Source organism: Balaenoptera ricei, chromosome 10, assembly GCF_028023285.1.
Source record: "Balaenoptera ricei isolate mBalRic1 chromosome 10, mBalRic1.hap2, whole genome shotgun sequence".
In the NCBI taxonomy this organism is placed as follows: domain Eukaryota; kingdom Metazoa; phylum Chordata; class Mammalia; order Artiodactyla; family Balaenopteridae; genus Balaenoptera; species Balaenoptera ricei.
Genome location: NC_082648.1, coordinates 40,406,235 through 40,534,145, shown reverse-complemented (window position 1 = coordinate 40,534,145; position 127,911 = coordinate 40,406,235). Strand labels below are relative to the sequence as shown.

Sequence of the window (127,911 nt, the reverse complement as noted above, 5' to 3'; positions counted from 1 at the left end):
TTTTCTACACGGTTGAGGGATAGATGAATGAATGAATGAATGAATGAGGGCACAACGGTATGGTATGGGTTATATATTAGTGCAAAGAGTTCAAGGGAAGGAGAGAGATAGGAGATAGAAGCCACCCACTTTCACATGTCTGGCAGGTTGTTGGTCCCTCGAAGGGTGTCCCCTGGAGCCACCATGCTGTGCCATTGCCTGACGAGTGCCCGGAGCAAATGCTCCCTGGCTCTTGAAGACAGATGTGGCTGGACAACCATGACTGCTTCACATGTAACCTTTGCTGGGAGTGCTGCAGCATCTCTGCATCGAGGCACTGATATTTTTCCCTTCACCCCATAACCAGCAAGAGCTGATGAGAGATACACGTGTTCCGTTAAGCCAGAAGGCCACGTACTTCAAGAAAATGCAAGACATTGCGTGAAAGGGATTTGTTTGAAAAAAAGAAAAAAGTGAAATGGGAAGGTATTTCCGTGTAAAAGTACAGCTATTTCTTCAAAAAGTAAGCCTTCAGAAAACCCAGACATCTTTCTCTTTTGCCCCAAAGGCCTACCTAGTAGGAGATAAGTAGAAAAGGAAAAAATGAGAAGTAAGAAAGGCAGGTCTGAGCCAGACCCAGTGACAACTAGTGGCACTCATGGAGTCCTCTGTGTCTGGCCTTTGTCTCACCCTAGTGCTACGTCTTATTCCCACTGGCCCCCATGGCTGACTCCACACTGTTCTGGGCCCCCTACCATGTCTTCTGGTTCATCTACCCTCCTTTGCTTTCTTACAGGTGTCTCCTGTCCTCTCACTATACCTCCACATTTCAAAACCCCACCCACCCTTGGAGACTCACTTCTCCTAGGAAACCTTCTCCAGCTTGCTCTATGGCTTCCAGAATGCTGTTCTTTCTGTTTTTGTTTGTTTTCGTTTTTAGGAGGAAGGAGAGTACCTTGCTTGTGGCATTTTTCACAGTCTTTTTTTCTCATTTCCCCTGCAGATTCAAAGACAGTCTCTTAATCCTCACTGTATCTCCATTTCATACAGAAGTGGGTGTTCGGTATGAGCGCTAAACTGAATGCGTATGGCGCTGGGATAGGACCGAAGAGACAGAGTTGGATTCTTAATGCTGTTTGCGCTGAGACTACATAGTAACACATTTATGCTCCCATGAAATGGAATGTACGCCATAAATCTAGAAACCCTACCCTGGACAGTCCTGATCCTGTTACTCTGCCCCAAAAATGCCAAAGGAAAACATAAACACACCTTGAAAAGATGTCTGAACTGAGCCCAACCAACAGAAGCTGAATGTCGCTGAGCAAGTTGGCCCGGCTCTGCCTCCACCGTGGCTGGCTGTGTGAACTGTGTGCATTCACCACCTGCCATATTTGGGGCTTACCTCTTTGGAATGTGAATCCTTCCCCACTTTATCACTATTTTTAAATGGGATTTGTTTAGAGGGAGAGAAAGCGATCTTTTCTTTACAGTTTACCTACAAATATCTTTCCCAATAAGGCTGTGTCCACTGTAAGTCTAAATTTAATATCCCCGTAAAAGAGAGAAAAATAATGAAATAGTTATTTCGTTTATACAACATAAAATGGTTTAATCCACCTGTCTCACTGAGTTGGTCTGATTTGGGGTAGATACACTGATTGTGTCCATTTAATTTCTAACTGTTCTACCAAGCCTGCCGTACTTAAAGATGTAAGTGAACAATGAAGGCCACGTGGGACCTTCATCCTTAGCCATCCATGCCTTTCTTCCGCTAAGTGGGAGGAAATAGCAGCTCTTTGATTCCACTTCTACAGTTCTAGACATTGTAGTGCTTCACATCTATTTAACACTGCTAGGATATAAGGTTTTCCACATTAAGTGAACAAACATTTACTTTCATTATGTTTAATGGAAACCTTTCTAAAATGGAATACAAATTTCCCTGTCTCCCCGAAGAGACCATATTAAACTCGAGTTAACATTTTATTGGACATTTAAGTTCATCATATGAACCACAGGGACAGCAGCAAATGCTATATAAACCAGGATACTCCCTGGAACTACTGAGGACTTTAGGACTATTGACCCCTACCCTATTGGCCCTAGGCAACCGTGTTTTTTATTGGTTCCTTTTCTATCTCCTGTCTTATTGTCCCTTCTTGCTGTTCTTCCTGTGTTTCATCAACTGCTCTCCTGTCTTACCTCGATTTTTCTGCATCTAATTGGTGAGGTCAGATGACTATCTGTTAATGCAGTATCTAAACTATGAATTAATAGACGCGGGATAAGAGGGGCTCTGCTACGCATAAAATGCATAAGGTTTAGCACATAACACAAATTCTGGCTGCTCAGAATTCTGAGTGCTGCTTCTCCCCCCAGCTCACAGGTTTATTTCTCCTTCTTTTCAGTTTGTTGGCTATGTTCTGGATAGTGAGATTGCTGGGTAAGTAATCTCCAAATCAGTGATTTTTTTGCCTCCCACATATAGGTTCAGTCCCAGTCTGAGTCACAAATTAGGGGTTTTTTAATTGTAGTTGTTTGGATTCATGGATGGGTAAAATATTAATACTGGTATTTAGTTGACTTTAGAATTTAAATAATTTCCATAGTTTATTTTGGCTTTGTCAATTTAAATTTTATTTTGCTTTTGTCAATTCTCATCTCTGATGAAAAAACTTTCCCCCCCCCCCCCATGGGGAGTAGAGAACTAAATTTTGTATTCACAAATGAACCATTATTACTGGGAAGACTCCAGAGCTCTTACATGTAGACACAGTTCACTGCAAAGATGAATCACAGAGTTTAGAGGATGAAATCAAGAGCAACTTACCAACAGAAATATGTATAATTTTTGCCCACTGAACCAGATCACTTTGAAATAGGCTTCAATTTTTTCATCTATTTTAGTGTTTTCAACCAAACTCTTTTTTTTGGTTGAACTTTTATGGCCACTTGTATTTGAGGTCAGTTGTATAAATGCCTAGATTTGCTTGTATTGTATTGCTTGTATCAGAAAATATGTATGGCTTGTATCAGAAAATAAATCATATTTTGCATCTAAATGCAGTAGTCCACACGGGTTTTCTTAAATCCTCCTATGTCCTAAAATTGTGCTAGGCAACTGTGCTTGTCCCCAGGGAGCTTCTAGGCTCATTAGTAAGATAAGACCAATGAATACGGGGGGGGGGGGGGAGGAGGGAATGAAAACCACGCAAAAAAGTATGTAGCTTAGAATATAGTTGTGGATACAGGCTATAAGCGCCAGAGGGATTCAGAAAGGCAGGGAGACATTGCATTCTAGAGATATAAGAGAAGGCTCTCAAAGGGGCGTAAACGTAGGGGGTCTTGAATAATGTGTGAGATTTGGTCATTCTACCTTCCAGGTGGAGAAGATAGGACCCATGGCTCCAAGCAGGGCATGGGACACCTCAGGGGGTGAGACTGGCCTTCTCCCAGCTGGAGCTGGGGAAAGGCTCAGAGCTTAATGCAAGGTCTTGAACAGGAGGATGGGAAAATAACCAAGGAAGGCCCATGGCAGGTAGAGGAGAAGTTGGAACCAGTGCTTTAATCCTTCACCCACCAACATCCAGACTAGACAAAGCGTGGAGGTATTTCTTTAAACGATGCAAGTTCCTTCACTCTCGAGCCAGCACACTTGCACTGAAGTTAAACTCTGCACACTTGGAATTCAGGGCTCTACTCTGAGAAGCTTCAAAGCCCAAGGGGGGTGGAGAGAGAGAGGAGAACCCCAGAGCCTCTGTGAAGACTGAGGCCTGGGTGGAGAAGCAGCTTCTAAGCTCCTTCAGCTTCAAGGAGGAAAGCGCTGCAGAAACCCCACCACTGGGGAGGGGATTTCTGGTTAAGTCAAACTCCAAATTCTGAGTTTCATTAAAGTTTGCCTTTTTGCCTAAAGTTCTTTGGGAGGGGGGGGCTTACAATCCTCAGAGATAGAAAACCGTCAAGAGGAAGAAGGTCTGTTTGGGGGCTTTTCCTCCCCGGTATTAATGGAGACACCTGGAGCCAAGAGACGAGCACAGCTGAGCCCTTCTGCAAGGCAGCATTTGGGCCAAGGTGCCACACAGGCGCTCACCGGGAAAGGTGAGATGAGGTGGGAAGTGAGGGCCAGGGGGCCACCTAGGGAATTCTGGCTTCTCCTCTGGCTCACAGAACTCGGTCCAGCTGGAGGAGCCGCCTCCCTCCCTGGCCAGGGCTACAGTAGTAGCCCACTGTCCCTGGCCAGAGCTGCTCAACCCCAGCCGGCAGCGCCCACTCCCCCCGCCACCGCCCTCCGGGACTCCCGGACCCCGGCCAGGAAGAGCAGACACCGAGTTTGAGCCTGGAACTAGACAGTCCCCCACCTCGGCCGCGCGCACGGTTTAGTCTCGCCTCCCTCGGTCCTCTATGTCTCCTCGAGCCCCCTCCCCAGGGTCGGACGCCGCCCTCCACACCTTCACACAGGTCTCCCTCTGTGCTGTAACACACCGGCCCCTTTCCTGGCGCTCGGCTCGGGTCAACGTCTGCTGAGGTTCCAGAGGAGGCTCATTCATCGCATAGTTGGATGGGGGAGGGGTTGGGGGTCTGTCGTTCTGAACCTCCAGGTGGGAGCCCAGAGGCCAGGTGCCCCGAGAAGCTGCTAGAAGATAGGTCGGGACGACGCCCCCAAACTTGGCCCTGCTTGCCAGTCTCCAAGATTCAGGGCTCCAGTTACTTCGTGGGCTCCCCCTGCGCCCTTCCCCTCGCCTCCCGCCCAGGGTCCCAGAGCGATGCCCCCTCTCTCCCTCCCCCGCTGCTCCTTTCTACCGCTTCCCCTCCCCCCTCCCAAGTCTTTTCCGTCCACGGTCTAGGGCTCGCAGCCTGCGCCTCTGCAAACACCCCCCGCCCCTCCAATCCGGGCAGAACTCCGAGGGGAGGGGCCGGAGGCCCCCATTCCCGCCTGTGGTCGGAGAGGGCAGCGCCGCAGCCCCGCGTGGAGGGGAGTACAGGGGCCGTCTCTGCGCCCCGCCCGATCAGGCCACTCGGCACACTAGGGGTGGGGGGCGGGAAGCAGGGCTAGAGGAGAGGGGGCTCCGGCCCGGGCAGGTGCGGGCTCTGGCTGGGCCCGGGCGGGCTTCGGGGGCGGGGTCTCAGGTTACAACCCTGCGGGGGGCCGGGGGCGGCCCGCGGTTTGGGCGAGTTCTCCAGCCTCGAGTAGGGCCGGGCGCATATAACGGGCGCCGCGGCGCAGAGAAGACGCAGAGCGCTGCTGGGCTGCCGGGTCTCCTGCCTCCTCCTCCTGCTCCGAGGGCCTCCTGCATGAGGGCGCGGTAGAGACCCGGACCTACGCCGTGCTCCTGCCGCCTCGCTGCGCTCCGCCCGGGCCCGGCTCCACCAGGCCCCGCGGTGAGCCATGATCCGCCTCGGGGCTCCCCAGACGCTGGTGCTGCTGACGCTGCTCGTCGCCGCTGTCCTTCGGTGTCACGGCCAGGATGTCCGTAAGTTGCCCACAGCCCCTGCCTGCCACCCTTCTGTGCCGTCCCTCCGCATCCTCTTCCCTGGCCCTCTCGCGCTCTGGAGCCTGCGGATGAGCAGAAGCTCATCGAGCGGAGTTCTGCAAGTCAGGGGCTCTGTCCGAGCGTCCTCCGTGCCGGTCGTGGTTGGAGGCATTTGCAGGTCCCTGCGTGGCAAAGGAATACTAAACAAGCAAAGCGTCGGGTCCGAGGTTTGCGCACAGATTTTAAGCGCGCTCATTCCCACCAGCTTTGATAATTAGGCGCACACGCACACAACTTGGCTTCCCGAAGCACTCAGAGTTCAGCAAAACAGGTTGCGGCCCATCGAGCTTAGGAAAAGTAGGAGAGAAAGAGCGCGAGCAAAGGAGCGAGCAAGCGCCAACGGGTTGACGGCCCAGTAGTGTCCAGGGGTTGGTGCCTGGGGGTTCAAAAGGAAGTTAGACAAAGGATATGCTCTGAAACTGGTGGGCTGAAATCCGAGGCCACAAAGAAGGGCTTCGGAGAGACACTCTGAGACCTCAGCGCCTCTCGCGGGTTTCCTCCCCCTCACGGCTGGCCCAGGAGCAAAGTGCAGCCCTCTCGCATCTCGGCTTTCCCCTTGCCTCTAAAGCATACAGAAACTTCCCGTAGGAGAGGCCATCTGAAAGGCGATAACATTCCAACCAGACCGTGCTTTTCAAACGCCCAGGAAAATAGCGCCCCCTCCCCGCCGTCTTCCCCCCTAACACTCCCTCCCACCCGCCCAGGTACTACAATGAGTTACTTTTCTGAAAGTTTCTGGAACTAACCGAGGCTCTGCCAGGTGTGTGTGTGTGTGTGTGTGTGTGTGTGTGTGTGTGTGTGTAGCAAAGGCGATTCGAACCGCACCTTTCCATCGCCTCCTTTGGTGAAGTCCCACTGCCTGGGATTATATTTAGGACAAATGAAGCCTGGAAAGTGTATTAGGTAGAGAAGTTATTTTTTTTTCCACGTGTTTGGGCACGTTTCCGACGGCTGGGATTCCAGCCCTGTCTTTGTATGTTACAGATTGTAAATCAATCGCAGGGGAAATTTTTTGGCGGGGGGAGTAATGGAAATCAAAGTCCGTCTGCCGACGAGGCTGTCTGCAGTCTCGTCTGCCACTAGGCTATCTCCAGACACAGTTTAGAAGGCTGCGGACCCAGAAGGACTTTCCGTTCGTTAGGGTGGTTGACTGGGACAGGGTCAGGACTGGGGCCCACGGTGCAGCTGCAAGGAGCCCCGGGCAGGAGAGTTTGGCCAGGCGGTCGGATGGTGCACTAAGCTGGAGGCCTGCTCCCAGGTACTTGTTGGAATACGGTGCGTCTATAAGTGGCCCCAGCTCGGACTGACTATATATTTGTCCTAAATTTGCATGTACACACTCACAAAATTGTCTTCTTGACTGACCTCTGCCTCAGTGCGCAGTGGAATGAGCTAGGTGACTCTAAAATAATTCCCCAATTCTCCATCTGGTATCAGAGGCGCTCACTTAAGTGGCAGAGCGTTCTCAGCGCAGCAGCCTTCCTAGGAGGTAGTGAATTCCACAGTTTCTTGGGCCCAAATCTTCCAGTCGTTCCTCCTCCTCCCCAGGGGAAGTGCTTTGGAGCCGCTGACTTTGCGCCCTGGCGCATCCCGGCTCCGTACCCCCCTCCCCTGGGTCAGCGGACCCAAAGACGTGACGTGGGGAAAGACGCAGTCTGCGTGGACATCAGGAATGTCAGAAACCTAGAACTCTGGCACGCCCCTCCTCCCCATCTTTCCACAAGTTTGAGAAACTTATTGGCTGCGGCGTCTTTGACCCACATCTGCATTTCACAGCCCTCGCCTCTGAATGTGCCCCTCGGCTCAGGGGAGAGACCTCAATCCTCCATTGTGAGGCTTGTTTGCGTTGGGAGATTGGCGGCGATGGCTTCCAGATGGGGCTGAAACGCTGCCCGTATTTATTTAAACTGGTTCCTTGCGGAGACCTGTGAATCGGTCTCTGTGTGCACTCGAGAAAAGCCGCATTCATGAGAGACGAGGTCCGGTGGGTTCCCCAGGACTCCCCGACCCCCTCTCCCACAATGCTCCCGTGTGCCCGCCCGCCCCGCCGCCACCTCCCGGGCTCCAGCCCTGCGCAAAGCGGCTGCGAAGCAAAACAGTTCCCCGAAAGAGGTAACTTTTTAATTGGCCTGCTACAAAGAATCACTTATGTGGCGCTGCGGTAATGAAGGGAACCCGATCAGGCGCGCCGGGATGCTATCGGCAGCCGTTTCGAACAGCAATTATGGTGGCGCTGGGCTCGTCCGTCCACACCTAGGGGATCCGGTTACGGCGCTGGCTCCTTTCTGGGGCAGTCATTTAATCCCACTTTTCACCCCCCCCCCCAAGTGTCTGTGCGCGAGCCGTGTCCAGAGCCGCTGCCACAAAGAATCACCCGACGGCTCTCACGCCCAGCGCTGCCGGCCCCGCCCCTGCACCCGCTCATCCCCGGCCACCCTTCCGAGGGAAATCTGATGCGCCTTCAGGGTGCACCCCGCTCTCCCAGCACTTTCCTCTCTTCCCCCACGGCCCCTCTTGGGTGAGGGGGGTTCTTCCTCAGTCGCTCCCCCGCCGCTCGCTTTCTACAGCTCCACCTATTTATAGCGGTGCGCGTGCCCCGGCAACAACTGTATATACCCTAGGCTCCCCCTCTCCCCCCACTCCGCTCCCCGTGATGATCTCGCCTAAAGGCTGGGTGGAGTTTTTCTAGTAGAAAAAAAAAAAAAAAAAGACAGAAAGAAAGATTTATCTTTCAGTCTCCTTAAAGAGCACGGGGCGGGCCGTTTCTCTCTCCGCCCACCTGGTTTGTGGCCCTTTCCTATTATTCAACCCCCGCAGTCGCCAGGGCTTTGGGGATTTTGATGAGAAAAACAGCACCGGGCGCTCCCCGGCACGTGGCGCGGGCTCTGCCGCGCTTGGCGCTCTCCGGAGCGCTCTTGTCAGCACAGGCTTCGTTTGCAGGGTGGATTCTGGAAGGCAGGCCGCTTGTGGAGAGGGACTAGTGCATGCCGTTCTTGGTCTGCGTTCCTGGAGGAGGCCAGGCCTGGACTGGCTAATCTTAGCCCGGACCAGGCATTCAAAGCCCCCCGTCACACACACCCTTCCTCAAATTGGGCTGTTGTCTTCAGATGCAAGCAGGGTCTCTCCAGAGAGGGCTACAGCTGGAGGTCAGCACCGGCAGCGGGGCGGGGTTCTTTGGCCCTGCTTGCCTCCCCGGGGCATTTTGTTATACCCTTGGGTCCCAGGTGTATTGTTGAACTGGGCCTATGCCCCTCCCCCAATCGGTCCTAATCCTAATATGATGTAAAGAATGGAACAAGATCCTAATTTGTAACAGTTCCTCCTTTCACACCCACCCCACCCCCATGTATCACTTCTGGAGCCTGGCTCTTTGCAGAGTCTGATTTTTGTGGGCAGAATTTTCTGCATGCCTTCTAAATTTTAGCTGTCAGTTGTATTTAGCAAATCCCATAATTCCTAGAGGAAGGCAGGAAAAAGAAGGCCTCTGCTCCCGTGCTGTGGGTGGGCAGGTGGGGGCATCTCTCCATGTCCCCCTCCCCTCTGTCTGTACAGTCCTGAGTTCCCATTCAAAGGCTCCTGTCCTCCTGCTCCCACTCTCAGTTGCCCCTGACCTCCACATCATCAGGGCCCCCCCCCCCCCTCCCATTGCTAGATGCATGAAGACAGTACGGCATAGTCAGTCCCCCTCGCCTTCCCTGCTGGGTCAGGATTTTCACTGGTGAATAGACAGCAGAGTGCAAGGCACACAATAAATGTTTGTTGACTCCGTGGAAGAATGAATGATGTCTTAGAAAAATAATTTTCAAGTTCTCTGTGTTCGAGTGGCCCGAGCCCACCTTCTTCAGCATTTGAATTATGTCAAGTTGACTTGCAACCTCTTTCTCTTTTTCTCTTCTGGCTCCTCACCCCCTCCTTCCCTTGGCTGTCTGCTTCGCCTGCCCCACCCCCGGTGCAGAGAAGGCTGGCAGCTGTGTGCAGGACGGGCAGAGGTATAACGATAAGGATGTGTGGAAGCCCGAGCCCTGCCGGATCTGTGTCTGTGACACTGGGACTGTCCTCTGCGACGACATAATCTGTGAAGACATGAAAGACTGCCTCAGCCCCGAGACCCCCTTCGGAGAGTGCTGCCCCATCTGCTCAACTGACCTCACCACTGCCAGTGGTCGTAATTTATTTATTTCCTGTTCCACATAAATAAATTACTTGCAGGGGCAGCAAATGCCCTGCCATAGATGCCGGTCATCTCCGCGAAGCGGAGGGGCTGGTTATCCATGGGACCCCAGCAGCTGAGGCTGAAAGGAAAGGCCATTTCTCGCTTGCAGGTTGACACTGAGTGAGCCTGACACACTAGAGGGGTCCTTCCTCACCCAGCACCTCCAAACAATACGCTTCTAAGACATGGAGGACAGAGGTGATTCCACGCAGGTATCCTCACTGGAATCACCTCTGCAGATGCCTAGAGCCACCGTGGAGATCCAGTGCTCCTTCCGGCCAAACCACAGACTAACTCCTCCTCCAGTACCCACACCTTGGCTTCTCTGTAGAAGGCCTCAAATGTATGGTCTTCGGTGTGGAGCGAGCTCTGCTGGCCAGCGGGCAGACAGAGAGGGCAGGCCCCCTTCTTGAAATATGGAACACTGGTGGCAGTTTCCTTTTGGTTTTGCCTCTGTTGGCGTTGACTGCCAGTTAAGAAGCAAGTTCCTAGGAGAAGGAGGAGCTGGGGTCTGGGAGTTCTAGTGGTGAAGGGCAGAGATGGGGCTGGGACAGAGCCCCGTGTGCCTGCACTCTGGTGGGTTGTTAACTCCCAGATGGAGCCAGGGCTGGTGGGTGTGCAGGTGACCCCTCCTCAGCTCTGGAACACATGCCCTATCTCCCTGTAGGGTGGCTGGGGACACACATCTAGGCCTCTTGGGTGGCCCTCACTTTTCCCTTCCTGCTCAAGTAGAGAAGACAATTGAAAGGGAAGCGAGCAGTTGCCTTTCCTTAACACTTCACCCACCCTGGAAAGCTGCCTGGGGAAGCTGCTTTGATGGTCCAGATTCCCAGATCATTTCTGAGGGGGCCTGTGTGAGTGAAGCGTTGATCACCTTTACCACTTCACTGCTACAAAGGGGGAAGGGGTTATTGACTCGGGGTGGCACTGGCTCCAATGCCCTCTGTAACTCCTATGCTCTGCTGTTTTTTTGTGCTTGCTTCACGGAGATCCAGCTTGAATGTAAGACCTTTCCAACTACCTAACTCTTCTTCTGGGGTGGAGGAGGTTGGCGGGCGGTGGCGCTTGGGCTACGGAGGGGCTTCTTACCCTGTGAGGAAGAGAAGAGACTGAACCTCTCAGTTTCTCAGTTTCGGCTGCTTTCTTTCTTGGCGGCTGATTAGATCTTGAATTCTTCATTTTCTCTTTGTACCAACCCTGCTCCATTCTTGTGCACGCTGACTGCCTTTTGAATAACAAAGTCTGGATCATCTCCATTCCTCATGGGACCTCAGCAACTCCAGGACCCCAGTGACCCTAACACCCCAACAGAGGGGTTCAGTGGAGTAACAGGAAGCTGCCTCCTTCCCTGGTTGTGTCCCTTTCTTTGTTTGATCCGTTAAAGAGTGTCTTAAGTGACAAGAAGTTGTACGTATCCATCTCATGAATCTTACATTTTCCTTCTCTATTTTGTCCATTTGCAGGGCAACCAGGACCAAAGGTGAGGATTTCTGTTGTTTTTTGCTCTTTCATTTGCCTTTATATTTCCTTCTTTAGAAGCAGTGCTATGCTCATTCAGCCTGTGGTCTTTAGACATTAACAGGGATCTGTTTCAGAGGGCATCTCCATGCAAGGGCTCCTGGGCGAGGTTTTGTGCTTGGGGCTTGGTGGGCTTGCTTGGCTCAATCCTGACAGTGTTTCATGTTTCAGGGACAGAAAGGAGAACCTGGAGACATCAAGGATGTAAGTACGCATTATACTCCCATGTTGCATCTACTGCTCTCACTGGGTCATTTCCTTGAGGTTCCCTCTAACTTGCCGTCCTGTGGGTCTCTCTATCACAGATTGTAGGACCCAAAGGACCTCCTGGGCCTCAGGTAAGAAAGGGAGAAACCCCTTCCTCCGTGTCTTCCTTGAGTTACTGAACTGCAGGCCCCTGGTCTTGCTGTCATCTCAATATTTTCTTCATTTTCAGGGACCTGCAGGTGAACAAGGACCCAGAGGTGATCGTGGTGACAAAGGTGAAAAAGTGAGTAGAGAAACAATGCTGTCTGACCCTTGTGGACTCCCAAGGTTCTCTAAGCTCCCCCTCCCCAAATGGCTGACTACCTACCTCCTCAAGGGCAGCCTGTAGACAGATGGTTCTCGCATAAACACTGCTTCTCATTGGGGCTTTTTTCTTTTTCTGCCAAGGGTGCTCCTGGACCTCGTGGCAGAGATGGAGAGCCTGGGACCCCTGGAAACCCTGGCCCCCCTGGCCCTCCTGGCCCGCCTGGCCCCCCTGGTCTTGGTGGAGTAAGTATCCTTATGTCCCCTTCCTTCAGGCTGTCCCTCCAGAAGCGTGGCTTCTAAATTGCTAGTCGCACTCACCTGGCTGGCTCCCAGGTCTGCCAGCAGTGTGTACACAGCCTGTCCATGGACTTCTCCCCCAGGCCTATAATTTAGTGGAATCACATAGTAGGCGTGAGACTGTGGCGCTAAGGGATGACTTTTTTCACTCATTGGGTTTCTGCAAAGCAAGTCTTCAGTTACCTGGCTTCCTGGCGTCTGTACTGTGTGGCTGATTCTTGGGAGTGGGTGTGGGGCTTGGGGGAGAGGATGGCTGGGCACTTGTAGTTCCCTGGAGGAAGAGTGACCGCTGTCCTTGGAAGACATTGAATCTTCATCTTTGCCAAGTACATTCCAAGCAATTATTTATTCTCATGAAAGAGCCCCAGTGAGTGAAGGTGTGTGGCTAAAGTCATTTTTGGAATCAAACCAATCAACAAATTATATTATTGCCCAGTTTTTGCAGGTTTGCCATTTTGATGTTTGCTGTGATTTAAATTTTTAAACTTGAATGGCTCATAGATGCCTACTACATTCCCTGCTAAAATATTTCAAGACTGTTCATTTTAGCCTTTTGCTGGGCATTAAAGTCTTGGAAAAGAAAAAAAGAAACTTTAAAAGTGATATTTTTAGTTATATTTCTCAATTTATGTTAAATAATGTATTTAATATTTTAGAATTTTTTTAAAAAACTTACAAAATGAAATGCAAGTAATGGATACTCTCCCAAATAACACTTCATCTCCCAGGGAAATGACTATGCCACTGTCATCTAATAACCCATTTCCAAAACTATTTTTCAGGAATCATTAGTAATTCAGATCAATGCTAGGTTAGTCTCCAACAATTAGAATTTATCTAAATAGAGTATTTTCTATTCAGATATAGCTTACCTAGCCAAGTAGGAAAAGCACAGGGCCTCTCAAACTTTTTTTTTTTTTAATTTCTTTCTTTCTTTCTTTCTGGCTGTGTTGGGTCTTCGTTTCTGTGCGAGGGCTTTCTCTAGTTGCGGCAAGTGGGGGCCACTCTTCATCGCGGTGCGCGGGCCTCTCACTGTCGCGGCCTCTCTTGCTGCGGAGCACAGGCTCCAGACGCGCAGGCTCAGTAATTGTGGCTCACGGGCCTAGTTGCTCCGTGGCATGTGGGATCTTCCCAGACCAGGGCTCGAACCCGTGTCCCCTGCATTGGCAGGCAGATTCTCAACCACTGCACCACCAGGGAAGCCCCCTCTCAAGCTTTTAATGTTGTTGGGTTTATTTGCAGAACTTTGCTGCTCAGATGGCTGGAGGATTTGATGAGAAGGCTGGTGGCGCCCAGTTGGGAGTAATGCAGGGACCAATGGTAAGAAAAAAACACCAGTTCTTTGCAGCCAAAATGGCAGGAGGTGGCCCTTAGCAGGGCCAGGGACTCTGACAACCTCACTTTACAGGTAGTTGCTTAGAGCAGCTCTTCCCCAACAGTTACGTAACCTCCCATTTAGCTAGCCCAAAGCATTTGGGTTTTAACGGCGATGGATGCCAGTTTTAATGATGCGCTGGAGTGACTAAGAAGAATGAGGATGGAGAGGGGCATATAGGCTGATCTGTCAGAAGGCCAGTTGCTATTGCTCTTGGAATGAGAACTGAAGAATGCAGACAGCAGCCACTGTTCTCCAGCATCCACAAGACTTCCAGCAGGAAATCTCAGCCCTGCAGCTCCCACTTGGCACATGCTAAATGAAACTCAGACTTTAGTAAACATGGCTGCTGTCCAGGGGAAAGCAAGGCCAGCTTCTCTGTCCAAATGGTGCCTATAAATACAAATAGATTGTTGCGAGGGGAGCGGGAAAGGAGAAGGAGCAGCCACTGCAGGCCCCCTGCTCACAGAGTAACTCCTTGTCCTTTGTCTGGGCTGTTGGCTGGGAGGAGGTGGCACCCTGGAGGCTGTGGGTGAAGCATTTCCAGTAAACCTCCTCATTTTCTGTTCCAATGCAGGGCCCCATGGGACCTCGGGGACCTCCAGGCCCTGCTGGTGCTCCCGTAAGTACTGGGCCTTTCCTTTGGGAAGGTGGAGACACAGATGCTTTCAAGCTCTCTGATGTGTTTGCGGGGGGCCAACCTGGTGTCCTCACTTTACTTTTTAGGGACCTCAAGGATTTCAAGGCAACCCTGGTGAACCTGGGGAACCCGGCGTTGCTGTGAGTACCTCCATGGGCCCTGCCCTCCTTGGGGGGAGCTTCCAATGATGTACCACTCCGACCCCGATCCTGTCGCCTCCTGGGCTCTGCCCAGCACTTTCCACGGTGGAGGGCTCAAAGGAAACCTAGATGTCCCCTCTTAGCTCTGGGGAAACAGAGAGCCAGATGTGGCAAGAACCACCCAGGACTCTGTCATCTCAGTCCTTTTCTGGGTCACCCCTGGCCCGTGCTGTCCACTGCCTCTCACTATGATCTGCTCCGTGCCTCTGCTCTCTCTCAGCACAAAGTGGGTTCTTCCATCTTTTTTTTTTTTTTTTTTTTAATTGGAGTGTAGTTGAATTTTTTGGCCAAGCCGCGCGGCATGCCCGCATGCGGGATCTTTGTTCCCCGACCAGGGAACGAAGCCGCAACCCCTGCGTTGGAAGCATGGAGTCTGAACCACTGGACTGCCAGGGACGTCCCAGGGTTCTTCCATCATTTTTTCCTTATAGAGGAACTAGCTTCCAAAAGCTACAATTCCCAAATTTTGTCCGCGGATTAGGTGTCTTCCCCCTCCAACCATCTCTTAAACTCTCTTATTTCGTTCGAAGGGTCCCATGGGTCCCCGCGGTCCTTCCGGCCCCCCTGGAAAACCTGGTGATGATGTGAGTACACCTGAGGAGTCAAACACGTGGCCGCCTCACTTGAAAGGGCCCAGAGAGGGGGTGCTGGGCAGTGATACAGATGCACCCTCGGCTTGACCCAAGGGGGAGGCAACCTGAGGGGCAGAGCTGGTCTGTTGGAGACTCGGACTCCGCCTACTGTCCACATTTCCACTGGCAACTTAGCTTGCAATTGCCTTGGGGACTGCTTTGGACCCACTGGGAAGGGAAATAATTAAAACATCATTAACTCCTGGAAGGGAAATTGAGAAGTGAGAGAAGGGAGAGGGAAAACACAAGGGGAAAGATGTAGAGAAGGAAAAACAAAGAAACACTCAACAGCCCAACATTATCTTAATTGTAAATGAGTTAGGAAAAGCTCAGCCTGAGTCAGGATGTCTGCAAGGGATGCAAACGAAGGGAAGAGACAAGAGTTGGCACTCGTGAATCCCATTAGGCAGTGAAAGTCTCTGAGGTTAGGGGGCCCTAGGCCAGTCAGCAGCGCCTATGAGAGGAGACAGGGAGCCCACCAGGAGAGGCTTGAGGCCGTGGGGTTGGGGGACGGAGGAGCTTGCCCAGGGCACAGGCAGCTGTGTGAGAGAAGACATGGTGACCCAGGGAAGGCATTCGGGGAAGTCTGGGACCTGAAGGAGGCGGGTGGAGATGAAGAAGCAGGTGGGCAAAGGCACGGCGGGCTGGGAGGAGAGACGGTGCTCCGGAGTGTGCCAGCTGTGCTAACGTGTCTTCTGAGGAAGCTGAGGTTCATCTCTCTCCCTTCAGGGTGAAGCTGGAAAGGCTGGAAAACCTGGCGAGAGAGGCCTTCCTGGCCCTCAGGTAAAGCCCACCTCCCCAGCCTCCAACATCATTCCCAGAGTCTCCCTCCTTGCAGCCGAGGCAGTGGCCTCCCGCCCAGCTCATCCAGGTCCGTTAGCTCACTCCTAAAATTCCAGCAGTCTCCACGTACATCACACCTTCATGCTGATGACCATGTCTCTGATCCTAGCATGGGCCCTGGGAGGCTGGCAGTTGTTCATACCCACTTTGCATAAGATGGGGTGAGGCACAGTGAAAGGGATTCTGGGATTGACTGAAAGATGGTCCCCGTGCTGGGCTTCCACTGCTCCCTGGCTCTGAGGGCTCTGTAGCAGCCCAGGACAGTCTTGACCCGGTTCTGCTCGGTGCCCTGAGAATCTCTTCTTTGGATTGCAGGGTGCTCGCGGCTTTCCAGGAACCCCAGGCCTTCCTGGTGTCAAAGGTCACAGAGTAAGTATCATGGGTGAAGGCATTGGAAGGAAGGGATTGACCAAGGGAGAAAAAAGCTTTTGAGGACATGAATCTTCCTATTTGGCTTCCCCAGAAGTGCGATTGAATGTCTTCTCTTGTCCCGTAGGGTTACCCAGGTCTAGATGGTGCTAAGGGAGAAGCTGGTGCTCCAGGTGTGAAGGTAAGGACCAAGAAGCACACGAGGATGGGGGACGGACAATGAGGAGATGCTACTGAGCTCAGTGGAGTTAGGACGTCTGAACGGCTTGGGTTAGGACAACCAGTCCTACATCCTAATGTACGAACGGCAGTTCTGGAGAGCTCTGGGAATTGTCTCTCACAGAACTAAAGTTTGGGGGTGTCAGTACTAGCTGAGATGACCAGAGCTTTCGGCTTCCTCCATGGGAGTTGTCTGGGGTCCCAGCCACTGACCCTCTGCCTCTTTTTTCCAGGGTGAGAGTGGTTCCCCAGGAGAGAACGGTTCTCCAGGCCCAATGGTGAGTACGAGCGTTCCCCCCGGGAGGGCCTCTCCAGACGCTCTTCAGATACCTTCTAAAGCCTGGCAGGTGGCTTCACAGTAAATGCCACGGCTCCCTTTATGCAAAGTAGATACTCAATTTTGTAGATTGATCTGATTATGAGCAAAAGGCAAAATGTATCAAGTAGATGATTTGGTCAAGGTTTCACCAACATTTCCTTGAAATAGCCCTGTTAGCACACTTGAGGTGTGCTTCAATTTTTACAAATTTCATTTATTTTCAACATTTTGGGGAGCTCATCTATTGCAAGAAGCAAGATGTGCCTCGAACAGGGCTCCCAGTAGGTAACAACAGGCGCACCTGTGTGCTCTGCCATGGCAGAAGAACCTTTGGTGTGATAGGAGCGTCCTGAATCAGGAAGGTGAGGTCAGGAGCATCCACACCTTTGCCTCCTGGGCACTGCACGCTCCCTCCCCTCAGGTGTCCAGGAAGGGCCTGCAGGTTAAGTGATGGTGCAGAGTGTCCTTGAGTCAGCTCACGCTTGTGCTGTCCTGGTGTGTGTTCCAGGGTCCCCGTGGCCTGCCTGGTGAGAGAGGACGGTCCGGCCCTGCTGGCGCCGCGGTGAGTAATTGACAAGACCAAGAGCCACCATTTGTCCAGCACTTTCAAGTTTACGAGGCACTTGCATGTAGGGTTATTCTGCCTGACCCTCAAAACAACCCTGCGAGGTGTAGAGAGTACCATCCTCCCGTGAGGATTCACTCTAGCGTGCCCGTCACAGATTCCCAGGCTGGGTCTGCAGTCGGAGGACTGGGAGTGGGCCACGGGAGGGCTGGTTGGTGAGGGCAGGAGTATCCTTAACCAGCCTCGATTATTCAGGTAATCCCCTCAACAGCCCCACCTGCTCCCTGTCAATCCCGTTAGAATTTATGGACAGACTTTAACTGGCTAGAGTACTGTGCTCCTTTTTGTTCTTTCTGGTTGCTCAGATGCTGCCCTAGAAAAGTACTAACAGTCCAGGGTCAGCTCACATACTTGACATTGGTGCATTGCTGGTGACACTATGATAACACCAGTGCCACCACTTCACGGACACTTCCTCTGTTTAATACCTGAGATGCTTAGTCTCATCCAATCTTCCCTCATATCCTGTGAGGTAGATTCTGTTGTCCTCCGCATTTTAGTGTAGAAGAAACCGAGGCACCGCACGGTTAAATAGCTTAAGACAAACTATGCTTTGCAGCCTCAGACTCTGGTGGCCTCTTGTTAAGGGGGGAAGTTAAGAGCACGGGGATTTGCCTTGGTGGAGGGTGCAGGTGTTTAGCTCTGATCCCTTAGCAATCGAGAGCCCTTGTGGGCGCCTGGTCAGGCGAGTGATGCGATGAAAGCTGTGTTTAAGAAAGATTATGCTCTCTTGTTGATTTCACACCCAGCCACCCAAGCTCTGAGGCCCCTCCTCACGGGTCCTTGCAGGACCGGCCAAAGTAAATCAGCTTCACTCGGTTTTACTGCTTTCCAGATAATGTATCTGTTTTGGCAGAAATTTCCCTCAAAAGCAGGTCAGTGAAATACCAAGCAGCCTCGACCCCCATTTGTCAGCCAGAGCTGTTGAAGTGGCTTGTCCCCGGGTCGCTTTGTGTGAGGGGATTAGAGAGCGCTGGACCTGCCGAGAAACACTGCGATTTCGGCAGGTTGTCAAGACCTGGCCTGTGGGGCCCATGGTGGCCACACTCCGTGAGGGGCACAGATGAGCTGCATCCCTGTTTTCCCTCCTTCCCGGGCACAGTAGACCCTGCTTCTCGCTCCTCCTCGCTGACTCCTGTCCCCGTGGTAGTCAGGCTGGCAGGGTGTGCACAGGATTAGGCATCGAAGATTGACAGCGTCACGTAGTTCCAAGCGCAGGCCGGGGTTCAAGGCCTCGTCAGGGACTGGGCTGGGTTGGCCTCTGCCTGCTGTGGTCACGTGCCCCCCACCTTGGGCCAGACGGTGCCCACTCCCCAGCCTTGCTGCAGGAGGAACCCTGGATGCCCGCTCAGCTCTAGCCTCGCGGGAAGCACTGCAGCTCCCCTCACTCACGGCCAGCCCAGGCCTCTCCTCTGGCTGACCCCTGGAGGGTGGGTGCTTCTCGAAGCGGCCAGGCTAGTCCAGAAGGGGCTCTGGCCAGTGCTGAGGCTTTATGTTCCCTGTGACATTTTCTTCTGTTAAGTCTTCTCTTGCTTCCCTGTTTAATGCCAACGGGGACAGTCTCAGGAGAAACGGACCACAGCCAGGAGGAAGATTTGAGTCTTCTTTAAAACAGGAGCTCCCCGTAAAGCATCCTTCGTCAGCTTCCGAGGAGAGGCAGAGGCAGGTAGACGGCGCTCAGCCGAGGTCCTCCAAGGACCAGGTGCCAGGCCCAGCTCCACCTAGCCTAACGGTCCCCTGGGCCTTGAGGGGCCTTGAGAGAGGCACTAGGGGTGCTCACCACAAACCCAGGACAAAACCCTCAAAGGGCAAGGCGTGTAGAGGAAACGCCGGCAGCCTTGCCTTTCTGTGAAGGAAGTCTTGGGGCAGATGTGGTCCCCGGGCTGTGCCCGGTGCCCTGTCCCCATCACAGAGCTTCTTCCTGGGCTGCTGGCAGATGTCCTGCAGCTTCTCTGTTTTCCATAGAAGCAGGTGGTTTTATGGGTTGGAGGATGGTGGGGCGCAGATCCTGGAGTTAACCAACGCTCAACCAGGGAGTTTACCCGAGTCCCGAGAGGGCTTCCTGCTGTGACAGGCAGGAAGCACTGAGTCAGGGTCGATGCTTGGCTGTTTCGTTCTCCTTTGGCCCAGTTCACCGAATCTTTAAATGATGACTCGGCCTTGGAGTTAGGAATACTTGGGGTCTAAACGGAAGTTTAAGAAATGATGAAATAGCTGGAAAATTACCCAGGCTTTGTTAAGCTGAGAACAAGCCCACTGCCCTCCCGGTTCTCCCAGCCGCCTTGGAGGACCTGCCAGCCTCCTACTCAGCCCTGGGGTACCATGGGGGAGGGCTGAGGCAGGGAGGGATTGGACGTGCGCGCCTCTGACGGTGGCTGCTTCCTTCTCGCTCGCAGGGTGCTCGGGGCAACGATGGCCAACCCGGCCCCGCAGGGCCTCCGGTAAGTTCGCTTCAGCCCCGGCAGGTCTACCTGCGTCCCAGTCAGCCGCCCAATGAAGTTTCAGTGTTTACTCAGTACCCAGGCCATGCTCTGGCTTCTACTGGAAAGGAGGAGAAATAATTTTTCATTGCTGCAAGAGCATGTTGAACAAGCTTTGAAGCAGCGGGTCATTTTTCTCAGCCACGCTTTCGGTAGTTTTCTTGAGGAGGGATAGAGAGGGAGGTGAAAGGATCACCTGCTTCTCACCATGTATTTAGTCAGAAACCTGCTTTGCCTTGTGAAGCCAGGCTTGGGGACACTGGCAGTGGGGACAGTTTTCACCCAGGGACTTTCGGCCACAATGGATGTAGGGCAATATCGGTACAAAGGTGGGACGGCATGTGAGGCGTTGCGGGGGGGGGGGGGTTCTCACTCTGGAGGCTGGAGAGAGTCTGCCCCGAATCAGCATTCACCTCTCCATCCGCTTGCTTCCTCCAGGGTCCCGTGGGTCCTGCTGGCGGTCCTGGCTTCCCCGGTGCTCCTGGTGCCAAGGTGCGTGTCCTGCCCGTTGTGTCAGGAACCCCGCTTTCCCTGTAGCCCTTGCTGACTGCCCCCTGAATGACCCCCCCTTCCCCGCCCCCTTCCCTTCGGAGGCGTGTCCCCCAGCCCCACCCCACCTCCGCTCTCCACGGAAACGAGGAAAAAGCCAGGCACTTGGCAGAGTCACCAGCTGGAAGGGAAAGTAAGATGGAATGATAAAAAGCTGGAGATACAGTTACAGCTTCAGAGTGGGGCAAGGCAGAAAAAGGTGGGGAGACACCTGAGACCTGGGAGGGAGCAGAAGACCAGGAACCAAAGGGAAGAAGGCAAAGCTCAGCCGACTTAGACCCGGAAGAGAGTTGGAGGGAAGTGGGCTCAGAGATGGTTCCACGCTTCCCGCTCGCCGCTGCTTCATCTGGGGGCCTTGGCTCTCCCAAGCCGTGTTAATAGAGTTCTTCCAAGGATTAACAGAGGCCAGTGGGAGGCCAGCCAGTTCAGGGAAAGGCCCCTGTGGCCCAGGAGGGATTCCAATGCGCGTGTGTCCCTGGGAATTCTCTCCTGGTGCCCGCCAGGGGATGAATAAGGAGCCTCCATGCGGTCACTGGCATCAGGTTGCTTTTTCCCTCCTGGGGGTTTCCATGGCAACCAGACAGTGTCTGAGGCCCCAGGAGCCGGGTGAAGGAGACCCATTGTGAAGAGGGACAGCGGAAGGTGAGGGGGCCTGACCTTTAGAAAATAATAATTACAGAAGTAAAGCAAGAATGTTCTGAGAAGAAACCTGAGGAGGCTCTGCCCTCCCTCCAGGTCATCCGTCCTCCCCAGGGACTCCGCTGTCCAGAGAGCCTAGATCGCAGCCAGTTGTAACTTTCAGGAAAAAATGAAAGTAAAAGCAGAGGCCATTTTGGGAAAAGTGGTGTTGGGGTGCTGGACCCAGCTTGCTTCTGCCCTGGCTTTCTGGCTCCCTTCAAACAGGCTTGGCTCAGAGCCTGGGTCACACATCAGCCAGATACAAGCCAAGTGGTGCCCCGAGCTGAGCTGTTTGAGAGCCTGAATAAAAGAGAAAATAGGTAGGGAAGGGGAGGTAGAGGTGCCTGCCCATCTCGGCCATCTGTCCATCATCCCCGTGACACTGGGCCGGCAGGGTTCCCCAGCTTGGGCTTTCCTGAACGGTGCTGACGGGACGAGCATGATGCCAAGCTGTAGCATGAAGCTGTGTGCTTGCTCCTGGTGGTCACCGTACAGGGGGCAGATGGAGAGCACAGTGGGTGGGGTAGGAAGTCATCAGGGCAGCGAGCTCAGCCAGGCAGCCCGTGTGGGAACCCAGGTGCTCAGGAGCAGGACTCAGCTCTTTGGTGCGTGTGTACAGCTTGCCCTGAACAGTTGCTGGCCCACGAGGTCTCTGTCCCCCTGACTTGCCCTCACTCCATCCCTCCCTATCTCTTCCCAGGGTGAAGCTGGCCCCACCGGTGCTCGAGGTCCTGAAGGTGCCCAAGGTCCTCGCGGTGAAGCTGGTACTCCTGGGTCCCCCGGGCCGGCTGGTGCTTCTGTAAGTGTAGCTTCTCTTTTGCCTGAAGGGTCTGGGGTCTGAGGCCTTGGCACACTTGACTCTGTGCTTAGCTATGAGGGAAGTGGCGTCTCAATCATGAAACCTTCATTCTGGCTGAATGCCTGCCACCAGCCCCACCCCCACCCCCCACCCATCTCTAGAGACATGTCTCCCTCCATCGCCTATCCTCCCCCTGAAATGTCCAGTAGGGCCATGCCTGGAATGGACAGCTGCTGCTGCAGCCCCTGGACCTGGGGCCTGGAGGGCTAGGAGATGGCTGGGGTTTATTCTTCGCTGCTTATTTTATAACGACAGTCTCCTTTTTCAGGGTAACCCTGGATCTGATGGAATTCCTGGAGCTAAAGGATCTGCTGTGAGTGCTGCCCTTGGACTTGGCTCCTCCCGGTGGGGTCAGTCCCTCCTCGCCCCCTCTCCTGATGCCTCTCTCTCTGCTCATGCTGATAGGGTGCCCCTGGCATTGCTGGTGCACCCGGCTTCCCTGGGCCCCGTGGTCCACCCGGCCCTCAAGGTGCAACTGGTCCTCTGGGCCCGAAAGGTCAAACGGTAAGATCCAGGATGAACCCCAAGCACCCCAGAGCCAAACCCGCCATCCCTCCTTCCTGCGCTCACACCATGTCCTTTGGTGGGGTGCCTTTAAGGGTTTCGGGAGGTAGGGACAGGGCCGTGGAGAGGACCGAGTGTGAGAACCTGCCTTTCTCCTTTGTTAAGGGTGAGCCTGGTATTGCTGGCTTCAAAGGCGAACAAGGCCCCAAGGGAGAACCGGTGAGTATCTGGCCACCACCCCTGGCCCACTGCCCACCTCTGCAGGAGCTCTGTCGCCTAATCCGGGTTGTCTCAGGCCGTGTCGGAGACGAGATATGACAAGGCTGAGAAGCTGTTGCAGCTTCAGCTCCCATCGCTGGCCTGACCAGCTTGACCAGTTGGAACTGTATACTCTCTCTCTTCCCCCTGGGGCACTTCTGCTCTCCCCGAGCTGATCCTTTGTGGCCTCACTTCCCCAGGTCCCCCAGCCCTGAAACGATAGTCACAGCCACTTCCTCCACACACCAGGCCGGTGCTCGCCCCAGGGCCCGGCGAAGACTCACCCCGTTTCTCTTTTGTGCTGGTTCTCAGGGCCCTGCTGGTCCCCAAGGAGCCCCCGGTCCTGCTGGTGAAGAAGGCAAAAGAGGGTCCCGTGGAGAGCCTGGAGGTGCTGGGCCCGCTGGGCCCCCTGGAGAAAGAGTAAGTGGCCCAGGAGTCCCCACGCTCATTGGGGTGTTACCTGGAGATGCAAGTCCGGTCCCTGTGGCTCTGGGTCTTTGCCGAGTCTGTGGCCTCCTAGACGACCTACTTCTCTTTTCTCCACCCACCACCATGGGGATAGTGAAACTTCTCCTTCTTTGTGTCTCTCCCCGCCACCCCGGGATGACATGAAATAGTTGGAGCTCCTTCCCAGAAAGGTGGGGACAGGCCCAAGAAGTTAATCTCTCAGAATCTTGCAGGCCGTAGCTACTGCGCCACAGAAATTATGGTTGGCGGGTTCGTGGGATGGACCCCCTGGGGTCTGGCAAGGCTCTCTGCAGCCACGGTTGGGTCAGGGGCCACTCTAACTCACAGCCTCTCCTCTCCGCTTCTTCCTAGGGTCCTCCTGGCAACCGTGGGTTCCCAGGTCAGGATGGTCTGGCAGGTCCCAAGGTGAGTCGGGGCACAGGGGCTGGGGTCCCACATCACTGGTCAAATGGCTTTCTGCTGACGCCCTGCCTCCTCTTGTGTAGGGAGCCCCTGGAGAGCGAGGGCCCAGTGGCCTTGCTGGTCCCAAGGGAGCCAATGGTGACCCTGGCCGTCCTGGAGAACCCGGCCTCCCTGGCGCCCGGGTAAGTAGCAGAGCTGCTTTTGTCCTCGGCTTCCAACTTTGAGCAGACTCTTCATGCCCTGCCTCACCTGGTCCCTCCACCCCTGTGCTGCCAGGTTTGGGAGGTCCTGGGGCTGCCCTGACACCCATCCTCTTCTCTCTCCTAAACAAAGGGTCTCACTGGTCGCCCTGGTGATGCTGGTCCTCAAGGCAAAGTTGGTCCTTCTGTAAGTCCATCATCTGGGGTCGCTGAGAGGGGTTGGGGAAATCCTTGGGGAGGCAGATGGGAAAAGAGACAGGAGTTGGGTAGGGGCAGCCCGTGAATTTTGAGAATTGGGGTGGGGGACAGATGGTAGATACTACGGCCAGGTGTGGCCTGTGCAGTGGCTGTGAGTTCTGAAAATGCCACCGCCTTGTGCATTTGGGCCTTCTGTTGGCGGAAGACAAAGCATGATGTGCACTTTCAGGGACAAAACTTATAAGCGAAGGAGTGCCTTGTCACTGATGGGACCTGTGTGTGATGTGGGCTGCTGTTTGCAAACTTGGTTAGTCCCACGTGCTGTATGTCTGGCCAGTGCCCCGCCCTGAGCCTGCTACGTAGTAGGCACTTAGTAGATACTGGATGGACAAATGTGGTCGAGCGTCCATGTTCTGAGAATGGTGTCCTCTCTTTCAGGGAGCCCCTGGTGAAGATGGTCGCCCTGGACCTCCAGGTCCTCAGGGGACTCGTGGGCAGCCTGGTGTCATGGGTTTCCCTGGCCCCAAAGGTGCCAATGTAAGTAATCACCTGCCCTTCCTTTCCTTCCATATGGTGCCACTACCTCCCTGCCCCTGGGGAAAAGGGTGGCCCTGAATAGAGTTAACCCAAGGGCCACGATGGGCAGGATCCATGAGTGCCCTGGGCAGCTTGGACCTCCACGCCCAGCAGGAGTGACTGTGATCGGGGGAAACCCAGGGCTCTTTAGAGCCCTTGGGACATCTCAGCCATGACGTTCATCCATGGGGCAGCGCTATCAGTTCACACCTCTGAGCATAAGAGAGGTGCTGATACTTGGCTTTGGCCTTTGCTGTCCACGAGGCAGTGACCCCCAAGCCCCAATCTCCCAAGCTGGCCATACCCCCACTCCCACCAAAGCCCTCCACCTTACGGCCCTGCACTCTTTCTTCCAGGGTGAGCCTGGCAAAGCTGGTGAGAAAGGATTGCCTGGTGCTCCTGGCCTGAGAGTAAGTACCCTCCCCACTGCCCACGCCTTAGCGTTTGCTGGACCCCCGCAAGGAGAGAGCATCCCTGTGGCATGCTTCTGGGACCCCTAGGTGGCAGTGTGGATTCCTGTGGCTGAGCCCATGCTGCTCTGGGCCTGAGTCCGCACGGGGAGACTTCTGGTGGCTGACAGCAGCCCAGAGAGATGGAGGAGGCTACCATGCTGAGAAGGACTGAGGGGAAGAAGGGGGCCAGGGAAGGACAGGAAGGGAAAGTGTGGAAGTGGAGTTCAGGTGGGGGATCATCTAGAAACTCTGGGCCACATAGTACACCCGCCTGGTCCTGGGGTCTGTAGAACTGAAGAAGAGTGTATCATTACATCACCCCTTTCTCTCCCCTCTAGGGTCTCCCTGGCAAAGATGGTGAGACAGGAGCTGCAGGCCCCCCTGGACCCGCTGTAAGTACCTGCCCAGCCTCTCCAGGTGGCCCGTGGGCAGGAGCTTTGTGGGTAGAGGTGGGGAGTAATGGAGCTGACAGGTGTGGATCTGGGCTGATCCAGGACACCTGACCCAGCCTGAGCTGAGGCAGGGCTTCCCAGGAGGCAGTCTGGACCCCATCGGGGTTGTCAGGGGTGCGGGTCGCTGGTGGGAGGGCAGCGAGGCACGCACACCTTGCTTGGGCAGTGAGGCAAGGTGTCGCCTGCCCTCCTGCGGGCCGGCCCCAGGCCCCTCTAGGCCTAGCTGAGGCTCCCAGAGTCTCTGGAGGCTGGCTCAGCTCGTCTTTGTCTTCCTCCGCAGGGACCTGCCGGGGAACGAGGCGAACAGGGTGCTCCTGGGCCATCTGGGTTCCAGGTAGGTGGCTGGATCAGTCCTGTTCAGGCTCCGTCCACACTCAGGGCTCTGGGGCAGCAGCAGCGCCCCCTCGAGGGGGACCCGGGGACGAGTCTTCCCTGAACCCCCTCCCCTACACCTGCTCTCGCACTGTGCTGGCCTCCCTGCAGGGCGCCGCAGCAAACGCACTCCTTTCCTAACTAAGTCACTTTGGCTTCTAGGGACTTCCTGGCCCGCCCGGTCCCCCAGGTGAAGGTGGAAAACCAGGTGACCAGGTGAGTTTGGGGCTCTTTGAACCTGTAGCCTGTTTAGGTGGGAAGATCTATCCTCATGCCCAGGAGGCAAGGGCAGGAGGGGGCACGAGGAGCCCCATGAGGCCAGGGAGTGCCCAGGACCTGCTGCCCAGCTCTCCACAGAGGACAGTCTGAGCTCAGCCCCCAGCGGGAGGGCGGCTCGGCCAAGGATCTGGGACAGAAAAGCCTCTGCTCTCGCTCGCATCCTTCTTTGTTCCTCAGGGCGTTCCTGGTGAAGCTGGAGCTCCCGGCCTCGTGGGTCCCAGGGTGAGTGTCCCGTCCGCTGTTTCCGCGCGGCCTCCTTGGGCCTGCTCTCTCCCATGTGGTTCTGCCCGCCCGTCCCAGCCCAGCCGTCCTGGGTCTCCTCTCTCTTTGGGCCTCCACCCCATCTCTCCTGCCTGACTGCTCCTTGGTGTCTCTGCCACAGGGTGAACGAGGTTTCCCAGGGGAACGTGGCTCTCCCGGGTCCCAGGGCCTCCAGGGGCCCCGCGGCCTCCCTGGCACTCCTGGCACTGATGGTCCCAAAGTGAGTGAGGCGGGTCCTGCTGGCGGGGGTCCTCTGGGCTGGAAGGGGAGGGGGCTCAGGGGGGATGAAGATGGAAGGAGGGAGGGATGGAGGATGAGACAGAAAGGGGTCTGGGCAGAGGAAGAAGGGAAGGAAAGGGGGCTTGGGGCCTGGGGGGCCCAGGGGAAGTGCTGCCCTCCACAGATTCCTCTCCCACCGCAGGGCGCAGCTGGCCCAGCTGGCCCCACTGGGGCTCAGGGCCCTCCAGGTCTGCAGGGGATGCCCGGTGAGAGAGGAGCAGCTGGCATCGCTGGCCCCAAGGGAGACAGGGTGAGTACCAGGCTGAGCGCGCTTCCGCCACAGCTGGGCTTCCCCACGGCATCTGGGGGTGAGGGTCCCCGTTACCCTCTTGAGGAACTTGGAGACCCCTCCCAGGCTCTCTGTTTGACCTTGAGTGACATCCTGCCCTGACACTTCCCTCCGTCTCACTTCTGTTACTCCTCGTCACCCACCCTGAGACTGAAGCAAATCCCTCTTGGCCAGGCTCTGAGCTCTGCCTGGAGCCCCATTCAGGGGGGCACTGAGCTGGCAAAGGGGATCTTGGAATGCCTCCCTGAGGTGGCCCGTTTTTCTCTATCCCGCAGGGTGATGTTGGTGAGAAAGGCCCTGAGGGAGCCCCCGGGAAGGACGGTGGACGAGTAAGTGGATGCTGGTTGCAGGCTCCCTGGGGTTGGGATGGGGATGGATGTAGGGGACCTCATGCACTCAGGGGACAGAGGGGCGCCGTGTGAGCGTGGTCTCTGCTCCCATCTCAGTGTTGTGGGCTGGGCAACTACAGGGACTTCCCTGACAAAAGTGGGGGCCCCAGGGTGAGAGGGAGCTCTGGGGGCCACGGGAGGGTACACCAAGGTCCGCTGGGTGTGGCGTCTCCAGGCTCCCTGTTGGGCTCCGCGTCCCTGCCTGCCTCTCACCGCCCCTCACTCCGCCTTCTCCCCCCACAGGGTCTGACTGGCCCCATTGGCCCCCCTGGCCCGGCCGGTGCCAACGGTGAGAAGGTGAGTCGTGGATGCCTTTCCTCGCTCTGCCTTGCCTCCCCCATCAAATCTCCTTCTCATCTCCTGCCAAAGACTGCTCTCTCTTCCCCTCGACACCTGTTGGTCTGGTCTCCTGCCCTGCAGAGGCTGCGAGGAGTGGAGGGTGGGGGCTCTTCTTAGAGGCAAAGTCATGGCTGTGTGCACCGCCGAGGGAAGCCGTTGGATGGGGGGGGTATGGGTGTCTTCAGCAAAGGCCCCAAGTAGGTGCAGGTATGGCCAAAGCAACAAGGGGAGAACATGCCGCGGGTCGGAGGGGAGACCAGAGCCCCCGTCCCCCTTCAGGGCTCTCTGGATGCACTTTGCCCTGGAAGGGCCCCCCTCTCACCCCACATCCCTCATCCTTGGCTTTTGTCCCCTGCCCACCCCACCCCGGCCCACTTTAGGGAGAAGTTGGACCTCCTGGTCCTGCAGGAACTGTTGGTGCTCGCGGCGCCCCGGTGAGTATCTGCCCCTGAGCCCGGCCCTGCAGGCCCCCGGGCACGGCTCCCACCCTGCCCTCTGGGCCTGGGGGTGGGAGGAGAGATGAGAAAGGAAGGGAGAAGGCACGTCCCCCCATGATGTGATCAGGGTGGAGGGCCTTCGGGTCCCCGGATCCTCTGACCGCGAGAGGCTTTCTGACCTGGGTCCCTTTATTTAGGACGGAGCCTCCCGACCCCCCTTCCCTCTGGGGGTTACTGTGCAGTAGGCTAGGCTGGGCCAGAGCGGGCTCTGGGCTCACAGGAGGGCACAGAGCAGGCCGCAGCTGAGCCTCACCCCTCCCGGCCCTCTTCTCTCACAGGGTGAACGTGGCGAGACTGGACCCCCCGGACCCGCTGGATTTGCCGGTCCTCCTGTGAGTATCTCTGTCCGCCTCTCCCTCCCTCCCATGCCCTCCGCTCTGGCCATCTCGCGTCATTCCCCAAGGACACCTTCCCGCCTGCGGCGGGTGGGGAGGGAGGGACAGGATTTAAAGAAGAGGGAAATGGCTCCTCTCCGTCCACATCTCCACACCGATGTAACCGTCCTACCTGAGACTCGGTGTCCAGGCCCAGGGTGGACGCACACACTCACACAGTCTCTGGCCCCTTTGGAGGAACCTCGAGTGTTTGCCCGCACTCACTGGCTTCCTCCTCCTTCCCGGGACAGGGTGCTGACGGCCAGCCCGGTGCCAAAGGCGAGCAAGGAGAGGCTGGCCAGAAAGGTGACGCTGGTGCCCCGGGTCCTCAGGGCCCCTCTGGAGCTCCCGGGCCTCAGGTGGGTAACGCTGAGCTCCCCCCCGGCAACCGATCCCACAGGGTAGGCGGTGCTGGGTGCCAGGAGAGGGGCCTGGGCAGGCAGAGGTGGCTAGGAGGCCTGGGGATGGCCGCCTGTGTTTAGGGCCCTCCACCCAGCAGACTCCGGAGCCGCTGCTGCAGCCACAGGAGCGGGAGGCTGCAGGGAGGAGGAATTTGTGCTCAGGGGTAAAGGTTCAAGGAGCTAAGCTGGCTTTCAGTGCCGTGGGTGTGGGTGTGTGGCTGGGGGCCGGACACAGGGTACCAGCCGCTGGGTCTCCCTGAGCACAGACGGCCTGGGGCAGAGCGGCCAGTCTCCTGGGAGACCTTGGACTGGCTCTGAGGACACCTGATGGGCCTGCCCTCCCCGAGGTCTCCTAGAACACGAGTCTCCTGTGGGTCAGGGTGGCAGGCCCACCTGTGACAGCCTCTCCAGGCTGGGATTTTAGTGCTGACAAAGCTGCGTCTTTGAGAACCTAGCTCTCAGGAGTCCACGGTCGGGGCTCAGAAGGAACTCACGCCCAGAAGCCCACAGCCCTGCCCCGGGGCGACCGGGCCTCACTGTCTCCCTCCTTCCTCCTCAGGGTCCTACTGGTGTGACTGGTCCTAAAGGAGCCCGAGGTGCTCAAGGTCCCCCGGTGAGCGAGGCCCCCATTCCCACTGTCACTGGGCCGGGTGGAGGGCACTGTAGGGGCAGTGGCTTCTCTCGCACCCACCCCTGGCCTCAGGAAGGAGGCCTGGCCCCAGGGACCCCACCCTGCCTCCTTCCCTCTCAGGCCGAGCCCCTCCCACACAGAGCCCACCCCACAGCCGGGTGGGAGAGAGGGCGCCCCCCCCCAGCGCTGACCGCCCCAGCCGCATCCTCCCCCTGCAGGGGCTGGAGGCTGAGAAGCTGCAGCTGCACGAGGCAGCGGCCAGACCTGGGGGCCCTTTCTCCCTCTCTAGCTCTCCCCTTGCTGCCGTGCGCCCCTTGCCCCTTTCCACACCAGCCTATGAGATCCCCGCCCCCAAATTTGATTCTTGGGCCTCCTGAGGGTCTGAGGTACTCAGGGTCCTCTTCTCGTCACATAGGGGGCCACCGGATTCCCCGGAGCTGCAGGCCGCGTCGGACCCCCAGGTTCCAATGTAAGTGCTGCCCCCGGCTGTTTCCTCCCTAACTCCAGGCATGGGAGGCACAGGCAGGGGTCGAAGAGTCTGGCCCAGTCCCCCACACGTCTGTGTGCCCATCCCCACTCCTGGGAACAGTAGTTAACTGACCACAGGGACCTGTTCTCCTTGTAGACAGCTGGGAGCAGGGCGGTGTGCCCTCTTGCTGGCCACGGGCTTCTGGCTCCGTGGACAGGGCAGGGCTGGTACAGTTGCTTTCATCGTGGACACACACTTCTTGAGCACACTGTGCTTTGTAAGAATGTCTGCATCTTGCTCTTGAGGAGTTCGCAGGAGTGGGAGGAGAGGTGATGAGAAGTCCCCCAGCTCACCAACACCACCAAGTGCAGAGGGAGCGGGCGCAGAGGCTTAGGGGCCAGGAGCAAGGCTGGAGCTGTTCCTTGAGGACCGGTGGTGGGACTGAGGCCACAGGGAAGGAGGCAGGAGGGAGTCCAGGTAGATCAGAGAAAGGAAAGTGTGCAGAGGCTGGAGAAGCCAGGCTGGCTTGAAGCCAGAGCTCACGGGGGAGAGAAGATGGAAGATGTAGCCCGGGGTGGGGGTCAGGCTGCCCTTAGGGTGGAGGAAGCCCCCAGAGGGTCACCGTGGCTTTGGCAGCCTGGAAGGATGGTGAAGGGTGAGATGAGTTCTCACTTCCTGCATTTGCTCCTTCTAGGGCAACCCTGGACCCCCCGGCCCCCCTGGTCCTTCTGGAAAAGATGGTCCCAAAGGTGCTCGAGGAGACAGCGGCCCCCCTGGCCGAGCTGGTGACCCTGGCCTCCAAGGTCCTTCCGGACCCCCTGGCGAGAAGGGAGAGCCTGGAGACGACGGTCCTTCTGTAAGTCCCACCCCAGGCTGGGGAGCCCAGGGCCAAGGTCCCTGGAGCAGGAGTGTGAAGGGCACGTGGGCCCACAGAGCCCAGAGTGGGGGGGGGGGGGGGGGGCAGGACGGTGGGGCTGCCGGGGAGGGGCGGGCGCCGCAGAGAGACGTGCCCTGACCCCTGCAGTGGGCAGCCAGCCGCCTCACGGATGGGTGGGGGGCGGCTCCGTGTCACTTCTCAAGTTCTCACCTCCCTCCTCTCCTCCCTCAGGGTCCCGACGGTCCTCCAGGTCCCCAGGGTCTGGCTGGTCAGAGGGGCATCGTTGGTCTGCCTGGGCAGCGTGGTGAGCGAGGATTCCCCGGCCTGCCCGGCCCATCGGTGAGTGGGGATGCCCCTTCCTCCGCGCGGGCCGGGCCCAGCCTGGCTCGGGTGGAGGCTCTTCACCTGGTGCTCTCGGCGGCCCGGCCGCCCCGAGGCTGCCACCCGCTCCGTACCGTCTGAACTGAGCCCCGGTCAGCGCCCTCCCCAGGAGGGGCCTCGGAGCGCGCACTCATCCTCCTCGTTGCTGTCCCCCAGGGTGAGCCTGGCAAGCAGGGAGCTCCTGGAGCATCTGGAGACCGAGGCCCCCCTGGCCCCGTGGGTCCTCCCGGCCTGACTGGTCCTGCGGGTGAACCTGGACGCGAGGTGTGCGGTGGGATCCACTGTGGGGTAGCCCGTTCTAGGGAGAAGGGAGCCCTGGAGAAGGGGGTGACAGACGGGCCGAGCCCAAGCGCCCAGCTGTGATGGGAAGGTGGTGACGGGAGAGAGAGGGCACGGAGACTGAGAGCTGGGCTCCTGAGGGAGGACGGGAAGCAGAGGCGGGGATGGCGGGCAGCTCTGATGGCGTCCGTTTCCCTTTGCGCAGGGAAGCCCTGGTGCTGACGGCCCCCCCGGCAGAGACGGTGCAGCTGGAGTCAAGGTGAGTATCAGGGTCTCACTCAAGGTGAGTGCAGTGGGGCGGGGAGGACATTCCATTGGCCTGGCAGGTTTGGGGTCAGAATCACGTCTCTCCTTGCCTCTTCTGGAACGTTCCTCTCTGAGCCTGAGACCTCTCTCCTGACAGGGCGATCGTGGTGAGACCGGTCCCGTGGGTGGCCCCGGAGCCCCAGGGGCCCCTGGCTCTCCTGGCCCCGCCGGCCCAATCGGCAAGCAGGGAGACCGAGGAGAAGCTGTGAGTATCTTCGAGTCAGTAAAAGGCACGGTGGAGGAGGGTGGCTGCGTGGGTAGGGAGCTTTCCACCACCCGCCCTCCCCCACGCCAGGCCCTGGACGCGTCCCTGGGGTGGGCTGTGGAGCAGTAGCCTCCGTGCCCAGCCCGGGGCAGACGCAGAAGAGGGCCGTGCCTGTCCTGACTGTGCTCTGATGCTGCCCCCACTCTCCCCACAGGGTGCACAAGGCCCCATGGGACCCTCAGGACCAGCCGGAGCCCGGGGATTGCCAGTGAGTATCTGAGCGTCCGGTGCTGGGTCCCCGACAGGCAGGTTCAGGGGGCAGCAGGGACCTGGGGCTCCTTGGCTCGGGTGAGGCTGGCAGAGGCTGGCCTGAGCTGAGCAAACCTGTGTCTCTGTGTCTTGTTCCCAGGGTCCTCAAGGCCCCCGAGGTGACAAAGGAGAAACGGGAGAGGCTGGCGAGAGGGGACTGAAGGGACACCGTGGCTTCACTGGTCTGCAGGGTCTGCCCGGTCCCCCCGTGAGTGCCGCTGGCTGCGCTTGGCTCCCCAAGGCGTCCCACTTCACAGAGCCCACCTGAGTTTCCCAAGCTGCTCCGGCGACTTGGGATCATCCTGAGAAATGTCCAGGACCTCCTCAGGGTTGGAGGGAGGAGCACATGGAAGGGGCACAGGGGCGGGACATGTATGTGCTCCCCCAACTCCCAGTATATACACATGTTCAAGAAGGCCTCCTGACATGGAAGATGGGGCCCTGTCTGTGCTGACCTCTGACCTTTGCCTCTTCCCGCTGCCCAGGGTCCTGCTGGAGACCAAGGTACTTCTGGTCCTGCCGGTCCTTCTGGCCCCAGAGTAAGTGAGACGGAGAGAACCCTTCCTCCGGGGTGGGACCAGGGTGCTGGTCAGGTGTTTGGTGAGGAGGGAAATGTGGCTGCTTCTGGGGGAGCCTCGGGCTCAGGGGCCTCACTCAGCAGCAGAAGTGGGCCTGGCTCGGTGAGACTGTGGTCAGAGAAGTACCTGAGATCACAGGACGAACACGAGAGCAGCTCTCGGCTGTCAGACGTTGGTCTGCATCCTATCCCTGGGAATAGGATTTTACAAAGAGGACTGTGGGGAGTAGGAGAGCCGTGGCGCCATCCTGCTGGTTCTTGGCCACACGGAGACCAGCATGGGGTTCTGTGACTGAGAAACGGGAAAACTTGGGAAGAGAGCAGCTATTAGTGCTACCAGGACGGCCACCTCACCAGCCCCGGCTTCTCCCGGACCTTCCCTGTGTCGATGGCTCTCATCTCACTGCCTTTCTCTCTACCGGCCCGCAGGGTCCTCCTGGCCCCGTCGGTCCCTCTGGCAAAGATGGCGCTAATGGAATCCCCGGCCCCATTGGACCTCCTGGACCCCGTGGACGTTCAGGCGAAACTGGCCCTGCTGTGAGTGTCCTTCCTGCTGTCTGGGGTGTTCCCAGCACCGGGAGGCTTGAGCTCTCTGATGCTAAGGGCTTCTTTCGGGGCATCAGCCTGCAGCTAATGTGACAGCATCCTTTATCCTGGGAGCTCCATGGAAGTTCAAAGAGTCCATGAGACAGAGAAGAGAGGGGCTAATGAAAAAACAGGGAGCATTCTATGGTTTTCTTGGTCTTGGCCTGCTGCACACACACACACACACACACACATACACACACACATGCACACACCCAACCTCACGGGACTGGGAAGAAGACATCCTAGTACATTCTAGCAGGTGGGGATGGACACCGGAGGGGCATCTCCCTGTAATTCCTGACTGATTTCTCTGTTTCCTGCTGCAGGGTCCTCCTGGAAATCCTGGACCCCCTGGCCCTCCAGGTCCCCCTGGCCCTGGCATTGACATGTCCGCCTTTGCTGGCCTAGGCCAGAGAGAGAAGGGCCCCGACCCCCTGCAGTACATGCGGGCCGATGAGGCAGCCGGCAACCTGAGACAGCACGACGCCGAGGTGGATGCCACACTCAAGTCCCTCAACAACCAGATCGAGAGCATCCGCAGCCCTGAGGGATCCCGCAAGAACCCTGCTCGCACCTGCCGGGACCTGAAACTCTGTCACCCTGAGTGGAAGAGCGGTGAGCCTGGAGGGCAGGATCCCCGCCCCGGAGAATAGGAAGTCAGCCCGCTGGGCATGGCCCCCTTCTGAAGGAGGGAGCAGGCATCTCTTAGTGCCGGGCAGAGTCAGGCCTGGAAGGTTCTGGCACTGGTGGCTCCCCCATTTCACAGCAGAGAAACTGCAGCCCTGGTCCCGTCCTGCCATGACTACATGGTGGAAGTGACTTCAGGGTAGAGTTCCATCCACCAGGCAGGCCCTGCTCCTGTCCCTTTGCCTGCACCCCTGTTTAGCCCTGGACATTCCCATCCGGGTCTCCTCGCCCGGATCCCTCCCTCTCCCCTCCCTTTGGCCGCATGTGGCCCTCACGCCCTGCTCCTCTCCCCCTGGTGTCCCCGTAGGCCTTTCTGTCACCCCAGGCAGGCCTGGCCCTCTCGGGAGCGTGTGTCTGTGCCTGTCTGAGCCCCGATGGGGTGTTGCCTCTCCGCTGCAGGAGATTACTGGATCGACCCGAACCAGGGCTGCACCCTGGACGCCATGAAGGTTTTCTGCAACATGGACACTGGCGAGACCTGCGTCTACCCCAGCCCGGCCAGCGTCCCCAAGAAGAACTGGTGGAGCAGCAAGAGCAAGGACAAGAAACACATCTGGTTCGGAGAAACCATCAACGGTGGCTTCCACGTGAGTCCCCGCTTGCTCTAGGCCAGGGACGGCGCCTCAGCAGCCTTCTCTGCTTTCTCCCTGGCAGTTTTTAGCGCCTTGCTCACATAGCGCCTTGCTCGCAGAGTTGAGGGGAAGGAAAGAGGAGGGGTAGGATTTTTTCCCATTTCGAGGTGGAGGGAGAGTCCTTGGAGGCTTGCTCCACTCCCTGGAAGCTAAAATGTCTTCCCAGTGACCTGCCCCCCCCAGCCCCCTTCAGCTCCTCCGAACCCTGGTCGGAGGCCCCCGCCCCCGGGCCTCACGCCACTGCTCTCTGCCCTCCCAGTTCAGCTATGGAGATGACAACCTGGCTCCCAACACCGCCAACGTCCAGATGACCTTCCTGCGCCTGCTGTCCACCGAGGGCTCCCAGAACGTCACCTACCACTGCAAGAACAGCATCGCCTACCTGGACGAAGCCGCGGGCAACCTCAAGAAGGCCCTGCTCCTCCAGGGCTCCAACGACGTGGAGATCCGGGCTGAGGGCAACAGCAGGTTCACGTATACTGTTCTGAAGGATGGCTGCACGGTGAGTCAGGCCGGCTGGGCCGCCAGAGAGATGAGCTTCCCGGGGCCCCGGGCTGGAGCGGGCAGAGGGCTGGTCCACAGCAGGCATCGTAGTCCTAAAGGGGCACGAGCGTGAGGGGCTACGTGGGGATGACACGCGGAGCGACAGGTGTGGCAGTGGAGCGTGTTGTTCCGTCTCCTCCCCTCCCTTGGCTCAGCGGGTCCAGTGGCTTGGAGGAACGCTCGTGCAACGTGCGTGCGCCTCTGCCCTTGCAGGCCGGGTCACTGCGGAGAGTGGGGAGGAGAAGGGCAGGGGGAGGAGGCCCTACTGCTGAGGACTGGAGTCGAGGTGGAGGTCAATCCAAAAGAGGTCTAGGCCCCCCGCGTGTGTTCTGTGCTTTGTGTTCAGTTTTGGGGTCCAGGGCAGCTGGCACCGGCTTGTAAGGCAGCCACCGACTCTCCTCTCTTTCTCCCCTAGAAACACACCGGTAAGTGGGGCAAGACTATGATCGAGTACCGGTCGCAGAAGACCTCACGCCTCCCCATCATTGACATTGCACCCATGGACATAGGAGGGCCCGAGCAGGAATTCGGTGTGGACATAGGGCCTGTCTGCTTCTTGTAAAAACCCGAACCCAGAAACAACACAATCCATTGCAAACCCAAAGGACCCAAGTACTTTCCAATCCCAGTCACTCTAGGACTCTGCACTGAATGGCTGACCTGACCTGATGTCCATTCATCCCACCCTCTCACAGTTTGGACTTTTCTCCCTTCTCTAAGAGACCTGAACTGGGCAGACTGCAAAATAAAATCTCGGTGTTCTATTTATTTATTGTCTTCCTGTAAGACCTTTGGGTCAAGGCAGAGGCAGGAAACTAACTGGTGTGAGTCAAACGCCCCCTGAGTGACTGCCCCCCCAGCCCAGGCAAGAGAACCCCCCCTTCAGGTGCTGGGCGCAGGAACTGTGTGTGTCCTACACAATGGTGCTATTCTGTGTCAAACACCTCTGTATTTTTTAAAATGTCAATTGATATTAAAAACAAAAAATTATTGGAAAGTACATACTGGCTTGTGCTTTGTTCTTTATTTTCCATTAGTCCTGGAGTCTGTGGGCAGGACAGAATCCTCTTTCGTAAACTTTGGCACCAAGTGGAACCCAGGGGTGAACTAGGAACAGAGACCAAGGTTTGGGAAGGGAGGCACACGAGAGGGGGTGGCCTTGTTCCTGAGCATAAGCCCAGACACACCTCCAGGCGGATTAGTGCAAGAGAAAAGACGACGTGCTCTGAACTCCGATGGGGAGGTGGGGCCTGCATCGTGCCACTCGGGAGAGACCAGAGACGCCCCGAGGGAGGAGGGGTGCACAGTGCAGGGGGGAGGGGAGGGGAGGGAATCCACAGAGGCCCACGATAAGTGCACACAGTCAGACAATCTATTTATCTGTATCTTTCCCTCAGACTTCAGTTCAAGGAGAAGTGTTAGTGCTGAACACTCGCCCCACCCCTTATTCCTTTTTCCTGGGCCCCGTTCCTCACTTCCTGGGCTGGCACCTAAAGCTTCCATGGATGTCTTCTCAACACACAGAGTGTTCCTTTCTTGCCTTCCAAAGACTTGTGTATGTGGGGCAAAAATGAGGAAGTGGTCACCTTTTCCACTAGAGGGCGCTAGTTCCCGACAAACTAAAAGAGTGAAATGCAAACATAATTAAGAACACACAATTAGAAGAGCTATCTCATAATTTAAAATAAACAACCCTTCCATATACCAAGAGAGCTAGTGGGGGCAAGGGGGGAGAGGTATGCGGATGCTTATGGAAACCTCCTCAGACCACATATGGAGCTGAATCGTGGAGTTTGGTTCCAACCTGTCAGCCACACTCAAAGCCTACCCTGCTCCCTAGCTCACTTCACTGCCCACAGTGGTGTCAGAGCTACTTATTCTAAAGCAGCTCAATAGATCGTGAGCATCGGCTCGGTCCCTGGTAAGAGGAGTCCCATTTGCATCAGGATATAAAGCTGATCCCTCGTAGCCCACCCATTTCCCGGGTACCCAGTAAAACCTAGAAATAATCGCAACTGCTGCATAGGTAACTGATGAATGAACCAGAAGGGAAGAGAAGCAGCGGGACAGAAAGCCCTGCATCTGTGGTCAGATCAAAACGCACCACCCTGGGTGACAGTGCTGCACTACAGTATTACTGCCCCCTTGTCCCGACCTGGGCCAGAGGCTCACCACTAGTTCCCATGATCCCTGATGCCCCAGGGAAGGCAGAAGGTCTCTCCAGGCACAATAACCTCTCAGATAACATTCTGACCCCAGCAGGACAGAGTGGACAGACCTGGCTTACTAGCTGCAGGTCTCAGTCAGGCTACTGTTCCTTTCTTGAGCTTCCTCGTCTCTACGAAAGTGTCCTGCCTCAAAGGGCTTTTGCTTTTTGCACTGCGTGGAACCCAGGAGTCTGACTCCAGTGAAGACTTGCTCAAGACCCTGGATCCTGGGTAAATCGCAGGCCAACTTCTGAAATAGTTTCCCCTTCTAAACAAGAGAAGAAACACAGAATGCACAGAACGAATCTCGAGGTGATGAAGAATCTTACTTATAAAGGCAAAGGATAAGGATTATTTTGCCCAGAGAAATACTTAGGACCCCTTAGATTCATGTAGAACTTTTACAAACAGGCTGATTTTTTTTTTTTTTTAATGTGGACCATTTTTAAAGTCTTTATTGAATTTGTTACAATATTGCTTCTGTTTTATGTTTTGGGTTTTTGGCCCTGAGGCATGTGGGATCTTAGCTCCCTGACCAGGGATCGAACCCATACCCCTTGCATTGGAAGGCGAAGTCTCAACCACTGGACCACCAGGGAAGTCCCCAGGCTGATTCTTTTAATAGTTGTTTCACATTTGGGGCTAGAATCCCTAGAAGGACAGTTGACCCAGCGGTCTCAGGGATCCTGCTTTGGGGTAACTAGTGTTGCAGAACAGACGGTGGAAGTATATTGTGGCCTATATGGGACCCAGTGAGTATCAAAGGCTTATGATGGCATACGAAACATCTACCTATGACTCTGGACAAAAACGCATAGAAAATGCAATCCTTAGCATATAGCAGGTGCTCAATAAATACTTTTTTGGAACGAGTAAATGAATAAATGGAGATTTCAACCAGGTGACATGGTGTAAGTACACTGAGAGTAAGAAAGAGGTCACAGCAGAGGCCAACCCAGAAGCTACAGAGAAAGATCTCTGGTGAAGCTTCATCTCCAAGAAACACATTCCTGCGCTCCAGTCAAGATGGTGGAGTAAAAGGATGTGGAACTCACCTCCTCCCACAAATACATCAAAAAATACAAATGGAAAAATTCTCACAGAATACCTACCCATCACTGGCAGGAGACCTCAAATACGTGAAAGGACAAGAAGGATCTCCATGTAACCGGGCAGGATGAAAGAAAAAAAAAAAAAAAAAGAGGAAGCGGGATGGGACCTGCTCCCCCGGGAAGGAGCTGAAGGAGTGGTGAGGTTCCTGCACCCTGGGAAGCCCCCTCACTGGTGGCGAGATCAGCCAGGACAGAAAGGGAGCTCCAGAAGCTCAGAGGAGAGCACAACTGGTTTGTGGCAGGCAGAGCAGAGAGAGACGTACATAGGTGGTCTGTGCCACTGCTTTGTGCACCCCAGCCTGAGATGCGCAGCTGCTGGTGTGGGGGCTGGGGGCTGGAACGCGGGGTTTAGAGAACAGACCTGGGGAGAGGAGTGCTGTTGGCTGCACGGAGACAGCCTGAAGGGGCTGGAGTGTGGTACAGCCGCAACTGGGGGTGTTTGCAGAAGAAGCTCGAGCCCGCCATAGAAGTGAAGCGCCACTAAGCGGTGTACAAAGGGAGGGGTGGAGCCGCCATAGCAGCCTCTACAGGCTCTGGGAACGCGCACCCAAGCCACCACCTCAGTGGGCCGCCGCCTGGGTGGGCTCCCGCCTGGGCTGGGCTCCCACGCCCCAGCCACCAGCGGGTTGCCCACGTGCAGAGGAGGGGCTGAAATCACAGCTGAGCCCAGGGGCCACACAACTTAGGAAGCAGGGCTGAAATCTCTCCCTGCGCGGCTGCCTCGCTCAACATCTAGTGCAGGCTCTGATCACAATGCCAGTCACACCTCCTATCAAGGGGATAATGGCCAGCATACACTAAGGAAAGATGCGACAGGCATCCATACTAAAAACAGCCCTCGCACCAAAAATATTAAACCCAAGCAGGCTACACAGGGATGTTCCCACATATAAACAGCCCTCCAAGACCACAGTAGATAACTGTTTCTCCTAAACTCATAAAGCAACAGAAATATAAGTAAAATGAAGAAGCAGAGGAACCGCTCCCAGTTAAAAAATCAGGAGAATTCCCCTGAAAGGACAACAAATGAAACAGATCTCTTCAGTCTAACAGACAGAGTTCGAAAAGGAGATAATGAAAATACTGAAGGAACTAAGAAGGGCTGTTGACAGAAATGCAGATTACTGTAAAAAGGAACTAGAAACTATAAAAAAGGAACCAAGAAAAGCTAGAGAACTCATTCGCCAAGAGGAAAGCTGAGCTAAAGGCAATGAACAGCAGAATGAATAACACAGAGGAACAAATAAGCGATCTGGAAGACAGAATAATGGAAAGCACCCAATCAGAACAGCAGACAGAAAGCCAAATTTTAAAAAATGAAAGCAATACAAGAGACTTATGGGATAATATAAAGCATGCCAATCTATGCATAATAGGGATCCCAGAAGGAGAAGAAAGAGAAAAGGGAATTGAAAACGTATTTGAAGAAACTACGGCTGAAAACTTCCCAAACCTAGAGAAGGAAACAGATATCCAGTTACAGGAAGCACAGAGGGTCCCAAACAAGATGAACCCAAACGGACCTACACCAAGACATATTATAATTAAAATGGCAAAAGTTCAAGAGAGGATTCTAAAGGCAGCAAGAGAAAAACAAAGAGTTAACTACAAGGTAACCCCCATAAGGCTATCAGCTGATTTCTCTACTGAAACGTTGCAGGCCAGAAAGGAGTGGCAAGATATATTCAAAGTCCTGAAAGGGAAAAATCTGCAACCTAGGATACTCTACCCAGCAAGATTATCATTTAGAATAGAAGAAGAGATAAAGAATTTCTCACACAGGCAAAAACTAAAAGAATACAGCAATACTAAACCTATCCTAAATGAAATATTGAAAGGTCTTCTCTAAATAGAAAAGAAGTAAGAATCTACAGGGAAGGGAAAATCACATTTGGAAAGTAAATCACTTAAATAAGCCAGTACACAGATTTAAAGAAAGACAAAACAAAAAATTTCTGTGACAGTGATGATAATGACAATGAACAGCAAAAGGATGCACGTGAAGATGTAAAAGAGGACATCAAATCATAAAATGTGGGGGAGGACAGTAAGAAAATTTAGATTTTTTTTTCCTCGAGTGTGTTTAAGCCTGTATGACTACCAGTCTAAAGCTAGTAGATATAGGAAGGGGTTAATATACTTCAAAAACAGGGTATCCAAAAATCAAAAACATACAATAGGTTCACAAAAACCAAAAAGAAGAGAACACAAGCATACTACAAAAAAAATCATCAAACCACAAAAGGAAAAACAAAAAAAGAAAGGGACAAGGAAGAAATATAAAATCAATGGGAAAACAAGGTTCAAAATGGCAATAAATACATATCTATCAGTAATTACCTTAAATGTCAATGGACTAAATGCACCAATCAAAAGACACAGAGTGGCAGACTGGATAAAAAGGACAAGAGCCTACAATACGCTGCCTACAAGAGACCCACTTTAGGGCAAAGGACACACATAGATTGAAAGTGAGGGGATGGGGCTTCCCTGGTGGCACAGTCGTTAAGAATCTGCCTGCCAATGCAGAGGACACGGGTTCGAGCCCTGGTCCGGGAAGATCGCATATGCTGTGGAGAAACTAAGCCCATGCACCACAACTACTGAGCCTGTGCTCTAGAGCCCACGAGCCACAACTACTGAGCCTGTGTGCCACAACTACTGAAGCCTGTGTGCCTAGAGCCCGTGATCCACAACAAGAGAAGCCACTGCAATGAGAAGCCCGTGCACTGCAAAGAAGAGTAGCCCCTGCTCGCCACAACCAGAGAAAAGCCTGCGTGCAGCAACGAAGACCCAACACAGCCAAAAATAAAATAAATAAAAATAAAAAAAAAGAAAGTGAGAGGATGGAAAAGGACATTTCATGCAAACAGAAATGAAAAGAAAGCAGGGGTAGCAATACTCATATCAGACAAAATAGACTTTAAAACAAAGGCTATAAAGAAAGATAAAGAAGGATACTATATAATGATAAAAGGATCAACACAAGAAGAGAATATTACACTTGTCCACATATATGCACCCAATATAGGAGCACCCAAATACATAAAAGAAATACTAACAGACATAAAGGGAGAAATTGACGGAATACAATAATAGTAGGAGATTTTAACACCCCACTCACATCAATGAACAGATCTTCGAGACAGAAGATCAATAAGGCAACAGAGATCCTAAAGGATACAATAGAACTGTTATACTTAATTGATATTTTCAAGATATTACAGCCAAAAAAGCAGAATACACCTTCTTTTCAAGTGCACATGGAACATTCTCTAGGATTGGCCACGTACTAGGGCACAAGTCTCAACAAGCCTCAACAAATTTAAGAGGATAGAAATTATTTCAAGCATCTTTTCTGACGATGATGGGATGAAACTAGAAATCAACCACAGAAAAAGAAACGAGAAAAAAACCAATTACATGGACTAAACAACATGCTACTAAAAAATTAATAGGTCAACGATGAAATCAAAGAAGAAATTAAAAAATACCTTGAGGTAAATGACAATGAAAGCACAATCATATGAAATCTATGGAATGCAGCAAAACCAGTTCTTAGAGAGAAGTTCATAGTGATACAGGCCTTCTTTAAAACAAGAAAAATCTCAAACAACTGAACCCACCACCTAAAAGAATTAGAAAAAGAAGAACAAAAAAACCTAAAATTAGCAGGAGGAAGGAGATAATAAAGATCAGAGAGGAAATAAATAAAACAGAGATTAAAAAAAAAATTTAAAAAAATCAATAAAACCAAGAGCCAGTTCTTTGAAAGGGTAAACAAAATTGACAAACCTCTGGCCAGGCTCACCAAGAAGAAAAGAGAGAAGACCCAAATAAAAACATAAGAAATGAAAGAGGAGAAATCCCAGCTGATACCAGAGAAATACCACAAACCACGAGAATACTATGCACAATTACATGCCAATAAATTTGATAACCTGGAAGAAATGGACAAGTTTCTAGAAATATACAACCCACCAAAACTGGAGCAAGAAGAAATAGAGGGACTTCCCTGGTGGCGCAGTGGTTAAGAATCCGTGTGCCAAAGCAGGGGACACGGGTTCGATCCCTGGTCTGGGAAGATCCCACATGCTGCGGAGCAACTAAGCCTGTGAGCCACAACTACTGAGCCCACGTGCCACAACTACTGAAGCCCACATGCCTAGAGCCTGTGCTCTGCAACAAGAGAATCCACCACAATGAGAAGCCCGTGCACCACAACGAAGAGTAGCCCCTGCTCACTGCAACTAGAGAAAGCTTGCGCACAGCAATGAAGACCCAACGCAGCAAAAAATAAACACATTAATAAATTAAAAAAAAGAAGAAATAGATAACTTGAACAGAATGATCACTAGAAGTGAAATAGAATGTGTAATTTTAAAAACTCCCTACAAATGAAAGTCCAGGACCATATGGCTTCACAGGCGAATTCTACCAAATATACAAAGAAGAGTTTATACTGATCCTTCTCAAACTCTTCCAAAAGATTGAAGAAAAGGAACACTCCCAAAGACATTCTATGAAGCCACCATCACCCTGATATCAAAGCCAGACAAAGACACTACCAAAAAAGAAAACTACAGGCCAATATCTTTGATGAATATAGATGCAAAAATTCTCAGCAAACCAAATCCAACAACACATAAAAAAGGTCATACACCATGATCAAGTTAGATTCATCCCAGGGTCACAAGGATCATCACAGGGTCAAAATACGCAAATGAATGTGATACACCACATCAACAAAAGAAAAGACAAAAACCATATGATGATCTCAATAGATGCAGAAAAAGCATCCAATAAAATTCAACATCCATTCATGATAAAAATCCTTATGAAAGTGGGTATAGATGGAACATATCTCAACATAATAAAAGTTTTTATGACAAACCCACAGCCAATATAATACTCAATGGTGAAAAGCTGAAAGCCTTCCTGCTAAAATGTGGCACAAGACAAGAATGCCTACTCTCACCACTTTTATTCAACATAGTACTGGAAGTCCTAGCCACAGCAATCAGACAAGAAATAAAAGGTACTCAGATTGGTAGGGAAGAGGTAAAACTGCCATTATATGCAGATGGCATGATACTATATATAGAAAACCCTAAAGACTCCACACCAAAACTACTAGAACTGATAAATGAATTCAGCAAGGTAGCAGCATACAAGATTAAGATACAGAAATTGGTTGCATTTCTTTACACTAACAGTGAAATATCAGAAAGGGAATGTAAACAAACAATCTCTTTTAAAATCACATCAAAAAAATTAAAATACTTAGGAATAAACCTCACCAAGGAGGTGAAAGACTTATATGCTGAAAACTATAAAACATTAATAGAGGAAACTGAAGATGATTCAAAGAAGTGGAAAGATATCCCATGCTCTTGGACTGGAAAAACTAACATTGTTAAAATGGCCACACTACCCAAAGCAATCTACAGATTTAATGTGATCCCTTATCAAATGACCCATGACATTTTTCACAAAACAAGAACAAATAATCCTAAATTTTACAGGGAACCATAAAAGATCCAGAATTGCCAAAGCAATCCTGAGGAAAAAGAACAAAGCAGGAGGCATAACCCTCCCAGATTTGAGACAATACTGCAAAGCTGCAGTAATCAAAACAGTGTGGTATTGGCACAAAAACAGACATATGGATCAGTGGAACAGAATAGAGAGCCCAGAGATAAACCACATACCTATGGTCAGTAAATCTTCAACAAAGAATATACAAGGCAAGAATATACAATGGTGAAAAGATAGTCTCTTCAGCAAGTGGTGTTGGGAAAGTTGGACAGCCATATGCAAATCAATGAAGTTAGAACACACCCTCACACCACACAGAAAAATAAACTCAAAATGACTTAAAGACTTCAACATGACGCCATAAAACTCCCAGAAGAGAACACAGGCAAAACATTCTCTGACATAAATTGTACCAATGTTTTTAGATCAGTCTCCCAAGGCACTAGAAATAAAAGCAAAAATAAACAAATGGGACCTAATTAAACCTATAAGCTTTTGCACAGCAAAGGAAACCAGAAACAAAATGAAAAGACAGCCTATGGACTGTGAGAAAATATTTGCAAATGATGCACCTGACAAGGGCTTAATTTCCAAAATATATAAACAGCTCATACAATTAAATAACAACAAAAAAACAACCCAATCAAAAATTAGGCAGAAGACCTAAATATACATTTCTCCAAAAAAGACTTACAGATGGCCAATAGACACATGAAAATATGCTCATCACCACTAATTATTAGAGAAATGCAAATCAGAACTACAATGAAGTACCACCTCACACTGGTCAGAATGGTCATCTTTAAAAAGTCTACAAATAATAAATGCTGGAGAGGGTGTGGAGAAAAGGGAACCCTCTTACACTGTTGGTGGGAATGTAAATTGGTGCAGCCACTATGGAAAACAGTATGGAGGTTTCTCAAAAAACTAGAAATAGAGTTGCCATATGATCCACCAATCCCACTCCTGGGCATATACCCAGACAAAACTATAATTCCAAAAGATACATGCACCCCCTATGTTCATAGCAGCACTATTTACAATAGCCAAGGTGTGGAAACAACCTAAATGTCCATCAACAGATGAATGGATAAAGAAGATGTGATATCTGTGTGTGTGTGTGTGTGTGTGTGTGTGTGTGTGTGTGTGTATCTCACATGGAATATATGGGAATATTACCCAGCCATAAAAAAGAAGAAATAATGCTATTTGCAGCAACATGGATGGACCTAGAGTTTAAGTGAAGTCAAAGAAAAATACCATATGATATCATTTATATGTGGAGTCTAAAATATGACGCAAATGAACATATCTACAAAACAGAAAAAAAGACTCACAGAAAAAGAGAATGGACTTGTGGTTGCCAAGGGGGAGGGGGGGGAGGGAAGGATCAGGAGTTTGGGGTTAGCAGATGCAAACTATTATATACAGGATGGATAAACAACAAGGTCCTACTGTATAGCACAGGGAACTATATTCAATATCCTGTAATAAACCATAATGGAAAATAATATGAAAAAGAATATATATTGGGTGGGCTAAAAAGTGCCTTTGGTTTTTTAAGTAAAAATAAAAGACACATTTTTCATTTCCACCAAGAACTTTATTGAACAACGTATTCACCCTTTTGTTCCACTATCTTCTGCCATTTTTCAGGCAACTTCGTAATTCCATCTTCCCCAAATTTTTTATCTTTTTAAGCAAAGAACTGTTCCAGGTGCCTTTTACAGTCTTCCAGGGGATTGAAATTTTTTCCATTAAGAGAATTTTATAAAGACTGAAATAAATGGAAATCCGAAGGTGCAATGTCTGGTGAATACGGCGGATGAATCAGAACTTCCCAGCCAAGCTGTAACAGTTTTTGCCTGGTCATCAAAAAAACATGCAGTCTTGAATTATCCTGATGGAAGATTATGCATTTTCTGTTGACTAATTCTGGATGCTTTTAGTCGAATGCCATTTTCAGTTGGTCTGGTTGGGAGCAGTACTTGTTGGAATTAATCGTTTGGTTTTCTGGAAGGAGCTCATAATAGAGGACTCCCTTCCAATCCCACCATATACACAACATCACCTTCTTTGGATGAAGACCGGACTTTGGTGTGGTTGGTGGTGGTTCATTTTGCTTGCCCCATGATCTCTTCTGTTCCACATTGTTGTACAGTATCCACTCTTCATCGCCCGCCACAATTTGTTTTAAAAATGGAACATTTTCATTAGGTTCCAGTAGAGAACCACATGCAGAAGTATGGTCAACAAGGTTCTTTTTTTGCTTTACTTACGTGGAACCCAAACATCAAAGCGATTAGCATAACCAAGCTGGTGCAAATGATTTTCAACGCTTGATTTGGATATTTTGAGTATGTCAGCTATCTCCCGTATGGTATAAAGTTGATTGTTCTCAATTATTGTTTCAATTTGATCGGTATCAACTTCAACCGGTCTACCCGACCGTGGAGCATCATCCAGCGAGAAGAAACTTCGCAAACCACTTCTGACGTGTTCAGTCAGTCACAGCACCTTCTCCATACACTGCACAAATCTTTTTTTGCGTTTTAACCTTTCTTGAAATAATAAAGCATAATATGCCTAAAATGTTGGGGTTTCCCCCCCCATCTTCAGTGTTAAAATGGCTACACAAAAATTCATCAAGATTGATGTGTTTTTTTAAATGCATGCTGACATGACAGCTGTCACATACAATCTAACAAAATTGTTTCAGATGAAGTTAAAGACAACTAAGTGCTACTAGAGCCATCTTACGGAAAAAACCAAATGAACCTTTTGGCCCACGCAATATATGTATAACTGAATCACTCTGCTGCACAGCAGGAATTAATACAAATCGTAAATCAACTATACTTTAATAAAATTTAAAAAAGAAACACACTCCTTCCAAATCTCAATCCGGTACAAATACAATGGTGATAGCAATGATACCGGAGCCAACCACTTCCCCTTTCTGTTTTGGTGTTGCTGAGAGCAAATTCTATGTATTTGTTCAAGAATTAACAGAGAGCATGATACAACTACGCAGAGCATCCCGAAGTGCAGTATGGGATGCTGAGAATATAAACAGGTATGAGAGTTCGTAGCATTATTAGATCAGACTTACTGCTGTATGTTTAAAAAATTTAACTGCTCTCATTTGAATATCATAGCTGCATTTAAAGTTAACATTGACTCCCTCTTATGAGAGCACCGGAATCACAACTAACTGCTGAACAATCATCAACAAGAAGACACTGGAACTCACCAAAAAAGATACCCCACACCCAAAGACAAACGAGAAGTCTCAGTGAGACGGTAGGAGGGACACAATCATGATAAAACCAAATCCCATAACTGCTGGGTGGGCGACTCACAAACTGGAGAACAATTATACCACAGAAGTCCACCCACTGGAGTGAAAGTTCTGAGCTCCATGTCAGGCTTCCCAGCCTGGGGGTCTGGCAACAGGAGGAGGAATCCCCAGAGACTCAGACCTTGAAGGCCAGCAGGATTTGATTGCAGGACTTTGACAGGACTGGGGGAAAGAGACTCCACTCTCGGAGGGCACACACAAAGTAGTGTGCACACCAGGACCCAGGGGGGAAGGGGCACTGACCCCAGAGGAGACTGAACCAGACCTACCTGCTAGTGTTGGAGGGTCTCCTGCAGAGGCAGGGGGTGGCTATGGCTCACTGCGGGGACAGGGACACTGGCAGCAGAATTTCTGGGAAGTACTCCTTGGCATGAGCCCTCCTGGATAGCCCCACCAAAAAGCCTATAGCCTCCAGTGCTGGGTTGCCTCAGGCCAAACAACCAACAGGGAGGGAACCCAGTCCCACACATCAGCAGACAAGTGGATTAAAGTTTTACTGAGCTCTGCCCACCAGAGCAACACCCAGCTCTATACACCACCAGTCGCTCCCATCAGGAACCTTGCACAAACCTCTTAGATAGCGTCATCCACCAGAGAGCAGACAGCAGAAGCAAGAAGAAATACAATCCAGCAGCCTGCAGAACAAAAACCACAATCACAGATATATAGCAAAATGAAAAGGCAGAGGACTATGTACCAGATGAAGGAACAAGACAAAACCCCAGAAAAACGGCTAAATGAAGTGGAGATAGGCAATCTTCCAGAAAAAGAATTCAGAATAATGATAGTGAAGATGATCCAAGACCTCGGAAAAAGAATGGAGGCAAAGATTGAGAAGATGCAAGAAATGTTTAACAAAGACCTAGGAGAATTAAAGAACAAACAGAGATGAACAATACAATAACTGAAATGAAAAATACACTAGAAGGAATCAATAGCAGAATAAGTGAGGCAGAAGAACGGACAAGTGACCTGGAAGACAGAATGGTGGAAATCACTGTCACGGAACAGAATAAAGAAAAAAGAATCAAAAGAAATGAAGACAGCCTAAGAGACCTTGAGGACAACATTAAACACACTAACATTCACGTTATAGGGGTCCCAGAAGGAGAAGAGAGAAAGGACCCAAGAAAATATTTGAAGAGATTATAGTCGAAAACTTCCCTAACATGGGAAAGGAAATTACCACCCAAGTCCAGGAAGCACAGAGAGTCCCATACAGGATAAACCCAAGGAGAAACACACCGAGACACATAGTAATCAAACTGGCAAAAATTAAAGACAAAGAAAAATTATTGAAAACAGCAAGGGAAAAATGACAAATAACATACAAGGGAACTCCCATAAGGTTAACAGCTGATTTCTCAGCAGAAACTCTACAAGCCAGAAGGGAGTGGCATGATATACTTAAAGTGATGAAAGGGAAGAACCTACAACCAAGATTACTCTACCCGGCAAGGATCTCATTTAGATTTGATGGAGAAATCAAAAGCTTTACAGACAAGCAAAAGCTAAGAGAATTCAGCACCACCAAACCAGCTCTACAACAAATGCTAAAGGAACTTCTCTAAGTGGGAAACACAAGAGAAGAAAAGGACCTACAAAAACAAACCCAAAATAATTAAGAAAATGGTCATAGGAACATACATATCGATAATTACCTTAAACGTGAATGGATTAAATGCACCAACCAAAAGACACAGGCTTGCTGAATGGATACAAAAACAAGACCCATATATATGCTGTCTAAAAGAGACCCACTTTAGACCTAGGGACACATACAGACTGAAAGTGAGGGGATGGAAAAAGATATTCCATGCAAATGGAAATCAAAAGAAAGCTGGGGAAAAAAAAAAAAAGAAAGCTGGAGTAGCTATACTCGTATCAGATAAAATAGACTTTAAAATAAAAAATGTTACAAGAGACAAGGAAGGACACTACATAATGATCAAGGGTTCAATCCAAGAAGAAGATATAACAATTATAAATATATATGCACCCAACATGGGAGCACCTCAATACATAAGGCAACTGCTAACAGCTATAAAAGAGGAAATCGACAGTAACACAATAATAGTGGGGGACTTTAACATCTCACTTACACCAATGGACAGATCATCCAAAAGGAAAATAAATAAGGAAACACAAGCTTTAAAAGACACAATAGACCAGATAGATTTAATTGATATTTATAGGACATTCCATCCAAAAGCAGCAGATTACACTTTCTTCTCAAGTGCACATGGAACATTCTCCAGGATAGATCACATCTTGGGTCACAAATCAAGCCTCAGTAAATTTAAGAAAATTGAAATCATATCAAGCATCTTTTCTGACCACAACGCTATGAGATTAGAAATGAATTACAGGGAAAAAAACGTAAAAAACACAAACACATGGAGGCTAACCAATACATTACTAAATAACCAAGAGATCACTGAAGAAATCAAAGAGGAAATCAAAGAATACCTAGAGACAAATGACAATGAAAACGCGATGATCCAAAACCTATGGGATGCAACAAAAGCAGTTCTAAGAGGGAAGTTTATAGCTATACAAGCCTACCTCAAGAAACAAGAAAAATCTCAAGTAAACAATCTAACCTTACACCTAAAGCAACTAGAGAAAGAAGAACAAACAAAACCCAAAGTTAGCAGAAGGAAAGAAATCATAAAGATCAGAGCAGAAATAAATGAAATAGAAACAAAGAAAACAATAGCAAAGATCAATAAAACTAAAAGCTGGTTCTTTGAGAAGATAAACAAAATTGATAAGCCATTAGCCAGACTCATCAAGAAAAAGAGGGAGAAGACTCAAATCAATAAAATCAGAAATGAAAAAGGAGAAGTTACAACAGATACCGCAGAAATACAAAGCATCCTAAGAGACTACTACAAGCAACTCTATGCCATTAAATGGACAACCTGGAAGAAATGGACAAATTCTTAGAAAGGTATAACTTTCCAAGACTGAACCAGGAAGAAACAGAAAATATGAACAGACCAATCACAAGTAATGAAATTGAAACTGTGATTAAAAATCTTCCAACAAACAAAAGTCCAGGACCAGATGGCTTCACAGGTGAATTCTAGCAAACATTTAGAGAAGAGCTAACACCCATCCTTCTCAAACTCTTCCAAAAAATTGCAGAGGAAGGAACATTCCCAAACTCATTCTATGAGGCCACCATCACCCTGATACCAAAACCAGACAAAGATACTACAAAAAAAAGAAAATTACAGACCAGTATCACTGAAGAATATGGATGCAAAAATCCTCAACAAAATACTAGCAAACAGAATCCAACAACACTGTAAAAGGATCATACACCACGATCAAGTGGGATTTATCCCAGGGATCTGCAACGATTCTTCAGTATACACAAATCAATCAATGTGATAAACCATATTAACAAATTGAAGAATAAAAACCATATGATCATCTCAATAGATGCAGAAAAAGCTGTTGACAAAAGTCAACACCATTTATGATAAAAACTCTCCAGAAAGTGGGCATAGAGGGAATCTACCTCAACATAATAAAGGCCATATACGACAAACCACAGCAAACATCATTCTCAATGGTGAAAAACTGAAAGCATTTCCTCTAAGACCAGGAACAAGACAAGGATGTCCACTCTCGCCACTATTATTCGACATAGTTCTGGAAGTCCTAGCCATGGCAATCAGAGAAGAAAAAGAAATAAAAGCAATACAAATTGAAAAAGAAGAAGTAAAACTGTCACTGTTTGCAGATGACATGATACTATACATAGAGAATCCTAAAGATGCCACCAGAAAACTACTAGAGCTAATTAAGGAATTTGTTAAAGTTGCAGGATACAAAATGCACAGAAATCTCTTGCATTCCTATACACTAATGATGAAAAATCTGAAAGAGAAATTAAGGAAACACTCCCATTTACCATTGCAACGAAAAGAATAAAATACCTAGGAATAAACCTACCTACGGAGACAAAAGACCTGTATACAGAAAACTATAAGACACTGATGAAAGAAATTAAAGATGATACCAACAGATGGAGAGATATACCATGTTCTTGGATTGGAAGAATCAATATTGTGAAAATGACTATACTACCCAAAGCAATCTACAGATTCAATGCAATCTCTATCAAATTACCAATGGCATTTTTTTACAGAACTATAACAAAAAAATCTTAAAATATGTCTGGAGACACAAAAGACCCCGAATAGCCAAAGCAATCTTGAGGAAAAAAAACGGAGGTGGAGGAATCAGACTCCCTGACTTCAGACTATACTACAAAGCTACAGTAATCAAGACTACTATGGTACAGGCACAAAAACTGAAATATAGATGAATGGAACAGAATAGAAAGCCCAGAGATAAACCTATGCATCTATGTATGACAAAGGAGGCAAGGATATACAATGGAGAAAAGACACCATTTTCAATAAGTGGTACTGGAAAAACTGGACAGCTACATGTAAAAGAATGAAATTAGAACATAAATCACAGCAAGATCTTTTTTGACCCACCTCCTAGAGTAAAGGAAATAAAAAAAAAATAAACAAATGGGACCTAATGAAACTTCAAAGCTTTTGCACAGCAAAGGAAGCTATAAACAAAAAGACAACCCTCAGAATGGGAGAAAATATTGGCAAACAAATCAATAGACAAAGGATTAATCTACAAAATATATAAACAGCTCATGCAGCTCAATATCAAAAAAACAAACAACCCAATGAAAAAATAGACAGAAGACCTAAACAGACGTTTCTCCAAAGAAAAGGCACATGAAAAGCTGCTCAATATCACTAGTTATTAGAGAAACGCATATCAAAACTACAACGAGGTGTCACCTCACACCGGGTAGAATGGGCATCATCAGAAAATCTACAAACAACAAATGCTGGAGAGGGTGTGGAGAAAAGGGAACCCTCTTGCACTGTTGGTGGGAAGGTAAATTGATACAGCCACTATGGAGAACAGTATGGAGGTTCCTTAAAAAACTAAAAATAGAACTACCATACGACCCAGCAATCCCACTACTGGGCATATACCCAGAGAAAACCATAATTCAAAAAGACACATGCCACATGCACCCTAAGTTCATTGCAGCACTATCTACAATAGCCAGGTCATGGAAGCAACCTAAATGACCATCGACAGACAAATGGATAAAGAAGATGTGGTACATATATACAATGGAATATTACTCAGCCATAAAAAGGAACGAAATTGGGTCATTTGAAGAGATGTGGATGGACCTAGAGACTGTCATAGAGTGAAGTAAGTCAGAAAGAGAAAAACAAATAACATATACTAACGCATATATGTGGAATCTAGAAAAATGGTACAGATGAACCAGTTTGCAAGGCAGAAACAGAGACACAGATGTAGAGAACAAATGTATTGATACCAAGGGGGGAAAGCGGGGGGGCGGGGTGGGGGGATGAACTGGGAGATTGGGATTGACATATATACACTAATATGTATAAAATAGATAATAAGAACCTGCTGTATAGCACAGGGAACTCCACTCCGCTGTACAGTAGAAACTAACACAACATTGTAAAACAACTATACCCCAATTAAAAAAAAAAATGAGTAAACAATTTGAAAGTTCTAAAATAAAAAAAATAAAGATAACATTGAGAAGCAAGAAATGCTACTGAAGCACACGGTCACAAAAAATTATTGAAAACTGAAGTACCAATAGGAGTAACTTCTTCAAAATCACATGAAAAATATGCTAGAGGCTGTTTGGAAAATGGGAAAATAAAAAAATGTAGCAATGTGTACATCTTCATGTGTTTAGGGCATGTCCTCAAAAGTGGTGCACATCTGCTTCCATACAAGTTGCGTTCCATCATTTACACACAGAACAGTCATCACCATCGTGTACATACAGACCGTTAAAGGATCCAGGTTAACAGGGAAACTCGGCTTTCAACCCTCACCTCTTGGGTTACTCAAGCATGGTCAGCATCAGCCAAACAGCCGTGAAATTTAGCCTTAGCCTGAAGATTCAGAGTGCAAAGATCATTAATATTGAAAATCAAGCTATGTGAATGAAGACAAAAAAGAAAATAGACGTGCCACCACCTGTTGCTGTTAGGGTTTCCCGAGGCACCAGGGCTGGAGAAGGAGCTGGAGCCCACCTCAGCAGACCTCTGAAACTCACTACTCAAGCTTCCCCCTAGATACCCTGCCATCGTGGGGCTGGAGTCTGCTCTTCGGGTGGTGGAGAGGGTGGAGACAGTTCAAGAAACTTTCAACTTCAAACCAGGTCCTCTTAATTAGCAAGTTATTCCTCCTCAGGGAAGCAGCTTCTCACTCCTCAGGCATCACTGCTCTCCCTCGTCCAACCTCCAGGGGGCATTAAGTGCTCTGTTCTAGAACAGCGATAGGTCAGCATGTCACCATCAGAGGCAGACGGACTGTGATAGCAGCTCATGGGGACAGTACAAGCAGGGCTTCTTCTCTTCCCTTCCCATCCTGTGCTGATACACTTCACAGGCAACTCTTCTACGGTCCCCCAGAGGTGCCTACTGAGACATCCAGGCAGAGGAGACACAGATGAATCAAAAGCAGGGTTTATTTTTCTACCAAATTCTCCAATCGATGTTCCAGCCAATGGATGAAGGGTAAATCAGACCCCACAGACTCTTGGTAAAAACAGTTTTAACTTTCTACAGGAAAAAAAAGTTATTTTTTTTCTTTAATAAAGTTCCTAGGCATTTGGAAGCAGATGAAAAAACTTCACATATTGAATGGTCTGTGCTTTCTTCTTTAATGTATTCAAATGCTCCCTCCCTGCTGCCTCTTCTGTGATGAGGCCCCGAAAATAGTTCTGCAACTGCACTGACCGTCCTATTTCCGGATCACTCTATCGTCTGATACCCTAGAACCATGGTATGATTTTAATTGATAATGCCCCAAGAACAGCTGAAAAGATCTCAGTTAAACTCTTCAAACCTTCTTTGAGTGCCTACTATTTGCTGGGCATAGGCTAGGCACTAGGCAGTGATCCTGCTGGTTCTGAGAAAAGTAAATGGCGCTACAGAGAGGAGTTTTCCTCCCTAGTGGCAGGAGGATGTCTGCTGGGGACTGAGAGAACCAATTTCTCCTCTGGTTCTACCCCCTGGGGTAGGTACAGGGCTCAGGCCCTGGGAACAGATGCTGTGTCTCTTCTGACAGGTGCTGCCATGGAAGAACCACGAGCAGTTTCTAAACAGCTGTGGAATTTGCTCCACAATCCACATAGTGATGTGTCTCCAAGGAGCTCTGGGTCATGTGGCCAATGTAGGAAATCTTCACTGAAGTTCTAGGGAAAGGAAAACCAATGAGAATTAATTGTTTCTGAGATGAAATAAGTAAGAAAGATTGCCCAAGTAATTTCCTGCAAGCTCAGGCAATAATATCCACAGGTCCTAGATACGTATCTTCATGGTTACACAACCAGGAAGTCAGAGGATCTTTCCACATCCCCAGAGACACTGTGCCCTGAGCTGACCCTCTAAATATGTGGTTCTAAACCGGAGACAATTTTAACCCACAGGGGACTTCTGGCAACGTCTAAACATTTGGGGTTGTTACAGCTGAGTGGGGGAGGAGGTGGTGTTACTGGCATCTAGTGGGTAGAGGCCAGGCTGTAAAACGTCCTACAATGCACACAACAGCCCCTGGCAACAAAGAACTGTCTGGCCCAAAATGTCAATAGTGCCAAGGCTAAGAAACCCTGCTCTAACCCTACTATTTCAAATGTCTGCAGCAGAACCTTGTCACTGGCAAATTTAACAGTCATGGTTCTAGAAATTACCCTACCGGTCCATGACATGTGGTAATTTGTGTGGCTACAGAGTAAGTCTGGCCAGATGCCCAGGGCTTATGCCTTGAGAAAGCTTTTCTTTTCTTTACTAGTTCCATCAGGATTCTAAAGGGATCACACAACTCGACCCCATTTCATGGAGAAAATTCTACATCTAACCGTTCACTGTGACCCTGGTGATTTGTGACAGGGATTTGGACACTGTATCTAAAGGACAGCAAGGCTCTGCCGTGTCTGTGCCTGTAAGGTACTGGGCATCCCCTCTTTGGTTTGTGGGCCCCACAGGCTCTCCCGAGCAAAGGTGGCCAGCTCACGTGGCCTGACGGTCCAGGCTCAAACACAAAGGCCCTGGACACAGGGAAATGAGCAACGTACCGCATGAAGACCACTATGTTGTGCACCAGGATATCGGGTAACGTGCAGAAGAAGCTGCCAAACAGCAAATAGAGAAATGGTCATTTTTTTGTTTTTTGTTTTTTGTTTTTAAAAAAAGGCGAATCAGCAGGAGTGCTGAGTTACACTGTCAAACTGAGGAGCAGTCAGCCCCGTTTGGGTACCTCCCCTGCCCCACACCCGCCCTTCTGGCCTAAGTGCTGCCCTGGCTCACCAGTTCCGAGTCCCCACAAGTGTCCTTCCATCCTCCCACATCACCATCTTTTTGTTTGTTCATACCCATCACAAAATGCTGCAGCTTGGAAATGTTTCTAGTGGCCTAATGTTCTCTTTTAGAAATTTGAGCACTTCAGTCACATATCAAATACCACATCCTCCAAGTAAACCTCAAGATGGCCAAAGCTAGGGAACCCACAGGCCCAAGGCTGGAACTTAAGGCAGGATCGGCCCCCAACAATTGAGCTCAACTCTGAATCCCTTTCATCCAGTAAAAAGCACACATGTAGAGAACACTGTCCTTACTACACATAGGAAAATGGTCCTCCCATCTCAGCCTTCACGGTAAAATTCACCTGAAAATAAGACACCAGAGTCAGTCTGTGGCTAAGCAGTCTTGACAAAGAACAGTACTATTATCAGCAACCCAAGGACCTGAGAGCACTCTTCTATCACATACAAAATATTTCCCCAAGACTGTCCCTGATCCAGATGATGAGCCTCTAACAAATCTTCCAACCTCTTCCCTGTTGAGAGGCCAATGGACCACATGGCCTCTTCTCGATTGCTGGCAAACTGCTTTCTCCGACAAACTCTTTTGTTCCTGTAACACTTAAATGCTAGCTGATTTTTTCCCCTAATTTTTCATAATTACAGAGCTCATCAGGTCTTCCTCATCAACCAGTTGCTACAAGTGGAAATGAGGAGAGGAAGAGGAAAGTAATGAGGTGACAGCATTCCACAGCGCCTACTCTTCTCTCAGGCCCATGGGACCAGGATCCTAAAAGGATGGCATACCAGATGCTCGCTCCGAGGTGGAATGAGGGAGATGTTAGTTGTCACGTATGACCCAACCACGGTGTTCATGTACTGAACCTGGCTGGACAGGCTGCTCACCGCCACAGAGTAGAAGTTGGAGTTCCTGATTTTCAGGGTGGCCTGCATCAGGGCAAGAGAGGAAACACGTGTAAGGGTCCTGGGTACAAGACTCACAGGTGCACAACCCAGGAAGGGAGGCCCTAATCTTACCGTGATGGCGAGGATTACAAGGGAGTCCTGCTCATTAAATGTGACTTTCACCACTTTGATGCCATCATCATCCACGAGGACCGAATGTGGAAACAGGAAGAAAACCACCAAACCAGATGCCAGGAGACAGAGCAGAACAGACAGGAGGACATACTGCTTACTGCAAACGACAAAGCACATGACCAACCCAGGCAGTCAGATATCAAGGTCCAATCAGTCAAGATTAAATGCAAAACCAGGAATGAGGCGGGGAGGGACAAGAAAGTGAAAAGAGCAAGGAATCACAAACCAGGCACGAATAAGTGGAGCATGTTCACAAACCCATCTGAATGCTGTCTTCAGTCTGGGAAGAGAAGCTGAAGAGAGGAATTGTATGGACAGAAACATCTCTTCACCTCCCAGGACACCCTCTCCTCCAATTCCTTCCGATTCAAGTTCCTTCATTTGGCTCTCTGTCCTCAAAACATTTCTAGCTTCAAGTTCCCTTCCCCAGATTGTGATGGGGGCAGAGACATCTTGCTTGAGCAGACAGTATTAAAGGAAGTGGGGAATTTACAGAAACAGATAACGTTTTCAAGAAGTTAACTGGCATTCATACACAGAAAAAGGGACTAGGGACAACTGTAGGCATTAACAGGAGAGAAGCAGGTGACTCACGTTCTCTGAGGACGCAATCTCTGATCACTGTGTGGGATCAAAGCCACCAACTCATTTACTTGCTCTAGAAAAGAAACAAACAACAATTTTGGTAAAATAAACCCCATCTGTTGCAGTACTTTCCATCACATACACAGTAGCCTGTCACACATATACTTGTCTGGAATTAGACGTTTCTAAGATACCAGTTTTATATTTGGGGTCTAATGAACAAGAAACAAGTAAATATGTAGAGAGTGCTACAAATTACAAAACATCTATCAGTGCTCCCAGGGCAGTGACGTGGAAGTTGAGAAATCTAGGATCTTGTTCTGGCTTTACTGAATGGCCTTGAGCTGCTGCATGGCTTTCAGCTGCTGCATAGCCTTGGGGAAGTCATTACCTCTCTAGGCCACTGTGTCCTCATCTGTAATATGAAGGCTTTGGATTAAATGGTTTCTAAGGTTCTTACCAGCTCTAAACCTCTGTGACCCTCCATCTACACTGTTAAGACTTTTTTTTTTTTTTAAATGAACATGTCAAATGTTTACAGATGGCTATTTTTTTTTAAATTTATTTATTATTTATTTTTTTTGGCCGTGTTGGGTCTTCGTTTCTGTGCGAGGGCTTTCTCTAGTTGCGGCAAGCGGGGGCCACTCTTCATCGCGGTGTGCGGGCCTCTCACTTTCGGGGCCTCTCTTGTTGCGGAGCACAGGCTCCAGACGCGCAGGCTCAGTAGTTGTGGCTCACGGACCTAGTTGCTCCGCGGCATGTGGGATCTTCCCAGACCAGGGCTCGAACCCGTGTCCCCTGCATTGGCAGGCAGATTCTCAACCACTGCGCCACCAGGGAAGCCCCTGTTAAGACTTTTTGAGAGCCAACTTAGTGACAGATGATTCTGTACCCAATCCAGGCTCCACTCCTGTGCATGTTTTTCTCCCCCCACTTGATTTGTTTTTCAGATCTTAGGTTGTTTATGATTCACTACCTGCTTCCTTGAACGGAAGCTTCCAAGATGGTGTCTGCTCCTCCCCCACAAAGCCATGCCAGGCCTTATGAGTGAGAGCAATAAAGAAATGTGCCTGTCAACAAATCCCACAATCTAGAGCAAACCAAATGTTCCAAACCAAGGAAACAACGAACAAGAGTGGAAGTGAAGAAAAGCAAGGCTTTCAAATATTGGGAAACCTAGAGAAGTTGTGGAACCTGCCCAAGTTTATCAAGTCAGCTCAGCTGGCTCCTGCTCAGGGCATGGCCTATGACTGTGGTATTGCCGCCTAGGAGAAAAGTTCTGTCTGGGAGACCGGAGAAGCCCTCCGGGTATCTTGGAATTCTCCTTGGGGAATCATCCTTCCCGTGATAACCAAAGACTCTCACCTGTTGGAATGTAGCCTGTCCCCTGGCATGTGAGACAGGTGATGCTATCTCGCCCTGTGAACTCCACATATGGGAACTGAGCAATGGCTTCTTCCTGCTCCCGTTCAGCCAGCAAATCCTTCCTGTCATCTGCTTTCTTCCGCTTGCAAGAACGGGGGTGAGCATAGGCGGACTGCTGGGACCCCATGGCCAGGATGTGCCACTTGTGTCATGTCCTAGGGTGCAAAGAGGCAAGTGAGTGCGTGTATAGGTAGCCGTGCATCTTTCTATGAGAAAAGTGATAACACAAAAATGACCAAATTGCCGTCCTGAATGTGATCCCAAACACCTGCACAATTTCTACCAGGCTCCTCATTTTGTAGCACTGCTCCCTAACCCCCTCCGACTCGGGACACACACAGCCGGAGAAACGGGGCCGCCAGCTCCTCGCAGTCCCAGGGCTCGGGTCACCCCAGCTCCCACGTGGTCCAGCCTCACCCCTTCCTGTCCGCTATTTGCAAACTCTGTGCCCTCCTCGAGAAAACCTCCCCAACAATCAACAGGCACCAAATTAATCACAGGCCTCAAAGATTCCCCATCCCCCTCCACTCCCAGACCCAGGAGGCGGGCTCAGGTCACGCCCCTTGGCAAAAAGCGCGCTCCGAGCCCACCAGAGTCGCCCAGGAGAGAGCAAATGCCGAAGGCTCCAGACCTGCAGGGAACGAGCTCCCGGCAGCTCCTTCACGGGCCGGACCGCCAGCCACCTGCCCGCTTCAGCGGGTTTACCTTCCTCTTGGGTCTTCAAAACTGCCCGCACTCGATGAGCATGCGCAGAACGCAAGGTGGCCCGGGGATGCCGGCGTGAGCCCGCGCGTGCGCTCTTCGCGGCCCTGCTGACGGCGCCGGGAGAGGGCGGCAGAGAGCTGGGGGGCTGGGGTTCGGGGTGGAGCAGCGCTTCTCGGGGCTTGAGGCAGGTCCAGTGGAGTGATTGAGTCCTCCAGAAACGCTGGGAAAGGCTCAAGTTTCCAGAGGAAGAGGAAGGCGGAAAGAGCCGGCAGCCAAAGCCATTTTCAACTATTCTTTGAGCACAGGGGTTGTGTAGATGCCGAGGGTAAAAAGTGCATCAGACACAGAATCTGCCCTCATCCTGCTTTAGGACGTCCCCTTCCGCAGCCCTAGACACACACACACAAGGCATGCACATAAGGGGTTAGAGGACACTTTTTAAAGTGGCGGGTTTAGTGCTTGTGTTACCTCTTCCATGAAGCCCTCCTCGATTCTGACACTTTTTTTAGGGCGGGTTTCTTTGTAGGGACTGCCTGGTTGAGCTTCGCCTGCAGCAGAAGGAAGCAAGCGAGGGCAGACTTTAAGCAGGTGAAGTTATAAAGACGATGCTGGGGAGAGGAGAGATTCTGAACTGGGTGAATGGGGGGCATGCACTGCAACGTGGAGGGAGGCTGGCGACCTTCGAGCTCTCTGCCATCTCCACTTCTCTCTCCTCCTTCTCCTGTGAGGAAGGCTGATGCCCCTGCTGCTGTCTAGCCACCTGCACAACTGCTGGTCCCAGTCAGCCCACTGAGTCTTTAGAATAAGAAATGGTAAAGAAAAAATTATTGAATGACACTGGTTGGAGACAGTAAGGCAGACTTTGTTCAAGGTGGGCAATGGTGATAGGTGTGGAGGGACAGCTGCACCAATGGGGTCTTCCAGTGGGGGAGAGAGATTGGGTTCAAGTCTGAATACAGCAAGGTAACTGGGAATTTAGAGTCAAGGAACAGGGTGCCGGTCAGTGGATGGAAAATTACCAAGAGAAAACATAGCGGTAAGGGGAATTCTGGCTAAACTGACCTAACAGGATTCTTGCTGAAGACACACCATGGTGATCAGACATCACCTGGGGGATGATGGAGGATGAGGAATCCAATCAGATATGGACGGTGATCAGATTTTGAGAGGGGTTCTTGATAAGCTGACTTAGCGGGGTTCATGCAAAAACTGGATTATACAATAAGTGCACAGATGGGCCTAAGAGAAGGTTCAGGAACTTGACTAAAGTTTGGTCAAGAAAAGAATATTTGGCAGAAGCAACAAGAAACCATTGCTCCTCTTTTTCCACCTACGGCCCATACCTTCCCCTTCCTGAAATCGATCTTCACCTCTCTCCTTGCAAGCTCTATACCAGTTTATATTCCTTGTTTATACAAATCTGATTTTGTTGGAGGCAGCGATATGCTCAATGAAAAATACATTTCCCTGCCTACTTACCATATGACACAGTTTGAGCCAATGAGGTGTGTGGACTTCCAGGAAAGCTCCTTAAAAGTGATGGAGACTCAACCTGTGCTTTGACCTTCCTCTTCCTGTTTGGAATTTAGACTTGATGTTGGAGATGGGGCAGCCATATTGTGCCCATGAGGTGAGAAGTGCATGTGAAGGAAGGCTGGGTAGAGGGATTAAAAGAGCCTGGGTGGCTGATGACATTTGGAGCCACACTCAGGCTCTGGACTACCTTTCTTCTGACTTCTCATTGCATGAGAAAAATAACCAACCCCACCCCAACAAATTGTTGTGTGTGTGTGTGTGTGTGTGTGTGTGTGTGTGTGTGTGCCTTTCTCATAGTAGGATGCAATGCTAGAAGATACAGACACAGAGCTAGTTAAGGGGGAAGCCTGGATTTTAACACAGGCAGTCTGACTGCTTTACCCAAACACCATGTAAGCCACGCTTAGGTTTCTATCCTCTTCTAACATCTGCTCTTAGGGCACATGCCTTTAGAGAGAGGGAGGCCTCTTGCCTGTCTGAGACCTGTCTTCCAAGTTCGGCTTTCTTGTCTGAAGACCCACTTCTCACAGGGAATTCACCTTGGGAATCTGGGGAATGAGCCCATCCTTTAGTCACATGGGGATTGCCTCATTTTGTGGCCTCTGCTGGAACACTGCCAAGGGCAAGAGGCAGTGAGCCTAATGTCCACACTATGGATGGACACTGCAGAGGGTGGTCCAGGCTGTCCCAGGAACAGGGAAGGTGAGGAGGCAGCAGCCTGATTCATACCAGCTTAAGAGGAAGAGAAGGCCAGGGGAAGATGGAGGGCTGTGGTGCTTCATAAAGGAAGGGAAACAGGCTAAGGGCTTGGGCCTGTGGTGAGGAAAAGTGGGGCTCATGTTGCTGGGGACTGTAAAGGGGGTCTGGGGGTGTAGCCAGCAGAACCCTTGAGGCTTTCTGTCCACTGTCTGGGACAAATAGACTGTACCCTCCAGTGTGGCTCCTATTCCTCCTTGTTTCCCCAGCACCCAGCTTGAAGCCTGAGGCATAGTAGGCCCTCAATAAACACTTGCAGACCGACTCCACCTGGAAGCTGGCCCGCACTGCCTGGGGGAGTAGTCCCAGCATCCGCCATGCCCATCCAGGAGGCCGTTTTAATTGGGCAGCACATTCCGAGGAGACACCCATCACTTCTCACTTGTGCCTGGCTTCCAAGGTTGTCTCAGCATCCCAGTTATGAGCAGTGAGGTTACTGCAGACGTGAGCTCACGGGGGGCTCTCTGCTGGGGGGGCCAGGGTGGAGTATGACCAACTGGGAATCCCTGCCCTCCCAGCCTCCTCGATTTCTCCATGTGCATTATGTACCCCCGGCCCCACAGGCTGAGGGGAGTCAAGGTATTGAGGGGCCGTGGTCCTGAAAGGCCCTGCACATGGGGAAACTGAGGGCTTAGAGCTGGAAGTGTTCTTCATGGTCTTCATTCTGCCCCCTTTATTAAGTCCACAGTGGAGAAAACTTGCTTGAGGTTAAATGACACCCAGTTAGTGAAAAAATCTAGACCAGAACCAAATCCGCTCTTTCCTTGTTCAGTATACTTTCCAAAGAGATCAGGGGACTAGTTAGAGTGTGGGCAGTGAGGGGCAGAGCCAGATCGTAGCCCATTGCTGCAGCCACTGTGGCCACAGGCAGATTTCAGGGGCGTACAACCCTTTTTATTTAAGGGATTCTGTGTTTATCCTAACTCACATCAGAGATCTCAGTGTTCAAAGCTCTGGTGCATGTGTTGTTCAGATAAAGAGAGAAATCGATCCCACCCTCCAAAGTTCCAGGTCTAGTTCTCTAAAGGAAGGTCTAGAGGGAGAAGGGGAAGAAGATGGTTCCTTGCATTTAAGAACCTCTTCTAGCAATGGAGCATTTTGCCACTTGTGCTTCCATCTATGTGAAGCGGCTGTTATTTCTATTTTACACTGAGACACAATCGGGGAAGCTGATTGCCCCAGCTATAGTGGTAAGGTCAGAACTGGATCATGGGTTTTCTGCTCCCAAGTGCTGTCTCTTTCTACTTTACTGTGCTATTTCCTAGGAAGATTGGCTACAGAAAGAAAGTTTACAGGCCTGTTCTAGGAAGAGAAGTGGCACAGAGGGTGCTTATACACAGAAGCGGTCTAGGTTGGGGGGTTGCACTGTGTCCTGGGCCCATAGCAGCTGAAGGCAGGAGCTCTGCCCAGAGAGGTCACCTTGATGGAGAGACCCCTTGGGTTGCAGGGGCTTGTGTGTGCAAGGAACTGACAATCCATCTCAAGCCACTGAAGGTCTTGGCCCTTTACCGAAGCTGCAATCAACCATGGTGGTCCTCCAGGCCACGGTCTCCTCAGCTCCTTTCTCGAGGGGCGTAGAGGAGGCTGATTGTGGGGCTTATGCTCACCTGGCTCAGGGGTGCACCCTGGAAGAGCCAATAAAATGTTCTGAGTGCTGGCTGCATGAAAGGTATGAACCTTCTTCCACAAACCCAGGTGGACAAAAGATGTCCTGTTAAAAAAAAAAAAGGAAACCAACCTAAATCTAACTCAGAGCCGCATCCTGACTGGCTGGCAGGGGATTTGGTCTTGGTCACTGAGGCTGCCTTCCCTTCCCCAGGATGTCTCAAGAACCCAGGAAGCAGGGGCAGGAAGGGCCTCTCGCACTTAGCCCACCGTGTCACGCTCTCTCCTCCTCGTTCAACACCCCATGGGCCTCTGATTTGGGGGATGGTACTGCTTTCTTGGAGCCTGGGAATCTCTGCTCAGGCTGGCAGAGCTGGTGCCCAGGGTCCTGCATGCCCAGTGCACGGGCCAGACCCAGCCAGGGCAGGGGTCTCAGAGCCTCCTGGCCCCCCCGCAGCGGGCTCACCCGAGGGAAGTCCCTTCCCTGTCTGGTGCAGGCTCCACCTCTCCCTGCCCTCCCCATATTTTCCTTTCTCTCTTCAACGGCACCTCAGTATCATCTCTCTAATGAGCTGAGCCATTGACAGAAGACAGTTTAAGAGGTAGTCTTTTAAGTCTTGAAGCAATCTTTTAAGAAAATTTCTACCCCACATGAATCAAAGAGACCCAAAGGGCTGTAATCTCCTTGGAACAGGGGGACAGGAATACAGGGAAAACAAAACAAAACAAAATGACACCTTAAAAGGAACACCTGAACCAGATTCTCTTGTAGGGGGACTTGCAGATGGAGGAGACTAATTCCTGACCCCTGAACACTATTAACAACTCTCCCCAGGGCCTATGTGATGGCTGCGGGGGCCTTGACCCTTATAACTGCCAAAAGTCTCTCCCCTGACAGTGACCTGAGATGAACACACTCTAAGTCACATCGGCATATGTGCTATACACACGTAATGTAAACTGCGTGGCCCTCCCTCCCCTCCAGGAATTGCCACCCCTAAGCATCTCCCTCCACCCAAGAAGTTCTGGACCACCTCCTGAATGGCAATTATGTTAGGAGCTGGCACCCTCGGGGCAGGTGTGGGAGGAAGGTTGCCTGGGCTGGAGAATTTGGGAAGCCTGCCTGAGCGGGGAGGCCAGAGGTGGGCTTGCTGGATTTTAACGCTATAGTGATGAGACCAGTCATCACCATTATATCATCGTCACTGGCAGCAGTGAGCCGGTCTTCCTGGTTGACCTCCCCCAGCACTGCCTTTCTCACCCCTGTGCCAGCTTCAGGGACAAACCTGATGGCTGAGCAGCTGCACATCTGATTATCGTCAGAAACTGCCATTCACCTCCTGTCCGTGTCTGCTGCCGCGCTGGGCACTCGCCTATAGGGCCTCAGCCAGCGGAGCCTCTGCCCAGAGGAGGGACCAGCCCTGAACAAGAAAGCATCCTGTGCAAAGCAGGCAGTGAGGACGCAGGGGGTGATAGGAATAGGGGAGCCCCAGGGAGAGCCTGAGGGCAGGAGGCAGAGGTAAACTCCAAGAGGTGTTTAGAGAAACAAATTCCATACCCAACCCCATCCTGAAAGCCAACTGTCTGAAATAGCTCTTGGTGTCTTCCCTCCCTACCCATCCATAGTCTGTGATCGGATTCAGGCCCTCTACATCCTTTGCCTAGGCAATTGTAATAGGCTGCATAGTAGGCTCTCTGACTTCCAAAAATGATAATTTTACTGAGTGTCTATTATGTGCCAAGCACTGGAGTAGGCGCTTCCCACACAGTATCTCATCTGGTCCTCTCAACAGCTCTGCAGGCTGGGCGCCATCACCCCCTTTGACAGATGAGGGGTCTGCGGCTCAGAGAAGTGAAGTGGCTTGCTGCATGTCACCCAGCTGGGGTACAAGCACCACACCAGCCTCGACTGCTCGCTCTTCTAGCCCTTCCTCCACATTCCATTGGTCTAGGGGTCCTTTTCTGAAATGCCGACGTGGTGGTATCATCCTGTCTCTTAAAACCTTCTGTGGCTCCTCACAGGCTGCAGGAAAAGACCCAAACCCCTTCCACAACTTGCAAGGCCCTTTCCACTCTCCTGCTGCCCTCTTCCCGCTAACCACACACTCCGACCACAGGAGACTATTTGTAGCTCCCTAAACACGCTGGGACTTTATGTGCCTGCTCGTTCTGTCCTCTTTGTGTAGGATATTCTTTCCTCCCTGCCCCACCTCACTCCACACCCCGTTTCCTATTCCCAGAGAGATCCTACGCAACCCTCCAAACCCAGCCCAGCGGTCACCCTGAAATCTTCTCTGCACACCCGTCCCCTGCTGCGCCTACACACACGCCGCTCGGTGTCAGCGCCACTGTCCTCACATCTGTCTGTCTCCTCTGCTGGACTCCTCTCTAGCACCTGTGCTTTCTCCGCTATATTATAATTCTCTGTTACCCAGGCTGAACATCCTGTTAGACTGTAAACTCCGTGCGGGCAGGGTTGGTGTCTCTGGAGCCTAGAGGAGAGCCTGGTGGAGAGTAGGAGCTCCATGAATATTTGTCGAATGAGTGAGTGAGGTGAGTGAATGAACGGCAAGCACCTCGGGGCAGGGACAGTGTCACAGTCACAGGACACAGTCTGTGTCCCCCATCTCGTGGCAGGTGCCTGGCACCCAGTGGACGTGCCGTCAAGGGTGAATGAACGGAGGCGAGAAGAGGAGAGAGGATGGAGCGGGGGAGAGAGGAGGGAAGGTTGGAGTCAGAATGCAGTGCAGGCGTGGCACTGCTCAGTTCCTTCCACCAGGGGGCGGAAGAGGCCCAGGAGCCGGGGCCCTCAGGCTGGTAGTTCTCTTCTCCTTGAGGCTCAGCCCTCACACCCGCAGAGGTCTGGGGTGGTTTACCTCCACAGAAGAGTTCTGGAGGCAGCCCAGATCCAAGGGAAGGAGCCCACCCAAAGCTGGTTTACTGCAGCAGCGGATCTGGCACTGGCCTGGCCTGCCCTGCCTGGTGGGACCGGAAGGAGCCAGCTCGCCATCCTGGGATCTGGATGCACCCAGGCAAGGACCACCTTGGGACAGGTGGGTGCTTGCAGCTGGAGGCTATGGCTGGAGTTGAGTTGGTCCAGAGCCAGGAAAGGGCTCAGAGCCCTTCACATCATGGACCTGGGGGAGGTGGTTTGCACAGATTCCTGGACAGTAAGCAACTCTTTCGAACTCACAGCTTTGTCTTCCCACCCAACCCCATGCCATTCAAGGCCAATCTTCCAGGGAACCGGGGTTGGGAGACAGTGCTGAGCAGGACATGGTCCCTGGCCTCCAGGTGCTCCCTCCCTCCCCGTGGAAGCCCTGCACCCGAGTGTGACCTTGGGTACTGCCCTTAACCCTTTCCGGGCCTCAGCTTCATCATATGTAGCATTGTTAAAATGATGAAACGAGGTAATCCATGAGAGCCTCTTAGAATAATGTCTGTCAGGCTATCAGCATTCAATAAAGGGCAGCTATTATCAGCTATTATCGTGATGATGAGTCTCTATCAACAAGCCCTTAGAAGCTTGCATGGAAGGCCCACAGGAGACCGCCCAACGCCACCATCTTTGGATGAGCCTTGAACACCCACCCAGCTGGTCTTCCCAGCTGGCAAGTCCTTAGGTACGGAGAAGAGGGCTGAGTACTCTGTGCTCACGGGGACTTCAGACCTGAAAGGGAGCACACCAAACAGATCCAGAGGGAGACCTGAGGCTCAGAGAGGCCCAGTGACTGGAAGAGGTCACAGAGACAAGTGGAAGCAGGGCAGAGAGAATAAGGGTCCAGTCCACTGACCCGCCACCCTACCTCTTGTGTTCTTGGGGCCACATGGCTGTGTGGCCACCTCCTGGGCCGTTCGTCCCAACCAAGACAGCTTGGTGATTTTGGTCTAAATTAGATGCCGCCAAACATTTGTATTATAAAGAGTTTTTAGAGTGTTGTGGCTTTTGCCTCTCACCCGCTCCTGTGAACGGGTGTGCAAGGGGACCAGTACAAACAGGAAGAGTGAGAGGGTTGCATGGGAGTTGTCAGAGGGAGGTGAGAGAGCAACCCAGGATGCTGCAGAGATGGAGGGTGAATCTGGACCATGGTCCACAATGGCCAGGCCTGGGCTCAGCTGTGCGTTCTTCCCTCTGGGCACTGGGCAGGGATAAAGCAAGCCTCTTGAGTGGTGGGGGCCATACGTTGGGAGCTGGGCCTCTTGGGTCTTGTTTTTGTCTCTGCTCCTGCCTCAGCTTTCTCGGCTCTATACCTTCTGTCCCTGCCACGGAGCATAGGCTCAAAATCCTCACTATCCTTCCAGAAGTAGTGCTTGTGTTACCTCCTCCATGAAGCCCTCCTTGATTCTGACCCTCTGCCAGGGGCCATCTCTTTGAATTTTCATGTTAACTTGTTTATACGCTCTCATGGGGTTTTTGCTTTGCCTCTTGCACTATGGTACAGAGGCAGCAGATTACAGAGCTGAGTGCATGGATTCTGGACTCCCTGGGCCTAGATTCTGATTCTAGCCTTTACTGGTTGTATGGTGGGGTGAGAGTTTCTTTTTCTTTTTCTTTTTTTAAATATTTATTTATTTATTTGGCTGGGCCGGGTCTTAGTTGTGGCATGCGGGATCTTTAGTTTTGACCTGCGGGATCTAGTTCCCTGACCAGGGATCGAACCCAGACCCCCTGCATTGGGAGCACAGAGTCTTAACCACTGGACCACCAGGGAAGTCCCCCCCTTTTTTTTTTTTTAAATATGAGAGTTTCTTAATTTTTGTGTGCCTCAGTTTCCTCCTTTGTTCTAGATGGAGAGAACAAAAGTACCTCCCGTACAGGGCTGATAGGGCTTTAATTGAGTCATACATGTGAAGTGTTGAGGCCAGCACCTCGAACGTAGGAAACATTCTCTAAGTGTATGCTCTTGCTGTCAGTGAAGCGTTTGCATCTGCTCCTTACCTCCTCATGAAGCCTGCAACTCCTTGAGGAGAGGTCTCATTACTTAAGCTAATTTGTGTCCCCCCAGGGTCCCAGCACAGGGCCTGGCCACTGTGGGTCCTCACTGACCATGTGTGGAATGGTGATGGGACCCGAGGGCCCTCTCCCCGTCTGCTGTCCCACCCAGGCCCCTGCAGAGCGGGACTGCCTCCGTGGCTGAGGCCTTCCCTCTCACTGCCCCGCCTGAGCTGCGGCAATTTTCCCTGGCAGCTCCCACGTTCTGGACTAACTTTAGGGTTGGTTTCCAGCTGTGGTTGGATTTTTCTGTTTGAAAAATATTTTAAGCAGCTGGTGGGGAAGGGGTGGAGAGGTGGGAAAAGAATAATAAATAAGTTCGTGAAAGGAAGATTGTCTAAATGGCTTGGAGTGGCCGCTTCCTCCAGCTTGGTCTCTGGGTTGTGCCCAGGACTGGGGAGCTATCAGGTGGTCTGGGATGGGGAGGGGACACCCTGGTGGCTTCACAGGCCGAGGAGAAGGGCTCCCTACCCCTCACAAGCACCTCTTGTACTTGCCTTCACTGTACGCCTGGCACGGATTCTGAGGATGCAAGAAAAAACAGATGGGAAAGAGCTAGTTCTGCAGCAGTCAGGCTTGAGGTTAGACCCTGAAAAAAAACTTAATGTCAGAACCTATCCCAGATTACATCACTCGAGACTCTTTGTTACTCCAGAACTCAGCTCCCTTCTTAGCTCTTATTGTGCAAGACCTCAGACAGCCCGTCCCCCGCCCCACCCCCGCGTTGCCCTTCACTCCCCTACCAACAGAAGTTCCATCTTCCTGCACCCCAGTTTCATCAGCTTCCTCTTCCCTTTCAGCTCGGCTCTGCCACTGAGGCCCTCAGGCTCTTTTCTGAAGTCTTCACCTCCGTTACTTCCCAGGTGGGAGACGAGCAGGGAGCAGCTCAGGCTGATGGCCAAGACCAGAAGCCCACGGGCTGCCCCACATGCAGATGGAAGGTTCCTGCTGCCCCTGTGCTGGCTGGGGAGGATTGTGGAGACAGAGGCCCATAGAAAAGCAGGGATGGGAGACAGACTAAATCACAGAGTCGAACAGAAGCCGAGTCAGAAAGAGACAGGGAGCAAGTCACATGCGGGGGTAGAGAGCTGAACTTCCCTGCCATGGAAATTCCTGTGGCCTCTGATGGCAGGGTGGGATCAGCCCTGAAGGCTGTTGGGTGCTGGGGCCCAGCATGGGGTCTCTGGCCTGGGGGGGGCGGGCCCTGCCCTCCATGCCAGGTCTCCTGACGGCTCCGTCCACTGGAGTCAGAGCCAGTATGGGGGGCATGCCATTGTGCAGACTGGGCTCTGGAGCCCCAGGATGCTGTGGGTGGTAGAGAGTTCTCCCCATCTAGGGGAGCCAGCAGTGGGGCCGGGGAAAGCTGGGAAGTAGGGGGCAGACCTTCCGGGCACAAGGTAGGACGCCAGTGGAGCAGGAAAGTGCTGGGCCTGAGGACCAAGGAAGGGGCCGTCCTGTTGAGGAATATGGGGTGGTGGCCAGTACAGAAAGGAGGTTGCCTGGGGTTCAGGGAGCTTTGCAAGGGCAAGGATTATGCCAGCCAGGAAGCCTGGGTGGGCAGATGTGCCTGTGGTTCTCAGCACTTTGCGGCAGGGAGGAGCCACGAGGGAGGGCAGAATTGACCGCTTTCTTCAAGGCCTCCCCCATAGGATCCACACCCCTCAGGCACCTCTGCCCTCGAGGCCTCCTCTAGCAAGGAAGACAACACTGGTCTAGATTTATAACTGAAATTCCTGCTTATTAGCTGATCCTTGCCACCCAGCTAACCCTGACCATGGCGAAATTCAGAGTCCCGGAGGCTTCTCAAAGGGTATGAGAATGGGAATTTGTGCTTGTTAATATTATTTTACATTTATGCTGAACATGAAACTTTCCAAAGCATTTTTTCTTATTATAAAACATAACATACATATGTTAAATATATTTACAGTTTAATAAATAATTATAAATTAAACATCCGTGTTTCCATAGCCCAGGTCAAAAATTAGAATACTGCCAGCACCTCAGTGGTCTCTGTGTCCTTCCCTGATCACAGCCCTATCCCTCTGCCCTGGAGGGAACCAGGATCCTGACATCTGTGATCGTCATTTCCTTGTTTGTCTTCCAAAGCATTTAGTCTCTTAGATATTATCATCTTTGAGTTTCACAATAACCTTATTATTCCCATTTTACAGATGAGGAAACTGAGGCTCAGAAGGTTTTAACAACTAGCCCAAGGTCACCCAACAAGTAAGTGGCAGAACCAGGGTCATATTCGGACTGGCTGATGCCCAGGCGGTTTCTCAGTCAAACCAGAATCCAAAAGAAACCCTGGAACAACCCCGGTTTTGGAGGTGGGTGCCCCAGTGCCCCAGAGAAGGGGGAGGCCATATTCATGGCCAGGCCACAGGCTCCCCTCCTGCATCTGTTGACTCTCCTGACTGCCCAGGGTCCTGCTGTGTGAGTACCTGGCAGGAAATGATGGAGGCCCAGGGGAGAGCATTTGGAGATTGGGGAAGCGAGAGGAGCTAGGGGCTGATCTGGGATGGGATCGATGCCTAGAGAGAGCTTCGGGCCCTGCCAGACACGTGTCAAGGGAACCCAGCACTGTGGGAATGTGCCTGAGCCAGGTGTGCACCCACGTTTTTGCCAGATTTACCAGGTGTGCCTTCCTTGGTGGGCCAGATGTGCTTGGTGTGAGCACGTGCTTATGTGTGTGTGTGTGCGTGTGTGCGTGCCTGCACCTGGCATGTCTGTGTGTGTGCCCAGCTCTATCTACACACTTGGACTGCTCTGAATCATCTCCCCCACCCTCATCTTTTTTCTTTGCATTTCAAAATTATACATGCTTAGTATAAAAAATTCTAATACAAAAGTCTCTCCTTTACTCTAATTCTAATCCAAATGACCCCAGGCATACATTAGCACATTTATCCTTCTTTCTAAGCACATTAAAATATGTAGTTATTTAGATACGCATATCCAAATGCAGTGGTTTGAGGTTTAAGTATTTTTAAGAAAATTGTATCAGAATCTTCTTATTGTTTTTCCACTTACTATGCTTTGGTCATCCTTTCTGTCAGGATGCATGGATTTACTCGACTTTTTTAAAAAGTTGAAGAGTACTGCATTAAATAGATGTACCGTCATGTGTTTTAACTGAGTGGACCCCTCCGTGTCACAGATGCCCCAGAAGCTGAGATAGTCGGGTACAACGGGGGGTGGAGGACACGGAGACTGGCCTCACTGTTGGGGGAGGCCAGGTCCAGCTGCCCTTTGACCTCCTGCAGATGGATTCCCCTCAACGCCCTCCCCCGCCCGAAGCCCACACCTCCTACCCTCTGTCATTTGTCCCCTCCCCCTTCTCTCTCCTGACGCTTGACCTCTGCCCAGTGCTGCAGGTCTGGGGGGGCTGCTGGGTGAGCTTCTGGCCTCCGAGACTGTCTGATCTGAGAGAGCTGGGAGGAACTGGGTTCGGGGGACCCAGAGTTCAGGAGACTGCCCGGACACCGCAACGGCAGTGAGCTCACCTCCTGCCAAGACAGCCCCAGGAGAGGGCGCCGTGCTGATGGTGAGGCTGGCACTGCCCCAGGCCCAGATGGCAGCTTCCTGCTTCCCAGAGGGCACGGGTGATGGGCACTGTGCCAGGCAGGCACGGGGCCCCCGCCCCTGCACAAGTGTCATGGAAAATCCGAAGCCTTGATCTCCGTTCTTGATCTCTCCTCCCGACTTTTACAACTGGAAACTTGCAGCCTCTTTGTTCCCATCAGCTTGGGAGGGAGGTGTTGGGAGGGGAGCGGGAGGTGGCTGAGTCAGCAGCTGGGGGTTCAGAGCCTGGTGCGTCCAAGGACCAAGCACGGCCCCTTCTCTCTCTTACCCACACTCATAGTTTGCCTACAAACAGAGGGCGCTCCTGTGCCAGGAGGCAGGAGGAGTGAGAATGGGCACGGCCTCTGGGTCCTTCCTGGGTCAACTGTCTCCCCTCGCCCAGGGCCGGTCCCCCGGGGGTCCAGGTACCGGGTCCCTTGCTGCCAACACCTCTACTTCTCTAATGTCCTGGTGGTATGTGGTTCCCAGCCGTGCTCATTCCTTGGGCAGGTCCGGTGTGTCTGTTTATACCACGGGATCCAGTTAGAAGTTTACGGTAAGGAAACCACTAGGGGAGTTACTTCCCTCCCCTGCGCCTTGCCCAGCTCCTTTGGGCCTCTCCCCCCGCTTCTCCCACATGGCCAGAGTTCATGGAAACTTCTCAGGTCAGTGATTCTCACCTTCCTTTCCTCCTCGGGAGAGAGGGGCCCAACCACCCCCCCCCCAACCCTCTGGAGCCTGGCACCTTCCGTCCCTCAAAGCCCTGCTTTCCTCGGGGATGGCCTGCCGTGGGGAGGAGGGGCAGGCGTGGGGCTGGACCCAGGGCAGAGCCTCAACCCCATGGCCTCAGCCCCATCTTTCGGCACCATCTGCTGGTTGAGAAGATGTGTCTCTTGCTTCCTGTGATCTTAGAGGTGAGCCTGGGGAGCGGGAGGTGAAGCAGAGAGAGACTGGGGCGCCTTTGCCCCAAGGCGAGGGAGGACAGTGGTGCTGAAACAAAAAGGGAGAAGGACCCCAAACCAACCCCCCACCCAATCAATTCGTAGATGCTGTTAGCTCGGCATCCCCTCTGAGGAACCTATAATGCGCTGTGTGGGTAGGGGTGGGGGGAGGAACGTGTGCATAAGCTTTGGGACCTCGGGCGAGGGAGACCTGAGGGAGGCTGAGGCAGTCAAGGCCCGCTTCCTGAAGCGGGGTGGGACTCCACCCCTCTCTGACCACAGGCAGTTGGGGCTCTGCCCTGCTCTGTCTGTCTGTCTGGGTGGTGTCCTCATCTGGGGTCCAGAGCAGGCGGTGCTGTGCGTGCGGCAAGAGGGGACTGAGCTCGCCGGCCTCGGCACTGGTCCGCGGGCTTCACTCGAGGACGCTCTGTCCGCCGGGAACCATCCATCGCTCCCGGCCGGGCCAGAGCAAGACAGAAGAGCGGCGCTCGCCCCTGCAGGCCAGGGAGGGGTGCCGGGGGATGAGGGACCGCAGACCAGGCCTCTCCGCCCCCCACATCCGATCTGCCTCACCGCCCAAGCGGCACAGATTATTTTTGCTCCTTCAGACTCTGCCAGGGCCTTTGCCCCATCTCCAGGAGTTACTCAGTTACCAGCGTCGGGTTTTCTATTTCCAGAGCAAGGCAGGCCCTCCCCTCCTGGCTTCCTTCACCCAGACCCTGGCATTTCCTCTGCATCCAGCCCCGGGAGGGGCCGAGGCCCGGGGTCCGGGTCCGGGTCCAAGGGCAGGGGATTCCTCATCTGCATTGGAAAAGGCAGGGACATCTGAGGGAGGACCAACCCCCTTCCCCTTCACACCTTCTCTCTCCGGCTTCCTCCTGGAATGTTCCCATCCGTACAGGGACGGGTCTTCTAAAAATCCCTCTACCACACCCACACCCCTCCCACACAGCCCCAGGGGCAGGGGGAGGGTGTGCACGACACTCGCTGCTTCTACTTCCTCCCCGGCCATCCCTGCTTCACTCCACCCCAGCCCGGCTTCTGCCCCACCACCATTCATATTAAATTCACCAAACTCTCGCCTCAGGTGTCCCCTCTCTCCGCAGCTTTAACTCAGCTGACCCCACCCTGAAGCCCTCCCTTCTCCAGGCTTCCCCACATGGTGCTCTCCTGGTTTTCTTCCTGCCTCGCTGGTGGCTTCAAAGAGATGCTAGTGCCAGTGCCCTTGGACTTGGTCTTGGGCTCTTCTCTCCATGCCTCCATGGCTGTAGACACCACACACATGGTGGCAAGCCCACATTTCTGACTGGCCCCTTCCTCCTCTTTGAGGTCCGACTTTCAGAGGGAGGTCCCACGTGGCGTTTCTACTTGAGGTCTCCGGACGTTTTGAAATTAACCTGTCGCGACAAGAACTCTTTGATTCTCACTGCTGCCTCCCCACCAGGCTTGCCTATATCACCTCCACCTTCCTAGTTGCTAAAGACTGTGGTCCTGGATTCCTCCTCACCTTCCACATCCATTATATCATCAGGTCCAGCAAACTCTGACTCCAAAGTGTACTTCTAATCCCACCACTTCTCTCAATTGTCACAACCTCCCCAGTTTTTTCTAAATTACCCTCCTCTCCTTACCTGGAATCTATGGTGGCCTCATGACTGGTCTCCCTGCTTCCAAGTTGAGGCTCCTCCATTTCAATCTCCTTGAAGCATTAAGAATCATCATTCAGACCATAGCAGACTTTCCCCACAAGCCTTTCCCTTCAGCATGCCCGTGTTTGTGTGTGTGTGTGTGTGTGTGTGTGTGTTCAGAACGTTACTGTGGCCTATCAGGCAGGCCCTGAGTGATTCTGGACTTTTCCCATATCCCTAGCTTCATCTTCTGCCCTCCTTACTGGCCAGGCACTCAGCTCTTTCAGTTCCTAATGGTCAAAGTTCTTTTCCTGCCTCAGGGCCTAGAACTTCCACTCGCCCGCCACCTGCTCCCCTCCCCCCCAGGAGCTAGCCCCATTCTCATCCTTTAGGTTGGCCTGAGTGTCATCTCCTCAGAAAGGCTTTCCGCACTGTCCTGTCCACACTAGCCCTCCCAGGTCTCAGCTGTCAGAGCCAGGTCGGTCTGTGGGGCTGGAGGAGGGGAGGGGAGGACTCCCCGGGACAATGCTGCCTGCAAAAAAGGGCAGAGCACAAACTTCCAGCGGCCTCTTTACACCCAGGCCCGGGGGATCCGCCTGGACGCAGGATGGAACAGGGCATCAACACATGTTCAGGGGTGTCCTGGTCTCACCAGCCTCTCCCAGTGACATTAAACATATTGTGTAGTGACCTCAGTCCCCCAGAGGCTTCCAAGGCCTGGGGAATACAAGCAGAATGGAGAAAGGGCTGGTGAAATGCTTGCGCCACCCTGACCCCCTCCCATCCCAAGGGTCTCTGATCCTTCCAACTCTGGGGCTACAGGCAAGCTCACATTCCTTTGCTTGGAAACCCCAGATCTCATAGCTTTTCAGATCAGGTTGGGCTCCAAGAGGGCATCCTTGCCCTCCTCTTCCCTCCAGGAAGGCCAGGCTCCTGTGGCATCAGAGATACCTGGGAAGGAGAGGCTGCACAGCCTATCTGGTTCACCCTTCCCAGGGTCTTCCACGCCTAAGGAGTAGAAACTTCTTCCCGGTTTTGTCCCTCCCACTGGCATTTGTGGCAAGTTACTATATGTAGTCCAGGTCTCTGAGAACCAAGATGAACTTGTTTCAGCTAATTCTTTTTCTGTCTTTCCAATTCCCCATGGCTCTATCTATTTTCCTTTGCGTCTCTATGTTGCTTCCCAATTAATTAATAATTTTCAAGGAGATGTAGCTCGGGTGTGGGGAATCCCCTCCTTGAGTCCTCAGGGGGCTGACACGTAGGATTTCCCAGCATCGGGTCCAACACCTAATGAATGAGTCTAGAGACACACTTTACACATTTTCCTAGTCACATTTGGTCTGATTCCTAGGGCTGCTTCCCACATGTGCAAACACACAGATAGTCACACATACGCACACTTGCGCATACACGTTCTCTCAGCCAAGCTTGCACATGCATTCACACACATACACTAGCACCTGGATGCCATCCATCTACCTATCCTATAACAGGAGGCGTTGGTGTGTCGGGAAAGGGCCCACTGTCACTGACACCTGTGGGAGAATTCATCCTTGGGCCCTTTGTTGAACAAACATCATGATGGGCCATTTGAGTCCTGGAAGGCAGTCCTCAAATGGGATAGGCTTGGACTGAGACAAAGAGATAATCAACATAGGAATTTGTGGATGAGGGCTGTTTAGCTTAGAAGGCACTTGGATGAGGAAGGAGCCACAACATGGTAGGAGGCTTGAGCCCAAGTAGAAGACAATTCCCCATGGCAGGAATGTGGGGGAAGGGAACAGCTGGAAGACTTTTAAGGACAAAGTTCTAGTAATCAACATTAGGAGCTATTCTATTGTGTGGCAAAGAACAGCCTCTCTGCTCCTTCCACATCCACAGGGAAAGTTGGCTGCATCCACTGACTTTGGCGAGTGATGTTTGGGAGAAATCAAGGAAAATGGACTGAATTAGATGTTTGAATCCATGCAGGTGGAGAGTGGAAATGTCCACAGGAGACAAGATATAGAAAAGAAAATCCCACAGAAGCATGAACTTAGAGCCAGAAGTGACTGGGGTGGCCAGGGTGAGGTGGGGGGACATTAGGCCAGCCCCCTTCCCATCCCAAACATTCCTAGAGATATTGGGAGGGACCCTGGATTTCCCACCATCTGTGGGATGAATGTTTGAGTTGATATCTCATCTCAAAGAACAAATGACCCAAGCCGAGTTCCATGTAAACACACATATTAAAACGTGTGTGTTCACACTCACATAAGAATTTCTTTCCCCTTGATAGAGCGTGAATGAGGCAGTGATTTGGTAAGTATCAGGTTAACTTTATAAATGAAGACAGCCAAACCAGAATATTTAGGTTCAAAAAGCTACTACTGGCCTGAATGATCTGGTTTGGCCTTCTTGACTTAGCAAATTAACCAGAAAATTGCCAAAGCCCTGCACTTGTGCTGGACAGACACAGTTTTAGTGTGGCCTGTATCCTTATAGATACATAGATATCTCTCCACACATTATTATTAAGTAGATCTCTCCGCATGTTATTACATCTAATTTATATTTGTAACCAACTCGATGATTGTCCCAGATTGGTCCAGAACCAATCTTTCATAGCGGGCTGGTTTTCTACAGCTGCCTAGCATGTGACTAAACCATGGGTATAAAACACTGAAAAAGTAGGACACGCTAAACAAAGAAAAGGCCATGACTGCTTCTGTTCTTGTTATTGTTTTCATTCTCTATTAATGTGTGTCAGAAAATGAAATGACATTTACTGTTAGCCTAAATCGCACATAATTGGCAAGGGAAGCCTGCTTTTATAACAGAACCCCAAATAAGAAGCACCAAATAGGAAAATTCTTAAAGAAATAGGAAGAGGGAAGGTATAATGGAAGCCTTTTGAGTCAAAAGAGAGATTTGCATTTTCACCTTAGTTTTGCTAGGGACTTGTTTTGAAAATTTGTCAGTGTCACCATCTGTACCATGATGGAGTAGGTGTAGGTGCTTTTGAGAAGTTCCTTCCAGCTCTAAAATACTGAGACTCCCCAAGAACATCGATCTCATGGGGGTCATCAGGTGTTTATGAGAATGGTCTGATATGGTAGACATAGTAGGCCTCAAATTTTAATGTGAGTATTAAAATGTGAATCACCTAAGGATCTTGTTAAAATGCTGATTCTGATTCACTAAGTCTGGGTTTGAAATTTCTTATTTCTAATAAGCTCCCAGGGTAGGCCTATGCTGCTGGTCCAAGGACCACGCTTTGAGAAGCAAAGGCATTAAACCTCCTGGGTCTGGCGTGAGAAGTCCCAGGTCTGTCCCTAGTTTCTTATCTTTGCTGAGCCTCAGTTTGCTCTTTTGCAACATAAAAGCAGTCTTAAATACGTACTCCCAGGGCTTGTTGTGAGGCTCATAGGAGATAACATATTTTTGAACGCCCTCTCTACGTCGTAAAGTGTCTTACAAATGTTTGTTATTATTGTTTTGGGGTTGCACAGCTTTACCTTCAAAGACTCTCCCGAGTGCTGCTGACATGGCGGGTGGACCGATGGGGTGATAGCAGCGAACGTCCCTGCATCCTCGCGTCGGTTCCACAGCGCGCTCACGTGAAGCCTTTTCCCTGGAAGCTGTTATTCGCAGAGCCAGACGCTCTGTGTTTCTCCCTCTGCCCCCCGATTGCCGATTGCCGTTCTGCTTGTTCTCCTGGCCCATGACCCGGAGAGGCCACATGGCTTCCAGCTGTGCTGGGGCATCCGGAACACATTCTTCCACCCCTCCTCCCCGCGCCCCCTCTTGTGAACTCTCCCTTTAGCTCGCTACGTGCTCAGGGCTGGCCCAGGCAGAACTCTGCACTATGCGGTTTTAACTCCCTGTTTTTCCCTCAGGCAGCCAGTGCCCTCATGTTCTCATGCCTTCAGCTCACTCCACCCAACACACCCCATCAAATCCTCACGTTGGGAAAGCATCTGATTCTCGAATTCAGGGTTAGCAATGGCTGATAACACTTAGGGTGACCTCTCCTTAGAGGACAAAGCCAAGATGCGGTTAGAACCACAAGGGAACGGTTCAGGCCTCAGTGCCTGCAAAGGGCATCTTTGGAAGGGGTCAGGAGCCCTCTCTACTACCTCTGAAATCCTAGACTTCGGTGTTCTGCATCTGTCTGCCTTGCAGTGTTCCATTTTCAGCCAGAAACATTCCAGCCTTGCGGTGTTCTTGATCTTGATCCTGACCTGCATGGGTGTTTGTGAAAGCCGAGACCAACTCCTTTGATTTCATAGACAGATGTGAAAACCTGGCAGGTCCAGGTTTCTTCACCACATAGAAGCTTTGACACAGACGTCATGATGAACCAGGGGTTTCCAACCTGCTTCCCCCCTCGACAGCCTTGTTAGTCGGTGGTCACGTGTGGGACAAAATCTCCTCCAAGTGCCCTGGGTGATGAATACCAACCCCCCGCATCCCCACCCCAGCTATAACTCTACCCTTTTCACTCTTATTCAGACCAGTCTCATCCAAGTAAGGAAGAAGAATATTATTATAAGGATAACTTTAATTTACTCTGATTATTATTATTTTTCAAGTATGGGGTTTCTAAACTTTGGTGCTTTATTTAACAGCAAGAACAAATAGTGACATCGGATAGTTGTTGAGAACTCTGTCCGTGGACTCTGCTTGCTCCAATACTGGGGCCACGGACTGCCAGCTCAAGAATAGGATTTGATTTTATATAACAAGCTCACTGAATATCTATTTCGTACCAGGCTGCCAGCCTTTGAAGATACAAAGATAAATAAGACATGGGCACTGCATAGCCAGCTGGAAAGGGGAGGGAGAGCTGTCTCCCCTAAGGACGTGCTATTCTTTCAGGCTTTTGTCGTATCTACACTGCCTCTAGTTGCCATTAAGGCTGTTTCTGCCACCTCTTTTTTTTTTTTTTCCTTTTTTCTTCCTAAATGAATCTTGCTATTTTATTTTCTTTAAGTCTGTCAAGTTCGGTAATCTTCTCAGAAACCAGCTTTTGAGTATGTCCGTTATTGTTTGTCTCTGGATTTCTTAATTTTGCTTTTATTTTTATGTTTCTACTTTCTTTGAATATTCTCTTGATTTTTAAAATTGAATATGTAACTGATTAACATTCAGTCTTTTTTTATTATCAGTATATTTTAAACTATACATTTTCCAATAGAGTGTTTTCACTGCATCCACAAATTCTGAGGTGTATTGTTTTCATTACTTAGTTATAATTTTCATAGCTGTAATTATTTTTCTTGGCCTATAAATTATTTCTGAGAGCATTTGAAGTTTGCCAAATAAAAATTTTGTTTGTATTTTTGAAATCGAAGTTTTGTTTTACTTCATCGTGGTCACAGAACATGTAAAAAAATGTTTTTGGTCTTTTTTTGAGACTTGGTTTATGGTCTACTTTTGTGAATATTTTGTCATGTGTTCTTGAAAAGAATGTGTATTCTCCAGTTTCGGGGTACAAGATTTTACACATGGCCTTCGGATCAAGACAATAATAAGTTGTATTGTAACAATTTACTATTTATGTTCTTATTCAATTTTTTTACTTCTTAAGCTTTGAGTTTCTGCAAAAGCTAAATGGAAATCACCCACTCTAATTGTGGATTTGTTCATTTCTCCTTGTAATTCTGTGAATTTTTGTTTCATGTATTTCAAGACTATATTGCTAAATGCATGCAGGTTCAGTTATTACTATATCTTCCTGGTATAATATCTTTGAGTAATGATTCTCTTTATCCCTACAATGCTTGTATTTTTTTCTCGCTTTAAAGTCTCTTTGATAATAATTATTAATATTATTATTGCTGATATTAATATTGCTATATCAACTTTTTCTATCATTTCACTTTCAACATTTTTGTGTTATTATGAATTATGAACAAAATATAGATTGACTCATAAAAATCCAATCTGAGAGTGTCTGTCCTTTAGCAGATACATTATATCTACTAGCATTATACACATTTACGTTTTTGTATCCCTGGGTTTTAAACAGGAGGTATCCAGAGGAATTGAGGATGGCGTGGCTATTCCCAGGAAAATGAATGTGAATTATTCTCTCACAATTCTCCTGAGCCCTAGCCCTGGGAGTTACCTTATCCTGTACTCACTTTATCTTTATCATCCATTTAAGGTGCAGTCATTTTCACTGCCGCCTGCATCTATAAGCCCTGGATCTGTCTGTGTACCTCTGTCCCCACTGCTTGGCTCCCACAACCCACAGGAGGGCATTCTACCTTGGTGGTCCATTTCCTTCAGCACATACGAGGGATGCACGAATGGGTTGACGCAGTTCTGCACAGTGAGCCCCACTGGCATCTACAAGTCTGAGCCAAACCCTCTGCTCTCCCAGGCTCTGTCCACCTGGATTTCCTCTGTCCTCCCCTCCCCACAGTGTCACTGTGGTTTCTCCTATCTCATAGGTCCCTTCACAGACCTCCCTCCTTGCATGCACAGGGGCGCACGTGCGTGTACACACACACACACACCTTCAGATTCCTCTGCTGACTCCAGCGTAGACTGGCTAAGGAGAATTTTGCTCTGATGAGTGCCATTGTCAGGAATGTCTCTGCATTTCTTTGAAGTCAGCAAAACAGATAATTTTGTTTGGGGAGGGGAAGTACAGGTAGGGACACTGATCTACTGACCAAATGGTGTTGGTGCGGGAGACATAAGAAGCACTCATGTTTACTCAGTTGTGGGTCCCTCAATAGGGTTGGGCTTGGGGTGTCCAGGCTCTCTCCCCACCCAACCTGAGGTCAGACCTCAAGCTGAGCTTGAGTGGGGGGAGGTGATGTTGTTTCTGAAAGTCTCACCCTAGAGGCTTAGGGGCTGGAAACTGTGAAGGCTGCATGAGTGTCTGTGGTCTGGGGAAACCCTGCAAGGTAGGAGGCAGGGGCCCTGAAGTGCGTGCAGCACATCAGGAATCTGTGGGACGCGATGTGGGCAAGTCAAAGGAGGCCCCAAGAGACCTGTGAGCAAAAGAACACCTAAACTTTCACAACCCACACTACCTTCTGCCCAGAATGGGGGCTCTCTTAGGGACTGATCAGTTGCCAGGTGACTCGCAGGGACCCAGGGAGACACGGGTGGCAGATCCTGGGGGGTGGGTGTATTGAAGGGGACTTTATAAGTATCATCAGGGTCACGGCTACCGTCTAACCTTCACTGAACTGGCAGGATCTGAAGACCAGCTCATCAGAGACCCTCCTGGGGGCGGGGGCAGGAGGTGAGTTCCATTGCTTGAAAGCCTTCCTGCTGGGAGGAAACAATGGAAGGGGTCAGGTTTTCTTGGTAACAAGAGGGTTCTCAGAAACTATAACCTATGTTAGGGACCAAGCAACCCCATTAAAAATGTATTTTCACACCAATCAATGACCCAAAATGATACAAGTCCTAAACAATGTCCTATGGCCAATCATCTGAGTTTTCAGTACTCAAGGATGGGATAAAAGGGAGCAACCTTGTGGGTGGACACATCTTTACAACATATTCTTCTGATTAAGCTGAAAGATCAAAGCTTCCACCTGTGCTGGTCCCCAGCAAGCTCCTGGGCCCTCTCATCTACCCCAGGAATGGGGACATTTTCTCTCTTGGGTCGTCCCCAAGCATACCCAGATATCACCAAGCCATCTGGCATCAGCTGGTCAAGACTGACTTGGATGGACAGATCTAGATAATGATGGCACTCTGGGCCCAGGAGCAGGGTAGCAAGAACACAGGGCTGGGGGCAGCAGCCCACGGCATAGGGTATGTGTCTCAGGCAGCTCAGCACGAACCCAAATCTTTCCACGGACTCTGTGCAGGCCCCTGTGTCGCCTACTTGCTCGGCTGAGATAGACTCAAGGTTTGTCTGAAGGATCTTGGAAGTGCTCTCCGCCCGCCTTGACTTGCCTTGGGCACTGATTCCTGTGGTGGGGATGGGGAGAGGAGTCGTTGGGAGCGGGAGCGGAGGGGACACGGAGTTCCTGGAGGGCACCCAGGTGTCAGCCCCACTCGGAGGAGGAAAACAGCTCTGGAAGAAAGTATCTCAGTGGCAGGTGTATGGGTGGGTCCCTTCCTCCCTGGCACATGCAGTTAGAGTAATTGGCCAGATTACTGATTACCGCCATGGCAGGTGAGGTGTGTAATTGGGCTAGGGGGTGTGTGTGTGTGTGTGTGTGTGTGTGTGGTGTGTGTGCGTGTGTGTGGTGTTTTGTGTGTGTGTGTGTGTGGTGTGTGCGTGCGTGTGTGTGTGTGTGTGTTTGCTGGGGACCGGAACCTAACAAAGCAAGTCTAGGAAATCGAGAGCTGGCTTGTTAACAGGGAGAGCCCCCCTGCACCTGGAGCTCAGCCCTGGGCGCCTTGGGGCCTGGAGTCAGGGGTCAGAGTGAGGCTGGAGGTACTGATGGTACCCAGAGATCCCCAACTTTGGATCGCTTGCTTACAGTGGTTTTCTCTTGCTTCACTATAAGCTAATAAGCTCTAAATCACATCTGGCCCTTAGTTTGCCTTTGGACATCAAACCAGGGAGGATCTGATGGTGGTTGCCAACTCCGCCCAGCCCCAGTCCCCCCACCCGTCTTTCCAGCCTGCACTTAATGGGTCCAAAGTCTGGCTGAAGGCTTCATGCCAAGCTCATGGGCTCCGGGAGTCCCTGGGGAGCCATGGGGGGCCTGGACGGCAGGGGCTGTGACGCCTCCGAATGCGTCTCACTTGTGGTCTCAGGCAGGCGGCAAATACCGTGGGGCAGCTTGGTCTTGGGCTCAGCTTCCACTCTCCCCACTGGCCACGCTGACCCAGGCCTCCCAACCCCATCTTGGCCTGTCCTCTGTGTCTGGGGACCCAGGGAAGAGGGCCGGATTGTGCAAGTTTGGGTCCAGACCTCTGCTGTGGGGACTTTCTCTGGGCTCAAGAGGGAATTTGGGCCACGGGGTAGAGTAAACAGGCCATGTTCCTGGGAACAATTGCCCTGACCAGCTGCTTGAGGTTGAGGGAGAGAGCCCGGTGTCCAGACCCACAGCCAGGGGGCCAGGTCACACAGAATCATCTGGAGGGCGGGGAGACTGGACTCAGCCAAAAGGTGAGTCCTCTCTTGGGCCTCACGCCTTCCCTGGCCCTTCATGTGGCGCTTCAGTCTGCCTTATCTTTGTTTTCAATCGCGGACCTGGTCCTTAAAGTCCCACAGGGCTGGAGAAGCTTGCCCTGAAGCTTGTTGGGGGCTGGCTCAGCTGTGGGATTAGGCTAGAAGTGCGAGATAATACTTAGCCTTTCTGAGCCAAATGCTGAGAGGGAGCAGGGGGTTGTCCAAACTGGACAAGGCAGCCTGGAGTGCGTGTAGTGAGATTTGGGTCACTTAAGGGCTCCATCTGTCCTGATAGTACTGACTGTGGCTCTTCATCAGAATTAATTTTAAAGTCTCTGGATGGTCAGAAACCTTCCTAGGATCATTCTAAGCCCAAGGAGGATATTTTAGGAGAAGAATGTCCTTATTTAAAGCTGAAAAAAATAAAACAGTGTGATTCTTGCTGTTCTAGTAAATTTATCAATCCCCTATAATTTTCTTGACCCAAAAGATAACAAGCTGTGCTCTTAAAGAAGGACTTAACCACATCCTTCCCCTGTGCCATCTCTTTGCTGCCCCTCTCCCTCCAAAACACAGCTTTACAGCCCTGGCACAAATGGTCAGTCCAGCCCACAATTCTAAGCATGGTTTCCCACCACTCTGAGTATGTAGACCCTAAATAGTTCAGGCTGCAATCTCTGGGAAGCCCCTAATGTCCTTGGGCTAGAAGCTCCCACAATGACATATGATACCCCTGTGTTCACTCTCCCAAACCCTCTCCTCATATGGGAGGTGACTGCATTCATAGAGGGTCCTTGAACTGGAGGGCCAACATGTGGGCTTGGCTGTCACGGGGTCTTTCCCCTTTCAGGTCATCCCTCCTCTGGATCCCACCAGCAAGAGTATAGCCATAGCGAGGGTCCAAGGGTTAAAAGCAGTGATGTTGAGCCCATATGTGACCCAGGTCATGGCAAAGTTAGTATCATGGCAAGGCCAATGAGCCTCTTGCTTCCCTGACATGTTGATGATTTTCTGTTCTTCATTTCCACCTCTCTCCCAGATCCATTGACCACCTTTCTCTGCCCTGTTCTGTGCCCCAGGAGGATGACACCTTTGGACCACATCTTCCTGGGCTCCCTTGCTGACTGGCTTCTGATAGGGTTCAGCTAGGGGGACCCTATCAGGGGGTCAGAGGGAGGAGAGAGAGATTAGGTACTTCTCCCTGCTCCTCCTTGCTTCAAAACTAATTCTTTGGCAATATTTCCATGCCTCCATGACTACTGTTTCATCCAGGCGGCCCATTCTCCATGGCTCCAGCTCTCACTGGGCACTGGTTACTTTTTTCTTATCCCTTGGACCATTGAGGTTGAGGTGGTAATGATTTCCTGTCACTCCTATACTCCATTTTTGTTCCGTTAACCTTCCACACATCTGTCAATGACCTTTCTTTAAAGTCTCTTCATTTGAGCCCTCTGGGGAAAATTATATTTACACCTGGGACCCTGATGGACACATCTCACCTCTTCCATATCCTAAACAGACAGCACTTCTCTGGCTAATAGGATCCTTGGGTCAGTCGCAGATCCTCCCTGCCCATAATTCTTCCATTACTTCCTATAAGAGACATCCAGGCTCTGATCCACTCTGTTCCTTCCATTTGGAGAAGATTCTACTCCCTCTCACCATCAGCCAGTCCCTTCAAAAGGGCCTGGTGGTGGACACTGGTGGACATTGTCAAGGCTATGGCCATGCAGCTATGTCCCCTTCTGGCCATCATCAGGCAGGACTCCTGGGCATCTTCCTACCTGAAGGGAAACAGTGCCAGAGTGAAGAGCAGGAATGATGCAGGTGGATATTAAACAGGAAAGGAAAGAAGAGAAAAGAAAGACAGATGCATTAAAAAACGGTATGGACATCCCAGACACTAGTCAAATAAGAGAAGTATTTCCATGTTGGGCAGATGATGGAGCTGCTAGGAGGGAAGGGAAGGTAGAACGTGGTGCTCAAGATAAAGCCCAAACTCCTCGACATGCATGACATTCAATGACTTTCCTGGTCTGACTCAAACTCAGCTTTGTAGACTTCCAGGCTACTGCCTGTGCACTCAGGCACCCCACGTTTCCAAGCTACTTGTTCTCCCCCTAAGTCTCTGAGCCCTCATGCTTTTCCCTCCGAATAGAAAATGCTTCTCTGTGAGATTTTTATTGCTGTGTAATGAGTATCACATAGGTAATGGCTTAAAACAACACCCATTTATGATCTCACTGTTCTATAGGTCAGGAGTCCAGGCAGGCTCCACTGAGGTCTCTACTGAAAGTCTCACAAGGCCAAAATCAAAGTGTTGGCCAGGGTGGGCTCAGATCGGGAGGCTCTGGGGAAGAATCTGCTTTCAGGTTCATTCAGGCTTTTGGGAGAATTCATTACCTCGTGGCTGAAGGACTGAGGTCCTGGTGTCCTGGCTGGCTGTCAGCCAGGAGTCTCTTTTGGCTCCTTTAATCCATCCTCATCCTTTCCCCTGTGGTTTCTCCATCTGCAAAGCAGCAATGGCATGTTGAGCCCTCCTCATGCTTCAGATCTCTCTGCATTACTCTTCTGACACCAGCTAGATAAAAATCCTTTGCTTTAAAGGGCTCGTGTGATTAGATTAGGCCCATATGGACAATTTCCCTTTTGCCATATAATCATAGGAGTAACACCATCCGTCTTAAAATTCTGCTCACCACACTTTCGGTCCTTAGTTCAAATGCTACCACCAGTGTAAAACCTTCCTGGTTAATTCACTCAGAATTAACTGCTCTCCTAGCACATCACTGGCCCTCCATTCAACCTCTTATCTCATTGTATTCAATATTAATGAGCAGTTTGAGAATAGGAACCATGTCTTACTCATCTTCGTATCTTCTGTTGCACCAATGCCTCCCACTTAGTAGGTGCTCAATAAACATTTATTAAAATACAGGTGAGAAGGAAGGAAGGAAGAGAGGGAGAGAGGGAGAGAGGGAGGGAGGGAGGGAAGGAGAGAGGAAGGAAGGAAGGAAGGAAGGAAGGCAGGAAGGCAGAGGTAGAGGCTATGAGGGACATAATGGCTAGCACCTGAAAAGTCACCTAATCTGAAGTATTATATCTCTATAAAGATATTGAGGATACTAGGACCACTTCATTTTTTAAAAAAAAGTTTCCCCCTCCTCCTCCTCCTGTTCCTGTTCCTACTTTTCCTCTTTCTCTTCCTTCTCCTTCTTCCTCAAACTTGATTTGGAAGTTTCAGACTCAGCACTCATTTACTACACCAAGGGGTCAAGAATTAATGTTTCATACCTTTGTTTCCCAGCAAAGTGCATAGTCTATTCATTAAAAGAACCAATTCAAGAAATTCATCCTAAATTGTGTAAGCCCAGTGGTCATTCCCTCTCTCAAAGGGCCGGGATCAAGAGGTCAGGCCACAAAGGACAAAGTCAGGGCCCCAGCTCCTCCTGCAGGGCTTCTAAGTTGGCCTTTTCTGATTCTTCTCACATGTTTCCAGTTTCCTGTTCTCCCTACCCCAGCCCCAGGTACCAAAATGGAGAGAGGTAACCCGATTAGGGAAACGCATTCTTTTGATGCATTGACACTTTAAAAAACTAATAGGTGTAATGCACATATATAGTAAACACACAAACTGAGCAGAAAGATTAGAGAAAAAGTAAAAATCTCCCTCTACACATCCCTCACCCAACCTAAGTTTCAGACCCTAAGTTCGGAGAGGAACCTCTCTCCAAATGTTGTCGCCGTTAACGGTTACTTATAACTCCTTCCAGAGAAAAAATTTTATAGTACCTGCATTTTAAGCTCAATAATAATACTTCTGCAGCTAGTACACAGTTTAACTGGGGCCTGATTTCCATAAAGATCATTTTCTCTTCTCTGAACTATTAAGCCAATTTAGAAGCGGTTAACAAAACCATTTTCCAAGCAAATTAAAGTATTGAACCCGTTTATAGTTCATCCATGATGACGATGAACCGCGTTATTTTAATCCCCCAGATAACAGCTTCCTCTCCTCCTCCCCACCACCATGCCCTTCTCATCTCCGAGTTCATCTGTCTGCTACCCAGATGAAAGCAGTCAAGAAGTTCAGAAAGACATTTTCAAGGACGTTTCAATATTTTCTCTCCAGAAGATAGAATGTGGACAAAACCATCTCCCTGGTACTTTCCCAACTGCCTTGACTTCAGCCCTTCATGGATGCAGCAAGAAAGCAATGACTGAGGCATTCAAATAATTAATAGCCATAATGTTGTAGGCACAAGGATCCTTGTCAGTTACAAAATAACATCCTTGCTAGTTACATTCTAATTTACCTGATAGGATATAATTTGGAGCATTTATTGAAGTTGTGTGTTTGTGTGTGTGTGTGTGTGTGTGTGTGTGTAACTTTGTTTTTATTCAGGGTGGCAACCTTTCTGTTTATAAATAAAGCTTCAGTGGAAGCAAGTGAGGCCAGCGCTAGGTACAACTGGGCTGAGCAAGTTCTTAATTCAAAGACATATCCCAAGAGAGATCTAATGATCTAGATGTTGGGGGCCAACCTTGGGCAAAGGTCTCCATCTACTACTTCAGAGATCTTTTTCATCCCCACTCCCATTATCTATACATCTTTTCTCTATTTATAGCTTCATGGATCATCTTGACTCTGTAACCCTCTAAACTAGCTTTCAGACAATCTAAAATTCATTTAGGTATAAAGTCATTCATAAAACCTAAAGCAGGGCTTCCCTGGTGGCGCAGTGGTTAAGAATCCGCCTGCCAATGCAGGGGACACTGGTTCAAGCCCTGGTCCGGGAAAATCCCACCTGCCGCGGAGCAACTAAGTCTGTGTGCCACAACTACTGAGCCTGCGCTCTAAAGCCCGCGAGCCACAACTACTGAAGCCCGCGTGCCTAGAGCCCGTGCTCTGCAACAAGAGAAGCCCATGCACCGCAACGAAGTGTAGCCCCCTCTCGCCGCAACTAAAGAAAGCCCACGTGGCAACGAAGACCCATCGCAGCACCCCCCCAAAAATTTCCTCCTTCTAGAACTTGCAATCTCTTAAAAAAAAAAAAAGAACCTAAAGCAGTATCTCCAAAAGTATAAGCAATAAAAAATTTTTCCACTCAATGCTCCAGGGAACACTTCGGTTTGGAAAAGCCTGAATACTACGTCTCCTGCTTGAAGAGTTCCAATACAGATTCATGCATGAAAGGCCCTGAGAAGTCTTGTGTTCAAAAAACCTATTTAATGTTGGTTCCTTCATTCATTCAAATATTTATTGAGTTTCCACAGTGTGCCACATATTTTTCTAGGCACTAGAGCTATAGTTATGAATAGGATAGATACGGTTTCTCATTTTAATTGGTGGAGCAGATAATACACAAGTAAAATTTGTAATTTCAGATAGTGTTAAAGATTGTTATGAAGAATGTTAATGGCATGGTCAAATGTGACATTTGAACCAAGATCTGAATGAATAATCAGAAGAAGCCAGCTATGTGAAGAGCTGGGAAGAGCATCCCTGGCAGAGGGACTAGCAAACGCAAAGGTGCTGAGGCTGGAGTGAGCTTTTGCACGTTTGGGTCTGAAAGATGGAAGACAGGTGCCCTAGACCAGAGAGAAGAAGAGTGGTACCAGGTGAGATCTGAGAGGCAGGAAGGGGCCAGATCATTCACAACCTTGTCATCCACAGTGAGCTATTTACCCAGCATTTTCCAACCTTATTTGATCACGGAACTTTTTTTTTCTGGTATAAACATATCTGTTAACATCCCATAGAACTAGTATGCTGTGGATTATAGGTTGCAAAACCCAGGTCTAAGGCATTATCTCTCTCAGAATGTTTGCATCTTTTTGGAGGAATCTGCATTCTAACAGGGATTTATTCTGACAGAATAAAGCTCTAACGTAGAGTTGCAGACTTCAGCGAGCAGATTGGAGAGTATTTTCTTTTCTCTCTTCATTTGATTTTTGTTTGAATGATAAAACATGCCTCAGTTGTCAAAGATTATTTTAAAAGCTTATGAAAGGTTATTTATGTAAATTATTGCTTTTGTAAGTTTTAAATGTTTTACTGCCGATGTTTCTTTTTTTTTTTTTAAACATCTTTATTGAAGTATAATTGTCTTACAATGGTGTGTTAGCTTCTGCTTTATAACAAAGTGAATCAGTTATACACATACAATATGTTCCCATATCTCTTCCCTCTTGCATCTCCCTCCCCCCTACCCTCCCCATCCCACCCCTCTAGGTGGTCACAAAGCACCGAGCTGATCTCCCTGTGCTATGTGGCTGCTTCCCACTAGCCATCTATTTTACATTTGGTAGTGTATATATGTCCATGACACTCTCTTACCCTGTCACATCTCACCCCACCCCCTCCCCATATCCTCAAGTCCATTCTCTAGTAGGTCTGTGTCTTTATTCCCGTCTTGCCACTAGGTTCTTCATGGCCTTTTTTTTTTTTTCCTTAGATTCCGTATATATGTGTTAGCATACTGTATTTGTTTTTCTCTTTCTGACTTACTTCACTCTGTATGACAGACTCTAACTCCATCCACCTCATTACAAATACCTCCATTTCATTTCTTTTTATGGCTGAATAATATTCCATTGTATATATGTGCCACATCTTCTTTATCCATTCATCTGTCGATGGACATTTAGGTTGCTTCCATGTCCTGGCTATTGTAAATAGAGCTGCAATGAACATTTTGGTACATGACTCTTTTTGAACTATGGTTTTCTCAGGGTATATGCCCAGTAGTGGGATTGCTGGGTCGTATGGTAGTTCTATTTGTAGTTTTTTAAGGAACCTCCATACTGTTCTCCATAGTGGCTGTATCGATTTACATTCCCACCAACAGTGCAAGAGTGTTCCCTTTCCTCCACATCCTCTCCAGCATTTATTGTTTCTAGATTTTTTGATGATGGCCATTCTGACTGGTGTGAGATGATATCTCATTGTAGTTTTGATTTGCATTTCTCTAATGATTAATGATGTTGAGCATTCTTTCATGTGTCTGTGGACAATCTGTATATCTTCTTTGGAGAAATGTCTATTTAGGTCTTCTGCCCATTTTTGGATTAGGTTGTTCGTTTTTTTGTTATTGAGCTGCATGAGCTGCTTGTAAATCTTGGAGATTATTCCTTTGTCAGTTGCTTCATTTGCAAATATTTTCTCCCATTCTGAGGGTTGTCTTTTGGTCTCGTTTATGGTTTCCTTTGCTGTGCAAAAGCTTTTAAGTTTCATTAGGTCCCATTTGTTTATTTGTGTTCTTATTTCCATTTCTCTGTGAGCTGGGTCAAAAAGAATCTTGCTGTGATGTATGTCATAGAGTGTTCTGCCTATGTTTTCCTCTAAGAGTTTGATAGTGTCTGGCCTTACACTTAGGTCTTTAATCCATTTTGAGTTTATTTTTGTGCATGGTGTCAGGGAGTGTTCTAATTTCATACTTTTACATGTATCTGTCCAATTTTCCCAGCACCACTTATTGAAGAGGCTGTCTTTTCTCCACTGTATATGCTTGCCTCCTTTATCAAAGATAAGGTGACCATATGTGTGTGGGTTTATCTCTGGGCTTTCTATCCTGTTCCATTGATCTATATTTCTGTTTTTGTGCCAGTACCAAACTGTCTTGATTACTGTAGCTTTGTAATATAGTCTGAAGTCAGGGAGCCTGATTCCCCCAGCTCCATTTTTCGTTCTCAAGATTGCTTTGGCTATTCGGGGTCTTCTGTGTTTCCATACAAATTGTGAAATTTTTTGTTCTAGTTCTGTGAAAAATGCCAGTGGTAGTTTGATAGGGATTGCATTGAATCTGTAGATTGCTTTGGGTAGTAGAGTCATTTTCACAATGTTGATTCTTCCAATCCAGGAACATGGTATATCTCTCCATCTATTTGTATCATCTTTAATTTCTTTCATCAGTGTCTTATAATTTTCTGCATACAGGTCTTTTGTCTCCTTAGGTAGGTTTATTCCTAGATATTTTATTCTTTTTGTTGCAATGGTAAATGGGAGTGCTTTCTTAATTTCACTTTCAGATTTTTCGTCATTAGTGTATAGAAATGCAAGAGATTTCTGTGCATTAATTTTGTATCCTGCTACTTTACCAAATTCATTGATTAGCTCTAGGAGTTTTCTGGTAGCATCTTTAGGATTCTCTATGTATAGTATCATGTCATCTGCAAATAGTGACAGCTTTACTTCTTCTTTTCCGATTTGGATTCCTTTTATTTCTTTGTCTTCTCTGATTGCTGTGGCTAACACTTCCAAAACTATTTTGAATAATAGTGGTGAGAGTGGGCAACCTTGTCTTGTTCCTGATCTTAGTGGAAATGGTTTCAGTTTTTCACCATTGAGGACCATGTTGGCTGTGGGTTTGTCATATATGGCCTTTATTATGTTGAGGAAAGTTCCCTCTATGCCTACTTTCTGCAGGGCTTTTATCATAAATGGGTATCGAATTTTGTCAAAAGCTTTCTCTGCATCTATTGAGATGATCATATGGTTTTTCTCCTTCAGTTTGTTAATATGGTGTATCACATTGATTGATTTGCGTATATTGAAGAATCCTTGCATTCCTGGGATAAACCCCACTTGATCATGGTGTATGATCCTTTTAATGTGCTGTTGGATTCTGTTTGCTAGTATTTTGTTGAGGATTTTTGCATCTATGTTCATCAGTGATATTGGCCTGTAGTTTTCTTTCTTTGTGACATCTTTGTCTGGTTTTGGTATCAGGGTGATGGTGGCCTCGTAGAATGAGTTTGGGAGTGTTCCTCCCTCTGCAATACTTTGGAAGAGTTTGAGAAGGATAGGTGTTAGCTCTTCTCTAAATGTTTGATAGAATTCACCTGTGAAGCCATCTTGTCCTGGGCTTTTGTTTGTTGGAAGGTTTTTAATCACAGTTTCAATTTCAGTGCTTGTGATTGGTCTGTTCATATTTTCTATTTCTTCCTGGTTCAGTCTCGGCAGTTTGTGCATTTCTAAGAATCTGTCCATTTCTTCCAGGTTGTCCATTTTATTGAATGCCGATGTTTCTTGAATGTTGGCTTTTTTATTGATATTATAGCCTAAAAAGTTTTGAAATGAGTATGAATGACAGAGAGAAGGAAGGGACAAGCCAATTAAGATTCTTCTGTGTGGATAAGAAGGGGGATGGAGAGTTTTCAGCTATTATCATAGAGTTAAGGATAAAAGCCAGTTATTCCCTATCCTCATTGAAGAATGAATGAGCGTGAGTCCAGTAAAAGGAATTGAAATCAGATATCAGGAAGAAACTCAAGACAAGCAGAAGAATGTGGTACTGTAAGGAATTACTGAGAAATCGTATAGATTGTTCTGGCTGCTCAAGAGCTTATAAGGACATGGACAGGCTTCCCATCTGCCTGGGGAGATTTTAGTTTAACTTCCTGGAGTCTCATTTTGATGCCAGAGGAGGGGAAGTGACAGTAGGAGGGTAAGTAAGTTGGAGAAAGGACTATTTTAGAGTCTAGGAAAGTTAACAAGAAATAATTTCACCACAAGGAAGAACTCAGCTTCCAAAGCAAATCGATAATATTAAGACAAAAAACAAAGGAATAATATCCGACATTTATTGAGTGCTCACTACACCTCAGACAACTTGCTTAGTGCTTTATTTAACTTAATGCTCATGATACCTTAGTGAAGTAGGAAAAAATAGCGTGTCCGGTATTTTCACAGTAAGCATCTTTGCCACAAGCATTTTCACCACAAACATTTTCGCTGCATAACTAAATGACCATCAGGCAATTTTGCCATAAAAAGTAAAATAACAACAAAAAAAAAGAGAGACATTAAAAAGGACATAATAAAACATGAAAAATGAATAACAAAATTAAAAAGACTGTCATGGAATACAAAATATTTGAATAGATTTAAAATGTGTGCATAATCATGGCACTACTGCACAAATAACTGATTTTATTTCGTGGGTTGTACCAAAGCACGTGGCTTCCAAGTCATTTGTTTATAGTATTTTATGCATTTTTTTTTTTTTTTTTGCTTGTTGATTGGTCTCCTCATTCAGCATTGTGCTTTTTCTTTTTCCATAAAATTTCTTTATTCATTAAGAGACATATCAGTTTCCAAATCCTAGGATACATATTTGTAACTGAGCTTTATGTTGCCTTGTGAGAGCCTCTATACTGCTGGTTGTTCTTGGCATATGGTTACATGTCCGTTGATAGATGTTCCAAAGTTCTATGGGAAATGTGGGTTCAACTCTGTGCCTTCAAATCATTGAAGAATTTGCAAAGTGATATGTTATCTTTCTCTAGTATAGTGTGCAACCTGGCTTTATACTCTCTTATTTCACACTTTCAGTAAGTTTTATCACTGTATTTTCCATCAAGTCGATATATGTCCACAGTTGTTGTCATCTACTACTTTAAGACTGCCACATCTACTCGTCACTGTATAGACCATTATGAAAGCTAAGATTTATGTAATATAAAAATGAGAGTACTTTGTCAATGCCAAGGAGTCGAAACCAAACTGTCAAACCAAACTGCCAACCAGTTATTTTATCTTTTAAATTGCCTTACGGCCAATTAGTTATGCTATGAAAATGTTTACGGCCAAAATGCTTGTGGTAAAGATGTCTATGGCAAAGACGTTTACGACAAAAGTACCTGGAATAAAAAAAAAAAAGATCCCAATTATATAAAGGAAGAAGGTGGGGATTCAAGTGGTTAAATAACTAGCTCAAGGTCATGCAGTTGTTAAATGGCAGGACTGAGATTTAAACTTAGATCAGCTTGAGTCCAGAACCACAATACTTAATCACTACCCTATACTGACAAAACATGGAGACAAAACATTGCTCGTTAACTTGTTGGATTTGAAGGTAAGGTGGGAAAAAGGAATCTTTTTATCCTAGGTCTGGATACAGACCCTTAAGCAGAATATTTTTCTTGTCTTGAGATGGAAAGAACACAAACAGCAGAACAATAAGAGGAAGACTGGGATGCTGCGAGTGGGCAAGTTTCCCCCAAAGAAGGCGATGAGATGTTCGCATGGAGCACTTCAGCTCGGATAACAGGATGGATTTGGGAAGTAGAGCCGGAGGCCGGGGAACTTGGAGAGAGGTCCAGGTGTAGCAAATCCAGTCCCAATGGGAATGGAATCGAGCGGATCTGACTGTGCCACGTCAGGAGGAAGCTTGTGCTCAGGAACGACAGGGAGGGTCCAGAGGGCACTCAGGAAGAAGACCACAATGACAATTATCTGGAATGACCCGGCAGAAAATGAAAAGACTTTTAAACACAAATTTAAAATGAGAAATTGGGTGGACTGCATAGTAGAGTCAGCCTTAGTGAGAAGTGGAAAAGGGATTCTACCTACTAAATGTTCCCAGCTCACTCTTACCGTCAGAGATATGTCCACCGGGCTTCCTTGGGGGTGCAGTGGAAAAGAAGCCACCTGCCAGTTCAGGGGACACAGGTTCGAGCCCTGGCCGGGAAGATCCCACATGCCACGGAGCAACTAAGCCCGTGCGCCACAACTACTGAGCCCGTGTGCCACAACTACTGAAGCCCGCGTGCCTAGAGCCGGTGCTCCGCAACAAGAGAAGCCACTGCAGTGAGAAGCCCGCGCACCGCAACAAAGAGTAGCCCCTGCTCGCCACAACAAAGACCCAATGCAGCCAAAAATAAATAAATTAATTAAAAAAATAAAATAAAATAAAATAAATTTAAAAGAAATATGTCCACAGAAAGAAAGAAAGAAAGGAGGGAGGGAGGGAGGGCAGGAAGGAAGGAAGGAAGGAAAAAAAAATGTCCACATAGCTTGCTCATCAGCACATCTTTCATTGAGCTAGTTAGTTATTATTGACTAATGGGCACACATACAATACACAAAAGAAAGTACTATTACACACACAGTTAAACACTAATACTAATATTACAATGAATACTCATATACCTAGATTAAGAAAGAGAATAATATCAGTGTATCAGAAGCCCCCGTATGCTCCTCCCCCCATAGTTCACCATTATCCTAAACTGTGTTAATCATTTCCTTGTCTTTATAGTTTTGCCACCTGCGTATGTATCCCTAGGTATTAGATTATCTAATTTTGCACATTTGGGACATTAAATAAATGAAACTATTCTGTATGTATCCCTAGGTATTAGATTATCTAATTTTGCATATTTGGGACATTAAATAAATGAAACTATTCTGTATGTATTCTTTTGTCACTTTTCTTTTACTCAATATATTTTGGAGATTCACCCATGTGGACATGTGTTGTTTTAGTTCCTTCATTTTTCACTGCCATGTGGTATTTCATTTTTTTTTAACATACCACTATTTATGTATTCATTATGCCATTGGTGGATATCTGTTTTTCCTCCAGGTTATTATTATTTTGGGACTATTGTAAATAATTTTGAAGTGAACATTTTGTTCCTGTCTCCTGGTGAACATGGACACGAGTTTCTCTAGAGCTCCTATCTAGGAGTGGATTTGTTGGTTGTAAAGTCTGAGCACATTAAACCTCACTAGGTAGTCATAAGCTTTCTGTGTTCTCTATTGTGGTTCCAATTTACCCTGCCTTCAGCAGTGGATTGGAGTTCTGATTGCCCCACGTCTTTGCTAAAACTGGAATTGACTGACTTTTTAATCTGGGAGGTGTGAAGTGGTATTTTATTGTGGTTTTAATTTGTATTTTCCTGATTAATAATGAAGTTGGACTCCTTCCCGGCCCCTCACCCAATATGTTTATGGACCATCTGTGTTTCCTCTACAATGAAATGCCTGTTCATGTCTTCTGCTCATCTTTTGATGTGATAATTTGTATTTTTCTTATGGACTCAAAGTTGTTCTTTACATATCCTTGATACAGATCCTTCGTTGGTTATCTATGTGGCAAATATCTTGTTCCACTCTTTGGCTTGTCTTTTTATTCTTTTGGTGGTATCTTTTTGTAAATTGAAGTTCTCCATTCAAATACAGTCAGATTTGTTAGTCTTTTTCTTTTATTTATTTTTTTAAAAAATTAAAAAAAAATTACTTAGCCATAAAAAGGAACGAAATTGGGTCATTTGTTGAGACATGGATCAATCTAGAGACTGTCATACGGAGTGAAGTAAGTCAGAAAGAGAAAAACAAATATCATGTATTAACGCATACATGTGGAACCTAGAAAAATGGTACAGATAACCGGTTTGCAGGGCAGAAATTGAGACACAGATGAAGAGAACAAACGTGTGGACACCAAGGGGGGAAAGCGGAGGAGAGGTGGGGGAGTCATGGGATGAATTGGGCGATTGGGATTCACATGTATACACTGATGTGTATAAAATTGATGACTAGTAAGAACCTGCTGTATAAAAAACTAAATTAAATTAAATTTAAAAATTTAAAAAATTTTTATTGGAAAATTTTAAAAATAAATTTTTTTTATATTTTATAGTTGACTTACAATGTTGTGTTAGTTTCTACTGTACAGCAAAGTAAATCAGTTACACATATACATAGGTCCACTCTTTTTTAGATTCTTTTCCCACCTAGGTCGTTACAGAGTATTGAGTAGAGTCGTTTTCTTTTAGTTTGCCCATTTTCTTTTTTGTTTAAGGAATCCTCCTTTTAAACATTCAATGAACTTTTAATATTAGAATAGTTTTAGATTTGTAGAAAAGTTGCAAGAGCCTTACAGATAGTTCTCATATACCCCACACCCAGTTTCCTCTATTGTTAACGTTTTACTTTATTACTACAGTGCATTTATCACAGCTAATGAACAAATATTGATACATCATTGTTATCTAAAGTCCATTTAAAAAAAATTTTATTGAAGTATAGTTGATTTACAACGTTGTGTTAATTTCTTCTGCACAGCAAAGTGACTCAGTTATACATATATATTCTTTTCCATTATGGTTTGTCACAGGATATCAAATATAGTTCCCTGTGCTATACAGTAGGACATTGTTGTTTATCCATCCTATGTATAATAGTTTGCCTCTGCTAATCCCAAACTCCTATTCCTTCCCTCCCCATCCCCCCTTCCGCTTTGGCAACCATAAGTCTGTTCTTTATGTCTGTAAGTCTGTTTCTGTTTTGTAGGTATGTTCATTTGTGTCGTATTTTAGATTCCACATATAGGTGATAACATATGGTATTTATCATTCTCTTTCTGATTTACTTTGCTTAGTATGATAATTTCTGGGTCCATCCATGTTGCTGTAAATGGCATTATTTCATTCGTTTTAATGGCTGAGTAATATTCCATTGTATATATGTACTACTTCTTCTTTATCTATCCATCTAGGTTGTTTCCGTGTCTTGGCTATTGTAAATAGTGTAAAGTCCATATTTCATTCAGATTTTCTTAGTTTTTCTGTTCAAGGATCCCATCCAGGATACTACATCACATTTAGTCCTCATGTCTCCTTAGGCACCTCTAAACTATAACAATTTCTCAAACTTTCCTTGTTTTTGAGAATCTTGACCATTTTGAGGACTGGTCAAGTATTTTGTAGAATGTCCTTCAATTGGGATTTCTTTGTCTAAAAGAATTGTTAGACAGGATTATGGATTTTCAGAAAGAAGACCACAGAGGTAAAGTGCCATTTTCATCATATCATATGAAAGGTATATGCTATTAATATTACTTATCATTGATTACATTAACCTTGATCCCCTGGCTGAGGTAGTGTTTTTCAGGTTTCCCCACCTGTGATGTAATGTAAAGTTACATCCCCTACCCCTTTCCATACTGTATTCTTTAGAAGGAAGTCATAATGTACATACCACACTTAATAAGTAGGGAGTTATGCTTCATTTTCTTAAAGGGGGAGTATCTATAAAGTATTTAGAATTCTTCTGTATGGAAAGTGGTCTATCCTCCTCCATTTACTTATTCAATCACTAATTAATGTTTATTTATTTATCATGGATATTTATTTATGGAACACGTATAGTAGAAGCTTAGTTTCTCACTATTGGAGAGGTTACAGATAAGCAAGGGGACAAGGCTGGAATGAACCATATAGTTCTTGATGAGAGTTGTTGACATTAATATGAACCCATGTTTAGCTTAATAGAGATATAGAAATAATTATAGATGTATGTATACACATGTAGAGTATACATACATATATTTCCTAACTCTGTCTGCTGAGAGGGTCTACAGTACCCCAGTAGCTATGAGCAGACCCAGCGCCAAGATTTTAATTTCTAATACCATTCTCCAATAAAAAGAACCAGGGATTTTTAGAGAAATGGCTTATTCTAGGACTGGGCAGGAAATATACAAGATGAGCCTGGACCATCTTATAGTGCCAGAAAGTAAGGAAGTACTCAAAACCCCCCAGAATGATGGGAGTATGTTAAAGGGACACAGCAGCCTTCAGAGCTCCCCATGGCCAAAGCTGGAATAATTTTAACAACACAGTAAATGAGGGAGTATTAGATTATTACCCAAAGTATAAAAGAAATCTATTTGTAATGTGAAAGTCCTATTAGTAGTCTTCTATATTACCTACTAAGAGTTTTCTAGGTTTGCATTTTCCCATTTAAGGCTTGAATCAACTTGTAATGGGTTTGAGTGTACTGTTTGAGGTAGAGATCCAATTTAATCATTTTCTAAATGGATAACAATTTGTTCCAGCCTATTCAATAGTCCATCCTTTCCCCACTAATATGAAATACTTTCTGTTACAAATAGGTCTCCATACATGTGTGTCTCAATTCTGAGTCACTGATCTAGTTGTCTTTCTCTGCACTGATATCCCACAATATTAATGATTAGAGTTTTATATTATGATGATGTTGGGTAGAGTGAGTATCCCACCTTGTTCTTTTTTTTATCAGGACTATTTTGCCTGCATTTGGCACTTGATTTTCCAAATAAACTTTAGAACTAGCTTACTCAGTTCCAAGAAAAGCTCTGTTGGGGTTTTTATTGGAATTGCATTGAATTCATAATTCCATTTGTAAATAATTGACAGCTTTATTATATTGAGTCGCCTTAGCCAAGAACATGGTGTATTTCTTCATTTATTTGATCTTCTCTAATATATTTCTATAGAGATTTATATTTTTCTCCTTGAAGAACTTGAACACCTTTTGTTAGATTTTATTCCTAGGAACTTTATATTTTTGCTATTATTGTAAGATGCTTCTTTTCACTCTTTTAAATTTTCCATCAGATAGTTGATGGTATATAGAAATGCAATTACTTTTATATATTTTGTATCCAGTAATTGTCCTAAATTGTTATTAATTCTAGAATTCGTTTGTAAATGATCTCGGGTTTTCCAAACAGATAATCACATCACCTACAAATAATGACAGTTTAGTTTTTTCCTTTCGAATCCTCATAGCTTTCATTTCTATTTCTTGACTTCATTTCTATTTCTTGACTTATATCAACTGTCTAAGACTTCCAGTATGATGTTGAATAGAGCCAGTAATAAGGGGCATTCTCATCTTGTTCTAGATCTTAACAGAAGTATTTCAAAGTGTCATTATTAAGTATACTGTTTTACATATGTTTTATCAGGTTAAGGAAGTTCCCATCTCTACCAAGTTTGCAAACTTTTTTTAAAAAATCAAGAATGAATGTTACATCTTATTGAACACTTTTGGGGGGGGCATCTATTTAGATAGTCATGTGGCTCTTTCCCCTCTTTAATCTGTTAGTGTTTCACACATTGCTGGATTTGGTTTGCTAATATTTTGTCTAAGATTTTTCTGTCTGTGTTTATGGGTGAGATTAGCTTGTAATTTTCCTTATACTGTTCTTATCTGGTTTTAGAATCAAAGTTCTACTAGTCTCATCAGATGAGTTAAGGAATGTATTTTCTTGAATGTTTTCTAGAACTTCCTGTATGTACCACCTCTTGTGCCCACCTCACATCCTTTTGGCACTCCAGCTATGACAGCAATAACCAGGTTGATACAGGTGTAATGTGACAGAATCTTGCCTCAGCTACCCCACCAATCTCTCACTTTCTGTCCTATGGCTTCTCCACTATGGATGTTGAGGGGAGCCTGGAAAAACCCCTAGCGCTTGAGGGTTTGCAAATCTGGAAGTTCAAGAAAGTTAATAACCTACGGGGCAACCCTTGACCAATGGAGGATGGAAACTGGTGGCTTTCCCCTTCCATCCCTTGGGCAAACAATTCTAAGGTACATTCCATGCAGCGAGATTGAGCCTTAGTTGCCCATAGTAGTGACTCTCTTGTGTTGGCTGTTCCTCCTTCCCTGTTTCATTTTTCCTGGTTCTCCATTTCCAAAATAAAACATTTAAATTTCCAAAATAAACCATCTACACCCAAATCCTTGACTCTGGCTTTGCTTTCTGGAGGAACCCAGGCCACAACAACTACCTGTAATTAAGTTGTGTGGCCTGGTGTTTTCTTTGAGGGAACAGTTTTAACTGCCAGTTCAATTCCTTTTCTCTAATGCTTATACAACTATTCAGGTTTCTATTTCTTCTTTAGTCAGTTTTAGCAAATAGTATTGTTCTAGGAATTTCTCCACTTCCTTGAAAACTTCAAATTTATTGGCATAAAGTTGTTTTTAATATTTTCTCAACTATTTAATTTCCACAGCATCTCTAGTTATATCCCCTTTTCAATTGCTAATATTGTTTCTTTTCAACTTGTTTCTTTTTGTCTTGATTAATCTTGTGACAGGTTTGTCTATACTGTTTCAAAGTTGTTTCAAAGAACCAACTTTTAACTTGTTGATTTTTTTCCCTATAATGTATCTTTTCCAACTTAATTTAGACCCTGTTCATTTTTTCTTTTCTTACACTTTTATGGGGCCATTTTGCTTTTGTTCCTCCCTAACTTCCTAAACAAAATTCTTAGCACATTAATTCTAAGCTTTGAAATTTTTCTAATGTAAGCATTTGCAACTATAACATATGGACTTGGAAGCCACACTGGCTGAGTCCAATTCCTGGCTCTGCTGCCACTTGCTAGCTGTGTAGTTCAGTTCACTTTTCCGTGCTTCAATTTCCCCGTTTACGCCTGCCTCAAGGGTTGTTATGAGAATTAAATGAGTAAAATATGTAGAGCTCATAAACCAATGCCTGCCACACAGTAAATCCTAAGTAAATGTTAGTATTATATACTTTCCTCTAAGTACTATTTTAGCTACTTCCGTAAGTTTGGATACATAGTATGGTTATTATTAAATTCTTAGTAATTTCTCTTTTGCATTATAATTTATTCTTCAGAAGTGCGTTTTTAAAATGTTAGTTGTCAGTATTTCCAGTTTTCCTCCCTTCCTGGACCTATGAGAAGATTACACTTCATAGACCCCTGGGAGTTCATAATAGCCAAGGGACTTGCTTTGCTCAATGAAATGTGAGTGGAAGCATTTAAGAAAGCAGCATGCAATTTTCCATGCTCTTTCCCTTTCTGCAGGGATTGGGGAAATACATGTTGAGATACAGGTGCCACTAGGTCAGAGCAGTCTGTAACACAAAGCCACACATAGTGGGCAGCTGCTCTGGAGGGCTCTCAACACCTTGAGCAAAAAATAAACATCATGGTGTCAAGCTACACAAGTTTTGATGTTGTTACCACACCATAATCTAGCCTATCCTACCTGATATTATTTCTATTTTAATTGAATTATGGTCCAAGAATACAATCTGTTTGAAAGTCATCCTTTAAAATGGTTGGGACTGGATTTATGCCATACTATGTGTCCAGTTTCCATAAACATTCCTTGTAACGTTTGAAAAGAATATTTATTCTCTAATTGTGTGCGCACTGTTCCTTCAATGCATATTAGATCAAGCTTGCAAACCATCTTCTCCATCCTCACTGATTTTTTGTTTCCTTAATCTATCAATTCCTGACAGAGGTAGTAAAAATTTCCCACTCTGATAGTGTACTTATCATTTTCTTATCATCTTGTCTTTTATTCTATATTTTTGGGGCTATGTTATTAACACATACAAATTTAGAATTATTTTAGCTTCCTGATTAATTGACTCCTAACAGTTTATATCTGGTATTCTAAAATTCTGATCTAGCTTCATCCTTCACTGGAACATTTATTTAATTACAACTCTGGGATTATTGACATATTTTGATTTATTGCTACCATCTTATTAAGTGCTTTATCTTTTTTTTTAAATGGATATGTAAGGATATTGACAACAACATTGGAATAGCAGAGGAATTGAAAATGCTATACATTGATCAATGAGAAACTAGCTAAATTAATTATATTGCATATACACAATAAAATACCATGAAGAAAGCAAACACATATATAGTCTTTGGTTGAACCATATACCATTCTAAGTGCTCTACATTACATATACTATCTCACATAATTTCCCAACAATACTTCTACTATTATCCCATTTTACATATGAGACAAGAAGTTAAGTAACATGTCCAAGATGACACATACATATATATATTTTTTTCTATGTCATAATATTGACATTCAGTCCAGTAATCCTCCTAAGTGCTTTATCTTGATTTTTGTATTCATTTCTTTACACTTTTCTTGACTTCTTTTGTTCCCCTTTACTTTTACTTTTACTTGTTCCCCTTTTATCCTTTACTTGAAGTTATCCACTTAATATCATTTTTTTAATGATTAGCCTAGCTATTTCTTTATATTCATTCTTACTTTAATAAAGTGTGCAATGAATCAATTTCTGTCTCCCCCCCTTGAACAATACAAAGATCTTGAAAACACTTTAAACTTAATCATCCCTACCCAACCTACCTGCTTTTATCATCCATTCTTTTAGTACTAGCTTTCCCCCACTACACGTAAATAAGACGTTATAATTACTATTTTAAACAGTTACTGTTTGTTGGGATTTACCTAGGTATTCACCAATCTCTTTACTCATCATTCCTTATTGTAACACAGATGGTCAATCTAAGATCATTTACCTCTGCTTGAAATAAATCCTTGAGAATTTCCTTTAGTGAGGGTCTGTTGGTTACAAATGCTCTCAATTTTTACTGGAAAATATTTTTGTTTTCTCTCATTATTGAAAGATAGTTGCATTGATATAAGATTCTAGGTCCATAGTAATTGTCTTTCAGCACCTTGAAGATACTGCTATATCCCTGTCTTCTGGCCCCCATTTTTGCTGTTGAGAAGTCAGCCATAAGTCTAATTATCACCATTCCTTTGTTGGTGATCATTCTCCTTGCCAATGTTCACAATCTTCTCTTTCTTCTTTGATGTTTAGTTTCCTATGGTGTTCCTACATGTGCGTTTTTTCTTATTTATCTTCTTGGCATTCACTGAGCTTCCAGAAGTTCTCTACAGTTCTGGAAACATCTCAGCCATTGTCTTTGAATATTACCTCTTTCCTATCCTTCTATTTCATTCCAGAGCTCTAATTTGGCACAGTTCAATTTTCTCTCTCCTTTATGTCTTTTAATCTTTCATATTTTCCATGTCTTGTCTTTCTGGATTACATTCTTGGTCATTTTTTCAGCTCTAGCTTCCAGGTTACTAATTTTTTCCTCAGCCATATCTAATCAGCTATTAAATCTATCCACTGAGTTTTAAGATTCAACACCTATTATTTTTTATCCAGAAATTCTTTTTGCTTATTTTCCAAGTCTAATTAGTTATTTATAGTCTCTTATTTCCTGCTCACTTTTTTGAGCTTCTCTTTTGTTTCTTTAAAACAAACAAACAAAAACCTTATATTCTGTGTCTAAAACTTTAAATATCTAATGCCTTTGTGGGTCTATTTCTGCTGATTTTCACTCAACATGCTTTATTTCCATGTGTGTTTTGTGACTTGGACCATAAGCTGTAATTTTCCCTGAGATTTCACCTGTGGCAAGCCTTTGAGTACTAGGATGTGGTTGAGTTCCTTCAAAGAGGATTACAATTGATTCAGCAAGTTACCTGAATAGTACCAACCTAGGATAACTTTAAGTTTTCTGTTTGAATTTTTGGTTTTTGGGTTTGTTTTTTTTTTTTTTTGATCACATAGCACATGAATTTGGACTGCAAACCCAGCTGAGCACTGGCTTGTGGTTGTGAATTCTGAGGGAATATTTATTATTTTTCCTACCATCCAGAATGACACAGGCCAAATTCCTTGCTGCTCCTTTCTATATGGAGGTTTATTTCTCATTCTCTTTACACAGAGAGTTCTGGGGTATACACTTTGAGAGCCCAAATTTATGCAGGATAATCCCTTGGCCATACCTCTTGTCCCATGACCTGTGAAACCATCAAAGTGAAAGCTCAAGGTTCCCAGGACTCTCTCAGGGTGAAGACCAGCTTTGGTCCTTGCTTTCCAACCTGTGCTCCTATTTTCACTTCATTCTGAGTTCTGTAGATTTCCTTCTTTTGCGCCAGCTTGGTGATACATTTAAGATTAAATGTTGTTTAATTTAAACGGTTGTGTTTAAAATTGTTATTTCAACTGAAAGGGTCATTCAAGGTATCTAATCCACTGTACTATCAGAAATGAAACATCTTTTTTAGACTGAGGTTGAGACAGAGGTAATGCAACATTGACACATACAATTCTTTGTCAATTGTTCTGGTTCCAACACCACTCGTCCTCAAATGCCCTCTACTTAAAGGGTGTATGCTATTTGGGAGAAAGAAACATGGCAATAAATCCTTAATTGCTGCAGATCAAATGTCAACGTATAGTCTAAGGCAGTAAGATAACAAGTGATTAGAGGAGAGACTATTATTAATCACAAAGCAGGAATTGTATCTCCTCACATTCAGGGGTTTGACAAGGAAGTAAACCAGCTGTAGGCACCAGATCAGCCTCTCTATCAGGCTAGATTGCATTGTCACAAGTGACAGGGTATATGGTATCAGTCCACAGTTTAAGCCTCATGGAATGGGAGAGAAGATGGGGGAGTGAAAGTGATGTAGAGACATGTGTTTCTCTAGAGTTCCAGCTCCCAACATAGCAGAAGTGGTTGAATTACTTTGATCACCTCTAGGAAGCTACAGTGGAGATTTTGGTATTTGCCTTTGGAATTCACTTCTAATTCCTGTCAAGATCAAGCATAAGGTTCTTGGGAAGAGAAGAGGACAGGGAACTGGGATACCAAGATTACTTCAAGGACACAGAACAAAGACTCAGTTGCTATAATTCATTGTTCTGGGTCTAGCATCCTGCTCAGGAACTCCATCCCAACCCTGTGAGGAGCCTACAGCTGGCGTTTTCATGCCTGGGCATCTGGACTACTTGCCTAAATGTTCTCTCTCAACTCATCCTCACCCATATTATGGGTGTCACTGGAAGGAAAGGCAGGGAGAAGGTGGGGGAGTGTTGGCAACTGAGATATTATTCTCCTTTCTGGGCAGGTCCAAGTCATAGACTCACTGATCATCAGCCCTTGATGGCCCTCAAACTCCCCATCTCTTGACAGATGAGGAGCCTGGTGATGAATAAGGTACAGAGGCATGTGAGGTATGTGAAGTAAACTGGGGAGCAGAGGGAGGGCAGGAAAGAAAGATCTAGGGAGGAGTAACTGATTTGTCTGGACTAAGAAGATGGGTGGGGAAAAGGAGGGTTAAAGGGTAAAGAGATGGAAACCCCTGATGGTTCGGGCCTCTTCACCACATTCTTTCTGGGCTTGACAGCTGGTACTCAGAGGTCAGGCAACCCCTTCTTCCCAGGTTCCAGAAACCCCAACTGAGCGACATCTCTCCTCGAGACTGTGGGTCAAAGGAAGGTCCTTGGTGGTGCCCAAGCTAAGAATTTAAGGTCTATTCTCCTACTCCTAGTTACCCACAAGTGGCCACCACACCCTTTCTCCCAACCCTGGTAGCCACTGTTGGGAGAGCCTGTCCTGTTTGCCTCTCTGGTTTAATCTGGTTGGAGACCTGTGGCATCAGACTATTGGCATCTGTGACTCCAGACACACATCACAGTCAATTCCACCTGGATCTTGCCTCAGACTCTGCTTAAATAAGCCAATCAGATCAAAGAATTTAGCTTCCCAGCCTTCAAGAGATTCTCCCTGCCCACCCCCCACCCCCCCACACACAAAGTGCTTCCATTTCTCCACAAAGCAGAGGGAAGAGGAGGCACAGGGTGGTGGAAAGAGCAAGACCTGGATTTCAAGGAAGGAAACTTGGCCTCTAGTCCCTGCTTTGCAACTCACCAATTATAAACTTGAATGGGTCACCTAAACTTGACGAACTCTCGGGGTCCAATCCTGTTTCTCTGTTCTCTAGAGCAGAGATCTCCGAGGGAGGATATGTTACACGATCCACTGGGTATGGGAGGACAATATCAAAGACTTCCTTTTTCTTTTTTTTGTTTTTATAAATTTATTTATTTATATATATATACTTTTGGCTGTGTTGGGTCTTCGTTTCTGTGCGAGGGCTTTCTCCAGTTGCGGCGAGCGGGGGCCACTGTTCATCGCGGTGCGCGGGCCTCTCACTATCGCGGCCTCTCTTGTCGCGGAGCACAGGCTCCAGACACGCACGCTCAGTAATTGCGGCTCAGTCGCTCCGCGGCATGTGGGATCTTCCCAGACCAGGGCTCGAACCCTTGTGCCCTGCATTGGCAGGCAGATTCTTAACCACTGCGCCACCAGGGAAGCCCTTTTTTTTTTTTTTAAATTAAGTTTTAGGACTTCTCTGGTGGTGCAGTGGTTAAGAATCTGCCTGCCAATGCAGGGGACACGGGTATGAGACCTGGTCTAGGAAGATCCCACATGCCGCGGAGCGACTAAGCCCGTGAGCCACAACTACTGAAGCCTGCACACTTAGACCCCATGCTCCGCAACAAGAGAAGCCACCGCAATGAGAAGTCCATGCACCACAATGAAGAGTAGCCCCGGCTTGGTGCAACTAGAGAAAGCCCATGCACAGCAACGAAGACCGAACACAGCCAAAAATAAAAATTAATTAATTATTTAATTAAAAAAAAATTAAGCCTTAGTATGTTTAAAGTTTAAACATATAGTATGTTTAGTATGTATAATATTGTTTATGTCAATACAGATTGACACTGAACCCTCACTTGGTCCTCGTATCAGATGGTCTCCATGTCAGGTATGTCGGGTGAGGTATCTGAGTGCAAAGAAGTGTTAGGGAAGTCAGTAAAAAGTATCAAGAACATCAATTGAAATACGAATTTACATTCATTAATGTTGATGATGAATCTCACCCTAACTGTGTAGTTTGACTTGAAATATGAGTTAATGATAGAACTTTTAAAGTCATATTCATATATGGGGATGGCAACTTTTTTTTGCCAATAATGTTTTACAATCAGAAATGTCTAGAGACCACTTCTTGGCTGTAGGACATGTGGACGATACAAAGCAGCACAATACCATTATCATTTGGTCCAGAGTAAACTCTGTTGCAAGTGGAGATGGACACCAGAAACACCAGTCTTAACAACGGTGGCATCTTTAACAACATGGAACAACGAGGCAAATACAAAGAGAGGGGAGTCCATGCTCAGTAGTGTTCGTCCCAGGTCAGAGGCCAAAGGCAAAGGAAAACAGCTGTCAATAGCCACATCTTTCTGGAGTCGAGGCCTCAGGGAAGAGCTGTTTAATGCATTCCTGGGCTGCTTACGGAATGACCTTCCTGTTCTTCTGGAGAAAGAAGCAGGCATGCCCAGGATGGGGCTTGTGAGGCTTCTGCTTCTTGGTATGAAGAAAAGGAGATCTGTGCATAATCGCCTTCCGTGAGACTCTCCTCGGGGTAAAGGGGGCTTCCTTTGAAAACAGTCAGCCATTTCCTACTGACTTCTTCAGCAGTGATATGACACTAAGGGCACTCTCACCTGCTCCCAGGATACCTACTCCCACGCCTCAGAGCCTCTCCATCCACCTGCCTCATTAGGCTCTCCAAGATATGCCTCCCTAGAGGAGCAAAATAAGAATTCCCCGAGGGCTAAGGGATAGGGTCACTTCATTTCCTATTAGAGTGACCGAAATTGTTGCAAAACTTAGAGCCACAGACCCTCATAGGTGGGAAAGGATCTTGAGCCTCTTGTTTATTCCACTGGTCTCTGTAGTTGGTGTTGGGGCTTGAAGAGTCATCATTGTCTGCTGGGGTTTGGATGGGAGCCCAGCAAATACCTGGGGAGCTCTGGAGCTCCCTCTGCCTGGAGATGCAGGTGGGAGTCTCCACCTTCCTTCGTCCGGCCCCTAGGCTCTGCTTTACCATGCCAGCAGACGCTGTGTGCGGGCCAGCAGGCAGGCAGCCTAGGGCTCAAGGATGTGGGAGCAGATGGGAAAGACAAGTGCCAAAAGCCCTGAGGATGGAGACATGAGCTGGGCTACTGGGAATGGAGCCCTGGAGCCACATGCATTTGGATTGAACAACCTGGGGTGAGCTACACTTTCTAGGGCAAGCTGAGTCTGTGGACACTCACTTCTCGTGACATTGCACACTACTCCCCCACAGCTGTCCTGTTCTGGGGAAGTCAGGATTTCTGAGATGCCATAAAGCTTCCTGAGGCTGAAAGAAGCCCCCATGCTAGAAAATGCAGGAGCATGTTAGGATAACAGCTGAGTTAAGGCCATAAAGGCAAACATTGGGTAGATACACACTGCCTCAGTGACCTAATCCTGACAATGTGGCCTTGGAAGTAGAATCCTCCAAAGCCTTGGAGCCCCCATGGGCTTCTGAGGGTACTCTGTGCAAGCCAGGCTGGGCTCTCAAAGGCCCTTCTGTGAATCTCATGTTGCAGGTTCTAAATGAAGGGATCTCGTGATAATAGGGACTTTTTCAAACTTTGGGTCACAACCCACTGTGGTCTGTGAAATCAGTTTGGTGGATCCGAAAAAGAAAGACAGAAAGACAAAAAGAAGGGAGGAAGGGAGGAAAGAAGGAAGGAAGGAAGGGAAAAATAATGCAAAACATTGCAGGGTATCTCTTGTTTTATAAAATGTATATCTGCGTGGGTATACTAGGTCATGACAAAAAATTGTTTCTTACTATGGGTTGCAGTTAAAATTTTGGTAAACACTGTCCTGGGAAGACCCTTTTGTTTGGGTTGCTTTCATTGCTTACAGTTTCTTCCATTTATTCATTCCATTTTCACCATCCGGAACATAAACAGAGAGAACAGCCCTAACATGGCTTAGAAAAGATAAATAAGTTCACCTTTCTGGACTTAATTTTTTTTAATCTCTAAAACGAGAGAACTAACTGGGATGGCCTGGTAGCTTCTGTCTTTATGAATTCATGACTCTGTGTCTCTCAGATGTTCTGAAGTTTGCTGAGTGAGAGCCTTTCCTTCATTCCCACCATACTTATAACCATAAAATATTTAAGGAGAAAAAACGGCCCTAAAAAAGGGAAAAGCAAACAGATGGGAGTGCTCCAGAGAGGGCTCAAAGGGCACATTTTTACCTGGAGAGCAGCCTGGAAGAGGACAGGGTCTGGAGGGACAGGTGAGAGGGAGCAGTTCAGGTATTGGGGGAAGATAAAAAGAAGTTGGTTAGGGTTAGAGAGATGGGCTAATTAGTGCATATGCTGGTGACTGTGATCACATCGATAATCCTGCAAATCTGTCAAACCCAGAACCTCTGAGTTCTCCAAGGCTGGGTTATCTAGATTGCTGAAACAGGTGGAAAACCTACGGACATTTTTTTTTTTTTTTTTTTTTTTTTGAGAGGCAGCATGGAACAGTGGAAAGTGCAGAGAGATCTGAGTTCAAGTGGCTCTGTCACTCACCGGCTATAAGAGCTTTGGCAACTCCGCACATCAGTTATACAACGGGGAGAGTATTTTCTAGCCGGCCTGACTCAAAAGGTCATGATGAAGACCAAATGAAGAGCTGTGAAAAGACACTGCCAATTACTGTGGAACACTTAGGACTCATCTTCTACCACTTTTTGATAAGGTTTATTTTCAAGATGCCAGGTTCTCCTGTCTGGCCAATTAAGCATTACGAAAGTGACTTCTGAGTGATCAACCTCTTCCAGAGGCTCATGGAACTTTCTGAGGATGCCCCAAAGTGTTGGTTGTTAGAGATTTCCTCTTACACTTTCCTGCCCACGAGAACCACTGCTAGCTTTCCCATGATGCTCTGGGCAAGGGGATTCTTTCTTTTACTTTCATTACAAGCAGCTAATCCATCCATCAGACTGGCAGGACCTCCAAAGGGGCACTTCCTTTCATCTGTTTCTCAGAATGCATAGCCCATTCCCAAGGTCAATCAAACAATCTGTGTCTCTTCTATTTTTTTTTTAACCTGTCCAGAGAGAAAGTGTCCATGATACTCCCTTAATGAACTGTTTCAGTGCTTAACAAACTTCACTGTTTGAAGGTCCTTTTTTCTGTTTAGCCTCAGTCCATTTCTCTTGATCCAGTTATTGAGAGTTTGAGAGGGGCTGGTTATCATACAGTCTAGCATAACTGTTTCAGAAATGGATCAGAGGCTATTATTTGCTGAGCTCTAGTACTGCCCTTCATTGAATAGGTATGTGATGTTGGGCAAATCAACCTCTCTATACCTCATTTTCCCACCTGTTCAGCTTGCCCCTCTGAGCCATGGTTTCCTCCTCTGTAAAAGGTGAATGACAACATCTTCCCTGCCTAAAGGGGGTCACCAACTGCTGGATGACTTCCTGGGCATCTCTATTATAGAACATTACATTGTAATTACTATTTATTTATATATTCTCCCACTGGACAGTGAGCTCTAAGATGGGAACCACATCTTTTTCGGCTCTCCTCTAGCATCTAGAGTGGTGCCTAGCACATAGCCAAGGAAACGCAGTAATTTTTAGCCAAGATTTTCTATGGCGAATTTTCCGCATCCACCTACAATCCCAGGTCTCAGATGTACTTTTTACCTCCTTCCATCCCTTCACACCAATGTCGGATGGGATGGGTGTGTGGGGCTGGGGCCCAGGGCCCAGGGAAGCTGAGACTAAGCTTGTTTGGATGAGGTTCGCGACGGGCCGAGAACGTGGTCAGCCGTGGTCGCGCCCGAGGGGACATCGAGTAGGGGTGACAGTGCAACTCCAGCCTCCTCTTCGGCCCCGTTTTCGTTCGCTCTTTTATACTAGCGTGTGGGATCGGGCTGAGCTGCCTGACGCTCTGCAGGAGTAACACGACGGCGGGCTGCACTCGGATTCTCCAAGAGCGCTGAGAGAAGCTTTGGTGCCCGCCGCAGCACCTCTCCACCCCCACCACGGAGCCCCGCAGACGACGGAGAAGTCCTGGCCGGGTCAGCCCAGGTGGGGGTGACGCACCTGGAAGAGGCGTCCGCGGCAGGCTGGGTAGAACCACTGCAGTGGGGGGAGAGGGGAGGCATCACGGATTATCGCAGGCAGAATCGTGGATCTGCACACACATAACCATCGAAAGCTCTCACGCACGGAGGGCACAGCTTGCCTTGCCCCGTGGACGGCAGTCTTGGAGGACTGGGCAGAGTCTCCCAGGAGGCAGTGCAGTGGTTGATTCCAAGTCAAGATGGTTGCAGCGCAGTCGGAGCGCCGGGCAAGAGAGGACTGGATCTGTGGGCGGGGCCCAGGGGCGGGGCCCAGGGGCGGGGCGGGGCCTTGCGAGGGGCGGGGCCAGGTGCTGGGCTGTCTCTGCTTGTCAAAAGGCAGCCGCCGATCCCCAGGCGCCGGGAGCGCGGAGCAGCGTGCCCACACGCAGGACCAGGTGCGGACCCGGGACCGGCGGGGAGGCGGGCCCCAGTATCGGGATTAGGCGCGGGGTGGGGGCGTCGGGAGTACCGGGCCTGAGTGCCCGTGTGCAAGCACTAGAGTCTGGGCGAACTTGGCGACTGAGATCTGGGCTGTCGTGCCTTGAGGCTGGGGCACTAAGGGGACCCTGAGGTATGAGAGAAAGCTGAAGTTCGTGCCAGGCTGGCGAGGGGGGCAGCGACCTCCTCGGGGCTCAGGCAGCGGAACACAGAAACGCTCCTGCGGCGGGGTGCTCGGCACTTGGGCAACAAGAAACATTTGTTTCCTTCCTCTGTCGGGCCGCCTTGGCATGGACTGAAGGAATAAGAAAGGGAGGGGTTGGCTCTCTACGTGCTGAGGTCTTCTGGGGATGGAGTGTGTATAGCCTTGTTATCTTATAGGACCCACGCATGGTCACCTGCGATGATGGAGCTGGATCTCTTAAGTAGAGGGTTTTTTTTCTTTTCTTGCTTTTTTTTTAAGCCACCAATTATTTTAGACCTGGTTGATCCTGGATCAACCAGCCCAGTGCACTGGACTTATTTTCTCAGGAAAGCCAATCCATAGATGTCCACAGGAGCTCAGGGGCAAGCATCTAATTGAGGAGGGGGCTCAAGGAGTAGCTTCTACTGGGGGAGTGAGGAGTCCCACATCTGTGGGTGGTGGATGAGGAGGATTTCAGGGGAAGTATCTAGGAGGGACCATCATATGGTCTCCGGGGAGCAGTTTGACATTGCCCCCCTCCCCCCATGGACCACTGAGGCTGAGACCTAGGCTGCCTGGGCTGGGAGAGCCCTGGGTCTCTGAACCCAGGCCCTTCCCGCATCTCCTCCTCCTCCTCCTTCTCCTCCTCCTCTTCCTCCTTCTCCATGCGGTGAGTGAGTCAACCTCCTGTCTGGGCTCAGCAGCCAGAGGGGCCAGAGCCCAGGCAAGCAGTTGGGCAGGCATTTTCTGAGCATTGCAAAAGCTCTCCTGGGCAGAGTTCAGCTCTGCGCCAGCTCCCTGCTGGAAGGCCGGCTTCTTCATGGCTGGTGGTGGCCACTCCTGGAGGGGACACTCTACACAGCAATGATTATGGGATGGCTATGGTATGACTCCAGAATGGGTTGACTGGGAAGGGATTGTGGCTTTGTGGTAAATCCACATCTCTTATTCTCCTGGGATCAGGAGGTGCATCCCAGCACGGCAGAATTTTCCAGCCCCTCATTCCATTTCTGCCTAGTGATCTTGTTAGCTGCCTATGTGTGTTAGGGAGGTGGGCGTGCACAAGAGATTGGGAAAGACTCTGGGATAAGGGAAGCCGTGGTGCTGGCAAAGGTTTTAAGTCAGGCTAGCAAGTGGGGGTGGTTTGCTGAGGTGGAAATGGATTATCTGGACACTGGAGCCTCAACTTTACGAACCAAGAGTGCTGTGTTTCGGGGGACCTTCCTCATCCCATCCCTGTCCAAGTGCTGGAGGGGATTGTCAGTCCTTCTGGAATGGTGTCAGGACTGTATGCAGCCAGACCAGGAGGTTATTAAGACTGCAGATTTCTCTCTGGCTTTTGCTTTGGGTGTTTCAGATCCTTGAGCAGAAGTAGGGGCCCCATTTGCCCCCTACTCAGTGGCCTCTCTGGACCCATTTGAAGACAATCCACAAGCAGGCTAGGGGGCTGACTCAAACTGCAAACAGCTGGGGAATTCACAGTCTGTGCTCTGGCTGGGTCCCATGGCTTCAGTTTGGCTGTCCCTCATCAGCCATGACTTGGACCCTTTCCAGGGTAATGGATAAGAAAGGAGGGAAGAGAAAAAGGATAAGAAACCAGGAGAGTGGGATAAGGAAGGAGGGGAAGAAGAGGGTTAGGGTTAGGGAGCTTTCCTCACCACTCACAGCCAAGACCATCACACTTTATTTGTATAAATACTGTGGAAGGTCTGATGCTGTTTGAGGTGCCCTAGTTACTTGTGTTTATGGTTTCTCGGTCTTCTTTCCCTATTCGACCTCAGAACTGATCTCCTTTGGGCACCGAGTCCCAGAGGAAGCACCAGGAGGACCTCTTGGACCCACACCGTCCACTCCCAGAACAAATAGCCAGTGTTAAAGCCAATGTCTTCCACATTTGGAGGAAGGCCTGGGGTCTAGTGGGCCAGACCAAGTGGTTATCCAAGACAGGAGAAGGACTTGCAGTTGTTCATTTCTTTACCCCACATCCTGAGGAGGCAGAGGTCATCCTGCCTGAGAGCCAGAGTTTCTCTGCAAGAAACTGGCCGGTGCTTACATCCAGCAGGTGGGTTCTAGTGGCCGGAGAGCCAGAGTCACGAGCACCTGGAGGTCTGAGCTAGGATGGCACTCCAGTGTGTTGCTGGACAGGATGAGTTATAGGAGCTCCAGCTTTCCATTTGTTACTGCTTACGTCTGGTTTGGATGCAGGTAAAGAGAAGTAAGGAAATGACAAGATTTTCTTAAGAGCCTCTTGTGTGCCCAGCATGGTACTAGGCCCTCTGAGGGATGACAGGGAACAGAACCCACCAGACCGGTCCTCCTCCCCCTAGATGGTCTGAGCTCAGGCTGGGCAGTGGCTGGCGGGCTCTTCTTCCACTACAGTCCAGTTCTCAGGGGGTCCAGCTGGACAGGAGCCAGCCTGGCTGTAGGTCTGGACCACTAACGTCTTGCTTCTAGTTATGCTTTTCTCTGGTTCCCCATTGACTGTCTCCTGTCTCAGTGCCCTCTTGGATGTGCTAGAGAGAGTGACTGTATAATTTATTGCCCAAACTGGGAGACTTTTGAGAGTGAAAGGGGTGTGATGAATAATTAAACCCAAGCTGTTCAGGACAAATTGGAACATTGAGGCATTCTAGCGAACCCCACCCCAGACCCAGCGGAGGTCACGGTGATGAGGGGAAGACGGGTGGGTGTGGGTTTAATGAGGAGAAGATGGGGGTGGTGCTTAATGATGAGGCGAAGATGGGGGTAGCCTGCTCTGCGGTGCTACCGCTAATTGCAGTCTCTCCCTGAGGCCAGCACTGCTCTCGGCCGCCCTCTCTCTGGACTAGCCTACTGTTCACTCCCTTCCCCTTCCCTGTGACTTCCCTTCACCCTTGACTTGTGACTGGCCTCACCTTTGGTTTTCCTGCCCCACCCCTACCTCACACAGGTTCAGGAAGGCCTGCCAACTCCCCTTCAGGTGCCCCTGGGGAACTGGGATTTATACTGAAGCCAAGACTCAGCCTCACGCTTCCTCTTCTCTCTTCCCCCAAATCTGTAGCCTCTTCATTCTGTCCATCCATCTTCCCAGACCTCCGGGGGCCACACCGTCCCGCGGGAAAGCTCAGCATTAAAGCGGGTAAACAACCAGGAAGGGAAGGGTAGTCAAACCTTGCCCATGTGGATAAAGGGCACAGGTCACTTGTAATCAGATTCTGGGGAAATGGCAAGCAAAGTGGAGGTCAGGGCCGAGAGAAGCTGCGTAGCAGGAGGGGGACCCAGGTCCCCTGGACACTGGAGCTTGACTCTCGGCTTGTCTGACTTCTGGGGAAATGGTCCAGGGTGGGGACAGACTTTCTCAACCCCGACTAAAGGCGCTGGTGGCAGCAGGCGACTGCAGCCTGTTGTGGAGACATGTGGAAGAGAAACTGCCTTCCCTTCTGGGTCCTTGGTCCTTGTGGCCCACATGCTCAGGGTGGGTGCCCTGGAGAGTCCCCAGAGGTTCAGCATGAGAGATGGGGTGCCGGGCATGGGGGTGGAGCCTCCTTGATGACTGTATAGTGACTCTGTCTACTGTGGCAGGAAGGAAGTCATTCTCCTCACAGACAAATGAAAACGGCAGGTGGAGACCTCTTGGGAAGTCCCACCCTTTGAAGCGACTTATGGAGAGGGGAGAGGAGAGAGCTTCTGGGGTGGCAGGGGTGGCAGGGGTGGCAGAGGTGGCAGGCTGGTAGGTAAATGGCAGGAGCCAAAGGCAGAAGGAACAGACGCTCGGGGAGTCTGAGTGTGTGTCATACCTTCGCAAACCTGCCCAACAGGTCCCATGCCAAGGAATAGACCAAGCAGTCTATTCCACAGTCTTTGCCACACAAAGTCCCCACTGGGCACAGGGCAGGGTCCTGGTCCTGAGCATGGTGTAGGCAGCTGCACCAGTGAGAAAGTGGAGTTTGGGCAGCACCCAGCAGCCAGTTCCTGGGAAGCCGCTGCCTCTCATTGGCCTTCTGATGACAGGTTGAAGCTTTGAGGTGTTACACAAAGTGTGATATTCTAAGCCCTGTGAGGCACCCATGAGGCCCAAAGCTTAGCTGGTGACACATCCAGTGTGTGCCACCTGCTGGCACTGGAGTTGTAGCTCCAGGAACAGCTACTTACTGAGCACTCAGCCCAGTGGTACCAGGTACTGGGCCCCGGACGCCACGTGCACTGCCCCCCAGAGCTGTCACAGCTTGTGTAGACGAGAACCACCACCATGTTCGTTTTCCAAAAATGGGGAAACCGAGGATCGGGAAGGTGGAGCCATGTGCTGAGGTGACACAGCTGGTGAGAGGGAGAGTCAGGACTCACACTGGGTCTGTCTCAACCTCAGGGGGACCCTGCCACCTCTGCCCTTACCAGGCGGCCACAAGCATTCAGGGCCTGCCTCACACATAATAGGCCTGCAGAAATGTCCCTGAGCAGCAAGCTTAGATTTACATAGCAGTTTGAATGAATTGACCTGGGAGCAAGTTCAGTTTGTCCAAAGGTTACTCCGGGGACGGTGGTCTCTCAGAGGAGTCTCCCTTTGCCATACCCTCAGGCCTCGGTGCCTCTCTGGCAGTCTTGGGTACCTTACTTGGGTAAAAACAGCAGACAAGAACCCGAGAGAGATAGCTCTGTGTGGAGAGATTGCAGGGATCAGAGAAGACTTGGATGGTCTGGAAGGTAAATAAGAAACTCTCAGTTTCAAACAGAACACTTTATTGATGACCTTCTATGTGCTAAGTGCACCAAGGAAGAAAAGGCCATTGTCCCACTGGCCAACTGGGAGCTACTCTCACCTTGTTTACCTCTTCCTCTCCTGGCTACCCCTTAAGGAACACTCCCGAACCTACCCACCTGGAAAGAGAAACAGACCCAGCCTCACCTGACAGCCTGTGCCAGGCACTGTGTTCATCACTTTCCTTGTCTCCCTTAATCTTCCCAGCTTTTCTTTGGAGTAAGTTACTAGTATTCTCTCCAGCATGCATATGGGAAACGAAGGTTTAAAGAGATGCAGTAACCTGCCCCATGCTGTAAAGTTAACCCATGACCACAGCTCTACGTTGTGTGCTGGTGATGGGTCTGGCTGTACAAACCACTCTAAGTGCCAGAGCCAGAGCCTGGAGACAGGTAGAAGGAGGAGAAAACACTGAGCCTACCCCTCAGCTGGGGTTCCCAGGGTTTCTTGGTAAATGACTGAAATTTTAGGCAGTGCTATTAGAAGCTGTGCTAGCAGCCTTGCGGAATGGGAGAAACACTGGGTTTGAGTTAGACACACTTAGGTTTAAATTCTGGCTTTGTCACTTTGTAGCTCGTGACCTTGGGCATGTTTCTTAATCTCTCTGAATCTCAGTTTCCTTATCTGTAAACTGGGGTAAGAATAACTCCCTTGCAGTGTTGTGTGAGGATTAGAGATGATACAAGTCGAGCGCCTGGCGCGATGTAAGCCCCAGAAGAGCTTGTGTACCGAATGACTATTCGGTAGATATGCGCTGAGGACCTACTGTGTGCCAGGTACTATTCAAGACACTGAGAATTTAACAGTGAAAAGAAAAGACTCTTGCAATTGTTTTCAAATTTCCTAGACCAGAAACTCATCATTGTGAAAGGTCCTTTTAGAAGCCAGGAATAGCTAAACTCAGATTCAGTAAATAGATTTCTCTTTCTGTTATTTGTTAGCTGATGAGCTTGGAAAAGTCATTTAGCTTCTCCAAGACTCTACTTTTTTAAACTGTGGAATACATCATGCACACAAGAGTACACAATAGGCCTATGTATACATTAAAGAGTAGTGTAATATATCCTGACCCACCACCTAAGTTTGGAGTGGAACATTTCCAGAAGCTTAAAAGCCCCCTTTCCTCTTCCCATTTGCATCCCCTTCCTCACTCTCCACCACACTGTAACTAATATTATGAATTTTAGTTAATATGTCCTTGCTTTTCTTTGCAAGTTATCATCTCTGTACACTTTACAAAACAGTGTATTGTTTAGTTTTACGTCTTTGGAGTTTACCTACATGTGTGTTGTCTGCGATGCACTTTTTTCACTCAATATCATGTTTCTGAGATTCATCCACTTCGAAGCACACAGCTGTATTGATTAGTTTTCAGTGCTGTCGTATTCCATAAGAATATGCCACGATTTGTGCATCCTTCCTCTTGTTGATGAACATCTGGGCTGTTTCCGGTTTGGGGCTATTATGATAAGCTAATACTGCTAGGAAGATGTTGTGCTGTCTTCTGGTGCATGTGTAGGCTTTTCTCTAGGGCACATACTAGGAATGGAGTTGTTGGGCCACACAGAATTCCCTGTTTGGCATTACTCTACATGTCTTCCACAGTGACTGTACCAAAAACACTCCTTTAAGTAAACACTCCTTTAAGATAAAAGTTCCCCATCCTTTTTAACACTTGATATAGACTTCATTTCTAAAATGAAAAAGTTGTACTAGATGAGCTTCTAAAGTCTCTTTCGGCTATAATAAGTGTATCATTCTTAACCTAAGGACCTGGTTTCTGGCTTATGTGTGTGCCTGTCTGATGTGTGGTGCACAGGTGGCCCCGTAAACGCCACAGCCTGACTCTGAGAGCCCTTTGCAGGGTCTGCAGGTGCAGCTGAAGCCCTTCCTCACTGGGCTTCCACCGACAGTGAGTGAGGGATCCCGTGGCTCTACATCCTTCCCAACACTTGGTGTTCTGTTCAGTTCAACTGCGAGGCTGATGTCAGGGCTGAGAACATACCAGGTGCTCAATTAATACCCACTGAATTGCATTTTTGCCATATGGATTGGGAGGGATATATATTTTCCCTGAGCATTGATTTTTAAGAACAAGACGTGGAAGTATCAGAATCATGTATGTGCTAGCTCACCGGAGCCCTGGGGCTGGGGACAGTGATGGGATTTATGTCTGTCTTGGGCTTCTTGATCATTTGAAGGCTCCAGGTGAGGTGAACCGAAGTTAGTAGTCTCCACTGACCAATTGTTCAGAGTCTGGCCTTAAACTTTGACCCTCTGACTTGTCTGGTTGGAGAGCAGGGGTGGGGTCTGGAAGACGGGGTGAAGAGAACAGAGGAGGTGCCAAATAGGCTGGGCAGAAGTAACTTCCCGCCTCTGGCATAAGTCCGGAAATTCAGAGCCTTTTGGAGCAAAGACCTCTGCCCCGAAGGTGTTTTCCAGCATCATCCTGGCCAGCCTGGAACTGTCCCATTCCCCCTCCACTGGCACCACCTGCTGCCACAGGAGGAGGTGAATGCCCACAGAGAATCCCTTCCCCTTCCAAGAGTTGAACACTCTGCCCGGGGGTGGAGGGTACCGGTTTGAAAGGTGTTAGATATACTCAGTGTCCTGGCAGCCAAATAAACAGCCAGCTGCCCACCCACCCAGCCACCCACGGGACAAAACAATGTGGCTGGTTGGGCAGTTGCATGGGCCACCCCAGCCCACAATCCCGTAATTACCCATCTAGTCTGTTCCTGTCAGCTCCACGGGCAGGAGAGCACCTCTGCCCTGGGCCTTATCTTGGTCACCAGGCCCATGCTGGGCTCAGTGGCAGGGCCTCACCTATCTTTCAGCCACTTCTACCCCCAACTCTGCCCCAGTGTCTCTCTCTATACCAACCTTTGACCCTTTCGAAGCTCGCATATCATATAATAGCTGATAATCATAATAAACCAAAAGGTTACTATAACTTAATATGTTCCAGGCACTGGGTTAAATGTTTTTCGTGCATCTTCTCATATATACCTCTCAATAATCCTAGGAGGTAGGTAATATTGTTATCCCCACTTTACAGAAGAGGAAACTGAGTTCGAACAAGTTAAGAGGCTAAATTTCTTGCCCAAAGCCATCGAGCTCCCAAGTCAGAACCAGAACTTAAATTCAGGTCTTTCTAAGACCCGACGTGGGGTCCTTCTTCACCTGCCACTGCCTGTCCTGCCCTGCGTCCCCGTCCTTCAACTCCCCGCCCCTTCCTGTCTGAAGAGGGCTGGAAAAAGAGGCAGCAGGTGGTGCCAGTGGAGGGGGAATGGGACAGTTCCAGGCTGGCCAGGATGATGCTGGAAAACACCTTCAGGGCAGAGTTCTCTGTTCCAAAAGGCTCTGAATTTCCGGACTGCTGCCAGAGGCGGGAAGTTACTTCTGCCCAGCCTATTTGGCAAGCTTGCCAACTTCTTGGGTGCCATGATGTTGAGAATTGGGGGATGGGCTGCCTCAGGTAAAATTCCATTATAATGAACGCCATCTAAGATCTGAATGGCTTGGTTAAAATGGAATTATTTTAACCTGGGTGCAGTGGAAGAACTCAAATATGCAGCCTGAGAAACTAGAAATGAAATGGAGTTGATTCGCCCTTGAGTGTCTCTTAGGAAGGCTCTGGGAGGGTTTGGAGCCTAGGAGAAGGGTCAGATGCACCCCAGTTTCTCCTTGAATGCCAGGCTCCCCGGTGGTTGGGCAGGACTGGGAGGGAGCAAGGCTGTGACTGTCCAGTTGTCCATTTCCCCCACTGTGCTGTGAGCCCTTGAGAACAGGTCTGAACCCCATCTCTGAGATGTCACCACTCCACACAATAGATATGCTCAGTAGATGTTTACTGGGTTGCTTTTTAGGTAGACCGAGTCCCCTAAGCTAGAAAGGAGAGTTGGAGGGCAATCGCTTCGTGTGACTAAAACATCCTTAAAAATCTGGCCTGCAGCTCAGATGAATTGAACCAACTGTGCGTAATAACAAGCGCTAACACAGAGCAGGTGCCATGCGCCAGGCCCTGTGCTGAGCACTTGACATACGTCATCTCATTTAATCCTCACACATGAATGAGGTAGGTATTATTATTTTTCTCATTTGACAGGCCAGGGAACGGAAGCGTAGAGAGCTCAGGTCATTGGTTCTGGTCACACCTCTGGCAGGGGGGGAAGGCAGGGTTGGCACCCGGGCAGGCTGCCTCCAGAGCCTCTTCTCTCAAGTGTCTCCCTCGTCACAGAGCTCGGCTGAAGCTGGGGGCTGGTTCCGGGAACTAGGGCCAGGTAGGGAACAGTGAGTGCCAACCCTGGTGGGATGGCACAAGCCTGGTCTAGAGGGACAGCCCTGCCTCAGGCCAGCAGGGTGGCCACTGGAACTGCATCAGTGTGGCCAGATTATACAATATTTTTAATAGGAAGCGGGACATCCAGGTTTTTTCCAAAAGTCAAATCTCTCTATTTTTTGGAAACATTGACAGCCAATTAAAAAAGGTATAATCACTGGTGGTGATGGGTAGGGGGGTGACAAACAGAACTCATTCATGGTCAGGTTTAGCCTGCAGGCCTCCTGTGTGTCCTCTGGTAGTTTCTTTCCTTTAAGAGATGACTGTTACCTGGAGGGGGACCAGGAAAGCCCTAGTGTATATAGAATTCCTTACTAAAGGCATGAATGATTCCCCTCCATGGGTACCCCTCCCATCGTGCAATAATACTTTACAATGCAGAGTGTTTCTTTCTGGAGAGTTATAATGAAATCTTTCAGTCTGATGATAAAAAATAAATCGTCCCCTTTCCTCCTTATCTTTCTCTCTCCCTCCCTCCTTCCTTCCTCCCTCCTTCCTCCTCTACTGTGTCTTCCCAGTCAGATATTTCCCTATAGATATTAGAAGGAAGGTTCGATGTAGAAAAATCAAAAGGAAACTAACAGTCAAAGAAAGGGTCTCTAGCCTCCACCCCCCCCAAAAAAAGTGGCATTTTTGGATTGGGCTCGGTAGGCAATGAATGACGCTTATCAGGCCGGGTCTGAAACCCTCACTCCACTGTGGGCTCTCCCGGGCTGCGAGGACCTCATGCTGTCAGAGAGGGGATCACGCTCCACGTTATACTTCAGAATGTTTTCTCACAGCTTTCCCCTTTATGCCTGAGTATAGGCTTCCTCCCCCTCTTAAGTACCTGGAAAAAAAATTGTAAACTAATAACTAACATTGGTATGCAGTATAACAATTTTATAACACGCTTTTTTTTTTATCTCAGCTGATACAACATTCCTGTGAGATAGGCAAATGGGTATAGAATCCCCTTTTGGAGGCTTGGTCAAGTAGCAGTGTTTAATTCTTTTCCTTCCATTCCATAAGAGAGCCGTAGCCAGGGAGGATTGAAACCTGGTGTGTGGGGAGCCCCTGGCTCCCCCAGGCCTTCCCATACCTGCCGCCCTCACTCCTCACCAGGTGGGAGGGTGGGGGGACAGCTGGTAGTCCGGAGGCCCTGACTGAGGTCTCCACCTCCCTGAAACTCCTGCTCCAGGGTGAGTGCGGTGTGGGGCACGGGGAAGGCCCTAAACCAAAGGGTGGCCCGTGGCCAGCCTCCTCTCCATGCCCACCCCGACTGCCTGTCACCCTGAGGTATTATTCCCCAAGCTGGGCAGAAAACAGCTCACTCAAGAGAATTATTTTTGTCTCTGTTAAACTTCAATCCTGGACTACTGAAAAGCCTGGCTGCAGAAGTGTGTTTCAGGACAGGGGGAGTACTGGGAGAAGTGATGAGTCGGGGAGCAAAGGGGAAGCGGTGGGTGGAGGGGTACCTCCTCTTCCCCCAGGGGCCGCGATGGCCACAAGCACTGGCCTTCTTCCCCAGAATGCTGTTCATCGGGCTGCCTGACCAGCGGCCACGCCAGCGGCCAGTGTGCAGCCTGCCCAGCCAGCTGGAGAGCAGTTCCCTCACAGCTCCTTCGATTGAGTGCAGGCCCTGAGCTGGTCCATCACATTCCTTCTCCGGGGATGTTCGCCTCTGCCCGAAGGAGTGTGGAGTGAAGGGAGTGGAAATTCTGTTACCTGGTGTGGAGGTCCAGGTGGGCAGCCGGGGGGCTGCAGACGGCCAAGGAGGGAAAGAAGTTGTTGCTCTGGAGTACAGGCCTCCTCCCCCTCTTGAACACCTGGGAAAATAATTGTAAACTAGTAACTAACATTGGTATGGAGCATAGCAATTTTATAACACGCTTTTTTTTTTTTTAATCTCAGCGGATACAGCAATCCCGTGAGAGGATTGTTGGAGACCTGGGCTCAGCTTCTCCTGTACCCGGAGGCAGCAATGAACGCCACTCTGTGTAGCGAATCTGTTCCATCTTTGCCCCTGGGTACCAAAGAAAAACAAGGAAGAGGAAGATAGCCAATGGGTAGGGTTGGGGGAGGGGGTTTTTGTTTGGAGAGGGTTCATGGGTTAGGACAAAGGCCACTATTTCCTACCACTTTGTGGCCCCAGGGAAGAATCCTCCAGCGGTTTGGCCTGAAACATTGAAACAAGAGGGTTATCTTCAATGATAGCTCTAAGGGGAAGGCTGTGCTTGTGTCATGTCATCGTTCAGCAGTGAACGTGGACTTCTGGACCCAGGGTAGGGGCTGGCGTGTGCTCACGCATGCAGGGGACTTCCCACACATGTCCATGGCGCAAGTTGTTTGTGACCATCGTGTGTGTGTGGCTGGTGCCCTTAGAGGGATTCCTGGCAACAGGGAAGTGACCTTGTTGACAGAGAGAGGAGTGAGCCAAGCGCGCTGGTGGACGCAAATGTGGGGACCGGTGGGTTCTGTGGTAAGGCAGCTCTCTCTGTCCCCGGCAACCGCATCTGGCCACCCTGGACAGATTGATGCGTCAGATAAGGATTGACTGGTGATGTGCCACTGAATTGTTCACAACTTCCATCTGCCCTTGTTGAACCTTTTGTTCTTTCTTTGGGTTTTCTCTCACAAAAAGTATGTTTTCCTATTTAGCTGCGCAGGATTTTCCAGAATTCTCTCCTCTACCTCTCCATTCCAGCTCTGTTACTGATGGAATAATCCCAGGGTAAATCATCCCCCCCCCCTCAAAGGAGAACAAGGGGTGTGCACCAGGGTGGTAGAAGAGGCCCACTGCCTTTCTGACCTGGGGGGCCCTTTCTCCTTGAGCAGTCGGGAAGGAGGCCCATTTTTACTTCCTTCACAAAGCTCAAGGTCAATTCCGGTTGGAATGGGAAGCTGAATGGAGTCTGAAAGTCTTTGGTTGCAAAATATCATTGCAGTAATTTAAAATTCCTGGTATTCAAGACTCAGTGTGTTTACGAGAAGAAGTACACTCGGTAGAGGAAAGAATGGAATTTACTTCCGACTGAAATGAGTGTGGTCAGTTGGTTTATTTCTTTCTTATGTCCCCTCTCTCTCTCCAGCCATATGGAGCTAGTTTCTCCGCCTCCAAAATGCTCTTTCCCTTTTGCCTTTGCTCCTCTTTCCATAGCCTTTGCTCACATGGTATCACCTGCCCGGACCCCTCTTTACCCTTCTCACCACTGCCATGTTAAACAATGGTCTTTTCTGTCTCAGTTGAGAGGCAGAGAAGTGATGTCCTCTAAAGAGCCTCTCTCCCTCTCCAAGACCAGGCCAGGTGCTCTCCCACGTGCTCCCATCACACCTGTGCCTACCTGTATTGCAGTGCGGATCTGAGTTGGAGATTCCTGTTTGTCTCCCTCAGTAGACTGTAAGCTTCATGAGGGCCGAGTCTCTTGGCAGCTCACCATGGTGTCTCTGAGTCCTAGTATACAGCATGCCACATAGTCAGTGCTTAAAACCAGGCAGGGGTCACCATCGTAGATAAGGCATCAGAGGCCAGAACCAATACCCAGCACAGTGTGAGGCCAAGAAGAAACACTGTGGCCTCCTTGGCCCTCCAGTATGGTCCCCAAGAAGAAATCTACGCAGCACAGCAGGATGGCTGGAATTCTGACCAAACAGAAGCTCTGGAAAAGCCCTATTGGGGAAATCATTCTACACAGGAACTGAGGAGCAGCTTGGGGGTGTCTGCTGCTGCCCTCTAAAGTAAATGGGAACCTCCCCACTTGGCCTCTTCCTGAGAAGCCTCATGAATACTTGAGAAGTGTTCACTTCTTCACTAATAATGCAGAAGAGAGACAGGATGCCTTTGGGTAAATCAGCCCCTTATGGGACTGGAGCTGTCTGGTAGAGAGTTACCCCAGCCCCACCCATCTCAGAGGACCCTGGGATCCCTCATGGATTCTGACACAGGCCTCAGAATCTATCCGAGGTTAAGCGAATGGCTTTCCAGGGCTGCCAAGAGCCGGCGGCAGCCCACTGAGCCAGAGCCAGCCCACTGCTTAGGTTAGGGGCCACGACAGGGCCACCCTGCGGCCAGGGTGGCTGCAGCCCTCACTGGCCCGCCCCCGGCTCTGGCCCCCTGGCCTCTGCCAGCCTTTCCCATCGCTCTGCCTTCCGCTGCCTGCTGTGGTGGCCGTGAGTGGGGCGAGGAAGTGCCACTGCCCTGATAACCGACAGGGGGCGCCCCCGGGCTGCTGAGCAGGGTCCCACTAAGGGGAGAACAGATGCCCGATAAGCCCTGGATGCCGGAGGAGGTAGGAAAGAGACTCACGGGGTGAGAGAGGGAAAGGACGCGCTATGAGCAGAAGCAGTGAGCAATCGGTGGCACCTTGGGGGACACGGCCTCGTCTTCCTTGTGGAGGAAAAGTCCAGATGTGTAGCTCAGCTTCTCTGCTTGTCAGGGAGAGATTAGAACAATCCATTCTCCCCACCCCGAGCAGCCAGATTTTTAGGAGTCACAGCCAATGGGTGGGGTAGTCCGTTTTTTCCCAGTTCAGCAGATATGTGGCTCTCTGGGCAATGTTTGTTTGGGCTGGAGCCTCTGGGATGGAGAACAGGCTTCCTGGCCTCCACGGCACCTCTCTGGGCCCTGAACTCTCCGCAATTGTACTAACAACAGTAAGCACTCTAATAATAAGAGCAAACATATAGAGCTCCAGTGTGCCGGGCCCTGCGCTGAGTGCTGCACAGAGATCTTGGTCCCCGTGACCGCCTGTGACCTGGGCACTATCATGTCCCTATTTGTAGATGAGGACACAGGGACAGGTTCTGGGGGAAGCTGGACAGTAGTCAGGTAGCCAAGGGTGTCAGGCTGACCAAGGTGATTGTGGAGGTGAGCAAGGGACCTGATGCCAAGGATCCCGAATATCCCGCTTGGAGCTGGCAGGACCTGGGACTTAGGCACTACCTTTCCCACAGTCCAGGAAGAGTCTGAGGGATTCAGAGATTGCATTGATCCCAGAAGGAAAATGAGGAAGAGAATGCTGGCCAGGGTGGTGGGCTGGAGGGGGTGGACCTAAAAACTGTTTGCCCCAGCAGGGGTGAACTTGGGCCTACATGAACTTGGGCTGGGGACCAGCAGTCAGAAAGATGCTTAAGCTGGGTAGAGGGTCATGGGGCAGTAAAAACTGGCCTTGGGAATCTTTTGGGAGAAAGAAGCAGCTCTCTCCTGTTGTCCTGGGGCCATTTTTTTTTTTTTTAGAAGATCAAGGAAAATCCCATTTAGCCATCAGTTGCACCAGCAATCCCAGGGGTTCAGGTGTTCCCAGAGGAGGGCTAGATCTGCTCTCCCTGTATTCTTGGTGCTCTCCCTTTGGGCTGCCTCAGTTTCTACTCCTTGGTCTCCAAGTCACTGGACAAAGAGCCTCGTTGTCCCATCAACTTCCACCTGTGGCAGATGCCCCAGGGAAGTACTCCCACCCTGGTATCCCAGGAAAGCCACCCAGAGGAGCGAGATACACCCAGGCCAGGTGTATCCTGCCTCCCTCTAAAATAGTCCCTGACTGTTTTGAGTCCTCATCCATTTCTTCAGGCCAGAGAAGCCGGATGTGGGAGCTGAGTTGGTCAGGCAGGAGCGAGTGGGTACCCCTCACCCACCACTTTGTTTTTCTGTATTGCTTGTAAGGACGGAGTCAGTGGTGGGTGGTCTCACTGCAGTCTGCCTCAGGGCCTCCTCGTGGCCTCTCCACAACTCCCCTCCTCTGAAGAATGAAATTCATGCCCCCTTCCGTGGCCTGTTTCTCTCCCACCTCGCTCTGTTCCCCTGGGAAGCTGCTCGGGCTGGTGATGAGAGGTCTTGGGACCTGGCCAGGGTGGGGTTGGAGAAGCATCCTCCCTCCTTGTGTGGCCTTTGACAACTAGCTTCCCCTCTGGTGGCCTCAGTTTCTTCTGCTGTAAAACCAGAGAGATTGGGCTGCAGCTACGAATGGGCCAGTTCCCTATGCTTCACCGGCCACTGTGGCTGCCCACACTTTCCGGCAGGGACAGGGCATGGCCTGCCTGTTACCTGGAGAACAGTAATCAACTCAGAAATCTTGTTGACAAAGCTGAGGGCTGAGTTTCCACTGGAAAAAGGCAGCTTGCAGGAATAATTGTTGTTGATAAGAAGTGGAAA

The 127,911-nt window shown here is 49.0% G+C and overlaps 2 protein-coding genes across 2 annotated transcripts; one reads left to right on the top strand and one right to left on the bottom strand.

Moving 5' to 3' along the window:
• The first annotated feature begins 16,586 nt into the window (after positions 1-16,586).
• Positions 16,587-36,273, top strand: COL2A1 (collagen type II alpha 1 chain). Its single transcript, XM_059935767.1, has 40 exons — positions 16,587-16,610; positions 17,160-17,213; positions 19,673-19,717; positions 20,195-20,248; positions 21,684-21,782; positions 22,098-22,155; positions 22,248-22,346; positions 22,512-22,565; positions 22,917-23,024; positions 23,424-23,477; positions 23,558-23,656; positions 23,808-23,861; positions 24,311-24,409; positions 24,805-24,858; positions 25,239-25,292; positions 25,633-25,686; positions 25,887-25,940; positions 26,181-26,225; positions 26,386-26,484; positions 26,686-26,793; positions 27,108-27,161; positions 27,465-27,518; positions 27,941-27,994; positions 28,336-28,389; positions 28,683-28,790; positions 29,392-29,445; positions 29,879-29,932; positions 30,627-30,788; positions 31,041-31,148; positions 31,347-31,454; positions 31,675-31,728; positions 31,873-31,980; positions 32,195-32,248; positions 32,390-32,497; positions 32,775-32,828; positions 33,296-33,403; positions 33,781-34,069; positions 34,541-34,728; positions 35,033-35,275; positions 35,732-36,273. Exons 3-40 carry the CDS (start codon positions 19,689-19,691, stop codon positions 35,876-35,878), a joined length of 3,438 nt encoding a protein of 1,145 aa, XP_059791750.1. The 5' UTR covers positions 16,587-16,610; positions 17,160-17,213; positions 19,673-19,688; the 3' UTR covers positions 35,879-36,273.
• Positions 36,274-54,099: 17,826 nt separating this feature from the next.
• On the bottom strand, positions 54,100-59,804 carry TMEM106C (transmembrane protein 106C). Its single transcript, XM_059934565.1, has 8 exons — positions 59,693-59,804; positions 59,002-59,216; positions 57,646-57,709; positions 56,989-57,148; positions 56,758-56,898; positions 56,266-56,315; positions 55,726-55,779; positions 54,100-54,846 (listed from the first exon to the last, which is right to left on the bottom strand). Exons 2-8 carry the CDS (start codon positions 59,186-59,188, stop codon positions 54,750-54,752), a joined length of 753 nt encoding a protein of 250 aa, XP_059790548.1. The 5' UTR covers positions 59,189-59,216; positions 59,693-59,804; the 3' UTR covers positions 54,100-54,749.
• Between the last annotated feature and the right edge of the window lie 68,107 nt (positions 59,805-127,911).

Coding starts and splice junctions, on each gene's coding strand:
- COL2A1 (XM_059935767.1), top strand. CDS start 19,689: ATGGCCAACCCGGCCCCGCAGGGCCTCCG. Junction 30,789..31,040: donor CTGGAGACGACGGTCCTTCT/GTAAGTCCCACC, acceptor CTCCTCCCTCAG/GGTCCCGACGGTCCTCCAGG. Junction 33,404..33,780: donor CAGGCGAAACTGGCCCTGCT/GTGAGTGTCCTT, acceptor TTCCTGCTGCAG/GGTCCTCCTGGAAATCCTGG.
- TMEM106C (XM_059934565.1), bottom strand. CDS start 59,188: ATGGGGTCCCAGCAGTCCGCCTATGCTCACCCCCGTTCTTGCAAGCGG. Junction 57,149..57,645: donor AGATTGCGTCCTCAGAGAAC/GTGAGTCACCTG, acceptor TGTCGTTTGCAG/TAAGCAGTATGTCCTCCTGT. Junction 54,847..55,725: donor AACATAGTGGTCTTCATGCG/GTACGTTGCTCA, acceptor TCCTTTCCCTAG/AACTTCAGTGAAGATTTCCT.